Source organism: Cyanistes caeruleus, chromosome 14, assembly GCF_971803275.1.
Source record: "Cyanistes caeruleus chromosome 14, bCyaCae1.hap1.1, whole genome shotgun sequence".
Lineage (NCBI taxonomy): Eukaryota > Metazoa > Chordata > Aves > Passeriformes > Paridae > Cyanistes > Cyanistes caeruleus.
Window position 1 is genome coordinate 14,015,488 of NC_141714.1, and position 131,692 is coordinate 14,147,179.

The window sequence follows — 131,692 nt, forward strand, 5'->3', positions numbered from 1 at the left end:
CTCATAGGCTTCCCCTCCTGACCTCTCCCCTTCCTCCTGGCCCTCCTTTGGATGCCCAAAACAGCACAGAGTACTCAAGGTGGGGCAAGGACACTTCTTGCTGAAGAATTTCTTTCTAATATCCAACCTAAACCACCCCTAACACAATGTCAGGCCATTCCCTTGGGTCCTGTCCCTGGTCACCAAAGGGAAGAGATCAGTGCCTGCTCCTTCTCTTCTCTTCATGAGGAAGTTGTGAATTGATGAGGTTTCCCCTCAGTCTCCTCCAGGCTGACCACAGCGAGTGACCTCAGCCCTGCTCATCCAGGCTCCCCTCAAGGCCTTTCACCAGTTCTTGATTTTTATGTATCAAAGTCACAGGGCTACTAGTAAAAATATCTACACTGGGTTTTTTTATTGTTCAAAAAGAAGAACATAATCTACACCACTCAGTACCATTTTAATGTAATTTACTTTCTGGGGGCATAGATAAAAATTAGGAATATTTCTCTTTTAACTGGATAGTCTTGTTATGTATGTTTAATTCTAAAATAACTGAAGTTTTTGAGATATAAAAAACCCAGCATCCTGTTGTTTATGTAGCAGGATGATGTGCTAAGATTGTCTTGTTTAGGAAGTAAAAAATTCAGTATACAATAACATTTAAGTTTCTAAATTTCATTAAGGTTGTGTTTTTATTTCAGTTTTGATTAAGTTTTGTCTGTATGTATGATTTTTCTGTTCATAATAGCATTTTAAGGCTGCTTTATTTTTCTTGAAACGTGAGGTAACTTCCCTCTATTCCAGTGCAATTATAATGAATTAATTTTTGTCTGAAGTGGAGGGAAAAACACTGCAAACATTTCAGGCACAAAGCACAAGAGAAGTTGGAGAGGCAATGATAGTTGGTAAAGTGTTTTTATTTTGAATCAGAATAAAAAATCAGAAGCTGGATATCTGTTAAGAATCAGATTTTCAGGATGCAGTGGGGGCCAGCAATTCCTGGCAGTCAGTGAGCCAGAACCCAAAACTGCCGGAGCAGGATCCTCATCAGCCAGGCCCCAGCTACACAGTACCAGGTGAGGTGTGCTGAGCAGGGCAGACCCAGAGATGACAACCAGATTCAGCCAAGACTCCTCATCATGAAGCAGAGCCGTGCTGCTGAGGAGTGAATCTGCAGACCCTGATTAGGACCACGTCCAGTGAATGTTTACAGTGACCAGTGATCACCAGTTACATCCAGAGTGAAGCAATCACTTTGGTGAGACCACCATGAGACATTTTGATAGAGTAAAACCATTCAGTTGCAATAAAGACAAAACAAGAGAAAACATCTACATGCTTAACATGAAGACACAATAGTGTATTGATACACAAGTAATGTCCAAAATCAGAAAGATGTAATGAAGTGTTTTTAACTCATGAAAATCTTTCCATCTTTATTGGTTCGAAAGTGAAAAAACCTCCCACTTCTCATAGAACCCTAGAACATCTCAAGTTTGAAGGAACCCATAAAGATCATAAAGTCCAACTCCCTGCTCCTTGCACGACTTTCATGTGATACTAAACCATATAAACTTTTACTTCCTGTAGTGAAAGTATCAGTTAAAAGAAAATATTCTTGCAAAAATGCTTAGGATTTTTGAGTAAAAAAATACTTCACACATGCTGACCAGTCCTGCTAACTTGAACTGACCTGTGAATCAGCATGTAATAAATACAGCTCCCCCTTTTTTTTCATGTTCCCAGCACTCCCCAGTGTGGAAGCATGAGGAGTTGCTTGTCACTGGAAACATCAACACGGCTTCATTCAGTGTAGAAGTGATGGGGAAATGGAGCTTGTGCTTGGCAACATGGCTTTGCCAAGAAGTTGAGAGTCCTTCCCTTCTCTAGACCACACTTGTCTCATGGAGTCTCTTAGATGCATGTTTCCCAAGCAAGAGGAACACATTGAGGCATTTTGCTTTAGTGAATGATGAGGGAAAAGTGCTGTTGCCTGCTGGTATTACCTATGATGAGAGCAGTTTGTGGTGTGGTTCCCTGATGACTCCAGGGAGGAAAGGAAGGGACTTAGGCTTACCTTTTCTTATGACTGGCTCCTTTGGCCCTGCTGGGGAGCTGGTAATTATAGAATTGTAGAATCCAGGGAGTTGGAAGTGACCCACAAGGATCACTGAATTCAACTCTTAGGCCTGCACAGGATACCCCAAGAACCCAATAACCTCAGCCATGTGTCTGAGATCATTGTTCAAATGCATTTTGAACTCAGACAGGCCTGGTGCTGTGACCACCACTCCAGTGAGCCTATTCCAGCACTCAGCCACCCTCAGTGTGAGAAACTTTGTCTTGATATCCAAGCTAGGAGTAGATGAGGGCAATGGCATAAGCATGGATTGCATTGGGTCCCCAGATGTGATTTTTAGCTGTGTGGTTTGCTTAACCAACCATGGCGTGCACTTTGTGCTTAGAAGTCACAATCTTCTTAGCTTCCTACATTCACCCCCCGTGCTTTTATTCTTACCCTATTCCAGAACTTCATCCTCTTTCACTTAAAAATAACACAAATTGTGTTATATGTGTAATATTTAACACAAATTGTCTCACAGTGGATTAAGGACTAAGCTGCTTCTGATGCTCAGCATGCTAAATAAATTCATGATCATGAGGTGTCTGCTAGACCCTTAGACCCTTTGGCACTTCCTTGTGAGCTTGATTTCCTATCTAGGTTTCTAAAGAAGTGAGTTTTGTGCCTTTCCATGCCAGCAAAGTCCTTTCAGTCTAGCATTGTCTGCTCATCAGGAGCAGCACAGAGGAAGAATCAGGCCTTCTGCAGCAAGACAAAATGAGCTATACTGGCTATCAGCTTTCTCCTTCAAATGAGATTTTTAGGCATAACTACACAAAGTGATGTACTTTGCTCCTACTGCAAGTGGAATCCTGACCAAGGTAGCTTACAGTGCTGTGTCCCACATCCTTTTCTTGCATTGATTTTCAGCTCCATATCCCTACCCTTTTGCCACAGAGTGGCACCAAATTGGCTGATGCAATTTGAACTTGTGACTTCCAGCACAGTTACAGAGTTTGTGATGTGAGCAGGATTTGAACTGAGGTGGAGGACTGCTCACTGTGGGCATTCATCACTGTTAAATAATATTATCTCCTACTTGCTTCCCAGCCAGCAACATCCTGAAAGCAATTAGAAGTTCAGTACTCTTATCCCTCTCTTCTGTTTTCTTAATATTGTCTACATTCAGTGGATTTCCAGTGATTTTAGCCATGTTAACTCCACAGCATCCATCTGTGCTCCCTGTGCTTTGAACATGGTGCAGTTGTTAGACCCAACCTGTCCCAGGCTGGAACAAAAAAACTTCAAATCCCTTCAAGAAATCACTTAATCAAATATTTCATTATGGGAAGAGCCAGACCTGGTCCACTGCTTCTGTTTTCCCCTACAAAGGCTATGACAGAGGTGGACACTGCTCACAGAAGGGATAGTACTGTCAGAGTTACTGTAGCCATGAAATGGATGAGAGGGGCCACTGACACTCAGGGCACTTTCAGACGAGTAATCCATGTTCTTACCCACCCTGAATACTGCCAGCACCATGACTAGTGAAAACTGGTTGTGGCAGTGCAGGCAATGACTTTCCTGGGCCCTCAGGGTATGGAAAATTTAGAGTTTGGTGCAGCACACTCACACAATCTTTCAGCCTGCATCTGCAGAGCCTATCTGCACAGCCTGTCAGTTGCCAGTGTGACTCAGCAGCATAGGGAAATTCAGTTTTGGATGATGAAGGCAGAGCCTGGTGAAGCCCCAGGCTCTGACTCACAGAAAGAAAACGCATTTGACATATGCTGGACGTGAATGAAAGTTCTCAAGTCTGGATGTTCCTCAGGACTCAAGAGCAAGCACCTTCAAGACAATGCTGGCTCTCAGATGGTCATGCTTTAAAGTGTTTGCTCACTGAGGTGCAAGTAGTGCCCCTTCCAGATATTTCTGCCTCTTACTGTTTCTGTGCAATTGTAGTGTGCTGGGTACATTTAGATTTGATGTCATTGTAATTCTCCAAACAGGTTTTCATTCTGATTCCACAATGTTTTCAAAAAAGTGATGGAAAATCCTTGGTGACTGAATGATGGGAGAATGTGTGTGTATGGGAGGGTCTGTCCACTTGCTGTGGCCAGGAAGCTTGTAACCACTCTGATGCTACCACATGTTGAACAGACCTGTTTTCAGCCTGAAGATTGTGCCTGGAAAAACAGCTGATTGCACTAAGGCCAAATCTTTCCTACCTAACATTCTGAATATCCTTCTTTCAGCCTACTTCTGCCTGCAGAGGAGCTCTGGAGGAAACTGGTGAGGAGTGAGTCTCAGAATCCTCACCAAAGGCTGTAATTGTAGCCACCCTCCATCCTGGTTGCCAAACTGCAGAAGTCATTCTCAGTGAGGCCACCTCTGTCATTATCTAAGAAAGAGACAGAGTTGATGTAGTGAGGTTGATTTTAATCTACTGCTTCCTTTGCTTTCTTTGAAACAAGTCCCCATCCCACCATTTATTTGGGAGGAAAATATGAAGTGAATATCCTTCCTGCACCCCAGCCTTGCACAAAGGTGACCTTCTGTGCCTTCTGTGTTAGCAGTGTTAATAATCATATCCATATCTACTCACGTAGTTCTTGGCAGCCAGTATGGCTTCATAGCGTAGATCAGGTTGGAGATTTAGGCTATTGCTTTTTGTCTGTTAAAAAGGTTGTGACAAAGTGAACAATTCTTTGCTTTCACATTGGAGGTATATTTAATACATGCCTTGGAGATATATTTAATAATAATTATTGGTTTGCATGGGACTTCATCTTTATACTGATTCCCAAAGATGAGCTAACTGGTCTGCACAACTTAGCAGTGGGTGAACCCTTACAATTTATCTTTGGGATTATTAAAGAGAGGAAAGCCTCAACCCCTCATTCAGCAAAGCATTTGAGATTGTGCTTCATTTTGAGCGTGTCTGGGAGTGAAGTATCTATTTAAGTGGGCTTAAGATCCCAGCTACCCGGTTGGGGGAGAAGCTTCCTTTTTATCATAGATAATAAATGTGTGAGTGTTGCTGTGATGATTTTTCTCTCACAGCCCTGATTAGATGCCTCAGGTAATGCCATCATTAGTAATAATAGTGAAGCCAAAGCACCCATGGTTTTAATGCAGTTTGTATCAGCCTGTCACTGACCATAGATAAGCATTTGAGTAACTTAGAGTGGTGAAATCACATCTTTGTGGTTCCTGTTCCTTCTGCTAACTGCTGTAAATTGCACTTTGCAGTTGCATCATAGATGCAAGGTGTAAGTCCCTGTGACTGTATTTTTTTCTAGAAGGTTTCCTGTCTGTCTGTTCTTGAGCTTTATGAACTGGAGACCCACAATTTCTAAATGCACTGAACAGAGCCATGGTACTCTGAGAAAGACTTTCCATATCCTAGTAGTTTTACTTTAGTGAGTGTCTCAGGCTTATCTCCATTTGGGAGATTTCTCAGCATGATTTAAACTGTCAGTGTTGCTGATGTTATGTAAATGGAGAAAAATAGACAATATAAATAAAATTATTTGCTACTCTCTCCCTTCCTACTTTGTTTCTGTCTAGACTTACAGAATCATAGCATCATAGAGTATGCAGAGGTGGAAGGGACCCTGAAGGCTCACTGAACCCAACTCCTGGCACTGTGCAGGACCATCCCCAAGAATCCCCTCATGTACCTGAGAGCATTGTTCAAATGATTTTTAAACTCAGACAGCCTTGGTGCTGGGACGACTCTCCTGGGGAGTCTGTTCCAGTGCTCAACCACCCTCTAGGTGAAAAACTTTTTCTTCATATCCAGCCTTGATCTCCCCTGACTCATCTTCGTGCCATTTCCTTATGTTGTGTCACTGGTCAGGAGAGTGAAGAGATACCTGCCCCTCCACTTCCCCTTGTGAAGATATTGAAGACCACAACAAGGTCTTCCCTCAATCTCCCCTTCTCCAAGCTGAACAAACCAAGTGACCTCTGTCACTCTTCATAAGGCTTCCCCTCCAGAGCACCCCATCCTGTGGTACTCCTTTGGACCTTCTCTAATAAATTAATGTCTTTTTTGTGGTGCCCAAAACTGCACACAGTATTCAAGCTGCGGCAGTGCCAGTGCCGAGCAGAGCAGGACAATCCCATGCCCAGCTGGTGATGCTGTGTGTGATGTCCCTCAGGACTTCCTGGCTGCCAGGGCACTGCTGGCTCAGATTCAGTTTGCCATTGTCCAGGATCTCCAGGTCCCTTTCCCATGGCACTGCTCTCCAGCCTCTTATGCCACATACAGCCAGGGTTGCCCTGTCCCAGTACAGAATCTGGCCCTTGTTAAGCTTCATACAGTTGGTGATTGGCCACTTCCCTAATTTTACCAGGACTCTCTGCAGGATCTCCCTGCCTTGGAGGCAGTCAACTCACAATTTTGTATCATTGGCAAGATTACTTAGTATTCCTTCAAGTCTTTCATCCAACTTCTAATGTTGAAGAGAACTGGGCCAAGGATGGAGCACTGTGGAATGTCACCAGTGACAGGTCACCAGCTGGATGCTACCCCATTCACTCTTTGTGCCCAACCTGTGAGCCAGTTGCTCACCCATTTCATAACATGGTTATTCAGCTGTATGCTGGACATTTTATCCAGAAGGTTACTATGAGAGACAGTATCAAAAGCTTTGCTGAAGTCCAAAAAGATTACATCATCAAGATCAACTAGGTGGGTTACTCTGTCACAGAAGGAAACATGTTTGACAATCAAGACTTCCCCCTCATGAAGCCATGCTGGCTGTGACCAATGCTTACATTGTCCTCCAGGTGTTTTTCAATACCTTCCAGAAGAATATTTTCCATTATTTTAATGGGCACTGAAGTGAGATTGACCATCCTGCAGTTTCCAGGGTCCTCCTTCTTGCCTTTCTTGAAAACTGGGACAATGTTCATCACCTTCCAGTCAGCTGGGACCTCTCCAAATTCCCAAGACACTCAAAAATCATCAAGAGGGACTTTGCAATGATATCAGCAGCTCTTTGAGGATTCTTGGTTGAATCCCATCAGGCCTCTTATAGTTGTGCAGACCCATCTGGAGCAGCAGATCCTGCACAATTTCAGGGTCAGCTGGGAATTAATCATTCTTGTAGTCATGGTTCTTCAGCTCCAGGCACTGAGACCCCTGATGTGTGCATTTTTTTACATTTTAATTTGCAGAAAATGTAATTTTCTGTAATATTCGTCAATATTTGCAGTCTTTCTTATCTCAGACTTCCTTCCACACTGCTGTAAATGAGCCATCCTCCATAAACTCCTGATATCTGCTCTAGAGTTAGCCCCTTCCAGCTACTCCTTGATGTTCCTCCAACTTGGAGCCACTTGTGTGCATTCTGCTGACCCAGTGCAATAGCAACGAGCTGGAATATATCAGAATACATGTATATGATATGTATATCAGAATATATTACATGACAGAATCACAGAATATTCTGAGTTGGAAGGGACCCACAAGATCATTGTGTCCAGCTCTGAAGTGAATGGCCCATTGGGGATCAAACACACAACCTTGATTTTGTTAGCACCATGCTCTAACAAACCCAGCTAATGCCAGGTTCTGTATAGTCATGGAAACATGAACATGAACTACCATGGAGCAAATTAGTCTCTTTTACCTCATTGGAATCCCTTGTCTTGTCTTCTGGACACCACCTTACATCTTCCTCCTTCTTGCCTTTGTATTAATTAATTAATTAATATTGGAAAGGACACAATGTCTAGCATTCATACTGTGCATCAGTGGTACAAGCAGGACCTGAACCCTAGTACCCTCCCTTGCCTCTGAAACTGAAACTGAAAATTGATGTTTACCACAGATTGTGATAAAATCTCTGGGTAAAAGTCACTTGCATCCTTGCTCTGACCCAAGCCCTGAAAATGTGGCCTTCTCCTCCTTGGAGTCCATCAGCCCATGTCGTATATTTTCAGATGTGCCTGTGCAGCAGGAAAATTCAAAAAAAACTTTGCCAAGGAGATCTTTTCTGTGACTCATCTGTGCTAGGAGGGGAGAGTTTCTTTTTCATGTCTCAGCTGGGAGCGGTCCATCCTCCAGTTCCTCAGCAGGCCAATTTCTGACGTGTTTCTGAGCCACTGCACTAACACAGTATGTGCAGGGCCAGAGAGGGAGGACTGTGCTCTCTGTCAGTGATTTGAGGGGAATCATCCTTTTTTAAAATATGCCTTTCTGTCTCCCTCCCCCACTTTCCTTTTTCCTCCTTCAGTGTTGCCACCTTGTAGTATTTTAATCAGAGGAAGCAGATATATCAAGGAAGTCAATGGCAGGGGCGAGGTGGGCGGGGGGGGCAGAGAGGAAGAGGAGGAAAATCACATCACAGCCCAGTCTGCCAGTGTAAACACTTGATGATTTCCTGTTATTGTAGCCTAAAATGTACCATGACATCATTTGCAGGCCTCCCAGAATCACCCAGAAGGAGGAAAAGCCAGCATTCCCAGCCCGCCCCCAGTGTGATTCCAGGGGATTCAGACCCTATAAGGCAGTGAAGCTCTGCAAGCAGCAAAGATAGTGTTTCGAAAGCTTTCTTGTTCTTGGCAATGTGGAAATTTCACAAACAGGAAAAACTGCTTTTACTTTTCCTAAAGGGGAACCGTTTATGCCTCATGAAATATTAATGCCTTGAACTATGGTTACTTTAGAGGCAGGGCTGAAATACATGAAATGCTCTTAGCTGAGGACAAATACTGGGAATCCCCTCACCAAAATCACATCAGTTTATCATTGCCAGACATCTATTTTTTTATAATACCTACTTTCATTCCAAATCACTCTATACACAAGGCAATTAAGTCAAAAGCTGTGGATTATATAAAAGAGTACAATATGAAATTAATCTGATAATTTTGAAAGGTGAAGCTAGCCCTCAATATAGCTGACATTGCCAATGAAATGTTCTTCTTTCATTTCTGAGCATTAAGTCAATTCCTGGAAAGTGAAGAGCCAAGCTCTGTGGAGCCTAGATTCAGAAACTGTCCTAGAATTTGACCCAACAAGTCAGATTTCTGTCTCAGTTACAGTTAATCACTCAGTCTGCGCCAGTGTAAGAAAGAATAGAATCAGGATCAGAGTGATGGCTCTCATAACTTTTTTGAGAAAGATGATAACTAGCCTGATTTCACAGCATGCTCTTCAGCTACGATTTCTTTGGGCAGACTTCCACATGATCACAGTGGGATATCTGCAAAATATCCCACATTTTTCCCCTAAACAAGGTTTAAAACTTCATAATACAGTATACTTCATATACAGTACTGTATATGTAATTGTTTGGACTCATACCCTCCTTTGTGCACCTGCCAACTGCCTGGCAAACATCAGTAGCTACAGTGACTTTTTGTTATTGAAATATGAAAAAATCAGTCTTTTCATGTTATAGCTAAGGAAAATGAGACACTGAGATTAAATGAACCTCTGTTCTGCAGAATAAAATGAATTGTCTTAATCTGGGTTTAAATCAATCCTATGCCTCTAGATAGTATCAGGATATTAGATTTATTTTACCATAAAGTAGACTTGAAATTCTGAAGAGAGACAGCCTAGAGAAGAATACAAGCAAGTATAATAAATAAAGCACACCTGAGATTGATATTAAAAGGAAACAGAATGGTCTTGCAGTTTACTGAACAAAAAGTAAAATCATGTATAAATTTTGCTGGTTTACTCTCACTTGGACTTACTGGAATATAGAAGTGGGCAGTTCCCCATGAGCTATTTTTGGATAGGAGAACCAAGCCATTCAATTCTTCACCATGCTGAGCTCTTTTCAAAGCTATATATACAAGATTATCACTCATTAAGTAGTTTGCTCTTCGTTCCCAATGCTGCAGGGTGCAGCACTAGGAACTGAAATGAATTTAAGCACAGCTGTGCCAGGACCCTGCATCCAATGAAGTCAAGTGCTAGGTTCCAATGACAACATCAGGATCTTACAGACTTACACCCAGCTGTGCTGCAGGAAAGGCACCAGGACAACAAAGTGCTCAGGCACCCTTGTGAGAGCTGTGGGGTGTCAGGCCTTGAATTAACTTCTGTTATTTTAATTAAATTCTGTCATTAGAGGGCTGGGGTAATCGGGTGGGCTTGGCAAGAGATTCTTCTGAACACTGAGCTTGCCAGGCCCTTTGTGCAGTTATCCTCTGTTTTTTTGCGGAGTTATGTGATAACCTGTGGCCTGCACACTGAGGGGGGTGAAGCAGCAGGGCTGTGTACCTGGCAGAGGATGGGTGGCCACAGCTTTGGAGTTGGGGGACAGGAACCTGTGGAGCTTTGTGAGGTGTGAATGTTCATCTAAGGTACTGGTTTGTGTGCTTCTAGGATATTTATCTGTGTTTGTGCAGGAGGAAATCTGGCTCATGTGCTGAGTCTGATTTCATTCTCACAGCACAAAGGTGACTTTCTACATGAGATTGCTTTCACTTGGTGCTCACGCACTGCAGGCTGCTTCAGTGCTCTGCATGATAGGTTTTTTTTCAGGTGATTTTTGATGTGAGTAATCTTTGCTGCTAAATGTTTCCCAATTTGGTTTTATGGCATGATGTGATGCCATGTTTCCTGCGTCTGGGCAAGATAAAAATGACACAGTACTGTGATGTAGTACGGTTGGGATTTATGGAAATTCTTAATCCCTTATGACAGATATTAAATGATGTAGGGAGAAGATCAGAGAAGATGACAAAGTAGAACTGATGGAAGTTTAGGTTATGATATATTTGGGAGAGAAGCAAAGTGTGCTTGATTCCCACTGGTTTGCACAGGATTATCTCTGCTTGCAGCCAGGGTAAATCCCCCAGGGAAGTCTCCATTTATTGGGAAAAAATCTAGGCAAACTCAAAGTGAAAGAGAAAGCAAAAGAGCAGTCATTCACTAGGGCAGTAAAGTCAGATTTAGGACTCTGAATATCAGAGCAGAAACAAATCAGTCTGGTGATACAAAGAACCAGTCCAGAGGTGGCTATTTCTTCTGGTCCAAACTTATTAAACAACATTACTGCATTTGTTTGTTCCAGGAAGAAAGATCAGACATCACCTGTCCACATACATATAGACTTATACCAGATCAAATCTCATGTCTGCTGAAGTGTTTTAGCATTAAAGCATGAAATCAGCAAAACTCAAAATGCCCTAGCTAATCAGACAGAAATGTCCTGTCTGCTTCAGATGAAAAGTTTACTGTCAGCAGTACAGAACTGTGTGAATCCAGTATAAGTATTCACACAAACACAGCTTGTGTGAAAAAAAAAATCTTCTAAAATAAAATAAATACCTTATTTGTGTTTTGTTGGTCTACTTCCTCTAAATTCTTTAAAATGGAAATTGCCAGAAAATTCAACTGAAGGGAAGCTGACACAGTTCACATCTGTGGTTTGGCATAGATTCAGGTAGTTTGAACATATATTCTGTCCTCACACTTGGCCTTTTTTTTTGTTCCCTGAAGTAAATAGACAAGGTTCACATAGCCAGTGAACAGATATAAAATTAATGCCAGGCCCGAAAAATGGTCCATGTGAAGTAACTTGAGAGGAACTTAGGGAAGGTGTTGACTTTTTAAGTTTCGTAGTTCATTAGTGTGTTTTTGTTTTGGTCTGCTGTGGACATGCAGAGGCCTGGGGCAGGGACTGAACAGGCATTAGGTTGTTCAGTAGGTTAGTCCATGAAGGTTTTGAGGCAGGGAAGGGGATGTCTGCTACATTTTAATGCTAACAAGCAGGGTATGTGATGTATCATGCAGTACGGGAATCCCTCTAAACAACATAATTTCAAAATCTTCTGTGCCTTTATGGAAAGGAGGAAAAAGCCTGAGGAAAACAGAGTTTTCTGTGATTGTTTGTGGTAGATGAAATAGCTTCCTAATTCTATTCTATTTTAAGTGGATGTCAGCAGTCTGCACGTCTTCAAGTCACTGGTTTTGTCTGCACCCATGGGAGAAGTGGGCCAAGTCATGCAAGGCCAAGGAATACCTTGGGAGATCAGCTGCTCAGCAGCCCAGATAAGTAGGTGGGCACTGTTTTTTCAACATGTTTTATATGTATCTAAGGTACAGGATCTTCTGTCTGTAACGAAAAAGACCAAAATATCAGGCTCAAGGCTTTTACACAAGGAATGGAGCTCGTACAATGTAAGCATTGCACTGTTTTGAGATCTCCTTGTCTCTGTATAATACTGGTACCAGCCATCAGGCTTAGGTCGGCTGGGCTCTAGCAGTTAACACCACCTGTATTCTGAAATACAAGGAGCTACACAGCACTTCTGAGCCAACCCCACAAAAATCAGCATAAGTTTTCTTCTTCTTGCCTTGTGTCTTTTATTTGTCCAGAGAATCATGCTTTATATTCCCTGTTCATTTACTGATAGCAGCAGTGCTGGGGCAAAGGGAGTGGGTCAGCTCTCTCCATGCAAACGCTTGGGCAAAGATCTGGCATATGAAGTCTCTTCTTGTGATTCCTGCAATGTCCTTAGCAGAACTTTTAACAGTATTTTTAACACTTTTGTACCATAAGATCCCCACATATTCTCAGGGCCCAGTGGTTTGTCTAATAAGATATGAGGCAGATTCCCTGTCAGTCCCTCAGAATACTCATACCAAATGAATCCTGGGAAGCTAATGCCATAATACTTTTTGCTTTTGGGCCTCAGTGTGCATTGCAATTGTTAATTAAGACTATTGGCATTCCAGTGATTAAGAACTGACTGAAAAAATTGAGGCAAGACAGATCAACTTGCAGTAATTCCTCTTAAGATAAATGAGCCATTCTTTCAAAGCAATCCATTTTCTCAGAGAGAAGGCATCAGCCTGAAGGTGGAATAATGAAATTGAGTGTGGTCTGGTGATGTACTTCACCATTTTTTTATGTTGTAGTGGGGCAATACAGGGTTTACATTTTGTTCCAAGAAAGCTTGTTACCTTGGCAGGCTGTGCAGGTGGTGCCTGACCATGTTTTGCTTAATATGGATCTTGTTGTCTGTGCTGCTGAAATGAAATACTTACTGAATTGCCTGAAATCTTTACTGTAAATTATATTTTTATTATGTCTTTACTATACTATATTATATTTTAATGTATCTTTACTATAAATAATATCATTGTAAACATTGAGGACATTGAGACCAAGGATAAGATCAAGTTTGCTTCTGTGCTATGCTCTACCTTGCTATTCTTACTATTCTGTCTGCCTTACACTGTCCTGTTCCTATACTTATTATTCTTCTGGAAGCATTCAGCTCCTACAAATGGAGCTTACATTTTAGTAGCAGGGTTAGTAGAAAATAGGAATGGACTTTCCAGAAACCACCTAGTCCTGTCTTTAAAGCAAAGTTAACTATCCAGCTTAATATTTTCTGACAATGCCAACCATACTGCAGGCAATTAAATACTAGAGTCAACCAGTGGAAGACCTTGGAGCTCTATGGCAAAGTGAGTTCAGTTTCTAATTCTGACCTCCACTGTCTTTGGTGGTAGTGGAAGGATCTGAATGCCAAATCCAGGATGGGGCCTGTCCCAGTTTCTCTGTGTGACTGAAAACCTCTCCAGAGCAAATCGGCTCCAAACTCAAGCAAACTCATTGTTCTGAGGTCCTATAATCAGGGAAATGCAGGGAATGTGTATGGTGGGGAAAGGGAAAACTCCTGGGCTTGATCTTCTCAAAATATGTTTGGACTTAAAAAAATAATTTTGACATTAGAGGCTTTTATCCTTGTTATTTTAACTCAGGGGATTTTCTTTTTTTAATAATGAAGAAACAGAAATGGGTTAAGTGAGAGAAAAAAATTGTAAGACAAAGCAAAAAAGTCATGGCTGTGTTTTAAAGGTAGAAGTCTGTGTTCCTTATGAGGACAGAAGAATTCTCCTGAAACAGAACAGGTATAATTGGGACTGAGTGCCTGCTTCTTTGTGTCTGTTGCTGAAGACAAGGAAGTTCTGTGACACAAAACAGCCAAGAACATAGCATGTATCTATATGTGTATATATGTGCTTATCTGTCAATCTGTGATCTATCTATCTATCTATCTATCTACCTGTAATTCCTCTTACCCACTCATTCTGCTTGTACAAATATCCTAAATACTTTAATTCTCTGCACTTTTTGATCAGAGATACCATGTGTTTAGCAAAAATCTAAAAAAAATAAATGATGTAATCTTTCATGCCTTCATCTCTCTGGGTGGAGTGTTCTGTGTTGTGCATCATCGTGTTTCACTGTAGGGAAGAAAAATACTGGGTGCAGAGTGTGTGTAGAGTTAGGCTTGCCCAAGCATGCACATCTCTCTCAGTCTTGTAACCCTGACTGCATATCACACCCTGTGATGTTAAAAGGGTGGGAGGGAATTCCCTTCACTTGTGAGTGTGTCAGCTGAGTGGGAGAGGCAGCATCAGCAGTCCCAGATTAGACTCCCGCTCTTGGCAGCTTCTGCACAATGAAGTCCTGGGTTTGAGTCCACTTCATGTTCTAGCACAGAAACAGATGCAATACTTACCTAAATGACTGCCATAGGTCAGGGCTTGGTGTTCACCTTGAAAAAAACCTGATATTCAATCAAGAGCCAGAAATAATGCCTTCAGTATAAAATGTTCCCGCATTGGAATAAAAATGGCTGGCAACTCCCTGTATATTTTTAAGGTTTCTAAAAATAGATCTAAGTCACAGGCAAAAATGAATGGAGCTGAGGCTTAAATGGAAAGAACTGGTAAAGGGTCATTTGTCTGAAATGGTTAGTGCTGAGATCATCTTCCACATTACATGCCACTACCTGGAAACATGGGCCAGTTTTCTTTTCCCTTTTATGACTTTCTGAGCCCTATTTTCCAATGCATTGATTCACTTGACCAAATTTCAGTACAGTGGGGAGAACTGACTTAATAATAGCATTGAGACTGAGAACCCCACCCCTGCTCTGATTCTGCTCTGTAGGAGCTGGAATTCCTGGAGCACAGAGTCAGCCTTAGAGCCCTGGAGTAGCAGAAGAAAGTTAGATTATAAGCAGTTGCTCTGTGTGTGAGGGAGAGAAGGTTTTAAAATCACAATGTTAGGTGAGAGAGAAGATCAGGCATAGATGAGTGGGAGTAGGGGCTGACTGGAGGGTTAAACCTCGGGGGGGGTGCACTCCTCTGTTCCAGGAGGAATTTGATGTTAATCAGAATTAATGCATGGGTGAATCTAGGGCACTTTGTAGAGGGGAGAAGGAGAATTCTGAAGCCAGCTCCAAAACTGCTAAACCCAGGCAGGCATGTCTCCCAGGCATGGCCTGGGGCTGAAGGTGCTATTCTGATTGCATTTGAGACTGTCAAATATCCTCCTTGGAGGCTGCTGTCCCCACAGAGGTGCCAGTAAATTTGCATGTCTCCTTGCTTCCTAACTTACTTCTGTCACCCTGATTAAAATCTAATCTTGCTAAAAATATTTGAACAGGTTCTATAGACACACAAGCAAGTCTGGATCATTTTGACAGGTAAATATGCCTACATTAACAAGTAATGTGGTGTAATAAGAGCAGATATGGAAAACAAAAGAGCTGCTGCTGATGATTTAACATTAACACTAAAGGCTCTTTATCGTGAGATTATTTTGGAATTGCTCTGTTTTGCTGCAATTAACTGAATGCTTGCCAACAGCTGGAGCAGGATAGATAGACTCCTGGAGCATATCCAAAAGGAATTCAGTTCACCGGGTATGACATTGCACCGTGATGGGAAACAAAATGCACTGAATTAGGAAGTTAACTTCAAAACCAAACTCCTGGTCTGAGTTAAAAAGCTAATGTAAATGTGACTTGCTCATGCAGTTGGTGGCTGAGAAGCTGATCATCCCCAGGAGACCTGAGGTTAGTGATGATGGGGATGTGTGAAAACTTTTTAACAACTATTTGTACACTGGTACAGGTTATTTCTATATGTGCAGAGTGAAAATGTCAAATACATGACCCTGACTTTCCAGCTGTTCTTGACACCTGTGTAACATGAGCACATGGACACTTTCCAAGTAGAGTGGCATATTTTAGACCATTACTGTCCCTGATGATACAAAGTATTAAGATATGGAGAATGAGACTCCAAATTAATCTGCATCTGTTCTACAGCTCTGCAGCTGGTGGGATTTGGATAAGACTGTTGTGTAGTTTTTCCCTCTTTATGTATCATAGAGCCTGGACAAGAAAAACAGCTGTTGTTCTTGTTCTGCTATCTGCTTCTCTGGCCCTTGATGCTAGCAGTGCTCTGAAGTACTTAAACTGTAACACCACAAAAGACTTCAAGAATAAACTCTTCATACGGACATCTCCAAAAAAAACTAGGAAACTAGTCTCTTAAATTAAGAATTGAAATAATATGTTGAGGTATTTATTTATAAACCATTAATATAAAATACAGAATTTGCGTGGTTGCCTGAAGCCTTAAGATGACAACTTTGTCAGCCACCTCTGAGATAGCCAATCTTATTATATGACCTTCATTGTTAGTCAAAAGGAATATAAAACCATCCAGTCACCCACTGACACAGCTTGTAGTACCAAGGAGAGCTATCTGCTAGTCTCTGTTTCTAGTCTAGAGGACACTACTGCCTCCACTATCTCCTGTCATAACTGGGTTTTGTTTGCAGCTGGAGGTTCCTGCTACTACAGCCCATTGCGAGTGTTAGTGACCCACGTGCCTTTGGGAGGAGTTTAATTTTAAATATTGAAACTGCATGACCTGAAAATCCCTCTCAGAAGTGGATCTTCCCTGATTCTTGCTCAGTGACACTTGGTTTGGTCCTTCTTTGGTCCTTTTCACAATCTAGGAAGGAATCTATATACAATTACTCCTGATTATTAAATATTGGTACATTCAGAAAACTCCAGTGTAAGTGGATGCCTTCCATACAGACTCCTATGCAGTGTCACCTGTGTCAGAACCATCTGGAGCCTGGTCCTCAGCCCTGGAGGTTGGACTGGCCACTCCCATTCTCTGGCAGGCAGGGAAGGAAACGCCTGGTGTCCTTGGTTACAGCCTCCAAGTTCCCAATCTGTGAGTCAGAAAGGCAGTGGCCCTACATGGTCATCACACCAGTACCATCATCTTGGCTCCACACCAGCCATCTGAGGAGGCAGAGCAGGAGAGAGGGGGAAGAGAGGAGAAAACTCCCATGGAGCCTGTTTCTTTGGGCCACTGAAACTCTGAAGAACTTGGCTGAAAACTCAAAATCACCTCCCTTTCTGCAGCAAAGCCTATTAGTACTGCATGTAAACTCTTAATGATCTGAGCTCTCTTGAATAAAAAAATTGCTAGATTTTATGTCTACAAAGTTTGAATTGTCCTGTTAAGAAAGTAAGAAGGATGAAGAGCAGAGCCTCATATTTTGTTAAATTTTGGAGATTTATTTGGGTTTTTTTTTCATCATGATGGGTTACAGTGAGGTTTTGCTGGTCAAGACAGGTGTGGTGGATGTCCCACAGGTTTTGTGGACTCTCTGTTGAGAAATACATTTAGTGCAGGTAGCTCAGTGTGCAGACACCAGTGCAGGTTGAGGATTGAGCTCTAGGACAGGAGGTCATGAACTGGCACCAGCCCTTTGCACAATGGTAAGAGGACCTGTGGTGCCAGCCAGGTGACCAGACACTCAGAGACACAGCAGGAGCCAATGACTCAGAGGATCCCAGGCTATGGCCAGCACAGACTGTGAGGATGTAAAAGCGCAGGGAGTCCTTTGTTCACGGTCCCTCCCTGGAGGCACCAGGACAAACTGTGATTCTGTTGCTGCACCGTGATAAAATTACTTAAAAGAAACAGAGGCCTGAGACTCTGCTATGAGAAACCTGGTAAGGAAAACATGTCTGACTGTGAGAGTGGGGTGTGTAGGGAGTCAGGTGGGGCCCCTTCCAGGTCACTGGGGTTTCCTGTTGAGAAGGGGCTTTGGTCCCTGCATTAAAGTCTCTGGTGCTGGGAGTGTAACTGCCAGAGTGGCTGTGGAATGGTCACGTAAGGAAATTTCCTTAATGTGCCTCAAGGGGATAAAATGCAATGGGTAATGTAGGTTTTTTACATTTTGCTTCCAGTGTGTTTTAAGCTGACCACGATTACTGTAAATGCTTAATGGTCTCTGAGAAATACACATGAGTAAGCATGTTTCCTTTTGAATACACATCACACCACCAAACCTATCAGAAAAAATACCAGCAGAGTTCCTTTCTAGATTAGATAAATTTTTCTAAAACTGGAAGCCCTACCTTGATTCTTCCCATCATCCACAGTAATAATTTTCTTCACTGATTTGAGGTGGAACAGAGCAGTGGGATTACTCCACCTTCTTGCTCTAAGGAGAAGGTGCCAGTATCTCCAAACCTCACATTGTTCCAATTCTGCACAGATTTAAGTACATTTCTACATCAGTACCTTCCACACAGACTGGCAAAACATATTCCTATTAATTGTATTGTCCTTCCTAGTGATATCTGTTATTTGGATTGTTAATATTTGGAGTAAAGTCCCAGAATATCCATTAGATTTCCCTTTGTTCCCCACATTGCTGCAAGCAGTACAAAATGTAGAAAGCATGAGCATTTACTCCTATATGGTACAAACAAAATAAAAATGAAGATGAGACAATTCTAGGAGATGGGTTCTTACATTTTTTTTCATATGATCATTGCATTCATTGCATACCTTTTGCCTGGTTTGACACCCTCCTCTTTAATCTCCCCTGCACAAACAGCAAGCATATTCCCAGCACATCCCCAGACATGCAGGAAGAGATGAGTGGTGTGGGCCATACAGTGAGTCATTGTTCTTAGTAAAGCCTTGTCCATGTTCCTTGCAGGGCTGTCACTGCCAGCGCAGGATTTATATGCTGGAGGGAATGAGGAGCTAGGGCTTTACAAAGAGTCTGGCAGACACAAATCCCTGGGATTTCCAGGCAGTTCAGCTATTTCTGCCTTGGTAAATGGACAAGCCAGGAGCTGGGACCATATGCTGTAATAAGTTCCTTTTCTTGAGGTGGAAAGGGGGTCAGATAAATGGGTTCAAAAATCCAATGGTTCCATCAGCTTCTGCCCTGTCACTGCAGCTGCGTGTGAATGGAATTGTTCTGGCCTTTTCAAATCCTGCCTTCCTGAATGTGGTATGCTCTCCCCTTTACCCCTCTCATCCTTCCAGCCTGAGAATCACTGCAAAAGATTACCCTGATTCTCAAAACATAAAGGTGTGGATGGAATGATAGTATTTGTTTGGGAGGAAAGATGCTTTATACCCCTAAATACAATTAAACACTAAAAAGATTCAAGCCATCACTGTCAGCAACTCATTGTGAATCTATAGGCATTGATGTCTGAGCAGAAGGAAAGCAGTATGAGCAGGAGAAAGAGGTTTAGCTGCTATTCAAAGAAGACCTCAGAACCAGACCAGTTAATTTTAAATAGAGTCAATCCAGGACTACTGTGTGTTGAAGGCACAGTTCTCATAGTATGGTAACAATTTCATTTTTTGCCTTCCTTTATTTATGTGAATAAAACTAAATTTCATCCCTCTGAAATGCACCTTTAGCATGAAACACCTTTGGCTTCTATCCTCTGTCAAAGCCATGCAAAAGGAGCCCAAGTTACTCCTCATTAGTCAAAAAACTTATATGCTGATCAAACAGCCCCTTGTTTAGTGCTCATGCCAAATAATTCTGGTATGTCAGACCAAATAATTTACATGTTCTTTTTGCTTTAAAGAAGCTACTACAAGAGGTTTGATGAAAATAAAACCAAGACAATAAATCCCCAGTGAAATACCAGACCTCTTCCCAGGAGGATGCTTAATGTCATCCTGGTCTAATCTAATTCTGAATTTTTTTAATATTATTTGGGATCTGAGCAGTCTGGAAGTAACAGCATTTTTGAGGCCCTGGGTAATGTTACTCATTTCTCCAGCCTCCTGCGAGGAGCACTTGTAATCAGTTGATACTTTTACCCCCTGAAATTTCATCCTGAAGTCAGAGGGAGATGTAACCCCTGCCTGCAATTCTCAAGGAATCCACCGATATGCTTGCTGTCACACATGGCCAGGCAGGGAGGGCTCAGCAAAAGGCTGCTGGATGACACCATCACTCCTCAGCCTCTGGTAAAGGAGGGGTCTGTGGGGAAGATCAGGTCTTGGTGCAGCACCTCCACCACAGGAATTCATCATAAACTGTGGCTGAAGCACCACAAGGTTCAAATTGCAGATGTCTTGTTCTCCACCTCATCAGTGAAGGGGAAGGGGAAAAGAAGAAGCAAGAGAGGAAGTGAAGTCTAAAGACTCATGTGTCTGTCAGAGGATACTCACGTCTTTCAAAGTGGCATGGATGGTATTTTGTTTGGCTGTTGACATGAATAACTGTGAAGAAGGACAAGAGAAGTGGCTAGGGTCAGAAACAAGTGTATGTTATGCTGAAGCTTTGTCTCAGCCCTTCAGACTCTTTGACATGGTGTTTATGACTCTCTGTGGACATGGCCAACGCCTGGCACACTGTAAATGGGAATGCAGTTGCTTTGGACCTGATGGTTTCACTGGCGTGAGGATTCATTTGCCTCATTAGCACTCCTGTCATTAGCACTATGAAGAAAATCTTAGGTCCCTGGATGTTAAACTATGGTCCCTTAAATCTGGCAAGGAAATAGCTAGACTTTTATCATGTAAAGTTTTATCACCTTTGCAAAAAAGATTAATGGAATTCTCCAAACTCTTTCAACAGAAGCAGAACTGGGTTCTCCCCATTATATATGTTGCTAGCATAAAAGAAGTCTCCACAGAGTCTTTTGAATTTAGGGAGAAAACTCACACATAATATTTCTAGATCCAAACCTGGTAAAAAATAATTTTTATTTAATATTTCATTATTTCATATTTAATCATACATTCTGTATGTCTTCTGTCAGTATCTATTTCTGTAGGAAATAAGTGAAACTCTTTAATGGACCAGTCTTGTTTGACCTAGTCTAAGAAATGTAAAATGTAAAAAGGAGACAGAAAATGAAAACTTTGTAGAACAGCCTTCTAGGCATCCCGTGACTTTATGTGCAGCAAAGTTACACCAGTTTACATCAATCCAATTATACTCATGGTTTTTTTCCTATGTAAGCACGGCATAGAGATTCTAGTTTAAGTGAAACCTGCATATTCAGCTGAAGCAAACAAAGCGCCTGGACCCTGTTTCCATCTCCTGCCAGACAAAAATGTTAAACAGATTTGACAAGAAGACACAAAATTAAGGGGGAAAAAAAATTCCTATTTTCTTTAAAAATAAGACATTACATTTATTTAATTTCCTTCTTCTGGACATTGTTAATGTTAAAAAGAATTACTTCTAATTTCCTGTGAGAAAATAGGACTTAGTTTACTGCATGAAAGTTGTGTTCAAAGTCTCAAATGAGATGAGATGGCTTCTTTAAATCCCCATGAAAATGGTGAGCCTTGATTCCCTCCGTCAGTGGCTGCAAAACAGAGATGGCAGGAGAAGTTTTGGTGGATGGACTGCCACTGGTCCTCCACTCTCTTCGTCCTTGAATTTTATTGCTCATTTATATTGTGTGGCTATGTGTGTGGCCTTGGACAAGCCTTGGAGACCAGACCTGACTTCCCAAGCATCAGGGAGTCACAGTCCCTTGGGCTTTTGGGGCACCTGGATCTTGAGAGGGAAGATGTGTGCTAATGTCTTTACAAACAGTTCTGAGGGTGAAGGTACGGGTGTTAAAGTCTTTGAAATGGGTCTTTATGTCTCTACTAACTTTGGGCAGCAGGTTTGTTGCAGATCCCAGACAGCTTGGCTCCTGAAACTGTCAAGTGGATCTGCACGAACTTGAGTTTGTGATCTTTGGGGTAAATTGACAGGTTCAAGGGGAGAATACGCGGTAGTCGGTTCGGGAAGGCTCTACCCTCCTAATACCTCAGCCAGTGGGGAAAGGAAGAGGGCAACGTGCGACCGGGAGTTTTGGACAAAAGGAAGCTGCGCCCTCCAAAACCTCGAGAGAAAAAACTCCGGGGATGCATGTGTACGCTCCAGGGGACTCTCCCTTTACTCGAATAAAGTTGCAGGACTCTTCTGCCTCTTTGAGGGACGCTGGTTTTTCATGGCGTGATTTTCTGTACAAGCTGGAAGCGTGCTTTTTAATCAAACAGATGGCTGTGAAAGCCTTGTACAGAACAGCACACTGACACCATGTGCTGAGGAACACGCTGAGCCGCACCTGGCTCTGGCTGCACGAGGGACAGAGGGACTGCCCACAGGTCAGTGCCGCGGTCTGGCTTTGAACAGTGCAATCGCCTACAAAATAGCCTTGTTTTCTTAAATAATGCTTTTATCAAGGACCAGAAGTCCCGATGACAATGATCCGCGCGTAAACTTCAGCGACCGGGGCTGTCCAGGCACCAGTCTATGGGCACTGGAAGCCCTCGGCTCTTGCAGCGCTGGGAGCGCGGCGCAGCCCCCGCAGCCCCGCCCGGGCCGCTCGGCAGGGACCGCCCGGCTCTGCCTTCCCGGGGCGGGGGCGCCGCGGCTCCGGCCCCGCACGGAGGCGGCCGGGCGGGGCCGGGCGGGGCCAGGCCGGGCGAGAGGCGCGGCGCGGAGTCCCGTTAGAAGCAGCGCGGAGCCCGTGCGGATCCCCAGCGGCGCAGGAGGAGCGACGGCCGTGCCCAGCCCGCCGGGAAGATGCCGAAGACGGTGGGTGCCGCGGGCGCGGGGCAGAACGGAGGCCCCGCCGCGGGGTCCGGGCGGGTGCGCGGGGCCGGGCGGGCGCGGCCTGGGGGCTCCTCCCGCCTGGGCTCGGCTGCGCCCCGGCCGGCGGCGGCCGCCCCAGAGGGAGCGGCGAGGGGCACGGAGGAGTTCCGCGGAGCGGAGCCTCCCTCCCGCCCCTCCATCTTGCGCTCCCCTGCCCGGCCGCCGCCGTTCTCCCGCCCGAGGAACCGCGCCCGGCCCGCGGGGTCTCGGCGCGGCGGGGCCGCCTCTCCGCCCTAAAATGTCCGGCGGAGCGCGGCGGCGCCGCCCGCCCGCGTGTGCGGCCGCACCGGGGGGGCAGCGGGGCCAGGCTTCCCGGAGCCTGCTGGGGGCCGCGGCTGCTAGGGCCGCCTCGTGCAGAGCAGAACTTGGGCTTTTCACAACTTGCGCTTAGTCGGTTCGGGTTGCCAGGGAACCTTGTCCCAGCTTGACTCGAGGTATTTCTTGGCTAAAGAGGTTTTAGTACTTTAGAAAGTCTAGTCAAGTCCGTACTTGACTCTCCTCGCAGCAGGAGTTCGGTGACTAATGAGGAGCATGGGGTTTTTCCATTTATTTTCTCCTGGTTGGAGTAAAAGAATTGGTCCCAGCCCTTCATTGATAAAACAGGAAGGAGCAGGCTGGAAGTCTCTGGATGTTTCCGTACTGAAGCGATCTGAAATGGCCTAGGAAAACCTAATGTTTAAGCTAAGAATCTGTGGTTAACGTAAAGGAGAGAAAAAATTAAATCCAAACAAAACCCCACCTCTATGGAAATAGAAGTTGAAATGAAATCCAGTGATTTTCTTCTCTTTTAATAGCTTAATTTTTAAATTCTAGATATTGAATGCCTGTTTGATTGACAGCTACTTTTCCTGATGTCTTAAATGCCATCTCTGATAGCATGGATAGTAGATGATGGTTATTATTATTTAAACATCAACAGCTTAAAGGATATAAAACTTCAACCACTTCAAGGTTAAAACAGGTTAAGGTTTTCTTAAGCTTTAGAAAGGCCTTCCATCAAATATTAGTGATGATTAGTGAAGATTTACTGGCTAAAAAAGCTAAAGTACAGGCAACAAGTTCAGCAAGATAAACAGAGATAGCACAAGTTAGGGCACTTCTGTGTAAAATGCAGTTGAGACCTTTTAGCTGGAGAGTTGACAGTCGTGATAAGTGATTTTTTTTTTTTTCTTTAGTGTGGATCGGCCAAGAAATCCCGAACAAGAGAGGCTTGTGGGGCGGGGTTCCCAGCAGCAGGCTGGATCTGAACGCTGGCTGTGCGAGGTGCTCATTGCAGCCTCCGCAGACACACCCTAGGCTGGATTCACCTTCTCAGTCTGTTGCTTTCTGGTTTTGACAGAGCAGTTCTGGTTTTGACAGAGCAGTTCTGCTTTTGGAGCTTTTAAAAAACGGAGCAGATAGAGGAATGCAAGTGTTTGGTGTAATGCTTTGTATTGCACACCGAAGGTTCTACAGAAAGCTGTTCCAGTGTCTGTGCCTCTCGCAGTACAGAGCTGCAGGCCTGCTGCTGTATCAGCCTGTGGTTTTCTGCCCCATCTGCTCTAGTTACAGACCCAACTGAAATAATATTTGAAACATTATTTCTTGATCTTTGGTGTGCAGGAACAGGATATGCTGGCATAACTGTGTAATCAGTTCTTCATGTGAAGTATACATGACTACTAGTGTGCTAGCTTAAGATTTGTTAATAGCTGCTTAATTAACAAAACAGTAAAATGCAAGAGACTTTTCTGAATCAAGGAAAAAAATCAAAGTCAAACGTGGGTGAAACCTAGGCAGTTAGATGCAGGTTTATGTGGGCTTCATCACAAAAATAAATCCATTGTGAAGAAGACAGATGGAGGAAATGTTCTAGGCAACAGCTCTGGCTGGGCAGGAAAAGCATTTGTGTCAAAACTACTTGGTTGGTAGCTCTTATCATTCATCTCACCAGGCTTACAGAAACATGCTGCTGCGTGGCTTAAGCAGCAAAACCTGTTGAGTTCTGGGTCTCTACACCTCCTTAAGCTCGGCTAAATGTTAGCACATGTAGCTGGAGATTTCCATTTTGTTTTGTGAGGTTTGCTGTGAGTGACACTAGGCTGTGTGGCACTATTAATAAGAATCCAAGATTAACTCTGGTAACCTTTGAACTAGTGCACATGATTTGCTGTTGTGACATGTAATGGGAGGGTTTGGTTGCTGGAGGCTTTGTAGGCTGTGTAGAAAGTCCATCATGCATCAGCCTGCTGATCCTGCCATGCTCTCAACAGGAAACCTTCACTGTTTTATTTAGTGATACAACTCTGGTTTAAATATTTGGTGTTCTGTAAAGTTTGTGAAGTGTGAGCAGTTAAAGCACACACCAGAAAGGGCATATAATTCCCCCTGTGCTTTGCATTGCCGAGAGTAGAAATAGTTGAGTGCTAAAAATGAGTCGTCTGACTGAGGAGTGCAAAGCTGCTGTATCAGGATTCATTGACTATTTTGCCTCTGCATGTGCTTACTCTGTGGCTTTGTGAATGGATTGGCCACTGAAGGTGAAACATGAGCACTCATCACATGTGAGGTGTGCACTCGACAATCTTGTCTGAGGACTTGGCAGTTCTGTTTCAGGTAACACAGTCTTCACTCATTGTAGAGATAAGGTTTTGATCAAAGTTAGTCCTGTGAATAAAGAAAGTTTTAGGACGTAACAAGGGAAAAGGTACCAGTCCAATCTTTATTATACCTTAGATTGAAGCTAAATGTAGAAGTAGTTATTAGGATCTTTAGGGACCCCGTCTGTATGAATTGATGGCCCTAATTCCCAGCAGGACTTGAAAGCTTTTTTTCCCTGTTGTTATTTGGAACTTCAAGGTTCTGGTTAGAAGAAAAGCAACTGAGAGATTGAGGTGTCCATCAAGAGAACCCTCTGGTTAATTAGTTTCTTGTGTATAGCTACTTGCTACCAAATGCTGCAACAAGATGGCAACTATGAGCAGAATGCTACACGTGTTTGTGTGATAGTTTTTCTTCTTTTTCTTTTTTTCCTCTTGTGGAATTTGCCTGATCTCTTGAGGGGGGAAGGCATACTGATGAAAACTGTGACCTTAATAGATGAGCTTTTCTCTCTTGATCCTATTGTGCTATGAAGGAACTCTAGAAGCATTCTAGATGCATCCTGTCTTATTTCATGACAGACCCATTGGTCATATCTCTTCTTTTCCTCACTCAGTACTTGGGAATCTTGGTGACACTGATCCAAGTTTAACATGTGTGCTAACTTGTTAGGCAAGCTTAATCCATTATATATTTCTTCTAATGCCATCAGATATCTGACTTGCTGTAAAGAGGTGTGTTTGAATGCTCCCAAAGACCTTCCTTTATACAGAAATGTTCCCCCTGTTTGTCATTTTCAGCTTACTTTGTACTTCAGATGCAACAATAGCTAAAACATTCTGCATTTACAGTGGAAACTGTAAATTCAGGTAAACTACTGAAACTGGTAAGCAGTGAATTATCTGTAGCTGTATACCATGGGACTTTGCAAAACAGGAAAGGCCTTTACACCCTAACTTGTATTGTATTTAACAGCTTGGTTGCTAGGTTCTGCAAGAATAGCTAGGTTTTACTTCATGTCAGATGAAGCAATTGAGCCTGCCAGTGAGCAAAAGCTTCTGTTTGGTACTTTTAGGCCTTCTATATTAAAGTTAAACAGGGATTTTTAAAATACACCACTGATGATGAACAAACACTCACTTTGTTTTTGCATACTAGTGAAATCTTCCTTTCTCTGCTTATGGCAAACCCTGAGCCTGACTGGGTAAAACCTATCAGTTTTAGTGGTTTTACACTGTTGTGAGCAAGAGCTGTTCCAAGTGCCTGATCTGAATTGGTAGTCTTGATCCAGTTTACAAAACTTCAAGATGACAGTGTTACGTCTAAGAGTGCTTACCATACATGAGGTTTTAGAAGATTAAACGTCTTAGTTGAGTCCTTTAATTTTTTGTAGTCTTGATTTGAGCAAGAAGCAGGTTGGTGATGTGCAGCCAATAAAAGGGGGCCAAGGAGAGCTTTAGGTCTGCTGCTTCAGCTGTAAGAATCCTACAGGAAACAGGGTGTTCTCTTCTCAGGGGTTCACCATCACTCGCTTCTTGCAAATATCCTGTCACCATAACGTTTACAATGAGCATCTTTCTTAAACCTTCAGGGCATTGTAGCCCTTTCCTTGGGGTGATTCTACTTTGATTAGTCACCCCTGAAGTTTAATTACAATTCTTGCTTTTCTCTTGAGGATGGTTCATAAGATGTCTTAATACGGACTCCTTTATTTTGAAAGGAAATGGCATGTCTGCCTCTAGAGGAAACTTGCTTCAGTTGTTTTATGTATGATGTCTACTCTGAAGTGAAATTCTCCTCAGAAGGCTCACTAAGTGCCTAGTAGCTGCTTGAAAGACTGATGAACTGAAACTGAAGGATTCAAATACGCAGTGCTTGTGCCACTGGGTGTGCCGGGGGAGAGCTCCCTGCTGGGGCTGCTGGCCTGGCCACTGATCCCTGCAGATCAGTGGCTGCTCCACAGAGAAGCCCCTCTTCCTCCCCAGAGCTGCCTCTGGCTCTGCTCCAGGGTATGAAGGAAACTGACTAAAAGCTTCCTCTGGCTGCGTCACCTCCTGGACTCTTTCCTGGCTCGGTGCAGCTCAAGCAACCTTATTTGGCTGACTTCATTTATTATTTTTTTTCCCTTTCTGTGCAGCAAGAGGGCCTCCCTGAATTTGCACAATAAAGCTGTTATCTGTGCTTAATCACTGTTCTGAGAACTACAATGGGGTTTGTTTGAAAAGAGCTCCAAAATTCAACTCCTTGGATCTCTTGTTATTCTCGTGTATTTTTTCCCTTTTGTCTGTTTGCTGAGTGATTCTACCAGAAACCTCCAGAGAGGAGTGTCTGCTGTTGTAGTCACACTACAGGAAAAGAGGAAATCTCTCTCTACCCAGGAATAATCCAGGGCAATTAACTGATGTAAATTAAGAGCAATAGTAAGCAGCTAGTTAATTGCTTGCTTTTTCCTAGGGGTATTTGGGAACAGCGGTTATTTGCATAGTGCAGCCAATAATACTGAATTAAGAGTTTGTTTTTATCCCATCTGAAACTTCCAAACTAGGCTGAAGTCTCTAGGTTGATGGAAGGCTGCTGTTTCAAGCACATCTCTTTGTAACATTCCTGTGGCTGTTTCTAGGTGGAGCATTGAAGTGTTTGGGAAGTTGTGGGCATAAAACCCACCCTTCTGAGCCCAGTAGCTAATGCTGACTCTTAAGGTAGTGTTTAGAGCAAATACTTGGTGGGGAGGTAGGAAGAGACAGTCACTGGCAGGCTTGGTGGTTATAAGACCACAGGATCATCTACAACTTCTTGGGGGTTTGGAACCTGAAATTGCAGAGGTTTGGGCCTTATATTGACAAGACACAATTATGGCTGCAGCCACTGTGGCTATCAATAGGTAGGTGATCTAGTGCTGCTTCCTTCCTGTGCAGCTGTGAAAGGATATATTCACTTCGATGAATGTGTGATCCTCCACTGCAGTACTGGGGCAGTCAAACTCCTCACCTTGGTGTAGCAGCTTGTTGAACTTAAATGGGGGGAAAAAACACCCTTTGAAGATGTTTTTAAAGGCATGACTCCCGCAGAATGCTTTTTCCTAGCTGTTCTAACATCTCTGAAGCTTCTGTGTTTGTTTTTAGGAACCTATTGAAAAATACAAGCTGTGGATGAAAGAATGCTGACCAGTTCTCATCCTATTGCCAGGCTAAGGAATAGGAGTACTTGGCCATGCTAAGCCTCTTTGCCTTTGGCTGTTGCTGGTTGATGAATAGCTATGGACAAGGGCACAGAAGTGCACTAAAGGAGGAAAGAATGAAAAAGCTGTGAATCTGATCAGCTCTGTATAGAGAAACATGTAATTAGGCAAGAGTGAGGTGATGGACTAGAAGGGGGAAAAGACACTCCTTTCTCTGCCAGCTGGGATTTTGTGTAGAGTGAAATGAAACCACAGAAGAGTTCAGAAAGAATACCTGAAACAGTGAATTAAGTGCCATGGTATTCATGGTCCAGCCTGAGCTGTATTATTGCAAAATTCTAGTTCTCTTTGTCAGCTTGTTTGTTTCCTAGAGGAAGGCTTCTCAGGAGACAGGATTTTACTGTTCTGGAGTGTGAATACTGTAAAAACTTGTTTGTTTTATTTTTCATTGTCTCTATTTTTTTTTTTTTTGGTGGGGGCAGTGGGGCTGTTAAATTGATATTGGAGAATTTTGCATGCAACATACTGGTGAACAGTTATTCTGCCTTCCTATGTTCTTGAGGCGGAATCATAGAATCAGTTTGGTTGAAAAAGACCTTTAAGTTTGAATCCAGCTGTAAACTGATGACTTTCTGCAACCACAAGCCATTCTTGTCTGTCTGTATACCACTGATTTGTAGTAGTCTCCTTTGTAGGCCCTTATCAGAGCATTTTTTTCCTCTCTTGATTAGGAATCACTTGTGGTGAAGTGACTTAGTACAGGAAAAACCTGCTATTGCAATCTGAACAATCACTTAGTCACAACATTTAATAAATGTATTTGGTTTTATATATCATGGGCTAATAAAGCATGGAATTCTAGGCTAACTAATGGAATTCTGGGCTTTTTCCTTGCCCTGGTGTTTCAATTGTACTGTACAGTTGAAAAGCTATGGCAAGGAAAAAGCCCGGAATTCCATTGTGCATTGTTACAGTGCAAAAACTGAACTGCCAGAGAAATTATTAGGATGAAATTAGGAAATTATTAGGAGAAATTAGGATGAAGTGTCAGGATGCTTGGTATCTTCCATCCCCCAGAGGTGTGACTTTTCATTCATTCAGTCTCTAAGAATATAAATATGGCATAGGTTTTATTTTTTTAATTCACTTTTCCAGAACAATATATTCAGAGAGTAAAAAAAAAAAAAAAAAAAAAGCTCATCTATATGCTAAATGTCTTTAGCTTTTTAGGCAATTTTCTGGATGGACAAGAGGGTTTTGGTTGTGTATAATTTTTTTTATCTGTTAAAATCCAGAACTTGATATCTTCCTGATTATTGTAGTCTACAGGACTTGCATAATGTCAGCAAATGATTCTGAAAGCCACTGTAAGAAATAAGGCAGTTCCACTGCTGACAAATTCAAGCAATATCAGGTTTCCCAGTAAAAAAAGTGGTAATGTAAAACCCACACAATACTTGGTGGTCCCATACATCTTTTTACATAGAAAGAATCCTACTAGTCCTGTTAGTTAGAAGTGATAGAGAAGCAGGGATTTGTACATATGTATTAAAAGTCAGGGTTTGCTTACAGATCATTAAGCAGACACTTTAATGAAGATAACCTCTTTAGATTGGTTGTTTTTGCTGTGTTTGATGCCCCCCAGGGTGTGTTTTACCCTCTTGTCTACAAGGGCACAGTGCTGGCTCTTTTGAGCCTGCTGCTGATCAGATCCCTTTCTGCAGGGCTGCTCTCCTCTCCCACTTTGGGCTTGTGCCTGGTATTGCTCTGTTCCACGTGCAGGATCTGGCATTTGTTTTTTTTTTTTAAATTTTATGCCACTGATCAGTCATGCTCTGATTTACCTAGATGCCTTTGCAAGACCTCGTGTCCCTTGAGAGAGTCAACAGCACACCCAGTGCTGTACTGTCAGCACCTTTGCTCATCCAGCTCCTGCAATCCAAATCCTTGACAAAAATATGGAGCCACACCGGCCCCGTTACGGAGACCTGGGGAATGTCACTGGTGACTGATTTCCAGCCAGACACAGCCCCATTCCCTGCAGCCCTCTGAGCCCTGCTGCCACTGGTTCTTCATCCAGCACACTTTGAACTTCCTTATCTTGCAGCTGAACAACTTGGCCAGAAGGATGCTGTGAAAAGCAGTATCAAAAGCTTTACTAAAATACTGAAAAACTAAATGACCTCTCCTTCATCCATTGAGTGGGTGACCTTATTGTAGAAGGATTCCAAATTAGTTACAGCTTTCTCTTCATGAGCCCATGCTGGCTGTGCCTGATGATTGCGTTGTCTTTTAAACGCTTTAATATCCTTTAAATGCCTTTCAGTAGCACCCAGTAACTTGGTAAATTTAATTGCTGCTAAGACAGTTCTTCAAGAAAGCAAAATTGCCTGGAAAGCTGGAAAGATTGAAAGAAACTTGCTTATAGCACAGCAAAGACAATAGAATACTCGGTGTCTGAGCAATAAAAACATGCAGTATTGTGACATGTTTGGTTTGGTGTATGGTTTATGTGTGTTTTATTTTGTTTTTAAAATCAGCAAAGTTGTCCTTTAGGGATGTCACTAGATTATATTACTCATTGTATTCATATGTTCCTCGAAGTTTTGACAGGAGTCATTAATGGAGACACTGCACAGCAGTCATAAGAAGGGGGTTGCTTCTCTAGTGTGTTGCTTGTTACTACTGTATGTTACATCCAAATGTTAAAAAATGTCTGTGGTCTGTGAGATGAGATTGAAAGCTTAAGCCTCAGTAACTGTTTTACCAACATCTGTTTATTTCATTTGTTCCTATGTGTATCTCAATATTAAGGAACTGTAAAACTGCTTTTGAAAAAGTGAGTGATTAACTTCATTTGTTTTTTTGGATAGACAATGAAAGCTTTAACTGAGACATGTTGAATCCAATGTCTGTCCATATTCTGTGTTCTGTGGCTACAGTTCTCCTCCTACAGTGAAAAATCAGGATCTGAGCTTGCCTGAAGTTGAGAAAGCTGGCTTCTTCTGTTACTGAAAATGTGCTGCTTGAGCAACTGGATTTTTGTTGCAGTATCTGTAATTTTCACTAAGGCACCCTTAACATGTGAATTTGTTTGCATTGGTGAAATACTGGAAGCAGAGAGCAGTAAAATGATTATGTTCTATCACTTCACTATTCGCAGTCCCCTAGACAACCAGAAGCTGCTGTAGGAACTGTTAGACATGACTGCTCATTTTGTGAGCTGACTCAAAATACTGGTAATTTGAACAATGGAGTCAGAAAAGACTAGAATTACTAAAAATGTCAAGAAGCTCCAAGACCATGGTTGGGACTGTGGAAGGCTTGAAGAGGTTTTTTATTCAACACCATAAAATGCTTTATCACTAAGCCAAGAAAACATTTTGATAAGTGATGTCTTAGTCCTTCAGCCTGCAGCTCCATTGTGCTGATTTTGTTACAGAAGCTGGACTGTAACTTATTCTTTGCTGTAATACTGAGGTGACATACTTTCTTTTTTGCTATGCTTACACTTGAAAAACTTGAGGAAACCCTCTTAGCTGAAATTGGTATTGAAAAAACCCAAGTATTGACTTAATATTTTTTGGTTTGCTTAAAACACTAAACTGCACCTGAAATTGATAGTATTCTGACCCAGCCATGACAAACTGGGAAGCAGAAAGTTCCTGAAAATTAATTTTCTCACTCTGCTTGTAATGGCTTGCTGCTGCATGTGTCTTGGGCTTTGTGAAATGTATAGACACCAATGTCTTCTGCACTGAACACCTCTGTACTCTGTGTTGGCAGCCATACATGCAGAAGTGCAAATCTCAAAAAAACCCCAACTTAGGGCTTTTTTTCCCTTTATCTTGCTCTGTGGTTTGTTACTACCATGTCAAATTGAAGGGTGACTGCAAGAGGCAATGCAATGTATTATGCTCAGTTGGAATACCTTTTTGCAAATCCAGCAGTTTAAGGTAGAGATCTGGTTTTGAAAAGGGGTCCATGTCAGCATTTTCAGCTCTAAGAATATATCAGTATAGCAGTGCTGTCTTGAACCTACCAAAAGAACAAATAGAAGGACTAAATAACTTCCAAATCACTGAAAGATCAGACCAGTCTGAACAGTACTTGCTTCAGCATCATGCACAGGAAATACAATGCTTATCTTTGTGTTTGTTCTGACAAATTCTAAAAAATCAAGTGAAAATCTGACAGAAGGCTGTCCTGCTCCTTTGCTGCTTCAAGTTCTGACAGATTTAATACATAGGCTTTGCTGCTTGCTCTGTACTTGATTCACCTCTGTGCAGTCTCTTCTGCCCCTAAGCATCAAATGTACCTTAGTCAGAGATGACCAGCAACTTCTCCCATGGCTAAGTTTTCAATGTCTTTAATATTGGAAAAAAATGCTTGGTGAGTGTCTCTTTCTCTCTAGAACATCTTGGACTATATGCTGCATTGCTCTGTCAAGTTTCTCCTTCTCTTATTACAAATAGCTTTGTGCAAATGCTCTGGACTCAGAAAAGTTGGGCATAGAGGACTTTCCCTAATTAACTGTTTTTACTGTATTCTAATGACAGCTTTGATTTGGCAGTTGGGAAGGATTTAAAAATAATTGTGATTTGAGAGGATTCAGATAGTCTTCTAAATCAAGTGATTTTGCTGGTCTCCTATTCCTTTAGAGAAAGATGGGTGGTTAAATTCATTAATGTGGATCTATCCATTTCTACAACAATCCTGAGTGGGAGTAATTAGCTGCTCTTACTGCTCCCAGTGTTCTGGAGAAGTGCAGTTAGGGGTAAGATATCTGAACGCAGGAGCATTGAAGGAGGAGCCCCTGACTTGGATCAAAGTTGAATTAATGTCTGCCAACCCTATGCTGCTGTACCTTAGCATATGGAAAAACCTGAAAACATAAAGCAACCCTACACAGCAGGTCTGAGTAAGAGATAAATCCTCAAGCTGACTTCTGAATATTCTCTGCAGAAGGCTGGTTTTCAGGCTCCCTGCCTCTCCTTTGTCTAATGTGTTTTACTGTTTGCGTTTTTAGGCTATCTCTGCATGTATGTTGACCTGTTCAGGAGATGTACTCTGCATCTGGCTATTTATCTTCCTACTACCCAGTTGAGTTTCTCAGTTTTGACCTGCAGCTTTAGGAAAACCACTAACAGTTTAGCTTTATCTGCATGTTTGGCTGCATAAAGATGATCCATAACACCTCTGTAGAGGAGAATCAAGGATCAAGATACTGAAACTGCAATTCATGTAAGGAAATTACTCTTGCCTAGTTGAAACAAAAAGTCTGTTTATGTTAATAAATATTATTTGGCCACTGACATTCCTGGGCATTCAGCAATGTCTTCATCAATGCACCTAGGTCTCAGGTGTTAGTTGAAGTTTATCAGGCTTTCTTTCTGAAATAGCCCAATTTCAAACAGTGTATTTCAAAAAGTGTATGAATGTGAACCCGAAAACGTGGATTTAATTGCAGCCTTGAATGAACTAAATTAACTTGGTTGATTGTCTGAGAGCTTTGACAGTTTGCTGCCACTGTAAAGTTTTGCATCAGTTCTGTTCTGAAGTTCAACAAAAAAATGGGGTTAATGGCATTTATATATGTGGCTCGATGGTAAATCTCACCAAGGGTTTGTGTATCAGAGGTGTCAGAGTTGCTGCAAGGGATAAAGCAGGTATTCCTGGGAGTGAGAAATAAGAGTGGTTCAACAGTTTGGTCCATCTTGCCCAGTTGTACCCAAAAAAGCCATTTTGCCCTTTCTCTTCTATGGCCTGTAGCAGTGCCCCTGTGTAAATGTAGTGAACAGAACCAAAAAAAAATTATTCTGCTAGAGAAAATAACAGAAGAGTTATTCCCACCCTGATCCATCCTTTTGAATTCCTGCTTGTGGTGTAATTGTGGAGTACAAGAATGAACCCAGAGAGGTGACTCGGAGGGTGCAGGTTGTTCAGGATGGCTTCCCATGGTGGTGGATACAGACATTGCATGTGCTGGCACTGCTCTCCTCAGCTCCTGTGCCCCTGCAGGATCCTTGTGGGACATGAGGTTCTGTGTCATGGTGGTGTAGCTACTCTCCTCTGTATTAGGAGAGCTCAAATGCTAGAACTAGATGGAGCTTAAAATAACAAAGAATACTTCAGCAATTCACAATCTGGTCTTTTATAAACTGTGGACAGTTCAAACAGAATTATTTAAAATCTAAAATAGGTCAGTGGTAGGGAAGCAAATATGGGTGGGGAAACTGAATATTAAAAAGAAGTGTAGAACTGAGCCATTTAGGGGAAATCCTGTGTTTTAGGGAACTATGACCTAAATAGATATGAAAATGCAGCCAGCCTAAATGAGACCCTGTACTGAAAGGAAGTTGCAGGATTTGTCTAGCGTGCTGGAAATGATAAAGCTGAAAATCACAGGATGATGAAACAGCTTTAGCTCATACTTGACTGTGCATGTAGTTAAATTTGGAGGGATGGCTCATAGTCTGGGCAGTCAGATCCCACAGTAAGACTGTGTTCTAGCTCCTAGAAGTCTGGCCATTGTTCAGAGGTTCAGTGAGGGCTGTGAGCTGGCCAAGAACTTGATGTGCCACACCCAGGCCATGCTCTGGGTGTCTAGAACAGGCAGCCCTGTGTTCAGCTCCCCTCTCTGTAATAGAGCTAAAGTGCTAGGAATCTCTTAGTTGAAGGACAGAGAGAAGCACGTGGAACAGATAAGCTTGCTGTGACTTTTTATCTAAATGTGAGGCTTTTAGAAGGAAGAGCTTGGCCACAGCAGTTATCCTCATGCTTTTTTCCCTGTGGAAAGTGTCTTTAGTGATTAGCAGAGTGTTGGAGTGTAGCAAATTTTATTTGCCCTTGATTCCAAGTTACCTCTGAAATGATTCTTAACTGCAGGTGAATTTAGAGACCTTTACATAGGTAAATACATGAGTATTGAGTCTATTAGCTCATGAACCTCAAGGTTCACATGTGATGCCTCAATGCAGGTCACACTTGTCTTGTTAGCATCCTGTCTTGATCTTGTTTTGAGCTCCTTCCAGCAAAGTAGGTGCTTGTGATTTTGGCAGACATTCACTGGATGCTATGTTTGGAAAGCTCATTGGCTTTTTGGGAACATATCTTGGCTCCCAGTCTTGACTGATCAGCCCCTCCAACTGTCTTTGCAACTGTTAAAAGGTTCTGGGGGATTCCCTGTCCTTGGCTTGAGGATGGAAGGGGAAGAAGTGGACTAAGGGGAGGTTGGGGTGGGGAAGAAAGTTGCCTTCTAAGAGCCTTCTCAGAAAATCTGAAGTGCCTCTGATGGTGGTAGGGAGTGCAGTGACTGTTTTGTTGGTCAAGTGACTGCAGTCACAGCCAGGATCATAACACCTTTGTGCAGTGTTCAACATAAGGGAGGTGGCACAAAACACTTGTTTGTAACCTGTGAGTGGGATTGCCTGGGAGGAGCACACAATAGTGTGAGGAATGTCACCCATACCACTGCTGGCATTCAAACATGCCCACTGCCTGCTAACTGCCCTTAGGTTGAGGAGCTTTAGCAAGGGATATGGTTAAGCTCTGGCATGTGAAGTACAACTGCCAACCCTACTCTAAGTGTGCAGAGCCCATAATAGGTGTGTATATTTCTCCAGAGAAAAGTTCTTCTAGCAGGCACAAAAAAAAAAAAAAAGTGTTTACAAAACAAGCAACCTCCCCAAAACAAAACCCAAAGATGCACAGATTGTAAAAGCTGAATGATGGCAACTGCATGTTACTAGATTTTGCTTTAAGTTTTACCTCCTGATCCAGATGTTTGGAAAAGGGGTTGGGGATTTTCCCCATGGTATTTTAATTTCCTTCTGGGTTTTGACTAGTAAAGGATGTTCTCTCTAAGCAGGTCAAACAACAGATATAAAAATAGCTATTCCAAGGGCTTCTTCAAACTGACTCTAAAGAAACAGAAAATGGCAAAGTTAATTACTTGGAACAGCTACAGGAAAGCAAAGGGAGGTGCATGAATAATCTATTTATGGAAAAGGAAATGGCAAAAATAGAGGAATTGATCTATTGCACAAGGTTGGGAGTAAGTACTGCACTTAGAGGCATACAAGTATCTGGTCTTGACTGTAAATGTGGGGATCCACCCATGGCTACTTCTACTGGCTTAGTACTCTCATCTTGCAACTCCTTTCCTCTAAGTGAAATTTTTTGCCCTCTAGAGAGGATGGAAAGCTGCTAGTAGCCATGGTGTTCAAACATCGTTGGTGGGATGTGAGTGGCTGAAAAGTAAAGAATTGCATTTAAGTAGCTTTAACCTGGAGACATCATTAATGATTTTGGAAGCCAGATTCTGTGGGCAGTAGGGGAATTTTAACAATAGTTTTGAATTGATAGCTTTGTAGTAGCCTTTGTAAAGTAGAACCTTCATTCCTGAAAAGGAATCAAATCACTGATTAAATTGGGTAAATGATACCTCTGGAGTTCTAAAATGTGGAGTTGTCCTGCCCTATGGAGCCAGCACTGGCACAGCCCTGGCTGTGCAGTGTTTTGAGTGTGTGCTTGCTGGTGCTAATGAAACAAGGCACCTCCAGAGCAGTGAACATTGATTGTGAGACACTGCAAAGCTGGGGCAGGGTGGGTGAGTGAAGGCATCTAAAGTAAGGCAACTGCAAACAACAGACCCTTTGCATGAGGAGCAGGCTTTTTTGAAGTTTTTTTGTGAACGCTGTGAATGTGGTTTGAAGGAGACCTCATTTTTTAGAGAAACTGTCCTTGAGGGTAATAAATCTGATTCTCCATCATTCGAGGGAAAAAAGGAATCTGTAATTTATATAAGGGTGTCTGAAGTAGACTCCCTGGCTTGATATGAATAACTGATCTCTGGACTGACAAACGTGTCCTGCAAGGATGATCCCCTCCAACTCCACTTAGTGATGCTGTGCTCAGGCCTCTCTGAGTACCAGGTATCAGTCACGTGCAAAGCAAGACTTTAACAGGAAGGTACCTGTGGCTTCTCACACTTGATCTTGAGAACCAGATAAAAAAACACAGCAAAATATTGCTGTGTTGCTGTGCTCTGTAGAGATTGCCTTTTCAATGGCAGCAACTGTCTTCAAGGAAACGGATTTTTTAAAAAAAATTTTAAATGGGAGCATTCCTGATTACCCCTTGCTGTACGGAAGAATTTTATTTTTCTTCTCATCACTGTGAGATAAGAAGTACAAATTAACACAGGAATATTTTGAGATTAACAATCAAACAAATACACCAGGGCTCTGACACTAAAGAATTGAGAGGGTTTGTATTAGAAGAAATCACTTGGTTTCCTTTTTTAAAACTGACTGCTTTAGCATTATATATTGTAGCAGATTTTTAGTTACAGACACAGACAGAGAGAGAGAATATTCTGAGTTTGAAGGGACCCACAAAGATCAAGTCCAGATATCAAGTGAATGATGTGTATGGAGATTGAAACTGCAGCTGTGGATGTTATTAGCACCATGCTCTAATCAACTGAGCTGATCTCGTTAATCACCTCAATCAGTTTCTTGTCTTTTCTCAAGGATAAGGTTAAGTTTTCAACCACTGGATGCCATGACTTTTATAAACCTTGTTCGAAAACTCCTATGGAAATGCAGTTGGAATGGGCACAGAATTGGCTTATTTTGAACCCCTTTGTTAGGTAAAGCAGAAATCCTCTGCTCTTCCAAGCTCTGCATAGGAAAGATTATCTTTTTTATGGCTGATGTGATGTAACTATGTTTCCCCCCTACCCAGTGTTTGTAAATTGGTGCTATGAAGGTGAGTTTTGCTGGAAGCTATGGGCAAGCACTGGCAGCATCCCTTGGTGTCTCTGCTGCGGTGAGGTACTAAATGCCACAGATGACACAGAGCAGGTCTGCCCAGACACTGCTTCTTCCACCCTTTCTTAGGTGCTGCTGCCTCCAGCCTTCTCCATCCAGGTTTTGCAGACAGACTTCTGAAAGCTGTGAACTTTCTTGGTCTTGCTGGCTGGTGCTCTGGCCTGCTTCCTCTTCCTGTCCTCAGCAGTGTGGCTCCTGAAGCTGTGTGGGTGCTGTGGTTCATTGCCTACACGAGCAATCTTGTCTTGCTGTGGATGAAGAGCAGTTGCTGCTGGTGGGGGTACAGCTCTGGTGTGACTGTGCTCAGGTGTGGCTCCACAGCAGCTTTGGTATCTGAGCTGGCCTGCTGCTCTGGTCCTTCACAAGGAAGGCATAAGACCATGTGAGCACAAATTTTGTTAGATTTAGCCTGAATTCTTCCCTGACCAGGCCTGCTGTTGCTCACAAGAGAGGTTTGTGAAGCTGGGTAGTAGCAACTACCCCTTCACTGCTCTCTGTCTTCAGGCTCCCTGCTAAAGTCATTAGAGATGCTTTAAAAGATGCATTCCTGCTACAGGCTGTACTTAGGTACCAAAAGAAAGCCACATACTCTATAGAATGTAAGTCCTGCTTCTGGCTGACTGGTACCAGAAGTACCATGACAAGTTTCTCCTTGGGAGGTAGCTTTATTCAAATGTGGGGTGGGATGAGATGCCTTGATTTACTGTGTGGCCTGTGCTCCAGTCAAATGGGAAGTGCTGTGTCCCCAGCAGAGCAGGATGGGGCTGGTGGAGAGAGCTGGGAGGCTCCCAGGAGCTGCTGGGAGGGTTAACCTCTCTCTGGTGTCTGCAGTGCAGTGCCTAGGGTGTCCCTGCTGCTGTTCTGTTCCCTGATGGGCTTAGAGGTATGAAAAGGCCCTTTAAGACTGGTGGAAGGGGGCTTGGTTAATTAAGTGTAATCCTTTGAGAAATTGCAAGCGCTTTCACATGACCTGATCCCAGCCTCACCCTGACACAGAGGGCCCAGGGCTGTTTCGGCAGGGTGCTGGCACTCGGGAAGGAGCCAGATGTCTGTGAGTATGGCTGATGCTGGAGGTGTGGGGCATCACCTCTGATTCCTCTCCAAGGCAATGCAGAGCTCTGCTGTCCTCACTGAGCAGTGTGGTGGGAAGGGAAGTGCAGCACTGCGGAGTGCTCGTACTGCAGAATCCACCTGCGCACTCCGAGGAACAGTGGGACACTTCTTGTTAAACTTGCCATATTGCTGCTAATCTTGCTAAAAGCCAAAAATGGGCAGATCTTTAGATTATTGAGGTGCTTTTTGGGATCTTAGTTCATGCAGCTCCAGCTGGATTTGATGGGCTTCCCAGGTCAGACCTGTTGGAACTGATGCATGATATTGGGCTGGTATTTTTACATGGAGTAACTGCTGGGTAAACTGGTGCTTTTCAGTGCAGAGGCTATAAAAGTTGGTCTGGAATTTCTTTTTAATTGAGCTTGCTTCTGTTGCCAGTCAAATTTGCAATAAAGTATAAGTTTTCCCTATGTTATATTCTCCAGAAATAGTCCACTTGGTGGCTTGAAGCTGGGAAGCAGGGAATATCTGAAGCTCGGAGCCTCCGGCCCAGCAGGGTATAACAGCTTCCTTGCACACAGGAAATGCAGGGAGGAAAGAAGCTTTAGCTCAGGGTCAGGGTTTTGTAGAGGTCGATATTCTGTTGTGCTGACTCCACTTATTATTCTGACATGAATTTCCTAGTACTCTATTCCTGTCTCAGCTTATGACAAACAGAACTGTCTTTTCTACCTCTCATGCTGCTCAATGCACTGGGGCATTAGCACAAGCAATACATCCGTTACTGAGCGTGACAGCATCAGCCTTTCCTGTTTGTCCTGCCGTATGCAGTTACACATTTTCATCTCAGGAAGTTGTTATAGCACACTACTAGGAGGACTTATTTCCAGACCTGGAAGATACCTGACAATTACTGCTGATAGTAAAATTTATTTGGAATCACAGTGAGGCAGAAAGGGATATTTGAAGGTACATAGGCAATTTTAAAATACCTGGAAAGATGCTGCAGATAGGTGCCTGGTACCACTGTCTATGATGTGTGTCTCTTGTAGACTGCTGAACACCATGGGAGGAGGGGGGCAGTGGTGGCATGTGCCTTCAGAAAGCTTTTGCTGGTTTCTTTGGCTGCAGCTGCTCTGGGGGTGGAAGAGTATCTCTTCCATGCAAGAGCTTCTGTCTGTGCAGGAGTTATCACACTTGACAATACTGTCCTTGGCAGCAGGAAGCTCTTTAATGTGCTCTGGCAGTGGCAAGCTTTAGCAGTGCTTAGACTGGTGGAACCATGGTAATTCCCCAAATAGAGAAGAGGAAGGGTTGCTAGTTTTCCATCTCTTTCCTGTAGCTGTTATGAAAGAAATCAGTCAAATATGGGCACTTTTCTGGGCATGTTTTTTAAATTTGGTGAATATAAATTTGCCTGTTGGAATGTGATAGTTGAATGTTCTTGCAATGTGCAAAAGAGCATCTGGAAGCATTTCTTATAGTGTTACTAGCTGTTTGTATGAGAGCATATTAAATGATGATGGAAAGACAAAAAACTATTTAGAGGCCACCTACTGGAATAAACTTCTGTTACTTTATGATCCAAGTAGAATTTAGAGAGTTGCAAATACTTGTATGCTGCAGTGGGTGTATTATAAATGCTGTGATGAATAAATTCAATTAATTGGTTTAAACACAGTTTGAGTACAAATTACTGCCTTAGGATAGTATTTTTGATAAATCTGTTGATGAAAACCTTCTTAAAACACCTCCCAAGGGTTGAAAGGTTGATTGATGTTTAGTAACTGAATATTTGGAATAGTAGGGTAGTATACTTGGGGATGAGTACTGCCACTAGACCTTGTGATTGAATCACTGGTGTCCATTGTCTTTTTCTTGCATATCTCTCAGCACAGTGCACCTTACCTGTCTGGACTGACAGAGCTAAGCTTGTATATGCTCAACAGTCCAAGTCAGATACCTTATTGACATTCTTGTCCATTTGCAACCCAAATTATAAGCATGCCGAGGCTTATGCCAGCCCTCAAACCTTATTAGATGGTTTAGAAATACAAAACCTAATAGCTTAATGCTGGTGAATCTTGAGGCTTTTCTTAGAATAAACAGTGGTAGTAAACTAGATAGATAAATGGCTTAACAGTGCTTTGGCAGGGTAACTCTCAAGAAATGAAGCAAATGAGTCTAAATTATGATGGGTCTGCATAGCACTGGCTTTGCTTTGTTATAGCATTTTTATTCCAAAGTGTAACATTTGTGTTGGTCAGTACTTAGCTATGAATACCTCAGTAAAGTGGTTTTACTTAAAGAGAGACTTCAAATGAATGAGGAGGAAGAAGGTAAACATGCAGTGCCTGGCACATAGTTGTCTGGTGGAGATTATAGCAGTCTGTAGATCTCTTCTTGCAGCTTGTTGGAGCTGCAGGCAGAGAGCATTGAGATCAGTACCTCCCACCACCTGGAATGGTAGAAACCTCCCTTTGAGCCAGCTGCTGTGAACTGGAAAAACAAAACCACCCTGGCTTGGTAGCATATGGGGAAAAAAATGCCTTTGTGTGTTGTTTTCACACCAACGAGCCTTAACAAAGCTCAATTTTATAGCAAACTAGCTTCTCAGCCAAGTATTAAATTACCACTGATGGTTCAAACTAGCTAATGGTTAAAATGTCAGTGGCCCAGGCCAGGATGTGCTCGTTCTGCTGACAGCTCACAGCAGTGTGCTGTTGAATGTGTTAAAACCCTGTTCAGCTTGGGGAAACAGCACTACCGGGGTGTGGCTGTCCAAGCACAAACCTGTTTCCTGTGCTATCTCTGCTTCTGCTCTCTTAGAGCAGGCTCCTGGGGGTGGGGAAATGTGTAAATCTTCCTACTGAATGTACTAATTGAAGAATAATATCGGGTCAGATAGCTTAAGGGCATTTAAGTGACTGACAGTGAGGGAATTCTGCTGGTTCCAGCATGGGACCTTATTTTACTGTGCTAACAAATATGTGAGTCTTAATAAATATTCTGCATGAAGTATGGGGTTACTGCAGCAGCTTTACTTTAAATGTTAAAGTGTGATTTGTTCTAATAGCTCTAAGAGCTATTTAAGCATAAGTTGCAAAGAGGTTCCACAGATGTTTCTGTTTTCTGGTGCTCAGATATTTGCCCCTTAATCACCTATGCACATGGTATCAGATAAGAGTAGCTACTTTGTTTTGTCCATAAACAATGGAGCAAAGACTTAATTTCTTTCATGGTAGCTGATACATTAATGCTTTAGGTGAACAGGAAATACTTCAAAGCTAACAAAATGTAAGGTGTAACTTAATGGCTCATTTCATGTAACCCCTCTTATATGTGAATGTAGTTTATGGAGAGCTTTGCTGTCACTGGTGGCTGTGCTGGGTGAATCAGGCTTACATGCCAATGTCTTTCTGCTAGAAGAGTCTGCTTCCAAGTGTAAGTAGCAAAGCTGTTTTGGGGAGCATTCGGCCCTTCTAGGAAGTGGCCAGATTCTTGTTTCACGAAAGCACCATGAAATTAGCCCATTGTCAAGGTCTAGGATTCAAAGAGAATAATTTTGGGAAGGTGTACACTATGAGAACATAGGGCATCTATATGCTATTGAAAGCTGCTAATTAAAACAAGAAAACCTTCATTCTTACGAGTTTAGGCCATTTGTGCTTTCCTTGCTACTTCTGTGGGATGGTTTTGCCTTAGTTTGATATTGTGTCAGAAGGTTTAGAGGGCTTCAAAACCAACTTGTTTCTGATGTACTTGGTCATGATATCTTTGTTCTGGTAATGTCTAAATAGCATTCCTTTTGCATGAAACAGCCAGAAGTTCAACTTGTGTGTACTTCAGCTTAGCCATGCTAAGCCTACCTTTAACCTTACAGAATTTTCAGCTTAACGTAAAACAAGAAAACCTTTAGGTTCATCTCAAGAGGATCTCAAGTACAAAATAGTGGTGTGCCTAGTCTGAAGCAGGCTTTCTGGGAAACCTCAAAAAGTGTTTGTTATCCTTAATGGTCTCTTTTGGGCACTTACCTAGATTGAACTAGCATTTCTTGATTGTTGGGGAAAAAAACAACCCTGGTTCTTGTTCTCTTGCATGGTTTCTTAGTGAGCAAGATGTGAAATCTGTACATATTTTTGGTAGAAATACAGGAATTAGAGCTGTCTGTGATCATATTGGTATTATGTGGTTCCTTGAATATTTCTCTGCTTACTCTTGCTTTTTTTGGTCTCCTGTGTCATGCAGTTAGCTTATAGTCCAAATATGACTTTGAGTTGTTCTTAAAGCTGTTCACAGTGTAATTCCCTCCACCCCTCACCACTGGAAGTCTGGTGGAGTGTACTAATAGGATTGATTGCACTGGAGAGCAAAAAAATCAGGATTTGTTGATCTCAGGTAAATGACTGTTGGCAAGAGAGAGAACTGTTAGTGCAAGGTCTGTGTGCTGGGGTTTGGTGCATTGTGTGTATCTTGTCTGTTCAATTTCAAGCCTTGAACCTTTGATGGAAAAATACTTTAAATAAAACTGTTTTAATATGTACAGCTTGTGTTCAAAAACTGTGAAGTATCTTTACCTTTTCCAGTTGATAGGCCTGCAAATAGAATTAGATTCTCAGGCAGCTTGATGTACTCACAGACCTCACTTATGCCTAAAGTTAAGGCATCTGCTTTCAGGTCAGGGCTCTTTCTGTTTAACCCCAAACATCTAAATCATGTTTCCTAGTAATTATCAGGAGTTTTGAATGGGCTCAGCAGTGTTTTACACTAGCAACTGAGGTGAAATGTCCCTGCTGTTTAACCTGCCCCATGAGAAGTGAAAGGTGTGGGTATGTCTTCCTGCTTCTGTGGGATGAGGCTGCAAACTCCCTTGCTGCAGTTCCTTGCCACTTTCATGCCACAAGTGAAAATGTGATGGTGAGAAATTCCTGTCAAAATAGTGCATCATATAACATTTCTTCTGGAAGACCAAGTCTTGCATCTAAGGCTAGTATAGTCATGGAATCTTGATTGCAATTTCAAATAACACCTAAACAATTTCTTGTTTTTAGAAGTCTTTAATCTCTCTGATAGAATTGGAAAGCAATATTGGCAGCTCTGCTGCTATGGAAAGTGTTCTCATGTTCAGCATGCAACCTTTCTGTCTTAGCCTGTGAGGGCATCCTTGCATGCTGTCTTCTTCACACCCACAGCCCTTGGAGCATGTCAGGGATTGTGCCTTATAACTTCTCCAAGTACTCACAAAGACTGGAAATGTGTCATTAATATTGACCAGCCTCCTGTGGCAGACTGAGTTGTTAATGCTTCTGGGAACTTCCTTGATATTCACCCTTCAAACAAAAGGGTTGGATGTCTTCTTGTGTGCACCAAGGTTTGGAACATCTCTGCTTTTGTGAAAGACACCAGAATGTTCTGCTCTGGGAATTAAACTTTGTAAGATGTAAATGGATCTCATGTGTGTCAGTACACGTGGATATTTGTGGGACCAGAGAGGATAAAAACACTTCAAAAGTAATATTCTTTAGGAAAATTGTGGGTACCATGCTGGCAGAACAGATGATTTTGTGACTGCTGGCAGTGAAGTTCCTGGAGACTTGAGAGGTTCCTGGTCCTGGGCAGCAGTGCTTGTTTTTGTTATTGGGTAGCATCACTTAGAGCATGTGTTGTAATGATGCATTTTTCTGTCTTCCAGATCAGTGTGCGTGTTACCACCATGGATGCTGAGCTGGAGTTTGCCATCCAGCCCAACACCACAGGGAAGCAACTCTTTGATCAGGTAAGCCATAGAGGTGCAGAAGATATAAAGTTGATAAAGGCATTGTCATTCTATTGAGGCAACAACAAATAATTTCTAAAGGACTTCAAAGGTTGAGTATCACTATATGTAATAGCTTCAAGAGAATTCAGCACAATAAGAAATTGTACTTTTTTTCCAAAACTACCACATTTTTTAATCTCCAAGATTGCTTTAAGAGCTATTACTTCTGATTAAATTACTAACTGAATTTGTGCTATGGTTCATAATAATGGCAATTGGAAAGCAGTAGATAACTGCAGTCTTTGTAAGAAAAGTCTTATGGGAGGCCTAGTAAGCTATTTTTGGTTGACTTACCTGCAAGCATTGTGTAGTTGATTCCAAAGGGTAGTTGGTACCTAAACCAGGAGAGGCTTAGCTTCGAATGCTGCTGCAACCTTTAAGTGCAGGTGAAGTGATATTCTGTACTCCCATCAGGCCCTGGGGAAACGTTGGGCAGTGGTGTACCATTCTGTGCTGGGCTGTCTGCAGGGGTACTTCAGCCTTCCCCTGCTTTCCCTGGGCAGGCAAATTTCCTGCTGCTTTGGCCCAAACAGAAGCAGGGAGGTGTGTACAGCCCAAAGTTGGAGCAGCAGAGGACAGACATTATCAGCTGCAGTGGGTGAAGCTTTGACAGACTCCTCTGTGTTTCTCTGCTGTAATTGGCCATGGATTTGCTCCTTGGAGAAAAATTGGAACAGTAAATTCATAGCTCAAAGATATGCAAATTGAATCTTGGACTAATGACAAGATGAGGGAACTGCCAGACCAGATATGTCAGAGATTTGGGTGTGGTTCAGTAGAGCTAAGCACTCTGGGGTCAGCTCTACATGGTACTTATCATAATGAAGAGAGAAAATTAAGGGCTGATTCACCCATTGAAGTCAGCTATTTCATTTGGGGCCAGCAAATATACTTTATATTATATTTTTATATATTTTTTTCAGATCTTTAACCACAAACTACTGTTTTCTCTTGTACTCAGCTGGATGATTCAACACTAGATGATATATTGCTCTTTGCAGCCCAGCCCTGAAATGGAGTGAGATCCAAAGCTCTAGTGAAAGAGCATCCTTTCATAATGGGAGAAGTAAAAAGGCTTTCAAAAAAGTTCTGAATTGCAGTGTAGCTCTCAGCTGTCTATATCTTACTATGTAGTAGCTCCTGCATATTTTAGCCCTGTGTGGTCTCAGATCTGACAGGTCTGCATTGATAAAAGTGAAAGCCAAGTTCTGTCCAGAATCCATGTGTGCAACATGGAACTCTGCCAGAGTTGGCTCATGAGAGTGTTTGCTAATGAAGCTGTCCCCAAGTTCATCAAAAAATGTACTGGTTTTTTTGTGTTTTGTTTTTAGTTTGTTTTTTTTTAAGGGAGTGTTCTTCATGTGGATGTTTCCCTTGATTATTTTTCAATATCTGGCTTCTGCTATTATCCAAGCAAAGCACCAAGTGCTGAGAAACAATACTACTCACATCAGTAATATTTTTAATCTGCACATGATATTTTCAGTCCTAGGTCATCTGTGGCTTCTGCTGCAAACTGACATTGCTAGCAGACTTGGGCTTCATCAGTTTGTCTCTGAGAAGCATCCATTCATGTTTCCAATATAGCAGCTCTTCATGTCTAGCAATTGATTTCACTCCTTTTTCAGGCTCTTGGACAGCTGTGGGTTTTCCTCCCTTCAGTGTATTTCACACAGCACCTGTCTAAACAGAAGTTTTGTTTTGCTTTTTCCACAGTAAACACTTTGCCAAGGGAGAAAACAAGTGCTGTTGCAGAACTGAGTTTCTAAGTTGAGGCAGTGCTTACTTCACCTAAATTGGATTGTAGGTGAAGCTGGAAATGGGGAGGGGAAAAAAGTGTCTGAAGCTAGTTTTAAACATTTCTTATTTCTAAAAGGTTTGGTTGACGTAAAATTTGCTCGCTTTAGGAAAGGGATGGACCTCTAAATGTATTATCAGCTGTTAGAGTATCTTTCACATGACTGAGCTGTTTGTGGGTATTGGTTCCTGAGTCCAGTGCTGCTGTCCCTGCTGACACTGTGACTGCTCTCTGGCTGGTCATTGTTCACTCTGCCTCAGTTTCTATCCTTAGCTTGTCTGGGGTCCTGTGATGGGGTGCATAAGAACAAAGTTACTTCTGTTTCTTCTCTAGCTCCCTTAAGCCATGCTGTGCCCCTGGACTTGATAATGTAGTATTTTCTGCATGATGCTGGTTCAGAAAAAATATCTGCTTTCATCAGTGCTTTTTTGAGGGAAGAGAGAGCTCCTCTGCAAAGCAGACCTATGATTTTGCTGTTGTAAGACATTGACTTCTGGTGTGAAACCTGATTTTTGACTCTTGTACAGAAAAAATTTAAGATATCCAGCATCTTTTTGCCCTGGGGTGCCCTTTCATTTTGAGCTATCAGTTCTGAGTTAAGCAAGAAGGAAGCTGCAAAGCATTGCCAAGCTTCTTTAGCTGCATGGCTGCCTTAGTGCAATCTGCTGGCTTTGCTCAGTAGCATTTAGGCAGTATTTATTTTCACCTGTTGTGTATAAAGGTAGATAAATGTATTCATTATGCCACACATGATCTTGGCCCACTCTAAATAGGATTCAGAAGATTTTGGAAAGCTTGTAGTTAGGTTTTAGCTTAATGAGGAGAAAATCATTTGAGTCTAAAGTTCCATATTAATAATATGTGAATGAGCATGAGGTAGAAATGTTCCTGTGTTCCTCTTTCCTGCTTGGTTAAATTTCAAAGTGAATTTTTGTAGTGACAGAACAATGCAGGTGCCTCACTGCTTTGTCAGAAGTGGTTTCTGCCCCAAAGTAGCTGGCTGTAGAAATACCACTGAACATGTGCAGCAACATCATCATTTATACTAGACCTGTTCCTATTCCCTAATCTTGTAACTGTACAGCTTTAGCTTAAATATCCCAGGCTTGTGTAAACCTGGATTAAATGAGACAGGATTGTATTGTCTGCTTTCTGCAGCTTTGCTGATGTACCTCAGCATCAGCTGCTGAACTCCAGTGCTTACTGACTTGCTAGCAAGAACTGTAACTTTGCTCCTATTCCTCAGCTGCCAGTGGTGGATTAAAAGAAGAGCTCAAGGATGAGCATGTCAGGGGTGCTGCTTATCCCATAGGCCTGATTACTTCCCAGGTACCTTGAAATATTGCTTTCCTAGGGATGCAGTGCACAGGCACTATAACTGTGATAGCTGCTTGTTTTCCTCTTTTGACCCTTTTCTGTACTGGACTGAGATGCAGCTGGTCTGGAGAGCAGTCAGTAAAACAAAGCAGTGCTTTGCATTGCATGTCTTCTACACATCAAAGATTACTCTGCTGCCTGGTGAAACTAGTTACTTGTTGCTGTGGACAGATTTGAAATCTAATCTTTTGCCTCTCAAACCTCCTTTTTTTTGGGTAAATTGATTCTAGATTGAATCACTGATCATCCAATCTCCTTAAAGGTGATTTCTGTCCAATTAAGAGCCATGAAGGCAAGTCACAGGTTAAAGAAAATGTGACATGAGAAACTTCAGTAGCTGTCACTTCAGACTTAAAAAACGTGTGGTTAACCTTCTGAAGAAGCTTTTCCTTATTATTGTGAACTTTTGGAATAAAAACTTAGCTTGTAATAGAAAAGTGCACTTATCTATGAATTAAAATATAACAATAAGCATCTCTTTGCACACTTTAAACCTGATCACTGATGCTGTATTTTTTGTTCAGCATTAAGTCTTCCACATAGTAGAATGTGTGTTGGGAGGTATTTTTGTTTCATTTTCCTTTTAATTCTTAAGGTTTTTTCAGATTTCATGAAGAGACAGATCTCCTAAGATTCTGAGTTTGTGTGCCCTGGCTTATCTTGCCTTGCTTTTCTATCTGCATGGTCACCGAGGCAGTTATGCAGCTAGAAACCTTGGTAATGCTTAGCAGCTTCCTTCTTGCTTATCTGCTGCAGTGAATTTAGTGGTTTTGTAGAGTACCACTTTGTCAGACTTCTTTCATGTCTGCTTAAGCTTACAGCACAGGGCTGATCAAACCCCTCTTGAATTTTGAGTAACTCCATCTGAGTTGAGCTGTGTTTGGAATAAAAGTGGTTGGTTTCTCATGACCTGCAATCTAAGCTTTTTGAGGAGGGAAAGTGTAAGAAAAATCTTTGGCCTTGGTAAGGTCCTACCTATAGTGTTTAAACAGAGGAAATGGCTCTGGAACATTTAATCCAGTAGGTGAAAGCACTGAAACCAAAACTCACTAAGGTACTTTCAGGGCAAGTCTCAGGACAGTGGCTGGTTGCCCCAGCAAACCCCACAAGTCTTGTTCCTGTTGTGAAGCCTTGTGGTTGAGTTGTATGAAAACGTGTCTCAAATTTCACAGGAACATATGGAAACTTTCTGACTTTTAGTAAGAAAGGCAGTAGTTCCAACCAAAAATGGATTGCATGTTGCTAAAGATGTCAATGGCAAACTGCAGGAAGTACAAAAACTTGAAGATCCTGAAGTTTATCACACTGGCATTTTAGCACTTTGGAAGGGAAAATTAGAAGTACATCCACCAGCTAAATGGAGGGGGAACAGTTGAAAACTTGTGGCTGTAGATGGAGCCTATCTTGGGTACTAAGTTAGGGTTCCTGGAAGACCATGTTTAAGCTGTTTTTGACCAGCATAAGAAACTGCAGGTGTGGCACCAGTTCAGAGCTCCTCCAGCAATAAAGTTAGTGGCAAGTTTTCTCTCAGATGTATTGACATGTCATAGAAAGGGAGAGAGACTTACCTCATCTTTAACTAGGGCAACATGCAAGGCACTTGTACCATGATATAGCCTGAGATATTTGGCCTTTGATGCAGGAACATGATCCAAGTGGAACGCCTTTTCCTCTGCTTGCATGCTTTGGTCTTGCCTGTGTGTAAATAGTGCTTTCATCAGAATCTGTACTTGTTTGCCAGTGTGGTGGTGTGTTTCCTGGGCTGAGACTGACAGCCATTTTCAGTCATCATCTTGTTGTTAAAATGTACATTTAAGAGGCTGCTTATGGCTCCCTCTTCTGCTGTGGAGCAGCACCCAAAAGCAGGAACATAGTTCAGAGGGAGCTGGGTGAGTGCTGAGAGGAAGGACAAGAATTGTCATGCAGACCTAGAAAATATGGATTAAGGAGTTGAGAGAAACTGTTACCTGAAAGATCTTCTGTTTCTTCTCTGAACATAAGTAAAAAAACCCTACTAATGTGTGCTTAGACTTTCTGCTGAGGATGAAGTGAGTCATCAGAAAGGCACCTTATTCCCTATGTCAGTATGGCTTACTGAGTAGAAGAGTAAGCTAAAGGTAGTACTCAAGGGTTTTGTAGTAGCTGGTCAAGGTTCCATGGGACAGCTGGATTTTAAGACTGCATACAATCTGTTGTCTATTGTAAACTGAGCTTTATCCAGTAGGCTAAACAAGATCCAGGGTCTGACTTAATGCTCCCCCTGGCATGAAGAAAAGATGCTACTCTCCAGATGAGAGTGTGGATTTTAGGTATTTAAGTACTGTGGTCTGTGTTAAACAGTACTCTCTATTCTCCATCCTTTGTGCCAGCCCTTCTCCATCCTTAGCCATTGCCAGTAGCTGTTTGCTTTTTGGAACATCTCACAGTTCATTAAGGCTCCAATTGCTGTACACCCCCAGACACAATTATGCTGCTGCCAACCAGATTCCTTGCAGCTGTAGAAAGCTGTTTCTTTTTCATCCTTTTCCCCTTGCTGAATGGAACTAAATAGCCTGCTAAAGCTGAGGAGGGAGGAGGACTGTCCTCCCTGCCTTAGTTCAGTGGCAGTTTGGGAGTGTGATGGTGAGTGCTGTGCTGTTCCCCCTATTCTTTGCCCCCAGCTTGTTGTTGTCTCTGCTGTTGCTGTGCAGGCTTCTGCTGTGGAATAAAAGTCCTTTTGTGTGGGACCACAGTGTGGAGCCTTTCAGCTCCTTGCTGGCAGTCCAGCCTGTTGAATTCCCAGGCATAAGCTGCTGTCAAGTGGAAGGAGGAAAGCAGACCCATGCAGTCGAGTGAGGAGCTTCCATCCCATTCATATGTTAATGCTTCCAAGAACAGAGCTGTCCTTGGGCTCTAGGACAGCCTTTCTTCCCCTCCTTGAATCATCTACTTCCAATCACAGAATATGCTGGGTTGGAAGGGAACCACAAGGATCATTGAGTCCAACTCCTGGCCCTGCACAGGACCATCCTAAAGAATCACACCGTGTGCCTGAGAGCATTGTACAAATGTTTCTTGAACTCTGTCAAGCTTGGTGCTATGACCACTTCCCTGGGGAGCCAGTTCCAGTGCCCAGCCACCTTCTGGGTGAGGAATCCTTTTTTCTGGTATCCAGCCTAAACCTTCCCCAACAACTTCAGGCCATTCCCTTGGGTTTGGTCACTGGTCACCACAGGGAAGTGATCAGTGTCTGCCCCTCCTCTTCCTGTCACGAGGGAAGTTGTAGACTGTGATGAGGTCCCCCCCCTCAGTCTCCTCTTCTCTAGGCTGAATGGGCCATGTGCCCTCAGCTGCCTTTCATGGGGCTTCCCCTCAAGGCCCTTCATCTTCTTTGCCCCCTTTGGACCCTCTCTAGTATCTTAATATTAGAGATTAATATCTTTCTTATCAATGACCAAAAGTTCATGTATATAGCAAACCCTGATTCTTCTCCAAAAAACCTTCTCAGCTGTGTGTATCTTGCTGTGTGATGCACAAGTGACCTACATTCCCCCAAATCTGCAGGTGCTCTAGCCCAGCTCTCCAGTTCATGTTTGAGTAAGGACAGCCTGAATAATTTCAGGAACCCCCGTGGGATGATGTACATAGACTACATGACCTAGTGTAGGTTTTGTCTCGGTGTGTGCCACCAATGGCATGCCTCTGCTGAAAACTGGATTTGGTTTTTCTGCCTGAAAGGAGCAAAGGCCCTAATGCTGCTTTGAAAGGCCAGCAGAAATGTCTGATCCAAGCCCTAAACAATCTAATTAGTGATATTTGTGGGAAACATAAGTCTTTGGTGCTGTATCTTGCCAAAGTAGAGGCCACATCAGAAGGGAACAGAGTGCACCTTTGGGCAGTACAAAATTCTATCAACTGACCTGGCAGCTGGTTTTCCTAGGGCAAGTCTGAGTCTCTGCATTTATTGTTGGCCCCTTTGAAAGGGGGAAGCTCTGAGTTGAATAGTATGTGAAAACAGTTGACAGAGTCATACTTCAGGAACCAAGTCAACCTGAAGACAGATGTCTTCTTCCTTCCCCTTTTTTGTCCAGTAATGGAGGTGACCAGAGGGTGCCTTGTTTGTCAGTATGAGACCAACCTCTGGTTGTGAGGGGTGTGGGGAAGCTTCACTGTGTGGGCTTGCTGCACCATGTGGCATGTCCCAGGCTTTTCAGTGTACAAAGGGGCATGGCCTGATAGCACTCAGGACTTTGGAGAAACTTCCCCCTCCTTTTAACCAACAGTGGCACTGTACTGCAGTAGTCTTGCTGCCCCACCATGAGGCTCTTGTCTCTTGTCACAACACATCTTTAAAGCCTTAATTCTTATTTACATAGCATGCCTGATGTGCTGGGGAAGTAACTACAGAGAGAGCTTACATAGTGGTGTAGTTAATGTCTGGTGGCTCTTTGTCCTGGCACAAGGGATAGCATATGGATTTAGCCTCTGCACTTCCTCTTAATGGTGCTGCTCAGTAAAGAGCTGTATGAAAGGCCTTTCTATAGCTATCAGTGGAGTAGAGACAAATCTTAAAGTAGCACAGCCTAGCAGGGAGATTCATGACTTGCCAGGAATAGTACATTTGCATTGTAAGTGTGGGGTGTACCTGAAAATGGAGCTGTGTTCCTCATTCCTGCCAGTTACTAAACCTGTCAGAGCTGTTACATTGTATTTTGGCTTTACATGCTGGCTTATAAGTAGCTGAAAAAAATAATATCCCAGCTGTTGTTTATAAATAGCCACAAGCCTTAAAGAGCTGAAGGAGAAGAAATAATATTACACACATCTACTTAAGACCTCTAAGATGCCCAATCATCTTTCTGTGCATTGCAGCAGGAGAGGCGGGAGGTCAGGGCACCGTCTTTGTCTGAACTTACCTTTAACACATTCTCAACCACTGGTTAGTTCAATCCATCTGGGCATCTTGCTAATAATCATCTTTCTTTCAGGTTGTCAAGACAATTGGTTTGCGAGAGGTCTGGTTTTTTGGACTTCAGTATCAGGACACCAAGGGTTTCTCAACATGGCTAAAATTGAACAAAAAGGTATGTTTGCTCCAAGATTTTGAGTCTCCTTGTTCTCTTCTCCGAGAGTGCAGGGCCAAATTCAGACCTCCATACTTCTGTCAGGGATCTCTTCTTTCCTGTCCATGCACCTCAAAGACTGCAAGATCAGTGAATTGGTGTTGTGTGTCCACACAGTCTCTCTCCAGGTTTGAGGAGTTGTGCTACCTGACCTGGTCCTGCATCTAGCTCTGTTTGTTACCAGGCCAGATCTGATACCTTTCCTGGTAAAAGGCTGATGTTGTGCTCATGTGAGCATCTTGGTTGGGGAGAAACCTGGAAAGTAACTTAGCTACCACTGGTCATAACTACTGGCTTGTGTAAGTCCAGTGAAGAGATGTGATGAGGTATTTAGTAGTAAGTAACTGAAAATCCTTGGTTTTCTGCCCTCTCTCTTCTGCATTGGAAAGGAGAAATATTTGGTCTAGTGCACGCTTATCTTTGTGTTTGTAATGTGTTTCCCTGCACCTGGAACCTAGGTTATAAAATCTGCTAACTCTGTTCCAGGTAACAGCACAGGACGTACGTAAAGAAAGCCCCCTGCTTTTCAAATTCCGTGCCAAGTTCTACCCAGAAGATGTGGCAGAAGAGCTGATCCAGGACATCACACAGCGCCTTTTCTTTCTCCAAGTGAAGGAGGCAATTCTGAATGATGACATTTACTGTCCTCCAGAAACAGCTGTCCTCCTGGCTTCTTATGCTGTCCAGTCCAAATACGGAGACTTCAACAAAGATGTGCACAAGTCTGGCTATCTTGCTAGTGATAAACTGCTCCCACAAAGGCAAGTGAACCTGGACAGTCTTAGACATTCTCAGTCTCAAGGGGTTTGTGATTTATTAATTTCTTTTTTCTTTAAATGAAGGAGGTCTTTTGATTGCAATGCTCAGAATAAAACAAAGCCTTGTGCTGCTTTGGGCATTTAGATTACTATTCAATTATTTTTAACCTTAAATTTCCTATTGCTACTCTGAAACTCTAATCAGAAGTAGTGAGAGAAGCTCCAAAACAAAATACACTATAAGGAGAAGCAAAACTGAATAAAATTTGTCATTTGTTACAAGTCTCAATACTGACCATTGTGTGTCTATCTAACCTTTTAATAAAACTGTATTTCTTGGAATATTTTTGTGGGGAAACTCTGATGCCCATGGAGTATTTAATGAAGCATTATTACAGAGTGATTGTGTGTATGCATATATGTAGTGCTTGGTTTTAAACATCCCATATATGCTCTTTCTAGGGTTTTGGAGCAGCACAAGCTTAACAAGGACCAGTGGGAGGAGAGGATCCAGGTGTGGCATGAGGAACATCGAGGAATGATTAGGTAACTGATGCAATGTGAAACTGCTGTATTTCAAGTGGTGTTAGTGTGTAACGTACGAATGCATATGAAAATCTGTGACTTGCTTCAGGGTGAGTTAGCATTCTTTGTTATTTTGCTCAGGGTAACTAGGTTCATGTGCCCCTGCTCTTGCTGGTCCACATCAGGTGGCTGTTCCTAGTAAAACAAGACTGAGTTTGCAGAGTTCATAATTATCTAGTAGGATCTAGTAGGATTGAACCTTTGCCAGCTTGTTGCTGCTCTGTCCATGTGGGAAGATGGCACCTTCTGGCTCTAATGGCTTAAAGACTCAAAAAAGAGTATCTGCTTTCTTTTTACATGCTGCAGAGAAGATGCTGTCTTGGAGTACCTGAAAATTGCACAGGATCTGGAAATGTACGGTGTGAACTACTTCAGCATTAAGAACAAGAAAGGCTCTGAGCTCTGGCTAGGTGTAGATGCTCTTGGACTCAACATTTATGAGCAGAATGATAGGTAATAAACCCCTCTCTTTTCATCATTGCCTTCAGCTCCTTTCCAATATTAAATCAATATCTCCTGGAATTCAAATCTTTAACTAAACTCCACAATTTCTGTATCATTTTTGGCTGTGTTTTTGACATTGCCAGAATAATCAAAAAAATGTGCTTCTTTGGACCAGCAAATACAAGGAACTGGCAAATCTTTTCAAGATAGTTTCACTTGTATCTGTAGTCTTCCTGCTATAGATGCATTCTCCAGTTCTGTTTTTCATTTAAAAAACCCAAAAAAGTGGGATTGAAAAACTGCTTATGTTTATATTTCATCTGCGAGACTAATTTTGTCTGCTAATTTCAACTACCATAAGAGCACTGAAATATGAGGGTGGATTTGGTATAATTTTGAGCTTTATACTCTTAAGTCAAGAATTTGGAATGACTTTGGGCTCTCTTTTCTTTTTGCTTCCCATTTCTGTAGGCTAACACCGAAAATTGGATTCCCTTGGAGTGAGATCAGAAATATCTCATTCAATGACAAGAAATTTGTCATAAAGCCTATCGACAAGAAAGCACCAGTAAGAAGCAAGATTCATATTAATATATTAAACCTTCAGCTTTTTAGCTGAACAATTTCTGTGGGTTTGGTTTTGGGGTTTTTTTTGGGTTTTTTTGCACAGAAACTTTTCATCAATAGCATTAATGCTGATGTAAGCAGGGAGACCTGTTCAGGGTAGTCAAGTGATAGGATTTTTTTTTGTGGCTAAGAGGGTAAACATTTAATGTAAGCTTAAGCTTTTAAGGTCAGTGGCAGGGAGCTGCTCTTTTTTTAGGGTTTCTGATTCTCCTAAGACTGTTCAGATTCTCTGAGAATACAGTTAGGGGTCTGAGGTACCTCTGTTAGCTGTGGATGCTTCCTTTGCAACCTGTTGGCTTTAATAGCACGTGCAATGATCCTTTGCAGGTTTTTCCTTTACTTAAAGTAGAAGCTTTAGGTCATTTTGTAGGGTAGGCTGGAAATTTTTTTCCTTGCAAATTTATATTGAATGTAATTGCTTTCATCTTTAAGGCCTAATAATTTCCTGTGCTAGCCAGTACCTTCTGTTCTTCTGGTCATTCTTGTTCTATTGCTGCTTGAAAGTATTTCCCTGCTGCTGTTGCTCCTTTTTAACAGAGCAAAGTTACTTATCCATTGATTGTAACATTTAACACCCTTTCTGGCATAAGCCAAGACATTACATTCAATGTGGCTGGCCAGGCTATTGTACAGATTACTGAAGTGGGAAGGAAGGTGGGAGAAGGCAGGGACTCGGTGTGCCTGGTAAACCAGCCCTGTTGGTGTTTGTAATGAAATGGTGATGCTAAGACCCTGTGTGCTTGGTGCTAGGGATGTGTTACAGCGAAACCCAGAACGCTGCAATGACCCATTGGGTGCTCCTGCCCTGGGTGTGTTTGTCAGGTTGAAATCCACTCCAGAAAGAAGTGTCCATCACCAGTGAATTAGTCGTTATTAAGAAAAGCTGGCTGGCAACTCTGAAAAGCTCGGGGTCTTGGGAGCATAGTGCATACACAAGGGGCTTCTAATGCTGAAGGAACAGGTCTAATGTTGCCTTTTTCTTGTCCCAAGGACTTTGTATTCTATGCCCCTCGGTTACGGATTAACAAACGAATCTTGGCACTTTGCATGGGGAACCACGAGCTGTACATGCGCAGACGTAAACCAGACACCATTGAGGTGCAGCAGATGAAGGCACAAGCTCGGGAAGAGAAACATCAGAAACAGATGGAGAGGTTGGTAGGGTTCTCAGTAACCTGGGTGTGACTAATCACTGCATAAGTAGCATCATGTGCTAGATAAATGGCTGGAAGCACCTTAATCTGCTTGAGCCAAAAGTAGAGCAGGTTCCTTTTTGCTTCAGTAGGTCTAATGGGTTGATAGTAATGGTACTCATCACAAATGTGACTCCCCATTACTTTCTTGGACTTAAAGATTTGTCTGTCCATTTGATGGGACTAATACAGACCTTGAAATGTGGAGATTTCCCTTATAACATTGCTGTTATGAACTTGTTATTGAGATGAATGCCACCAGAGCTTTTCATCTTTGCACTTCTATAAAGGGGTACATTTAGAATAAAGCTCATTATCTGAATGCTGTAGGGCACATCTTGTGTGTGCTCTTTTTGTGTGTTTACTAGGAAGTGCTCCAATTTGGGTGATAGCTGGTTTGAAATTACATTGTGACTTCCTTCCATCAGAGCCCTGCTGGAGAATGAGAAGAAGAAGAGGGAATTGGCAGAAAAGGAGAAGGAGAAGATTGAGCGTGAGAAGGAGGAGCTGATGGAGAGACTCAAGCAAATTGAGGAGCAAACCAAGAAAGCTCAGCAAGGTAGTAGGAAATCTTTCAGTGTTTCCTTTGATGATGAATAGTCTTGAGTGAGAAGGGCTCAAACAGTAAAGCTATGAGCATCTCTGAGTAATTTGTCTCTCCAGTGTTGTGTGCTAACTGGTTTAGCCTTCTGAAGCTGAATGTAAGCCCTCCACATGCAGTTGCTGAAAAAAGATTTGCATTAAAGAAATGAGTAACAGCCAAGATGTTTCCCTGGGCAGAGGAAGTACCTTGCCATTGTTCCTGTGCTGGTTGGAAGCTTTATCCCAGCATATCTGTAGAGGAAGGAGTCAAAAAGTGTAGCAGGGGTCACACCAGCCATTGCTGTGGTGATTTACTAATTAATTGCTTGGCTAGAGTTAGTGTGGTGTGTCCCAGGCAAAATACTGACTGCTTCCCTGCCTTTAGGTATGTAAATTTGGGATGGGTGGGCCTGACTTCTAGTCTTACAGTTCCAGGTAAAATGTAAAGGAGAGGAAAGGGGACACTTGCTTGTGTTCCTCCTTTAGTTGTCTCTGAAGGAAAACCCTTATCCAGACAGACTTTCCTCTTCTACTGCTGTTCTTTACTTGATCTGTCTTGAAATGTGCTCCCTTATTTTTCAGAATTGGAAGAACAGACCCGCAGAGCTCTGGAGCTGGAACAGGAGAGAAAACGAGCTCAGGAGGAAGCAGAGAAACTGGCTAAGGAACGTAGAGAAGCAGAAGAGGCAAAGGAGGCCTTGTTGAGAGCATCCCATGATCAACAAAAGACCCAGGAACAGTTGGTAAGTTGGTGAACTGAAAACCAAGTAGGAAAAACAGTAAAAGGTGATGCATCTAAGCTTTTGAGGCAAACCAGGCTATGAATATAGGGAGGAAGCACTATATTTATAAGTCCTCTCATTTTTATCCTCAATTAGATGAAAAGACATGTAAATACAAATGTATTTGTACAGTAGATTTATATTGCTTTTTGCCTTTTTTTCTATGTGATAATGATAAATTGTTGCTTTCCCTAGTTTGGACTCAAACAACTGATTTTTGTAGCTCTGTTCTGGGGAGAAGGAAAAAGAACCAACCCAACAACTAAACAAAACCCCAACAATGAAATACAAAACTTTTTTAGCTTTATTTCCTCTTTCATCATGGAGATACTGGTGGAACTGAAGTTAACAGGAAGGTTTTCTTCTTACTGAAAAGATGTGTTTTCAGTCAAGACTTGAACTAAATGCTTCATTTAGCAAGTACCTTGGGTTTTGTTTCCACTAAAAGCCTTTCTTCTGCAGGCTGCTGAGATGGCAGAACTCACAGCTAGGATCACACAGCTGGAGCTGGCCAGGCAGAAGAAGGAGAGCGAGGCCCAGGAGTGGCAGTATAAGGTAAAGCAGATTCTGAGCAAATGGCATACTTTTTGTGGAATTGTTCTTTGTTCTGGGTTGTAACCTAAACTACTGCACTAGATTCCACACTAGACTCTATGCTTGCAAGCTTGAGGCTACTGTAAATACACAGCTTTGGTTTTCTCCATGGAATGGGTGATTTATTCTAACTTCATGTAGCAATTTTTGACTAATTAGACCTGTAGCCCATTTTCCATTAACAGTAGCCATTCTTCAAACCTCTGAAGTATTATCCAGCAGAAAATTTTGCAAATGATGGTGATTGAGTAGCTTGGGAATGTTCCCCTTCAGAGGTGCAAGGTTTTCTGTAACAAGCACCAAGTGGTGCTTCTGTGACAAGTCTCATCAGGATTATACCGACTGACTCACTATGGCATATCCTACTGCAGGCACAGAGGGTGCAGGAGGACCTAGAGAAGACCAAAGAGGAGTTGAAGACTGCCATGAGCACCCCTCATGTCACTGAACCCATGCACTCTGAGAATGAGCATGATGATGAGCAGGATGAGAATGCAGCAGAAGCCAGTGCTGAGTTACGGTCAGAGGCCACCATCAAGGACCGCAGTGAGGAGGAGCGCACCACTGAGGCAGAGAAGAACGAGCGGGTCCAGAAACACTTGAAGGTAAGAAGCTGGCAGCAGATTGTGTGTGTGGCTGGCTGCAGCTTCTACTTTTCTCAACATTTCTTGCAGCTGGAAGGTATTACTGTTATTTTAAAAAAATTGAGGGGGGAAGATGGATGATTGTGCCAGATAGCTGCTTAACCATTGAGTAGAGAGGCAGATCTTGTCTCCTGGCACTTGACTTCCATTTTACTGGAAGCAGTGTAGTATTTTGAAGCAGTGCCAACAAGTAGCATGTGTCAGATGTAGTGTTCTTTGTGTGAGTATTGCCAGCCACCTGACAGCTGTTCATAGCCCTGGCTGCAAAGAATTGAAGAATTTGGTCTGATTCCTATCCAGAAGCTGTCTCTAACTGTCGAGTCTGGGTTGCATTGCAAAACTCTGCATTGCAAAACCCTGGAGTAACCCACTAGGGCTCAGCACAGAGACAGCACTACTGCACCATCTTGTGAGGAACTCCAGTGTTCTGGTGTTCAATTCCAAGCATTTAATTGTGCTGCCTGTGCTGCACCAAGCTTTGCTCATTCTGTATTGTACTGTGGTGATTACACACAGCGGGGTAGAGGTGCATTTCATCCTCTGCAGCAGGTTTCTTTTAGTGGAAAGCTAGTAATTCCTCAAATTCTGCGAGATGCTTCTGCTGTCTTCAGGGATCCTCCACATGGCCGTTCTTTTAAAGTACAGACATTGGAGACAATCTTTCTTACCTGTGCTAAATGAAGATCAATAGGTGCCATGACAGATTGCCTGATGTTTTCTACCTTCAAATGTTAGGGAGAAATATTAACAACTTCCACAAAATCATAGATCTGTTTAGGTTCATGGAGGGGCCTCCATGAAGTCATCTAGTCCCACTTCCTTGCTCAAGCAAGGTCAGCTAGAGCAGGTTGCCCAGAAGAATACACTGGGGCTTTTCTGTTTCCTGTCTCTGTAGATACCGAATCTTTAGGAGGATCAGCAGGAAATCTTCTTGTCCAGCTTTGAGTCTCTGGCATGTACTAACCTGTTGCTGTCTGTTTCTCCTCCTCCAAAGGCTCTTTCCTCAGAGCTGGCAAACGCTCGGGATGAAACCAAGAAGACAGCAAATGATATGATCCACGCTGAGAACATGCGCCTAGGCCGAGACAAGTACAAGACCCTCCGTCAGATTCGGCAGGGTAACACCAAGCAGCGCATTGATGAGTTTGAGTCCATGTAAACTCTCCCCTGCACCTGCTGCCCTGCACTCTCTTCTCCCCTCTTTCCCATCCTCTCCCATCATTCACTCATAATCGTGCTATGCTGGAACCACTACAGAAGAGTGACCATGGTCTTATTTATCAAGTTTTGGGCAAATGCTGGAGTTAAGTGACAGAAGAAAGAATAGTAATTATGTCTGCCTGGGGTGGCTTGGGAAAGCAAACATGTATTGGGGCAAATCTGAAGTTGTTTGGCTTGGGGTAAAGTCTTAGTGTGCTGGGTTTGCCCACTGAGGTGGCTGTGTTGCTGTCTTCTCCCATCGTGTGGGGAGACCAGCAGATACTTGTACTGCGTTATATACAGTCAAGAGCTGACTCTCTGACACTCTGCCTTCCTACTAACTGTGCAAGCTTCAGGATTAAACTTAGTAGCCAGGGTCTGAATTTCTGACTTAACCCAGAGTCTGAATCATGTAGTTAAAAAGGGGAGACTGGATCTTAGGAAGAAGGATTGAAGGTAAAATATGGACTTTCTCTCTAAAAGACCAAAGCTTTTGTCCTACAAAAATAAGCAGACCAAACAGATTCTGTGGTGTTCCTGCTAGTGTTACCTTTGGTTGTTTTATGATGGAGCTTTGAATTTCCTAATCATGAGGAGGCCTTTGGAATATTTCCACTGATACACTGTGGTTTGAAGCCTTGAATTCTCTGTTTTCCAGAGGTTTTGTCTCTGGTCAATGGCTTTGTTCACTATCATTTGTCCAACTTCAATGTAACCAGTGAGGCAGAGATAGCTAAAGTACACTGCCTTCCTTTTTGGTTTTCCAATGAAAACCTACAGTGGGAGGTAGAAATGTAAAAGACTAAAAATTATTGTAGCTGTATTTTCCCTTGCTGAATAGATACTTTTCTAGTTACATGAACAAGATTTCAGGTTTTTTCATAAGAGGCCTTTTTAGCACATAGTCCTTGGTGCCTTATGACTGTGTATAGATCTACTGTAGCTCAGATACCTTTAGTTTAAACTAGATGCAATCATAAAAAGTGATCAGCAGCTGGGGACCAAAAACTGCTTTCATATCTGGGTCATGTACAAGACTGCATCTGTCTTCCTGGCTTCAAGCAGCATTTGAGGGGAGAGGATCCTGAGGCACTTGTCCAATTGCTTTCTTAGTCCTCACTAGCAGTCTACCACATCCCTGGCTAAAGTGCTTTTCCTTCCCCAGAAGGATGCTTTGGCCTTTTGTAGCTTTGAGAACAGAAGGCTTTCTCTTAGAAATGGGATACAAATGGTTGTGAGACTGGTCCTGAGAGCTGCTTGTGCCAGTTATGGTAATAACCATCACCTCCAAGCTGTCATCCAAGCTGTCCATGCTGTAGCTACCAAGAATCCTCCCTACCATTTCTGTGGAGGAAATAGCCATGTATGCTCAGGGTTGTATTGAATGTTGCCTTGATCCCTCATAAAATGAACAGTTAACCTTCAGGAGAGTCATCTTAAAAATGGGTCCCACATAAAGTGAAGTCCTCCTTTGTTTTGCCCTCCTTGGATTAGCCTGTCCCTATAGGAAGTCATTAGGCTAGCCTGGGATTTATTTTCTTGCCTAGCATAATCCCAAGTTTTGTCACTTGCTCAGTTTTGTTGATTCTCCCTTGGTATGATGTTACTGGTAATGGTGATAGAAGGAAAACATCTGAAAACTGCAGCATTTTCAGCTCCCTGGTGTATGAAAAAGGGCAAAAGGGGGGACTGTGCCAAACAATAAATGTTCATGATAGTGTTAACAAACTGCAGTATTTCCCCAAGAATTCCTTGGGTGGCTGGAAACAACCTCACCAGTTCTGTGTTACTTTATTTTTTGAAAGCAATGCAAGTCTGTGTGGAGATTCATACAAATACCAGCCAACCTCTGTTAGAAGCAACATGCCAACCTATGTTCTTAAACATCCAGGTGTGTCATGTGAGTGTCCCCTTCTCTCCCCTGGACACAGAGTGCTTTTGGGGGACACATGACATGGCAAGACCAAGAAAAATATGCCTCAGTACCATGGAAGTCACAAATGAAAGATTGCAGTTAAATTTGTCAGAATGTATTTGTGTATTTCTGTACTGAAGGTGATTGGCATTGGCTCTGTGTGAGTCTCATTACTGGGGAACAGACAACCTTTAAACTTCTGTTTTGGTGCTTTAAAGCTGGTTCTCAGCACTTCTGCTCTGTCCATGGCAACTATTGATGCATTTGAGGGGAGAAAAGCCTATCTAATATTTTAATAATTTCCTAACAAGCTGATGTATGGTGCCTGGAATATGTGTTCAAATGATAAACCAGTAAACCTTTTCTGCTTTGATGGGTCACACAACACTGCTGAGCTCTCATGTGTTATGATGTTGGCATGACTTCTGTTTATATGGTTTTTTTAAACGTTCTAATTCCACATGGTCCAATAAAGGAATAGAACGGCTTGTGCCAGTGAGTCCACCTAACTCTTTGTAGTTGTTTCAGCCCTGCCTTCTTTTTAACCAGTATTATATTCCAGTGGTATCTAATGATATTTGATTTCAATATTTCTAGCTATGCACAATTAGAAAATATTAGTCAAGGGATGGAGGGTATGTTTATGGTTCTCGTTCCCTTGGAAATGTATACTGTATTATAAAGATGATATTTTGCAAGAAAACTAATGTAAGAAGCTTTCAGTATTATGGTGAGATTTGTAGACACATTTTTTATTTGTTAGAATACAGTGAATTGTTCTTCCTCTTCTTGTTCCAGTTTAATTGGATAACTACTCCTCTTGGGGGTGGGGGGAGGGAAATACTTTATCACATGTTGCCTGGCTTATTTTTTCTTGTTTTATTTTTTGTTGCTGTAAATTATGTTGAAGGTTTTTGACCAGTTGTTTTACTGGATTATAATAAAACATCAATTCCTTAAGGTTGTGGAGTAATTCATGGGTCCATGTGATTATCTACAGAGAGAACCTTGATTAAGACACATTTTTTTTGTTCAGAGGAGTTGTTAAAATCCATACCTTGTTCTTCCTGAAGTGCCAATAAAGTTCAGAGAAATTCAGCAGATTGTGTCTGGCTGGTTACTTAAGGTTTGCTTTAAATGCAGTGCTGTGTCTCATAGCTGAGCAGATCCACCTTGTGGTGCCCAGAGGTCAGCCTGGGAACTCCCCTGCAAGTAAGGAGATCTTCCTTGCACTCTGAAAAGGAACTGCTTCAGTAACAGCCCTTTCCCCCTCCCCAGCCATCCAGCTGGAAACAGTACTGGAACTGACACTTCTTTGTGGAGGCACTGAGTATAAATGTTCAACTTGCAAATGGACTGGCCAGACGGAGGGGATGGAGCTGCTGTGGGTGAGCTCCTGCTGGGCTGAGCCCAGGCCTGTGTGCATCCAGGTTAGTCTGGAGAGGGTGGCTGGGCCTTGGTGCTGCTGCTTGCATGGACACCCTGCCAAGTCTGTACTGCCATCAGCCTGTACTGGGCATTTTGGCACAGTTTCCTTCACGGCTGCCTTGCTGTGGCTGTCTCTACCTGTTTCCCCATGGATGGGTCCCAGAAGGGATGAGTGGCTGCTGCCACCTTCCTGCTAATTGACTGTGTGATCTTTATTTGCAGCTGCTTTCTTTGTGGTTGTGAAGAGGGACCTCACAGAACCTCTGCCTAATCGTTGCTGCACTGCAGAATAAGGGGAGACTTTATTGGAACTCGTTAGTGCTCAGAGATCTGGTGCTGGGGAAGAGACCTGAACTTCTCTATCAACAAAACATGATGTGTTGAGCAATAGAGGCTTCTGCAATCCCCACCAGGCATGGCTTGGATTCAGTTTCTACAGGTGAGTGGTTTTTTTTGTTCCTTCCTGCCAGGATTCAAAAAACCTGAGCACTCAACCAATTGCTTATCTCCTTTAATGCTACAGCAGCTTTCAGTTGAAGGTTGCACTGTTCTGGAAAGGTTGATCCTGTTCCTGCTGTTTCTAGTGCCCTTGCTTCTCAGTGGCTGTTACCTTAGAGGCCTGAGGCTTAGTAATTCTCAATTTAGGTATATCTATATTCAGTTTGTCTTTGAAGAAATGGAAGTGTAGAGCATTAAAGGCTGAGGGCTGCTTCTGTACAGGACCATGTTAAAAAAAATTCTCACCACCCTATTCTAGTTTGTTGTAAGGCATTCTGTAGTTTAGGATCAGAAATTTGCATTAAACTTCTAATTTTTGTAGGCAGCTTCTGTTGGATTTGCTAGTCTGTCTGGGATGTTTCAGATCCAGTTTAGACTATATCTACATATGTTTGGGGCCCAGCTATTTTTGGCTGTGGGATGGGGCAGACTAGAGCATGAAAGGCTCTCAGAAGGCTGGGGGGTCTATAAACACCATCTTTTTGCAATGTTGTTTTATTAAGCAGTGCAATTTATTAAGAACTCTAAAGAAAAGCCAAAGTTACTCCGTAGAATAAAATACTCATTAAGTTCAATCTGTTTGGTAGACTTATGCATTTGGCCTGAGATGCACTGAGTCCAAGTAGGACAAAGTAACTGCAGAAGTAAGACTGATTGCTTCCTCCTTCTCTTGTTTGTTCTTTCTAAAGCAGGGAATTGCAAGGGCATGGTCTTCAAATTCTGATTTGTTTTGATGCAGACAAGCCCTGTAGGGATTTTGCTAGGTTGATAAACAGCTTATTAGTTTCTTGCTCAAGATAATATGTTTGAAGGAAAGCACAAGCATTTTTCCAGCATCCCAAGGTTGGTAGTACAATGTACAGAGTAAGGTATGATAATTATAGGCATTTGTATGGCAGCTGCTTGAGCACCCACAAAGTCAGACTGCAAGTGAGAAAGCAGAGAGCACCTGAGGCATGGCTTGTTTGCCCTGTACCATCAGTATGACTCTTCTGTTCCCTGCCAGCTTTGCAGCTGTGCATAACTCAATCTTGGCTATGTAGTTTAAATGTCTTACAGCAGGGCATTTAATCTCAGAGCATGTGACAACTGGCAGAGAACAGAATTCCTCTGTGACTGATGTCAACCCATAACTGTTGCATGCCCATATGCAAATTGATGCCACATGTGATGTTAATGTCTCCCTTGTAGAAAAATAATTTCTGTAAGAAAAATGCTCCATCCCTGGAAATGTTCAAGGCCAGGTTGGGTGAGGCCCTGAGCAACCTGGTCTGGTGGGTGGCATCCTTGCCCATGGTCAGGGGATTGGAACTAAATGATCTTTACCCCTTCCAACCCAATGCATTCTGTAAAAAATGGTCTGGGCCTCAATGTATGAAATGCTAGGCTGAGGCTGGCTTTTGCCTTGCAGGTTTGCTGTTCCAAATGCAGTTTGTAGACAAAGGAGCAGGCTCCTGTGTCTGAACCATGCCTACATGAGTATCCAGCTCCAGGTGATGGGTCTCTAAACATTACTAGCAATTCCAAGATGAAGCTTTTCAGGACAGGTGTCAGGATGAGTGATATAGTGAAAAGTGGAAGAAAGATGAGGAGATATTAGAGAAAAAGTAGTGCTGAAACTGCAAAAAGTAATACTGGATGCTTGTAGGGGCAGGAGACTGTACCTTCAGCTTCTGGTAAGAATGCACTTGCTCAGAGCAGGTATTAATAAACATCTTTCTGGTGAGCAGAGCTAATTTAAAAATTACAAGCCCCCATGATTGCTATAGCCTGTGGTTGTGCATCATCCTTTAACAAAATGCAGGCTGGTCTGAGTCAACAAGTTTGACTGAAGGGGTGTGAAATAAACAGCTCTTGAGCTGGGAGGTTAAGGTGAAGGCTGTCTATACCCCACATGCAGCAGTATTGCACTCCCATCCATCTTTGAAGCATCCTTGACTGGATGCTTGAAGGAGAAGCATGTGCGAGTGAAGGTCTTGGCTGGGGCACTGTAATTTCTTAGTGGCCTTCACCCAGCCAGGCAGCAGCTGCATTGTCAGAAGTGGCTGCTGTCCAGAAGCCCTGTTGTGAATTCATTGTGCTTTCTTGTTGCAGTGTCAGCCCATCTCTGATTGCATGTCTGCCCTCCTGCTTCCAGTGGTGACAATATGGTCCTTGCTCCTTTTGTTTGTGCTATTCTCAGAAGGTTGCTGAATCTCTAGGGAAAGTTAGAATGGTGCAAACAGTCCTGTCTGGGAGATGTAGAAACTGAGGCACATTTACAGTCCTCTCCCCAGGCCCCAACCTCTGAGGCAGTATCTGTGACTTGAGCTCACTTGGTGTGTGCACTTTGTCCTGGATCTATGCTCAGTGCATCTCTTTTGAGGCAGCAGAAACACTCTCTGTCTGGGCTTGCAGGCTTGCAAAAAGTCAAACCAGTACAAGTTGTTCTGTTTGCTTTTATTAGCAACTTGCTCTGGAACAGGAAAGGTGGTTAATGGTTTTTTAAAGTGACAGTGGGAAAGGTGAATTTTAGTTTTGCTCAGTGCTTTAGTTCTGTGTCAGCAAGCAGCCCATACCTGCTTCCCTACAGGAGTGTTTGTGAGGCAGTGAGCTTGGTAGGAGGGGAGGGGTAAGTTATTCTTGCTTTTCCAATGAATGAAGGCTGGCTTCTGGAAATCTTCATTATTCTTGGGTCTGTGTGCCTGCTGCTCTGACTACAGTCCCTGAGACTTCCCCCATAGGACTATCTGCACCTGAATAGCATGGGCAGTGACTGAGCCAGGGCAGCTCTGCTGCTGGCAAGAAACTAGCAGTGGTCAGAGGAGCTGGGTTGGGTATCTCAAAAATCCAAGTATGCTTCTCAGCTGTGGAGGGCTGCAAAGGTGTTTTGTAACTTCTGGTTGGAATAGGCCAGTGCTGATTTCAGTGTTTACTTCCTTGTGCAGAAATTGGGGCTGAGATGGAGTTAATGGCAGCTCATAGGTGTTTTGGATATTTGCATGAGAGTCCCTAGACAGGGGAGAGGGAGGACCACATCGTTTGGTGTGTGGTACAGAAGATATTGGAGGATGTATTTCAAGCTAGAAAACCACTTCCTTACCAGCATGTGCCAACAGATGACTGGATGTGTGGGTATAGCCACTGCACTGACAGAGTGTGGGGAGGTGGGGGGCAATGTGCCTATGTGAACTGCTGGGAAGTTGGTTTCTGCCAAACCATATTTGAAACAGAGCTAAAGATTCTTTTCAGCTGTGTCTGGCCTGCTCATAAAATACCTGCTGACCTGTGAAGCAAAATCTTGAGGTGTTTTTTGGGTTTTTTTTTAAGCAGTGGTATTTTTTCTTGGTTGGTTGGTTGGTTTGGGTTTTTTGTTGGCTGGTTTTGCATTTTTTTTGTGGGAGGGGTGGTTATTTGCAAAGCTTTCTATTTTTGTGGCCTTGGCTAAATGAACAATGATTTATTCTGAAAAGGAGATTTTGCTTCTGTCTTTTCTCAGTATTTCAAAGACCTTAAAACAGACTATTCAAAACATGTAAGGGCCTGAATCTCTCCTGCCTCAGCAGAATTGTTTTGCTTTCACCAGGGAGCAGTTGTCCCCTTTGCTGCTCCTCATATCCCTGACTTCTCTCTCTTCCATGAGGTGACATTGACCTGTCTCTTGCTGTGCTCTGAGTTCCTGGTAGGGAGAGGAGTCAGTGCCAGACAAACACACAAACGTCCTTGCTGTGAAAACTGCTGTGCATATATCTCATGTATCTCTCTCAACTCAAGGTTTGCTGGAGAGATAAGATGCTTTGTGGTTTGTATGTGCTGTGGCCCCTCTCCTTGTGTCTCTCATGGCAAGCCTTGCTTTCTTGCTGTGAAAATGGCTGAGAGATGGAACTGGGCTGTCTTCTGCCTCTGTAGGGCCTGAAAAGCAAGGGCAGAACCGGCCAGTCTCTCAGCTGCAGAGGCTGCACAGAGTGGTTTTAAGTTTGGGGTGAGATGGAGCTCAAGAATTTGGCTTTGAAGACTGAAGCATTTGGGGCAGCTTGTAGGAGAGAGCAAACCACCTGAAAAAGTTGACCTGAGAATTTTTTTTGTTTTTAATCCTTTATGCATTGACCATGCATTTGTTTCCACTGGAGCTGTCTGAGGGGTGTGTTTGAATGCTTGAACTCTTGCCTTTGAACTGAAGAATATATTTCTTTCCCAGCTTATGGAAAATACTTGCATTCCTTAATATCATTGATGCTTTTTTCAGAAAGTTTAAGGACCCCTTTCCAACCCTTCCAACCTGAAAGCTTTGGGAGGAAAATTTTCATTTTGGGGCAAAAAGCCAAAATGTTCTGGTTATCTTCAGAACTATGAATCCAGCACACTGTGTGTGTTTTGAGGCAGACATTTTCTATCTTATGCTGTCATTTTTCCCCTGTACAGATGGATTAGAGAGTTCAGTATCAACATATTTTGCTTATAATGGCTACCAAATATGTTACTGCATTAATAAAACTTGGTAATAGCAGATATCCTACCAAATGGTGAGCTGTTAATTTGGTGGAAGGAACCATTCAGGCTCTTGAGTTAAGAACTAACAGAAACCAGGAACTGAAACTGTCTTTTGTTATATTTTTGGCCCTTGGATTCATATTGATTTACCCTGTAGAGGAGGGTAGACTAAACCAACAAATGTGTTTCTGAGAATAAAGAGTTTTCTTCTCCAAGGCTTCAAAGCTTAGTAGCGTGGATTATCAGTTAGAATGAAATGAATGACAGTTATCTGCACCTTTATGGTACTTTTCAGCAGAGAGTTTAGCAAATAAGCTAAGTGTGGCTGCTTCTCATCACCATCATGTGAAGTAAGTGAATATTCACATTTTAGAGATGGAAGCCTGCAGTTTTGGGTAAGGCAATGATGTGGCTGGATGCCATCTTGTCAAGAGAAGAATTCCTGTGTTTTGCTTTCACTCTGTTGCTGTAGGAACTGCGTCCCCTCTCCTCAAGGCAGCAGTCATCAGCGCTCCTGCCTCTCTGTTCTCCCAGTCCTCAACTTGCAACTCCTTGTATGATTAGACATCACAATGAATATATCTCCTGAAATTTGATTTAGTTGTGGCTCCTAAAAGGGAAGTCTGTAGGGAGAACAAAGTGAACATTGCTCAGAAACTGGCATGTGGAGGTGATTCACATGTTCCTGTGCTTCAACCAATTCCCATGCCCTGATGGGCTGGACTGCAGCAAGATCCAAGCACAATCCCTTTGTCCATCCTTCCTTCCTGCTTCCCTTCCCTCCTCCCTCCCTCCACCCCCAGGGAGGCTGTCCTACTATTTTCTTTTTTTTTTTCCTTTCCTTCCCCCCCATCCTCCCCAGCTGTATGTATAAGTCCCTAATCAAGCTGTCCTTGCATCAAAGGACAGCTCGGGGGACACGGAGCAGCACCCACAGCAGCAGGATGGCTCACGGCATCTTGGGGCTCATGCAGCCCTTGCGGAGGGGACTGAACGCGAGCAAAATTCGCTTCATTTTTCTCTGTGGTGTGACTGAGCAGCACCACAGCCCAGCAAAGTGGTGGCCAGAAAGAGGCTTCAGCTCCACACATGGGTCCCAGGATGCCCCTGGGGAATCAAGGTGAGTCAAACGCTACATTGCTGAGTCCAGAGGGATGGGAACGCACCTCTGCCCTGCCCTGAGACAGGAAGAGGAGAGAGGCCAGCGAAGCCCTGGCCCGTGGGATGTGGGGGACGAGACCACCTTAGGTGAGCAGACACTGATGGGAGGAAGATGGTGCCAGGACCCAGCCTCAGAGGTGCTGCTTCCTGTCCCTGGAGCTTTGGGGACCTGTCAGAAGTGCTAGTCCTGCCTCCAGAGCTGTGGGGGCCACAGCTAACAGCTGGGATCCATCTGGTGAAGGTGACAAAGAGGCACAAGAGTTTTTTGGCCCATTTCCACAGCAGGAACTACTGCAGGCTCCCTGCCAGCCTTTCCTCTCTCTGCTTCAGGGATAGTTCAGGAAGAGAAGATAAAATAAATGTAATTTGTGAATCTCCTAGACCAATATAATCTGGGCCAGACTGTAATGCTAGGCAGGGAGAGAGAGCCAACCAACATTGCAGAAAACACAATAAGCTATTTTGCTATCTGACCTTAGAGAAAAGTCACAGTGATAACCCTGCTTGGTGGGATTTATGAAGACTCATTATCAATGGGATTTTTTTCTAATTGGTTTGTTGCTTGTGAAATTATCTCTGGCAGTACTTGTAGGCATCTTGCTGGTTTGTATGGCCTTGGAAAATATCTTTTAGGGAAAACATTGTTGGGGGAAGAACTACTTTCTTGGAACCTCCTTCACCACTTTCCTGTGTCACAAAAGGTTTGAGATTTTATTTTTTAAAAGGGAATAATCAATTGGCATACACTGATTTTGCAGTGTTGAATTTATCATATCCTGGTAAGATCTTTACAAGCCTCTGACCACGTATCCTGTGACAGTAATGCCATTGTAAAACTATTAGTTGATGCTAAATGAAGCAAAATTTAATATAACCAATTTTGGTGGTTTTTGGTGTGGTTTTTTTTTTCAATCCTGGTTCAAAATTACTTCACAAAATGTGAAAGGAATTTTTTCACTCTTTCAAAAACACCAATAAACAAATTCAAAAGTAAAGAAAATAAAAATATGAAGACTTTGTTTCCAGCTTTGGCTACCCAAAGCAGGTGTCTTTCAGAGGACACTTGAGCAGCCTTGCTCTGATTTGAGTGATATAAAGACAATGAGACCAGTATGCAAGTCAGTTACTGAACTGAACAGTAAAAAACAAGGAGTCATCAGACTGGGTTTATCTCTCAACAGAGGCACCAATCCTCAGAACACAGCCAAATACCTTAAATACTCCCTTCAGCCAGTATAGAGGGAAGCTGCTTGAAGGTGCTCTCTGCATCATGGTCAGGAGTGTTTGGCATCATCCCTGCTCTTGAGAAGAGTGAATTCTGCAGCCAGGCTTATCCAGAGTCATGCAGATAGCATCTGTCCTTCCTTGTACCTAACAGGATACTCTGAGTGCTGTCCCTGGCTACAGCTTGGCTGTCTTGGGTCCCACATAACTGAGAGCAGCAGCCAAAGCCAGCTTTGAACTCAGAGGAACTGCAGGGAACTAGATTTGTGTGAGGTTGGTGCAGAGATTCTCCTGCAATTAATGTTGGCTAAAGCTCTAGGTGCCTCAAGGATAACAGGAATTAAGTTTTCTGAGAATAAATGTGCCGACAGCTTTGGGGATTTTTGGATCCAGCAGTCTCTGCAGGTGGTCATCTCTCATTACTCAGCCTAAAAATCCATTTGGTTGCAGCACTAAATGGAATTTATCACTCTACCATTTCTGTTGCGTAACAAATTATTTCACCCATAAACATAAACCAAACATTGTCTGGAAACATGCCTATTTGCCACACAAATGGAATAAATTACTCTGATGCATCAAAAATGAGGCAGATTATTTTAGTCTGTTTTGACAATTGAGAACTAGTCTTTAAATTGTGTATTTAGAAATATCTGTAGGTGTCTTTATTGAAGGAAACTGTGGTGTATGTTGTCAGCCTGATGAAAGAGAAGCTTCTGCCAGTGGAGAATGCCCTGGGCTTTGGGATGATGGGCACTTGGGCTACACTGAGAGTTACTGGACAAAAGGCCCACCTACCTCCAGGGTGCTGCCTTCTTTCAGCACAGGAGGTGGGACCTTTGGGTAACAGGAACCTCCTTTATCTAAATGAGCATTTGGTACGTACACTAAGAAAAAAAAAAACAGTGCTTGCTCATGTGCTTTCTCTGCCAAATACAAGTCTCAGAATATACTGTATTGGTAAGAAATCCTAAACACTGCTGTCAAAGTAGCAGCCTTCTCCAGATTGGTGTGAGAGCCTGGTCAGGAGGAGATGAACTGGATGCTGTTTCCCCTCTCATTTTTAGATGCCCTTTCTGGAAGTTATCATTAAGAGAAGCTGATGGCCATGTTCATAACTCTTGGCCAGATTAAATCTTGCAGGCTGTCAAAATAACTAGCAATTTTTCCTGAGCGTGGATCACATCAGTTCAGAGGCAGTTACTCAGCCCAGTAGCTCTGTAAGCTGGGGCTGGGCGTGTCTCACCACAAGAAAGCTCACTGTGATGGAGTTAAGGAAAGGAATGGGCAGTTCATGGAACAAAAAAGCAGCAGAAAAGGAACAATCATCAAGTAATCCCCTTGGAAGGGGAAGCAAAACATGAATGACAACAGCCCTTCTTGCTGGATTAGTATTTGATCCTGAGCAATTTGCTTGTTATTGCATCACTCTACCCAGGATTAACATCCCAGGCCTGGGACTTGCAAATGCTCTGTCTCCCTACATCTGTTCCCCCTACCAGCCAGCCCAAGCAGGGGTAGCACATGCAGAGCACCTGTACTTGTTTGTGTACAGACAGACATTTATTCTCTGGGCCATCTGATAAAACGGGAAATATTTTGGGGCAACTCAGATTTATCTGACACTGAGAATGGATAATTTGAATTTTTTCCCATGTGCATAGCATAATCCTTTGAGAAAGTGTTTGCATGCACATTTCCCTCTAAGTGCCATGTCTCTAGCACTCAGACAAATACCTCGATTGTGGATGTGCAGAAAAGGGTGGACTCCTGACTTTTGCAAATTTGTCTTACAGCTCTGAGGATCGGGTGACAGTGCATTTTATAAATCGGGATGGAGAGCGACTTACAACCACAGCCAAAGAAGGGGAGACTTTGCTGGAAGTGGTAGTCAATCACAACTTGGCCATTGATGGATTTGGTAGGTGTTGCAGCAGGATACCTACATGTGCTGTTAGGGCCAGTACATATGCCACTATTTTCTAAGACCATAAACAACCTTCCCTTCTCCACCAGCTGCTTGCTGGGTGGCTCACCATGCTGAGATGGCAATGTAACCTCACAGAGTCACCACTGGCATTCCAGCAGCCTCTGTCAGTGCTTTTGGCTGCATAGAGCTGATGTAAAAATTTGAAAACTGATGGTGATTCTCCCAGAGAAGAGGCAGGCTGGAAACTACATACATCTGTTGTGTTTCCTAGCATCTCTTTTGACATGCTTGAGATCTTTTAAAGTGCCTTTTCTCATGTTGTTCCTAAAGATGGTCTCTCACCCCCTTATTTTTCCTGATTTGGTGTCATTCCCTTGTTATTCCACCAGGTGCCTGTGAAGGGACATTAGCCTGCTCTACCTGTCACCTCATCTTTGACAAGAACACCTTCCAAAAGCTTGATGCCATCTCAGATGAAGAGCTGGACATGCTGGACTTGGCATATGGACTCACTGACACGTAAGCCTCCCTGCTGATTGCAGCAGATCCTCAGGCCTCTAAGGCAGATTCTCACCATGCAGCACTTCTTTCCAAGGGGATGGGGCTTGTTCTGTATTATAGTTATAGTATATTATAATATAATAGTTATAATAAGTTCTGTATATAGCCTTGAGAGCTGCTTTCTCTTGAGGCACAGCAGATCATTAAAAGGAGTTTTAGTGAAAACTCCATCCTGAACCAGACATCCCAGTGTGGGTGGGGAATTTCTCCCTTTAATTTGGGAACAGAGGAGCCTCACTTCTTGTTTTCTTCTCAGATCGCGCCTTGGCTGCCAGGTGTGCGTTAAGAAGTCGATGGATGGTCTGACAGTGAAGGTCCCCATGGATGTGTCAGACATCAGGAAGCAGCAGGAGGTTGGAAAGCAAAGCAAACAGTAACTGGAAACGATTGCTGCACAGCTTACATTCTCATTTAGGTGTGGCAGCGTACTTAGCTTTTGGTTGGCACTCTTGCTTTTTGTGGCTGGCTTGCAGTAGGCCATAAAGGTCTGATTCACTATAAAAGGTGTGTTTGGAAAATCTCTTATTTAAACAAGGCATCATGCTTAATAGGTATTTTAAGTGCTTAAATGCTCTGCTGAACACAATTGGATTAAAGTGTATGGCTTTATATTTCCCTGGGTGGGTGTCAGTAAATACCTCTGCTGTATGTGACTCACTTTCTCCTTTGAAATTTAAGAATTCTGCTATTCTGAGGAACTGCTGAGAATTTTGCAAGGCTGAACTCTTTAAAGGTGGAGCAGACTTTTCCAGTTTGGGAAGATTAGGAAGAGATTGCTATTTGCAGGTCAGTGATGGGCTGGATGATATGGGTGACTTCAGTTTGGCCAGCAAGAGCATACTGAGGACATTAGTGTGCTGACAGTTCCTGTAAGCAGTAACCACTTCTACAAGCTTGAGATGTTTTAGGTGCCTGAATTGTTCTGTTCTGGGAGCAGCCACTTTCAAATGTTAAATTTTCTTATTGCTGTACTATCCCCCACGTCAAATAAAATTCTTATAATGAGCCTTTTAGACCTACAAGATGCACTGTTCTGGTACCATGAGCCAGGCTGGAATAGAATGAGTTGGAAGGAAATTTGGTTGGCTGCATTAAGCACAGCACTGCCAGCTCATCAAAGGAGGTGATTGTCCTGCTGTATTCAACACTGTTGGGCATTGAATATAAAAAAGACTTTATTATTTATTATTCTGCTAGAGAGGGTCCAGAGCAGGATTGTGAGGATGATGAAAGGTCTGGAGGGGAAGCCTTATGAGGAGGAGCTGAGGTCACTCGGTTTATTCAGCCTGGAGAGGGGGAGACCAAGGTCAGACCTTGTTGTGGTCTTCAGCATCTTCATGGGGGGAAGGAGAGGGGCAGGTACCAATCTCTTCACTCTCGTGACCAGCGACAGGACTCAAGAAAATAGCAGGGAGCTGAGTCAGGGGAAGTTTAGGTTAGATCTCAGGAAAAGGTTCTTTACCCAGAGGGTGTTTGGGCAGTGGAACAGGATCCCAGGGCAGCAGCATGTCTGAGTTAAGAATCATTTGGACAATACTCCTGGGCACATGGTGGGATTCTTGGAATGCCCTGCACAGAGCCTGGGAGTTGGATGATCCTGAAGGGTCCCTTCCAGCTCAGGATATTCTGCGATTCCACAATTCTGTGATTTATGTCATTTCGGTGTGACCTTGGGGCCTAGGCCGCGGGGGCTGCAGTGGCGCCAGGGGGCGCTCGCGGGGCGGCTCTGAGGGCGAGGGTGAGGGTGAGGGTGAGGGTGAGGAGGAGGAGGAGGCCGCAGTGGCGGCGGGGCCGCTGCGCCCTGCCCGTCCCTCCTTCATCCCGCACGGACCCGTGCCTGGGCCTGTCTCGGGAAGCCACAATTGCCATCTGTGTCTGATGGTCTCTGTGCACTTCCGTGCCTTCCTCCTGCTGACACCAGCCCTGCCACGCCTGGCGTGATGATGGGATCTCACTCAGGTGATGAGTGACACCCTGTGAACAGGTTAACAGCCTTTGTCTTCCTCTCCGATCGAGATTTTTGCTTCGTGCAACAATCGGTTCAAGTGTTTATCCATGTCAGTTTTATCCTTAGCAGAAGGATACCTGCAGGAAGGATTTCCTGGCACGAGCCAGAACCATGTGCTGTGAGAGGTGATGGCAGCAGGGTGGATTTTTGCAGGGTGACAGTTCTGTTTGGGGACCACGGATTTGGTGATGTACTAATGCTTCAGGCTTGTGACTGGCATGTGACAGGGTAGCCCTCTGCTTTGTCATACATTAGAAAAGTCTTCCAGCATGTGCCTGTTTCTCCCAAACCTCTTCTCCTCCAAGTTGTCCCAGGTTTACTGTAAAAAAGCAGAGAAAAAATATGGATTAAAATAAAGCAGTTAAGCCATCACCTTCAGTAGCACTTCAAGTCTCTCCCCCTCCTGATGCTGCCACTTGCAAAGCCAATGTGATCTGGAGCTTTGCAGTCCCACTCCTCAGTCCCCACCTTGTGAGCTTGAAGCTGGACCCCAGCTGCTGCTGGAAGGTGTCTGCTCTCTGCACACATCATGGCAGGATGGCAAGGGATAGAGCAGCTTCTGGCTTGGGAGGGTTGAATAACTGCTGTGCTCCTCTTCAGAGTGTGGGTGACCTCTGAAGAAAGAATTTCTGGGACAAACTGTTAGCGTTGAAATGCAGAGAGTCAAAGTATCTCGTGTTGCTCTGGTGGGGCTGTGTGTCCCTTGAAGGTCCCATGGGATAATGGAGAGGCCTCTGCACAAAGGAGCTGCCTGCAAAGGATGAGAGAGACTATGTCTTGGAAGACTGGCTTTCCTGACAGTTGAAACATCAGAAATAGAATTGGAAAGTTTAAAGTAAACTACAGCTGCCTCAGGCACTTCCGTTATGTTTCTGTCAGCCTGCAGGCTAAGGAAAGAAATCATATATCCTGAGCAGAAATAAGATGAGGCTGAACTGCATGAGTCATTTCTCTTCAAGGCAGATGAGCTGGACTTGTTTGGCCTTGGTCTAAATTGGGAGCAGGCCCTGAAGGCTCCTCGCTTCCTGGATGGTGACCATGTAATATGACTTCCTAAGAACCTGCATCCAGTGGGGCAGTGAGGAGGACTTTGAGTATATGACAGGCCAGCATGGTCTAAATGAACTGAAAAAGGGCAGAGAAAGAATGGAAGCTTGTTTGCATCTCAGGGCTATACATTAAGGGAAAATGTGGCCTTCCTGGGGCAGAAAGCCAACCAAGTGTCTGTGTATTTATTACTTGTTACGAGCAAGCTGGAGTCTATGGAACATTTTCAAGATTGGTCTCTGAGTTGTATTATTGTCTGTCTCATGGAAAAGAAGGGCTGCAAATTTTCAAGAAAAATTTGGTTTTTGTGCACACTGTTTTGTGCTATGTTTTGCAGGATTTTGTTTTGTTTAAAATAAAGAAAAATGCTATAATACAGACCTGGCTTAGAGCAGCTATCCAGGGAACTGTGTCCACATTAGGCAGCCTAAGATGAGGCAAGGGAAACTGTGTTTTTCCCTGCCTCTCCCAGTGTTTCTCTAAACGAATCTAAGTTTCTTGTGATCCTTTCAGGTGATGCAAATTGTAAGCTCTTACTCTGCACTTGGTTAGGTTCCCTTTGTCTCACCCGAGTCCAGCCACTGAGTTTACAATCTGTTAGTATGTTTAGAATACAGAATAATCTCTTCTACAAGAACAGACATGCTTTTCTTATAATATTTAGTGCTGTTTCACCTTCTTGACAAGACAAGAGTAATACCTGGACTGCTGTGCTGGCAGAAGGCTTCTTGCCAGCGTGGCCAGCCTGGCAGACCTGGGCTGGAGGTGAGTGTGTTTCACAGCAGTTCAGTGCAAATGCCACCACCCTGACATGAGGGAGAGGGGAGCAAGAGCAAGGGAACAAAAGGTGACAACACCACAACGACAACTCATGTGTCTTTTATTAAAACAGTTACAACTGTAGCTCTGGAAAAAAAGACTGTGGATGCCTTGTTCATGTGTGAGGAAAATTATGGTGGTGGAGTCATATTATGATTATATACACCTTTCATTATACAAGGGCCACAAAGGTGATCTGGGACAGAGTGCCACATCTGATAGTTAAACACCCTTCATCTAACAAAACAAACTGTATACACCTTGGAAAGTGGGCTCTGGGCTTCCCCCTGGTTCCCTTGCCCTAGTATTTGATGATGTGAATTTGGAGTGCTGGGCTAGGTTCCTGTCACTGACCCTCATAGGCACATGGCAGATGAGCAGAGGGATCTGACACTTGATAATTTTACAGAGGTGGCTTTCCCCTCTGTGCAAGGACTGAACCATGGCAGCTGTCATGCAGCTCCAGCTCTGGCTATTTGCAGATACTCAGCAGCTTGCAGGGATAGTTATTCCACAAACACAACCTCTCAGTCATCAGAATTCATGTATTTCTGTTTTCCTTCACCCATTCACTGTTCACTGACTAAAAGGATTGTCTCTCTGACAGATACCACCATAGAAAACTCTCCTGTAACTTTCAAATGAACCATCCCAAACCTTTTAACCTTTGAGACTTTTCCCACTGTTTTCTTAAAACAACCTGTCAAACTGATGTGGTGCTCTCAGCATCTTTTTAGATCTCAGCTGGCAGTGTCACAACCCTCTAACAAGTCCCTTTACATCTGTGGCACTTTTGAGCATGGCTTTGAGGGATGCTTCAGGCTGCATCTCTTTGGTTGTCCAGCAGCCTGCTTAGCACACCCCTGCCTGGAATTCCCCACACTTAATTCTGCTGGAGCACACAGGGCCACACACTGCTGAGTGGGAAGTCAGTGTTTCTCTGAGCCAGCATCAGTGATGAAGCCTGGACAGTTTCAGTGTATGGACTGACAGCTTTCTGGCCACATGAGACTTTGCTTTAGCATCTACTCAACAACATTCCTGACAACTTCCACAACTCCTTGACCTCATGCTAAAACCAAGCCCTGCTCAAATCCCTCTCAGCATGACTAGGAATTTGGTCAGTTGCCTCATCCACACTGCCTCTAGAAAGAGGCATCAGCATTGACAGAAAATTGTCAACTTTCACTAGGACTGAAACTCCTAGCTACTTAGCTACTCCCAGAAGACACAGAAGAACATTCACATCCCTGTCCAAGTGACAGTACTAAAATCCTTTATAGCAACTGTGTCCCTGTCAAATGCTAACTTTGGGGAAGGTATGAGAAGAAAGAATCGCTGCATAGTTAATTCCAGAAAAAAGCAATCTTGGGCTTAAAATGATACACATGCTATCTGTCAGTGAAGGCTGGACTTTGGACTCTGGGCTCCAGCTGCTGATTTTGGAACCCAGCCTCAACCAATAATGGATGTGGGCTTTGAGCTAGACCAGAGCTGACAACAGATGAGCCAAGTGAAGCAGCAGTGATTTCTGGAATGAAGGTGAAGGATGAATGGTTGTGATGAACAGTGAATAATGGTGGGTTTTGTGCAAGTGTAAAGATTTTTAACTAATTCTTATGGAGCATTAGCTGTCCCTGTTGTCCAGTCATCCACACACATCAGCAGATGACTGGAGAAAATAAAACAAAGTTTCTCTTTTCCCGCTATAAAAAAAGAAATAGAGTCAGGCCCTGTACAGGTCAGCTAATACTAGGACAGGGAGAGTCTGGTGGTATTCACTCCACACCCACCCAGTGAAGTCTCTTCCATCTGAAAAGGGCATAAAGAAAACGCAAGAACAGCCCCCCCACCTCCCACCAAAATGAGTATTGAACCCCATCATTACATACACATTAGTGTCACTTTACACTTGTTGCCCCATGCAGCCTGCTAAATTCTTCACACCCTGATCATATATTACAGAATATTTTCTGTTGCACATACACAAAATAGTATTTAGTTCCTCCACATCCATTGCCTTAGACAAATGTCTCTTCTGCAAACACTGCTGTGTCACGCTCCTCTGCGGCCACCTCTGCCAGAGGCTGGCTCCTGAGCCACTCCACCCTGCTCCGGAGGAGTTCCTTCTCCACTGCTTCCACCTCTGCTGCAGGACAGGGCTCGGTTTCATCGTGGTTGAAATAGTCCCTGATGGTGCTTCGGATGGAGTCGGGGAGGATGATGCGGATGGTGTGGCTGAACGTGTCAAAGCCCTTGCTCAGGGTTGGCGCCTGCGCCATTTCCACTGGTTTTCTCTCCAGCTCCTCAGGAGCAGAGGCACTTTGGGGGCTCTCTCTGTGCTCGGCCTGCAGGGATGGGACCATAGGCTCACGGTGGTAGCGCCTGGAGATGGACTGCAGGACAAGAGGGGTGTTTTGCCCATAGAAAACTGTCTGGGGGATGTGGACTCTCACAGTCTGCAAGCTCTTGGACAGGTTCTGCTCACTACTGCTGCTGGGTGAGTCTCTGCTGCTGGTGTTTGTCACAGATCTCTCCTTTTCTCCCACTTGAGACCCCCAAGAGCTTTCTTTATTTGGGGCCACATAAAAAGTTATCTTGGTGCGCTTCAGGCTTTCCTGGTTCAGAGGGCAGTCATCAATGCCTTTGATTTCTATGTTCTTCACTGCCTTCTCCTTGTGCTGCTGCTGGCTGACCTGTGGGGATGTCTCACTGGATGGGCTGGCAGCTGGGTACTCAGGGTTTTGCTCAAACTCTTTGGTATGATCCTGGCTCCTGAGCCCTGGGCCAGGAGCTGAACAACTCAGCTGTCTCTCCTCTTCTTCCCAGTCAATGTCAGTAAATGGGCTTCCCACGGCAGCTCTGCTGACACATGGAAAACTTTTCTGCTCTCCTGAGCAATGACTGCTCTCTCCAGCCTTGGGTTCATCCTCAAGAAAACCATCCAGATGTAAAGGCACAGGAGATGTGAAGGATTTGTGCCACTCTTTTTGGGACCTCTTGACAGCCATGGGAGACACAGCATGAAGCCTGGCAGAAGTGCCAAACATGAATGGCAGGGATGAGACATCTGTGGGGCTAATGGCTGATGACTCTGAGCAGTAGGAGAAAGCACTGTCTAAGGAGCTGAGTGAGGAGGCAGACGGGGAGGTGGTGGTAGAGGACAGGCTGGAGAAGCTGGACCTGTTGGACAGGCTGGACTTCTGAAGGCTGAGCTCCTTCACCCTGGAGGTGGTCTGAGGTGATTGCCACAAGTTCTGCCTGGCCTTATTAACCCCAGGGCTTAGGCCTTCATCAATCAGCTTCTGGCTCTCCATCTGCAGCTGCCTGAGCCTGTGGATGTAGTCTGTGTGGCTGCTCATGATGGTGGCATCGCAGCTGGACTGGCGGGCCACCGGCTCATGGCTCTGTGCGGGCAGCTGGGAGCTGAGGCAGACGCTGGGTTCTGAGGAGCACCGGTCCCTGGCCGGGCTGAGCGAGCGTATGGAGCCAATGGAACAGAAGGAGCCATCCTCCTCCAGGAGCTCATAGCTGTCTGCACTGGCATTGGTCTGGGCTTTGCTTTGGTAGCAGGCTGTGATCTCACTGAACAAGTCCCAGTCTTCCTGATCCTCATCAAGTAACAAGCTGCTGGGTGCATCAAAAATGGCATCTGTTTCAGATTCCAGGTGGTGCTTTGGCCCTTCTGGATCACAAGTGGAAAACTCTAGCTCATCAGAGGAATCATCATGCTGAGCCAAGCCTATATCTGGGGCAGAGGACATGAATTAATTTGTTTCCATATATATAGTACCTCACAACTAAAACAGGGAAATTATATCAAAAAAAACAAAGATGATCCATTATTCTCAAAGAAAATAAAAAAAATTCTGGCTTAATGTCTAGTTTTCACCACTGGCCTGTATTCATAGGATACTTAATAGAGACAACTCCATCTCTTTCCATACAAACAGTGTGGTTTAGCTTTGCAGAACTAACCTCGAAAATGAAAATACTGCTAGGACATGGCAGTCCTAAGGCTACACTAAATTCTTGCAATGGCTGGACTAGGTTTAACAGCAGCCACAGAGAAAGACAACCATCCCTAGGGACACACTGGAGTTTCTGCAGCTCAGCTCTCTGCTTTGCTATCTCTTCCTGCCTATGCTTGACAGGGAAAAGGAAAACCAAACCCAACTGGTTTTCAATGCTGTTCTTTAGAAGAAACATGGAGGTAAAGCAAACTATTTTGTCTGAGGACTTTACCTACTAAAAGATTTTAAATATTTCTGGAAGATTTGCTACCACAAACTTACCCAGAGATTCTGCTGAGTTTTTGGACTTCTTTTTGTCAGGTCTTTGGAACAAGGCAGCAATATCACCCCCAAAAATCTCTCCTGAGTTTTCAATCAAAAACTGGACTAACAAGGCCACCTGGCAAAGACAGGAATTCACAGATTCAGTTTCATGAAAACAGAGCAAGTAAAATCATACCCAGATCATTCCCTTTTTTTACAAAGATGCAGTTTCCTCAAGAAGCTGTTAATAATGTGGCAGTGCATCTGTATGAACACCTGAGGCAAGAATATGAACTATGTGAACTGGTACTGTGAGCCAGGTATAGCACATTCTACAGTTTTCCTCACTATTGCCTACACCTCATAAGCTACAAGCAAGCATTCCTCTTTTCTGGTGCACTGTTGTGCTCATTGCTTACTTTGTCCCAGCTGAGGTGGCACTGCCCAACTTAAGCTGCTCCAATTTTCTTGTGCTTGCTTGACCATATAGGAAGTTCATCTGGTACAGCAATCACTGTTTTCCTTTTCACCCTGAACAGTCTGAGCAGCTAAACTGCTCCCAGCATGGGCACAGCTACGCAGAGGAAAGGATGGGGCCTGGATGACACTCAGCCAGCACTGTCACTGGCCCTATGCCTTCCTTTGGACTACAAATGGCAGTGCCCATAAAAAAACAGTGAAAGGGGAACACAGAGGTGAGGCTAAGCCCATGGAAGATTACCTTCTTTGTAGACCGGCTCTCCTCTTCAGGCCCAGTGGGACTTGGTAGCCACAGCATATTGGGTGCTATGCAAAGAGCCAGGTTAAAGGCATTCATCTGATTCACTCCAGAATTCTGCTCAATATGATGGAGGACTCCAAAGAGGTGTCTGAGTAAGATGAGGTTGGCCTCTGGAAGCTGGTTGACGAGACTATTCAGGGAGTGGGAAAAAAACCAACAATGCTGTTCACAAACATCTGCTCTTTGAATTCCAGAAGTTACATCCCAAAGCTTTTCCGTTCTCCTGCCCCTTTGTACCCAACCTGAGACATCCACGTTTGATAAGGTGAATCTGTGTCACTCCCCTCCACCAACTCATGTGAGAGCCACAGCTCTGTATCCAAATTGCCCACCTGCTCTGGTCACAGAGCTGGAGGGACAAGGGACTTGGGTTCAGAGCGTGTGGGAGGCAACCCACAATGCCTTCACCAAACAGGGACCACCCAGAGGAGACATGAGACAGCTCCAGGCCAGCAGCATGCCAGACCATGCCACTGCCATGTCATGTGCTATGGAGAACGTGGAGGAAGAAGGCCCAGGCTAAATGGTAAGGTTAAAAAACTGAGCTTAGCCATGGTTGAATAAATGGGATGTGCAACAGGAGACTGATAAACTGCTCATGCTCAGGGCAGCAGTTTCAAGGCAGTAAAGCTGTTTTCAAGGTCCGTGTCTCCACCTTGACAGGGCTGTTTCTTCTAACTGCCAATATGATGATCAGCCTCATTTTGTGCACATAAGAATAAAGTTACTGTCATTAAAGATCTAATTCTTCTACAATAGAAGCACTCCTGGTGGCTGAATTATTATGCTTTTTCAGTTTACTTGTTCTGGCAATTTGAACTAATCATCAGAAGAGAATTTTTAAATTAGTTTTTGGTGGTCAGAAATGTTAAAGATGTTCAAAAAAGACCATTGAAAAGAAATTTTTCTAATCAGTGACCCTGGCAATCAGCAACAGGTCCTCCAATGCCTGGAGCATTGCCAGTAGTCTCCCAGAAAATGAAGGTGACTCTTTGGGCCACATGATCCCCCTTTTCCCACCAAAAGAAAATTTTACAAAGGCTTTTACAAACCTTTTGATAGCTTCAATCTTATGTGCCCGATTTTCTGTGTCCACAGCTTCCATCCACAGTCCGTGCATGTCTGAGGATAGAACACTGTCAGGTATATTTCGGAGAAAATCCTGAATTAAATATATATATGCAGAGCAGTCTGGTCAGTTTTGAATTCCTGGTTTCAGTTTCACAATGCATATAGTCACTGTTTATTCATATTAAGCACAAGATAAAACAAGACACTACACAAACATCTCCCCTCCCATGCCCACCTAAGGCTCTTTTATGACAGCACTGCAGGATGAACAGGCAGCCCTCCTGTTTTTCCCCTCCTCCAGAGCAGGACTGACTTCCAGTCCAGCAGAGGACTCAGCCCTGAGGCTCTGCACAGATCTCTCTGAAACATTTCTCAGCTAGAAAGACTGCTGTTTTTTCTCAGGGGACTATTCAATAACTCAATGTATGTCTTGTATTGGGAAGTGCCTGAATATCAGGACAACAAGAAAAAAGGGGATTTTTTTTTTTGATACTTTGGTACCTAAATTACTCTGACCAGATTTAATTGCCAGTACAAAATACAGGCTTTTCTTTATTGAAACATGGGTCTTATCACAAGCTTCATCCCCCAACCACCACAACCCCTCTGCTTGGATTTAGCAGCTGCTTTCCCTCATGCTTGCTGGCTGATCAGAGGGTGAAGGCTGGGAGTCCAGAGAGCACAGGTCAGCTCCTGTTTTGAGGGTTGCAAAGCAGCTGCCCTCAAATGGCACAAGTCCTCCCAAACCTTCTGCAGACTCTTTCTTGCATTCAGAAATGACAAAGAACATCTATGCTGCTGCCACCAAAGGGTTTTATGCATATGTCAGTGCAGCATCTGTCATGTTATTTGGCCCTGTACAGACATCATGAATGCCTTGCAGGTGGACATCACTGTATTTCCTGCTGGGGGTGGTTTGGTACTGGGAGGTGTCAAAGGAAGCCCCGTCCTGAGGAGCTGAACATGTCTGCATGTGAAAACTAGGGTCACTGTATCGGGCAGACACCTCTGTGTACACAAACACACACAAACACCATCAGGTGAACATGTTCCATGCTGGAAAATGCTTTCTGCTTCCCTGAAATCCTCCCCACCCATAAAGACTCATTGCTTCCTTAAGGAAGGAAGGTACCATTAGCTCAGGCAGCTGAGTTACTTGGCCAAACATACCGTGATGACAGCTGCAGCTACAAAGACTGACTCTCCATCCACCTGAACATCATCTCCAGAGTTCAGCTTCTCTTTCAATTCCTTGCAAGTCTTGGCATTGGCAGAACGTCTGAAAATGCCCCTAGTAGAGGGACCTTCATGGTACAAGAGGAGCAGCATATCCTAAGAAATAAAACAGTTGTACTTTAGAGCCTAACATTTTACCCTCTTGTTTATTATACACCATGTGTTGTAATGTAATTAGCACAAGATCAAGTCAGTAATGTGAAGAAAACAATACAAGAAATTTATCCTGATCTAACCAGGGACAAGAACCTGGCAGCCAAGCTGCAGATAAAGTTTATGAGGGCATGCTTATCCTGTGACAAGTGTGAGCCCAGGGGACTCTTGTAGTGAGAGAGTTCTAGGCTACATAGCAGGGTAGGATCCACTGATGTTGCCCCTTGTCAGCTGGTGATGACCTGGAGACACCCACTGAAACAGGACAGACATCTGTGAATGAAGTGATAGGGATTACCCAGGAGAGAGTTGTTCCCACCCTTGTTACTGAGCTGAGTCTGGATCATAAGTAAACAATGGTCCTCTTCCCCATTCAATCCTCATAAATGCTGCAAGTGGCTTTAGACGTTGGGCTAAACACATCAAGTTCATGTCAAAACAAGCAGTCCAGGCTGCTGCTTACCATGATTGGCTTGGGAAGGATTCCATCAGGACAGACAGAGGACAGGGACAGGCCGAAGAGTTTGCGTGGTGTGGTAGGTGACTGGGAAGGAGGGCTGCCCGTGGGGGTGCTGGTGCTGCGGCGCAGGGCCCAGTCAATCAACGACTTCTTCCTCTTGGTGTGTTTCTGCAGTGACTCTGGAAGAAAACACAGACCTTCACACACCTGTCTGTCCTCCTGCTGGACACTGAGTGATCTACAGTGGAGGCAGAGTTCCCAGCAAAACAAGCACATTCTACCTTCACCTGTTTATTAACTGCACTCTTAATGGGGATGGCTAGACAATATACAGAAGTGAAACCACTTGTTCATCTCTCAACCATCAGCAAAACTCTCAATCATCATTCTTCAGAGAACCTTGCTGTCTCTGCAGAACAAGAATCACTTTGCTCTTGTGACCAGTGATAGGCCTTGAGAAAATACCATGAAGCTGGGTCAGGGGAGGTTTAGGTTAAATCTCCAGAAAAGGTTTTTCACCCGGAGGGTGGCTGAGCACTGAAACAGGATCCCAGGGCAGTGGTCACAGCATCAAGGCTGAGTTCATGGAGCATATGGACAATGCTCTCAGATTGTGGGTTCTTGGGTACAGGTTCAGGACTTGATGATACTGATGGTTCTCTTCCAACTCAGCATTTTCTATGATTCTATTACAATGACTTGCAGGTGAAGACTAATGAAGGACTGAAAGCTAAGTCTGAACATTTGCACAGAGAAATTTCACCTCTCTGCAATCTCTTCCTCTACATTACATTCAGGTATGAGAGCAAGTCTGGGATACATGTATGATGCCATGAGAGTTCAGCAATACAGTGGAGAGCATTAAAATCTCTATCTGGCTGTACCACACTCCTGCAGCCCCTACCTCTCCTCAGCTGCATCGGAGCTTGGAGTCTGGGTTTCAAGACAAACTGACACTGTTTTTCCTTTGGGAGCTGAGCAAGGAAGGAAGCCTCTGTCCCATCAGCCAGGAGAGTGTTATTGTTGGTTCTTTGTTGCTGGTCAGCAGAGTCCCGGAGACAGCTCAAGGCAATGCTGAAGGGATGCTCGTGCCCTGTTAAGCAGAGTTGTGGAAAGAGAAAGCAAAGATGCTGAGCTATGGTAAAAACTTATTGTTATTGGAAGATTCCAGCTTTGGTGATTCCATGATGAACGCTTAGAACTTTATAGACAAAATTCCGTGTTTTATTTTAAAATGTTTCTTCTATTTCTGAAATCATCCCCTACACGTGTAGCACTCTCCTCCATTGTGACTGTCCTCAAGGCCCCCATATACACACCTACCCTCTCTCAAGCCTGAGGAGTCTCTAAAACCTCAACACAAATTGTTAAAAAGGAAATTTTTCAAATAAACAGCCTGCAAATGCATTGATGCAAGTGTCCCACATATGCTCATGAGGTCAATTTAGTATTGGATTAAGATAACAACCCATATGCACAAAGTGGGTTTTCAATATGATACAACAATATGTGTGGAAGGCAATTTCATTATTTGTGAACTGAAATGCAATGAAAACTAATTAAGTACTGAAAAAGTAGGATAAACATGTTAGCTTCCTAACTAGAGGTCTATATGTCACCAACAGACCTTCAAAAAATCTGCTTCTTTCAATTGCCAAAGTGCTTTCCTCTAGATCTAACACACTTGCTGAATGACCACCTGACTGCAGCAATTGGTTTGGTTCTGACAAGGCCCAAAGGCAAAGGGCCTGGGGAGTGTCAGGAGATGCTCTGTCTGGCAGAGGTCAGTGGACACCTCCATCAGACAGTAGAGGTGGGCTGAGGCTGCCCCTGACCTCCTGCTCTGCCCGTGAGGAGATGCCTGCAAAGCTGAGCAGGAGGGTATGATCAGCCTCCAAGCCTGTAGCCCTGCAAGCTCATACCAGCAGCCAGAGGGATTGAATTAGGCTTTGAGACATGTCCTACCCCTGCATCACATCAGCCACAAAGAAGGTAAGTCTTTGGGTCAGCCTAAAGATCTGCTATTTATTTGGAGCATCTGCTGGAAAGTGTGATGGGCTCCCACCCAGAAATGCACAGATTTGCTTGGAAAAGGGAGGTAAGTGCAGTTTATGAAAGATATCATCATGCTTTGATTAAATGTGAATGCTAAGACAATAAAAGCCAAGTGACATCTCACAGCAACTTGATGTCACATCTTACATCAGCAACAGTGTCCCTACTGTTACTTTTTAAGTGAAAAGTGCAATGTTTGTGATGTTTCTCTGCCACACACACTAATATAATTTATCAGTTGTTCCTCTGGTGCCAGAATTAAGTACCAAAATGATGCTCAATATGGGTGGGCTCTTACCAATGAGAGGGTAAGCAGGCTCATCTTTTCCTGAGACCACCCAGAGGTGGTGTTCACTGGTCTTGTCCTGTTGGGTGAGGAATAGAGAACAGAAAAAATGTTAGTTGAGAGGGGCCAGAGTGAAGCTCCATGAGGTTGCCCTCCACTCAGAAAGCAACAGACAGCAAATCTACACTTATCCACACCCACAATGTCCTGTCAACCAGATGTTGCCAGCATCCTTAGCTAAGATCTGTCACCTGTCACTTACAGGGAGCCCAAGCTGTAGAAGGGTCTTCTTCATCACACTCTCTGCAGTTTCCACATTGGACACGTTGACTGCAGTAGTCTAGAAAGGCAAACAGAGAAAATACAGGAAGCTCAGACAAAGGTAAGAAGTTTGGTTGCAGTTTCTTATAGCTTCAAAATCTGGAGAAAATGTCACATCTAGTGACAGTCTAATGACTGTCTTTACTAAATGTTCACGGTTGGATGAGCTGTACAAATTTGAGCTACACCAGAAAGGATGATGGCTATACAACATGAAAGCTCTTCTCCACTACTTCTTCTGTCATGGGTCTATTATGCCATCCAAAGATTTCATCCAGCAGAAATCACAGGAGGTGGGTGGTGCTTGGGTGCTGTATTTGATCCCATCAGTGTTTGGCTGATTATAGTGCCACTGTCACTCTAAAGAGTGAACATGGAACATGGCAATGTTCATCAACCATGAGTGTCAGGGGTCATTCTTTGAGGGAAGAATGTCCAGGAGGCAAATGTGACCCACCAAACTCGGCATGAAGCCAAGAAAAGTATGCTAGACAGGGACACATTCCAGTAAATTAGTTCAGGTCAACACACTAGTGACTCCATGATCAATATCCTCAATTCATAGCACTGGAAAGAGGAATTGACTGTGGCACTCAGCCACAAACTGTAATTAATTCTGAAGCAAAAGAAAAAGAGAAAAGAAGTCAGAGGCAAACAATAATCCTGAGAATTAAGTGTTGTTTGGTAAGGGTCTGGCTACCTCATTTCTCAAACCAAGACTCTCCAAGTGGGCTTCCAAGTGGGAAGTATGTAGATACCTAGATGCACACCTTCTAAATATTTTAAGCTGGGACTTGAACTTGAAACTGGAATACCAGCACAGCCCTGCATTCCTTCCCCTACCCCACAGACCCCTGTGTAGTTTTGATCTGATGAGCAGGTTCTTAGCTTTACTTACAGAAGAACAGCTGTCATCATCCAGCACAACGATCCGAAGGGTCAGATTCTTCAGATACTCATTTTGTTTTACCTCATTGATATGCCTGAAAGTCAAAGAAAAGGGTAAGGATGTAATTTCCCAACCAAATTTGAAAAGGGCCCTAAAATTTGGATGGGACATCCTCCTTGGCACTGTAATAAATACAAGTTAATTATGACATACATTAATGTAATGTTCATAATGAGGCCACATGCTCTTACTGACTTCTTTATCTACCTGGAGCACAAAGGCTAACAATCCCCCACATGCAGTACTTCAGTGCAGGTAGATGTGTCCTGCATAATACCGTTCCAGTGCTCCCTCAGATCACTATGTTCTCCACAAATCAGAAGATTTCTTTCCTGCTGTCTCTATAAACACTTTTGTTTGGGTGTTAGTGTAAGGAACATATAAAACATAAAAGAAAAAGAAAAAACTGTAGCCTCTAGATGCAATGTAATAAAAAATTTAGTTAAAATCAAAAAACATCTGAAGAATGTTTTGCTAATCACTTGTGACAGTTCCACAGTGATTAGTAAAGTCGACCTCCAGCTCCAAAGGAAAAAGGATGCTTCAACAATATCATCTTCTGATGGATCCCCTTTTTTCCCAACTGTTACCACCAATTTAGTAGTCTCCTAGGGGCATTTATATTCACATTTCAAAGGTGGATTTTTCAAACAGCACTCAGACATGATGAAAATCAGAGCACAGTCTGACAGGCAAATTTCTCTAAGGCCTGTAGAGGAACCATCTGGAAGGGGGATGAAAGGAGGGTCACTTACCACAGTAATGCTGACAGCCATCGTTCCTTCACATCAGCTGAGCTGAAGACAAAAAGGGAGGCAGATCATCAAACAAGTGCTGAATGGGTAACAGCCTTTGGAAACTCTACCCAATTTCATTTATATATGGCTGTAAGTCAAAGTTGCTTCCTGCAAAGCCCTGGAACAAAAGCACAGTCCTTTCCTTCTTCTGTTCTATTTTAACAAATAACAAAAATAATAATAACACAAAAATCCCAGCAACAAACTGGAACAGGTTTCCTGTCACACTGGTGAGTGTTCAGATAAGGGACAAATGCCTTTCTGTGAAGTTGGAGTTAACTCATCTTGTGGGCCCTTGTTATTTTTGCAGTGACCTTTAATTGCTATTTTCTTCTCCTAGTGTTTCCTTCCCAATGTCTGCAGTTCCTGGAACTCCTGCTGCCAGCACAGGCTGCCTGGGTTTCAGGGTAAGGAAATGGAAAAGGAAATGGGCCCTTTAGACTCAGTCATTGTTTCACTTGACACACGGGAGACCTGAGTAGCTACTGGGATGCAGAGAGAGGTCTGATGTCTGATAAGATACCTGAAGGTGACAACATAGTTGGTGATAGGCCAGCCAATGACAAATGAATTCTCAGGACTCATCTTTTTCTCTGTCACTTCGCTGAGACAGGTGCCAGTCCACACTTCACTCAGATGCACTTGCTTTTTCAGCTTCAGGCTGGAGGAGGATCTACAATGGAAATTATTAATTCCTTAGGCCAGAGAAAAACATTTAGACCTCCAGAGTCTGATCATGCTCCTTTGAAGTCATGCAGATGCAGATAGAGCTCTTAATTTATATGTGACAGAAGGAGTCAGACTGAAAGTCAGTTTTGTCCATCTGCCTCCTGCCCTCATGGTGTATCTTCAAGCAACCTCATAAGGAAGCGGGCAAAACTGATTAGACAACCTTTTTCTTCAGACAAATGGAGTGAAACATTAATACCAAGAAGAATTTGTGAAGGTGGAAGGGGGAAATGCCACATTTCAGATCCACATTTCCAAAGAAGCATTGTTTTGGAGGCTGCTAGGTTCTCCACAACTAGATCAGAGCCTCATAGTATTATAGAATTTCATGAGTTGGAAGGTACCCACATGACCATGGAGTCCAACACCTGGCTCTGCACAGGACTGCCCCAAAAATCCCAGCACTGAGGTGCTGAGCCTAGCTTCAACAGCACCTACTGAGGAAAAGGAACGAGTGGGAATTCCTCTTACTTGGACTTGGCAATGACCAGCACATCACTGAACAAAATCAGGTGTCTTTCCTGGGTCTGCAGGCCCACAGTTAACTGCACTCGCTCGTCCAGGATGAAGGTGGAGCCTGGGCTGCTGAACACTCCACTTGGCAGCCCATTGTCTGAATGGGAAGAGGAAAGAGTAGTTTCCCTGGAGGAATAAGAAAAATCACAAGACTTTGTCAGAAGTTTTCCTTAGAAGGGTTTGCATTCGCCTGCACAATTAACTTTACCCGCCTCAGACTGATGGAAAACTCCCTAAATGCCCACACCAAATCTTGTGAGATTAAGCTGCTGAAATAGTAGTTTTTGAGTAATTTCTCACTCAGGTAAAAGACTTACTACCTGCACATGTGTGTGAGCTATGACTTGAACATGGAAAACCCATGGCTCATTGTGTGGCTCAGCTGGGCTTCACTGCCCTTTCTGTGCGTGTTTTCCCATCCAGACTGAGCAATTTGTCAGCATGAGACAAAAAGCAAAAAGAAAACGAACTGAATGTACTCATCTAATTCCAGACATCTGATTCTGGCTTGCTTGGCTGCCATCCAGCTTGTTGTTTTCACTGAGATTCATATAGGTGCTCACCATTTCCAAAAGTCCCTGGGGGTTTTTGTATGTTGACTGCAACAAGGCAGCATGGGGATTGAACCAGACCCTCTCCCTACACTGTCACCAGCTGGAAGAGCTCTGCCAAGTGCAATCTCCTCGCTTGCACCTCAGCACCCACAGAGCACCTCCTCAGCACTGTTCCAGGCTCAGGTCAGCTGGCACACAGCAGCTCCCACAGCCATTCCTGGGGTCTCAGCGTGTGGAATGTGCTGCGTGAACACGGAAGAGTTCCTGTTCACACAGTGTGTTCATGTGCCTGAGCCTGACTTAGTGAACCTCTGAGACATGGCCTTAGACCAACACAGAAAAATCTTCACAGAGATCCTCCTGTCTCTACACATAGACAAAAATACGTATCTTGCTTGCAGGCAAGGATACTTGTCTTCCCTTCACCCCTCAGCAATTCTGCTCTACCCTTTACTCTCTAGTCTGAGAACACTCTACACATAAAAAACAAACATGAGCTGAAAGTGTAGTATTTTTGACGTTGTTGGTTTTAACTCAGTTTCCACTAGCCTCATATTTGAACTCAGCTGATTTCACAGGAGTGAGGTTAAAACCAGCCAGTAGCTGCTTTACTAAAATCCTCCTCCAGTCACAGGAACACTTGTACCCTGGCAAACAGAAATTCCCTCTTCCCTCCTCCACAGCCACCACCAAGTGAATGCTTGACTTATGCAGCTGTGGGGCTGTAAGTGAGAAGCTTAATCACCTTCAGATATTACATTAAAAGCTCTCCATGTCCATCAGCTGAGCAGTGGGAGCAGCAGCATCTTACAGTCCCAAGCAGTGGATTTCCTAAAGCTGGAGGATTACCCAGCTTTATAAACACAATGTCAAGCTGGCAAAAAAAATCTCACTGATGCTTTCATGGCCTAAGCAAAGATGGCATTGGACCAGCCCCCTCCATAGCAATCCATCACAAGAAACATTTAAAGCTTCCCTCCCTCACGAGGAGGTTCTCCAGCCAAATAAAGTCAAGAATTTCTTTCTCTTCCTCACTTTTTTTTCCCCTACTGCAATTTATAGGGGGTGGGAGGAAGGAAAAAGAAGTCACATAACTTTGTCAAATGACAACCAAGTGAAAATCAGTCCTGCCCTTCATATTAAATGATCCTGTGAGACTGACACCCCTGCCTCATTCCAGAGAAGCAGGCTGTACTGTGCATCGATCACCAATGGTGTGATACAAAAGGGATATTCTTTGGGAGGGCTGGTCCAGATCAAAGTGTCAATCAGTTCTGCTTTATCTTCTGTTTCTTACAAGGAAAGAAAAAATCAAACTAAACAAACCCCCCAGGAAATTTACACGGCTGCAATCAGAGCAAGGCAGAAAGGACAATGGTATCCCCTTATCTGTCTCTAGCAGTGACACAGTGCTGCAGGAGAGGATGAGGTCAAGGAGGACTCAGTTCCCACTGGACTGAGGTGCTCAGGGCTAAGTCAGAACATTTAGTGTTTCAGCAGAAGATGTGCATGTCTGGCATGTGGCTCCCTGTCTGCTGACACTCCTGGTGCCTCACACTGCGGGAGCAAAGCATCAGCAGAGTTGATGGAGCTGCAGACATGGAGGCAGCTTTCCACCTGAGCTGGCAGTAAGGAAAAGCTTCTGTCCCCTGACAGGGCTGGCCTGGAGCACGTCTGGGTCTGGAGCCTTTTCCAGCAAACGTCCTGAGCTGATGCCATCCTGCACAGGGCTGTCAGGGCCTGGGCATGCCTCCCACCATTCCCTCCATCTCCAGAAGCAGGTCAAGCCCCCTCACCTGCCAAGGTGTATCTGTAGCTGAGCCAGAAGCAATTCACAGGACTATGCCTCCCACTGGCAGTCCAGCACGTGGAGCAGGGGTTAGTGAGTAAGCTTGGGGTGGCTGTACAGGGAAACTCTGAGGTGAAACGCCAGGATGCTCCCCAGGGGTGCTAAATCTGCATCATCCCATGTCCTGCAACCCACCACCTCTGTCTGGTGCCTCATCCCCCTCCACCTGCCCCTGCCTGCCCCTGACGCAGGACCAAATTGCCCTCAACACTGTTAAATTAATTTGAAACCAGTGTGATTTCAGTCTGTGTAGGCAGAAAGATGGAAACAGGAGTCAGAAAGGTATTTTTTCTACCTGGAATGGGACTTTGATTTGCCAAGAGCTTTAGTAATGGCAGATGAGGTAGATCGTCTTCTTTGGACGATGGGCTTCATCTTCTGCAAGACAAAAAGATGTTCAAGTCAGCCTGGCCACCTTGGAAGCAGATCTGCTCATTTCACTCTACAAATGTTCTTTTTGTCTAGCTAATAATCATGAAATGTCATGAAATGTCAGCACTGATCATGTGCTGTCAGACACCTCCCTCCCCTTCCTGATCATTAAAACACTGGCCAATTCTCACATTTATGTTTATACAGCCAAACTCAAAGTAATTATATGAATAAACACAGGGAAAAAAACGAAGTGTGAAGTTCAAGAAAAACTTCCAAACACTCATATCATGGAATACTTTGTTAAGGAAAGGTATAGAAATAAAATTTAACACTGGACCAAAGAGATGAAGAGCATATAACACTCTAAGGAGTTGTACTTTATCAGTTGGAGGAATGGATGAGGTTCTTTAGTAGATTTTTCTCCCTCTTTATTTTCCATACTCACAAGTTGTTACTAGCCCCCTCTCCAGGCAGCCTAACCTCAAGACATTTGTGTCCCTTTTAACAGCCACAGCCGCCAAGTCTTGTGTAACACAGAACTGGAGTGACTGTAATGGTGAGACCTGAGAGTTAGAAATTATAACTATCCAAGTCAACATATACAGAGGTCACAGGTCTCCTTTTATTTGCTAAATTAATTTTGTGCTGGAGAAAGATGAGAGATTTTAGCCTGGGAGAGAAATCCTTAAATCAGTGACTCTTGATTAGTAAGCATGGGAAAATCTGTCCCGTGGCTCATTTCTAATTTCAGCATTTGCCTATGTTAGACCTTTAAGTACCAGAGTTCAGAGCATGTTGAGACTTAGTGATCTTTTGACTTCTGAATGTTACAAAATATGAAAAATTCTAAGAATAAAAGAAACCATGATTGCTGGTTGATGAGGGAGAGCTCCTATGGGGAAAGTATGTTGCTTTTGTTAACTGTACACTTTTCAAGGTCTGTGCTGAACAGTGAAAACATTCACTGCACATGAGCTCACTGGTCCCATCTCTGGAGATGCAAGGCTGTTACAGCTCAGCACCTTATGACAACATTACCATTCTTGTGATGTCAGAGGAAGGTATTATCCTCATATCAGTGATGGAAACATGAAGGACAGGGTCGTTTCAGTCTACTTGCATGACTAGTGTTCAGCACATTGTGTCTGGTTTTTCAGAGCAAACTGGAAGGCTGGCTGGGGCTGGTTTGAAGTAATTGCTTCTGTTTGCCCTCCCTGGAGCTACAGGAGCTCAGCACAGCTGTAAGTCTGTCTCCAGGTGCTCGTGTGAGAAAATAAAAGTTGGTGGAAGTGATTTAATGCTGTTCAGAAAGGATATCCATGGCAGAGGCTGGAGTGGAGGGAAGGGACATCCTCCTCATCTCCCATTCAGTTTACAAGACACCTTTTGACTTCTGCAGCCAGGGACCTGGGAATCCTACAGGCTAGAGCTTTCTACAACAGAGACTCATGACTCCATGCCTGCTCAGGTCCAACAAAAGCCTCCAAAGCACAAATGACCTTGTGAAAAAGAATGTATGATTACATAACACAAAGTTAGAGTGGGCCTGCAAGTATGATTTAATAAATCAATTTTCTAATATATGAATATTCAGCTTTGCAGTATCAGTAGTGCTCCCTGAGTAGGTTCTCTGGGTGCATGTACATATGTAGTCAGAGGCAGATGGCAATTTCTCCCTCATATCCTGCTGTGACACTGCCAAGCAAAAATCTGTCTTTGGAAGTTTCACAAGGAGAACTGAATAAAAATAACATCAGCTCAGAAATGCTTGTTTTAAAAAAAGGAAGTCCCTACTAAAACAGAACATCTGGCTCCTGGAGGTGCCTTAATAGGAGAAAACATTCCTGCAAACGTAATGCAGCAAAGCATCAGTCATGCAGTATCTTAAGGTGGGGAGCAAGAATGGGTGTGGATGCCTGGGGGCAGACAGCAGCAGCTCCAGCTGCAGAGCTCACTGATGAAGACAGGGTGAGCTGATCACCTCTGTGCCAGAGGCACTGCAGACTGCAGCAATGGCTTCAATGGCATTGTAATAAACCCTTGCTTGTGACAGTATCTTCTGTGCCAAAGAATCCCACAGCACACAGTACCTTGCTGTAGGTAAAGCAATCATTTTGGCCACCCCAAAACCACTCTCTTCTAGGGTATAAGTCATACTAAAGACATGATGGAATTTTAGTGTAGGAGAACATTTATCTCAGAATAAATTTCAGGGAGTCAGAACTGGTGGATTTATTCTTCTGACCACAGGGAAAGGTTTCAGATGTATCTGAATGGTGGCAGCAGTGCCTTCCAAGCAGCCTTGTCTGAGGACCTGCCCTACAGCACCACCTCCAGCAGGCACTGGACTGCTCCTGGGAGTCTAACAAAGACAGCACTGTGAGTTTCCAGTGAAATGCTGTGACTACAGGACACAAGGTACTCCCCATACTTGATCTCTCCAAAAAAAAGTGCTGAAATCATCAGCTGTCCAGAGGTCCAGGTGCTGTCCATCGTTTCTCCTGATCCCAAACAGACTCTAGGCAAACAAAAAAATTGTCTCCCAAGACCTCAGCCAGTCATTTTGATCCTAGCCAGTCACATTCCTTTGGCAGGACATCACTGAGATTATGGAATCCCCTTACTGTAGGTAAGGCAATCATTTTGGCCACTCTAAAACTATGATCCGACTGAGGGAACTGGATAAAACTAATTGGCACAATTTCAGGTTTAATGTACTTATTTGCATATTTAATAGAAGAGTAATAAATTGTTCTGTCTTTGGTTTCAGTAGGCATCCAAAGTAAAATAGTTGCTTGTGTGCTCCCTCTCTGCATGAGAGAACCTAACTGTGTACCCAATTTTAAACAATTTGAATGTGTATGGGCCAGCCCATGTAACTGATAATTTCTTTAGGGACTTCTGGACCAGGACAGAGTCTGCTAACACCTTGAGTGTTCTCTCAGTGCCATGTAAAGGCACTCTGAATCCAGCATGTTTCTAAGCTCTAGTCTTTCGGTTTTTTTGCAAAAAACCCCCTCCCATCTCACTACACAGAAGCAGCATTACAAATCCTCTGTCTGATGTTGGAGCCCCTCACTCTCCTGCCCAAAGGCTGGGCTCCAGCAGAGCTGGCTGGGCTCCCAGGGGGTGGCTGGTGGCTCCCAGCCAGGCTCACCTGGCTGCCAGCAGTGATGGGCAGCCCTTGCCCACGAGCACTGCTTCTAGATGAAGAGCACCTCCTTATGCTCCTCCACACTGGAGCCAGGGAGTGCTTTTCCTGTTGGTCAGCTCTGCTCTCATTCACTGGGCACGGAATCAGAGAACCGCTGAAGGACATGGCGTGATCTCTGTGCTGTTTTGGTGGCATGGAAACAGATCCTCATCTACCCAACATACTCTGGAAGTGCTTGAACACTTCCAACACTCTGGACCGTGTTTGTGCATTACTCATCTCTGAGCTGCTGATTTTAGCTGTGTATTTCTTGGCACCAGGGAGGTTGTGAGTCTGATGCCCTTCATTCCAAATCCATGTATGGTCTATGCTATCGGCTCAGCTGGCCAGCAGCAGTGGTTATTTTTTTTCCTCCACTGACCTCTGCACTTGAATGTTATTCTCCAGATAGTTAAGGTGGGATGGAGCTGAAAAATAATGACATCTGCTAAGCACAGGGTGGATTTTCCTTCTGATAATAGCTGGTCAAAGTTTGCAATGCCTGTAGCCCTGGAATGATGCTGTTTGGTTCAGCTGCCATTCAGAAATTTTAAAAAAATCGTATAACAGGGGCATTTTTCTGCAAAACATAAATTGAAATATCTGTTTCAGGAACATTGATACACTGTTTGTTTGAAACCATCCTGTGCTTTCTTCAACCCCAGCATTTTAGGGTGGGGCTGCAGCACCCAGCTCACACTTCCAAGGGAAATTTGCTGCTCCCAATGCTCTTAACTGCCAGGCTCTGTTACATCTTTTATGTGGAACATTAAGCTGTCAGTGTCACTCTCCCGTTGTTAGACAAACAGTCCACTTCCCAGCTGCAAAGATGATGAAAGGATATCATATACTCTTCAAGAAAACCACCCCAAATTTTATAAACGTGGACTCAGAGTCCATGCTGACATTCTTATCTGTCAGGGAGGCTTATGTTGCTAAAGACATGGTCAGAGGGAGTAAAACATGGGCCACAATGTCTCTGATCATTTGGAGCATCACAGATTGTTCAGAGCTTGCAACATCAACATTATTCTTATTCTTGCATAGATGTTGTGAAACGTTATCTTCCTACAAACATTCTCCTCACAGTATCAGCATGTGGTGTCAGAGCAGACAGCAGATCATTGCTATTGATCAGCTGAACACAGTCAGTGGTCTACTGGAACAGGACAAAAGTTACTGTATGAATGTAGCACATGGCCACTTAGTTCTCAGGCAACATTCAAAAAAATACTTAACCCAGTTAAGAGTAGAGAAACAATTCATCACTTGGACTTGGATCCATCCATGTGAAAACAACCGCTGCTGTTTTATCCGATAATGAGTTTACATTAGCAGAGGCATGCCTGTGAAAGTCTCTTAATGAGATAATGTGGGACACTGCTGCCTCCTGCTCTGTTCGTGTGAGCACTGGATGCTCCTACCATGTATCCATGTCAGACTGCTGCTGCATTGCTAGTTAGAAAATGCCATCAGAGAGAGATAACGAAACAGAAGGGGAAATTGTTCAGTTCATAAAAGGGAATCAGGCATTAGGTTACATGAACTGATAAAAAACCTGGGCTTGCAGATTTACACTTAAAATGAGTTTAGGGAAAAGTGCACTCACACGACTGCTGTCTCCTCCACTCCTGCTCCCAGACTTCATCTGCCATTCAGCAAACTATTCAGTTTGAACATGACCCCTCAAGCTGGAACAGTTTTAGCAGGGGCTCCAGCAGCTGTTGTCTTGCAGCCATTCCCCCTCGCTTCAAATGGGAAATCCATCACAGGGCACCCACTGGGAATCAGGCCAGCTGTCTACCCTGAATCTCAAAAGGGTTCTGTGCCAGTCTGCCACCCTGCTCTTGGCTGATACTGCCTTGAAAAGCTACACTCCTTCCTACATCATGCCATCAGCTCCTTAGAAGAGATGTGTTTTCTTCTCAGCTTTGGTTTCCTGCCCAGATCAGAAGATTAAAACCCCTCCACTTCTTCTCCAAGTGTCTCTTAAAGGTGAATGTTTGGAGTTCTAGGACCAAAACAAAAGTCTGGTCTGTGATTTGTTTTCTACACTGGTTCCCCTCTCTTTGCACAGTTTTCAGCCAGGGGAAGAAGACTGGATCATCTCATTTACAAGGACTGGCTGAGGGAGTTGGGCTTGTTCAGCCTTGAGAAGAGACAACTGAGAGGTGATCTCATCAGTGTCTATCAGTATCTGAAGGGAGGGTGTCAGAGGCTGGAGCCAGGCTCTGCTCAGTGGTGCTGAGCAGAAGGACAACAGGCAACGGGCAGAAACTGGAAGACAGGAGGTTCCATCTGAACATGAGGAAGATCTTTGATGTGCAGGTTCTGTGTGCATTGGAACAGATTGCCCAGAGAGGGTGTGGAGTCCCCCTCTCTGGAGATATTCCAGAACTGCCTGCACACAATCCCGTGCATTGTGTTCTGGGATGACCCTGCTTGAACAGGGAGGGTGGACCTGCTCTGGGTGACCCAGTGTGGTTCCTTCCAGCCTGAACCATTCTGTGATTCTGTGAAGATGCCATATATAGCAGAGATACACTCCCATGATAGTGGTCATGACTAGGCATTGCTAACCAGCTTCCTTCCAGCTCACTGCCAGCCAGGCAGGCCAGCATGACCTGACAGGGAGAAGGGAGAAGGCTCCAAAATGGAGCAGACCCACCAAAAGCATGCTCTGTATGAACCATGGTTTGATGTGAACTCAGAGCTAAGAAACTTGGGTGTAAATACTTATCTGAACCATTTTACATAACTTCATCTTCCTGTCATGTTTCACTAACTGCTTCCCTCTCCCTTACTGCTAGTATACAGTTCCAAACAAACAAAATAATTTCTTAAAATATGCAGTCTGGTGGCAGTAAATCAGTTTGCAAGGACACACTTTGAAATATTTCCTTTTCCTTCCAAGAAATGGAACCCTGCTGGTTTATTTTAAAGTGTCCCATATAAGCAGGACTGGGAGAAACAGTTCTTGTCTGCCAAGGGCCAAGCGGGTTTTCCACTTGGAGGTGGAAAGGGAGGTGGCTGGGGATTAGCTTAATTCACACCAATCTATTCCATGCCATATTTTTTTCCCTGCTCCCATGGATTACTCGTGCCTTCCTTGGAGTCTGGAGCAATGCCAACAGTGGATGGCAATAAGGGAGGATGTCCTGCAAAGCATGGAGAGGATTGTCACCACGCAGAACACTATTCTTCCTGACTGAAGCAGGTCTCCCTGAGCAGCTGATGTAATGGGGATATTCTTAAATGGCACTGGGCTGGAACCCAAATAAGAACACTTGGAACTTGTCATGGCTTGGGGCTGTGTTTCTGGCTACTGAGCACAGCTTTGCCTTGTCCTCCACCAGCAATGCCCATGCCTGGAGAACAGCACAAATGTTCAGGGTCCCAAAGCAGAGCAAAACTCTCAGCTGTCACCCAAAGACAGGCATCTGAAAAGGGCCCCAAAAGCTTTAAGCAAGAAGGCAAACCACAGCTCTCATCCATCAGCTGTGCCTCTGTAAAAAACATGGTGCTCTGTGCTCCCTCATGAGGTCCCTGAACCAGACAGAGAGGTGAAAACTGATGAATTCAAGAATAAAAAAATACCCTGCTATTTCCAAGCCTCAACCCTGATACAGTGTTGGTGGACAGAATCTCTGAAAATTACAGGCAGACTGCTGAGAACTTTAACTTTCACAGGTGTTTTTTTCTCTGTAAATCTTAATGTTCAGCAGGAGACGGGTGCTTATGTATTCTGGGACAACAAAAAAAAAAAACACTGCATGAAAAATGCTTACTGCTGGTGAGGATAATTCTTAGTCATCACCTGCAACAGGAATAGGCCCTGAACATCCAAAGGATACACTATCAAAGTGTTTCTTGAATCAATATCAATTTGAAAAACTTTGAACAACACAAATGCAAGTCCCTTCTCTGTCACTAGCACAGCACAGCAAATCACTAATTGATGGAAACTGAAGAGATCAATAAATATTGATGTTGATTCATAAATACTTCTGAATTTTAAGCACTTGGCCTGGCAAGATATGAACAGCTACTAGAGGAAGCACTTCCCCCTTCTAGTACTGGCACAGGAGGTTGAAAGCGGGGAGAAAACCTTGTTTTGCAAAATTTCTTCACCTTTTCTTGGGAGTCCAGACAGTTTTGCTGCAATTCTGATGCAAATTTGAAATATGTGTTGACAATGGATTAGATCAAACAGCTGGCACCTGTTGGGATTTTCCTGAAGTGCTTCTTCCCATGGTGAAAACCCATCACAACAAATTGCCCCTACGTGTTTTGATATCATTTTATATCAGACTCTTTCCTCATTCCTTTCCTTCCTTTGAACCAGTGATGAAAGTCACCCAGGAACATCTCACAAGGAATTCTTGCCTCTCTAGCTCTGAAGAAAACCTCTACACAACTCCACACACATATATGGTCTCTGGTCTTAAGCTGAGGCATACTCTGACAATGAGCATGACATCAGTGATCAAAAGGCACAGATACCACTCACATGGGAAATCAGAGGGGGCACACTTTTATAAAACCCTTTGGACCATTTAATTTAGGTTGGTACTGAGGGATAGAAGTTTCTGTTGTGAAGTTGTATATACATAACATTGGAAGGGAACTTGCTGGGTTTCACAGTATAAAAATTCATCAATGAGGCCAAAGTAGATTAAGAATCATATTCTTTCTTTAAAAAAGCAAATAAACAGTCCACTGAATTGAGCTTTGGCAAAATGAAAAACTTGCAGAGCAGCCAAACCTGACGAACAGAAAAATGTAACACATTCCTTAGTCTCTTTTAAATAACTCCTTTTCTCCCTGCCTCTTGGCTCAAAACCCCTCCTCCTGCCATATTAAAAATGAAAAGCTCATAGACAGCTGGATCTGCTCAGCTGCAGAATTACTTCAGCCTTTCCACGCAGTGCTTCTGAGCATGAGTATGGTGGTCCAGACCCTGCTGGGCCCAGATTAACTCTGAGGGCTTGAAATGCAGACTACCCAGGTCTGGCGTGTGACAAAGGAAAATATAAACTGCACGAGGAAGAGAAAGTGCAAACCACAACAGTTTACAAGGCAGAAATGCTCCTGAGCAGACAGTGCAGCTCCACTTGACACTGGTACAAATCCTCACCTCTCCCAGACACAGAGCCAGGGCAAGGCTGAGGTGCCAGTGGCCCACAACAGCCCTGGGAGAGTGACCAGAGACTCACCACGCTCAGAACTGCCTTGGGCTTTGCTCAGGGATAGAAGGATGCTGGTTTCCAAGCCAGCTTCCCCCAGCCCTAATGCTATCTTGTACAAATCATGCTCCCCAGGGAAGGTCCCAAGTTCCCCCCACATGACTGATGCTCCTGCAGGCAGAGGGTCAGTGGGTGACCCCAGCCCCTCCACCAGGCCACCGCCAGCAGCTCGAGCTTAAGGACTGAGTGAATGTGGCTTCATTTTAAGTGATGGTGCTTCTCCTCTATTTACAATGATTAAATCATTTTATTTGCAGCTTGGCCAGGGAAAGGACTTTGAGAAGAGGCAGCTCTGTACATCTGGATTTCATTAGAGTTGAACATTAATCCCTTTATGCCTTATAAGCACCCCGTTAGCATTATACAGACTCGGCAGTTGTTAAATGGTATTTGCAGGGCTGGCTGAAAAATGGGTTAATCAACAGCATCTCTGCTAGCACTCACACCATGAAAGGCATTTTCCTCCTTCTGCTGCTTGCTCATCTGCCTGTCAGCATCAGTGTGGGCACACTCATAGTAGCATTTACTGTCAAACTACTTCTCAAACCCTAGAATAGATTTGTGCTGAATTGCAGGATTTAATTCCACAGAATTCTGCAGTTGATTGAAATGGAAAATAGACATCCTAGCCTCAAATGAGGATTCAAACATCATGAATTTCAGTGGAGCTGTGAGTCTAAAGTTACAAGAGCTAGGCGAATAAAAGTAGATTTTGGCTTAAACAATCACACTTTTTTGCCAGTTTTTGGAGTTGCAGGAAGGCATTAAGGGTTGAGCAATGATAGAGGCCAAGAGAGAGACACAGCTCAGCAGCTGAGAAGAGGTCAAGAAAAGAAAGGCAGGAGGGAGCAGCAAAACCCATGTGAAACAGAAGGTGCAAAGGAGAGGTTTGAAAACACAGCCTGAAGAGCTGCCAGCGGGCTGTGAAAGGGAAGGAAGCTGATCAGAGCTGTTGAGGAGCTGGAAGATCAAATAACCTGGAGGCCATGGGAGAGTTTGCCAAGGCTAGCAAAGAAATGTGCACATTCTTTTACTAAAAAGAATGCAATGAAGCAATGCAAGTCAGGCTATGTGGCCTTAAAGAACACATCCCATCCTTTAATGGCATGAGAGGTGGAAAAATACAAACAGTGGAATCACTACTATGCACATAAAGTTCCTTACACAAGGCTGTTGTAATTATTCCACAGGAGCAACTGCTGCAAGCCACTGCAGAAACTCAGAGATGAGCCAAGGAAAAGAAACAACAAAGGCAGAAAATCTTGTTCCCTTGAAGGCAGTAATAAAATGCCAGTGTTCTGCAGGGGATGGGGGTGGTGAGAGTGGGTATATCATCCCCTGGCAAACAGAGTAAGGCTAAAGCAGAGTAGTGACCCCTCATGCCCCATGCAAGGGCACAGGATGGGGTTGTGGGGGTTGGATCTGTGTGACAGAGGGATGGAGGTTCACCTGCCCCCAGGAGCACCTGGAGAGTGGCCACGGGGCTTTTTGGAGATGTTGTTCTCTGTGCCTCCATTTCCAGTACAGCCTGAAGGGGCAGGTGATGGAAAACTTCAAGAAACACTCAATTTAAAGACAATTATTCTATTCATATATTTATTCCCTGCTTGAATTCCTCACAGTGTTTCTTTTTCACTTTTGCCTTAACATCTACAGTGTGAAAACTGTATCAGCTGATACTAGGCTAAATACAGGACATACTGTGGAGTACAAATGACCCCAAAGGCTTCTTAATCTACCTGTTATGTCCCATTTCCTATTACTTGGGCTTAACATGTTTATGCATAAACTAATACCTCCAGTCATGAGTATTTCCACAGGTCTTTGGTAAACACTTTATAATTTGACATAAATTTTCTGATATTGAGGTGTTCAGAGCAAAAAAAAATTATCCAGCAAGATTTACAGAAGAGCTACATAGAATTTGTATTTGCCATTACTTAGCTGTTAGTTCCTACTAGTTCTACTAATTTTCAGGAGGGAAAGTTTCCTCAGGTTGAGTAGTAGCCTCTTCATGAGCAATGCTTACACAAGGACATGTGCACATACACATCTGCATACACACATAATACATGCACAAAGCTCTTCAGGTTATAAATTTCCCAACAAATGTAGCAGACAACTTCAAAACCAAACCAAGCCTTTAAATAGGAATTATGAAATATAAGTTTTAAATCACAAAAACATCCTGTTTTGCTTTAGTTTCTCTCTCACATGCCACAAACTGGGCTCCACCCTAGCTGTTTTCCAAGGGGCTAACTATGGGTGCCTGGTTTTGGAAACTTTCATGTCCTTATCTGTCCTGCCACTTGCTCTGTGGGAACATGAGGAGGGCAGCACTGTGCACAAGCAAAGAAGGGTTGATCCCTAGTGCATGGGCACTGAGCACCCACCCCTGTGCCAGCTCCTCTTCCCACATCTCAGGAAGAAATGCAGAGAAGTGGAAGATAGAAGAAGTGGGGTTTATTGGTTTTTAGCTTTGTTTCAAACTACAGTGACTGTCACACTTCCAGCCTCTGGATGAAGTGGAGAAGATGCTGTTAAGGAAACTTTCTGTTTGCTCTGTTAGATGTCAGCACCCACAGTGCTGCCACTGCCTTGAGGAGATGTCAGTCCCTCACCAGCAGCGCACAGAGGGGTGGGGAGCTGCCAGGGTAGATTTCCTGACTTAGCTGAGAAACCATCCACGTGGTTTGGTGTGCACCGCAGCACCACACTTCAGCACAGCCCCCGGGTGACCTCTGCATGGCAGACACTGTCAGACACCGTGGGGTGTCCCCTGAGCCAGCCCCTGGCCAGGCACTGAGCGGTGTCCCCTGAGCCAGCTCCTGGCCAGGCACTGAGCGGTGTCCCCTGAGCCAGCTCCCCGTGTGACATCGTGGGATGTCCCCTGAGCAGTGCTGCCAAGCAGCCCATGTGCTGCCTGTGCTCCAGAGGCTGCTGAGGGTGTTCATTTGAGACAGGTGCAGGGTGACACAGGTGTGACTGCACACAGGTGATGCAGGACACAGGTGAGCAACAGTCTGAGAGGCTGAGTGCTGCTGTGGGTATTCTCAGAGGTGTCTGTATCCAGATCTGCTGGGAGCTCTTGCTCCAGCAAGATCTGAATGGTGTCACTGGTAAGAGTGGAGGGTGAGTAGTATATGGATGAAGGTGAACAGAACAAACACAGGAATCTGGGGGTGTTTTGGAGGGTGCTGGTGTGACAGAGGGGTGGTGAGCCTGGGGCAGGCAGGAAGATGGAGTATGGTGTGCTGATGTAATGCTGTCCACGAGGGACTAGGAAAGGATCCACAAGGATTTCTGCATTGGAGCTGCAAATCAGAATCTTATGCATTGCAAGCATGAGAGGATCTGAGATCCCTCATCACTGGTCATGAAGAATAAGCATCCGCTACATTTTCAGGTTAATTAAGAGAAGCCATATTCATGGTACATTCCTCATCATCTCCCATACCTGTGAAGTAAAACCAGTCTGACTACACAGGTGATTGAATCACATCCCCTGGTTACAACCTAAAGGAGTTCCAAGGCCCTGGAGCTAGCTCCTCTGCGAAGACAAGGCCACTTCCCAAGTCTGGGGCCAGCTCAATTGAATTATAATTAAGGAAGGTGGAGCACCAAGAAGCGTAAGCAATCACCAAGACCAGAGCCATGTCAAGTGATGTGCATGTGGGTTCAGCCAAAACCTAAAGTGCAACAGCACTTAAAGACAAGTAAAAAAAAAGGAACAGTGTCCAATGCTGTTGTTGCAAAGACCTTTGCTGAGCACCCAGAGACTGCAAGGGAGACAGAATCATTATGTATCCATGCCTATCCAAAATCAGGCTATGCAACCATCCAAAGTGTGGTATGATGTTCGAGAGGGATTCTCTGAGGCCACTGACTCTCAGAAAATTTAAATCTTTTTAAACAGACAAACTCTAATATTTATTTTCCTCATGGAAGGAATCTATGTTAATTTTTCAGACCTCACTAGAGGGCGATAAATAGATGGGCTACAACCAATGCCCGTGCAGGCAGAGATCTTGGAGAAAACTGGTCAGCTGCAGGCTCAGGGGATAGGTTTAAAAGGTTTAAAAGTCCTGTGCTTACCAAGACAGCCTCCTGAATACCCCTCTCTGGTTCACAGACTAAAAACTTTACTTCTCTTTAGCTGTTCACTGGAAAGCACCAGCCCAGTGCCCCAGGAAGTTTACCCAGGAACTGGGTGTGAGACAGGTCTCAGTGAGGCACTGGAAGCTGTGTCATGACCAGGAATATTCCCGTTTGTACACAACCCATCAAATACCAGTGGTTTAATAAGCTGAAAGTCATGCTGGACAAACTGATGACCTGGTCCTTGAAGGCATCAGTGGAAGGCTGAGGTGAAGTGCCTCGTCCTGCTTTGTCCATCTGGGGAATACAATCTATGTAGAGCATCATGCTCCTTCGGGAGCAGATGTTCATGGCCCTACTGCTCTGCAAGTGAAACCCTGGCTGTGATGCTGAGGCAAAAGCACTGCTAAAGGTCCCCATTTTCCATAATTTTCAGATAATGTGGAGTTGCCACATCACAGCAACACTCTAGGTTGACACAAAGGCATCAGAAAGCAGGGGTCTGCTTAGGAAACGAATGTTAAGGAATGTTCTAAATACGGAACAACATCAGAAGGTAAAGGGAAATCCAGCCACCTGTGTCTTAGGTAGAGCTCATAGGAAAAAACTACAAGTGGCTTTAAAGAACTTGCAGAAAAACTGCACTGAGCCATCACTCTGGATCACAAGGATTTCACTGACTGTGGGCACAATTCAGCCCCTGGCAAGCATTACAAATATTACAACTAGCTGCAAATTTTTATTTTATTTTTTTTTTTTTAACAGAACTTGCTATTTATTCCAGTGGAAACTCCCCGAAAAGAAAATCGTTCCACTCAGCTACTGTTTGTGTTGGATGATTCATTTGAGAATTTCAAACTGGCATTTTGGGAAATGCTTACAGTTTTCTCTCTTATTTTCCATTATTTCAGGCTAACCTTATGCTAATACGATATTTTGCCGTTTGCTCTGTTGAGTTGAAAAATCACCAAGGGCAGCTGCGGCTCCGTGAAGCCCGGGCCGCCCTGTCCGGCCGCAGCCGGTGCCGCCAGCTGCCTCAGCAGCTGCTGCGGGAGGCAAAGGGACGATGGCAGGGTACCGCCTGTGCCTCTGTCCCGACACGAGCGGAACGCACCCCCGACAGCTCCCCCGGCCCTGCCGCGGGACGCAGCAGCGGCTGCAGCGCTCCCGGAGCCCCGCGAGTCCCGCCCGGCCCCGCCCGTCCAGCGCCCCCCGATCCGCCCCGCGGAGCCCCCCGCTGCCCCGGCGCCGGGAGCTGAAGCACTGCTGCCCCGGCCCGCAGCGCGGCCACCCGGCGGTGGCGAAGCCGGCCCGTCCCCGCTCGGTACTCGCCTGGCTCCGCGCGGAGCTCGGGCCGCGGCCGCGCTCTCATGCCCGCGGCGCGGCGCGGCCCACGGCCGGTGCCCGGTGGCCCACGGCCGGTGCCCGGTGGCCCATGGCCGGTGCCCGCTGACCGGTGCCCGGTGGCTGCTGGCCGGTGGCTGCCGGCGGCCCCAGCGCTCGGTCCCGGGGCGGGCGGGGCGGAGCGGGGCCGGGCGGGGCCGGGCCGGGCGGGGCCGCGGCGGCCGGACAGCCGAGCCCCGGGGCCCGCGGGAGCCCCTCCGGCCACGGGAACCTTCTGGGGCCGCCCCGGAGCTGCCTCTGCCCCGGCTGGCGGTGGCCGCGGAGCCCGGAGCTGGTGCGGAGGAAGAGCGACCCAGAAAGTGACGCTGCGAGATGGATTCTGTGGGAGAGCCGGGCACGTGTGTTCTGGAGGGCCGCTCGTCCTGCAGCCAGGGCACCTGAACGCTCTGTTTCGCACTCTAGGACTCTTAAGGCTCCTCTCGTGGGGATTTTTGCCATACCAGAGAGCGCAGAGCAGGGTGTGACAGCCCTCAGAGACTGGCCCGGGCTCCTGGTGCTGCCCAGAGTGGGCTCTGCCCGGGGGCTGTCTGCCAGGCTGGGGCTTCTCGTACCAGTTATCATAGAGAAGGCAGGAAAAGCAATAGGGGCCCAAGTGCATTCCTTTTCTGCCCCCTCGTCCCCTCCCAAACCCATTTGTGGGTTTCAGTTGTTGTTGTGTAGGAAGTTTCCTTTAGAAAGTTTTCTGTCTGCACTGCAGGGAAAATTTGTGTCTATGGAGAAGTCTGTTTGTGTTGAGAAAGAAGCCTCTTGAGAGACTGTTCCAAGGTAAACACGTACCAAGGGCACACACTTTCACAGTTCTGTCACTTTGAGAAATATCTGTGCTATAAAATCCTCTCTGGAGATGTGCTGAAAGGGATATATTACATGAGAAAAATGTACTCTAATCCACGTTAAGCTATTTTGATCTCTTTTACGTCACAGGTTCAGTTCTGCAAACTACTTAAAGTGTTAAATAAATGGAAGTCTTTAGAAAACAAGAGTGTATCACATCTCAGTCACACAGACTGTCTTGGAAGGTCAAAAGATTTTTAAAAACTATGAAGAAATGTGAGGAATACTGTACTTGCCATCTGGTACTCCATGGTCTGAGCTTTGTTTTTTCTCTGCATACAAGATTTGACAAGTTGTGAAATTTCGGGAATGACATCTCCTCTGTCGCTAAACAACCCTTACAAGTACTTTTGAATGTAAGATATATAAGAGACATTTTTGGAAAATGAAAGAGTAGCCCCCTCCCCCCCCATAAAAGTGATTTGCCTTTAAAAAGACAAAATAAAGCAGCCAGTCCCCTCCTTCTCTTCCTCCTCCCTGCCTATCCCCCCCCTCGCCTCCCCACACACATTCATGGAGTATTCCAAAATATGCAGTCCCTCCCCATCAGCTCTCATTCTCCTGGGAAATACCTCAGGAGCCATTTCCTGTAAGCAAAAAGGTACCACTGGGACAGACTAATTTAAGGCTGCAGTCAAGACTAATGCTCGTTAGTGCTTTTCATCCATATTTTTCCATGTCTAGTGTCCACAGACTCAATATGGTTGTGCTTACTGTTGTAGCAACAATACAATAACGAAAATGGCACAGCCTTTTCCAAAGGATTCCCATAGATAAAATTTCTTGATCTTTTCTTTCCAAAGTACCTCTTTCTTAATCTACGAGCAGTAAAGGTTTCCTCTGCAGTTGTAAGTTCCTCTGAATTCTGAGTTTAACAACACTCATTGCACTAAATAAAAATGCTTTAGAATCTCTAAGATTATTACATGTAAAATAATACAGTAATAATTACATTATTACTGGTAGCTGGGTGGATTTCAGCTGTGTTCCTTTATCTCCACTGCATGGGCAAGGGGATGCAGGAGATCTGTGTGCCATAGGTCACAAAAATGTACCAGGAACAATGGGAACATTTCTCCTAAATTTTTGAGCAAACTTAAACAGAGAATCACCCTCCCTCCTCTTCACCTCCTGCCTAAGAAACATCCATGAATGATCAGTTTTGAAAGAACAGTGAGTCTTCACATAAAAGAAATCATAAATAGCCCACTGTGTTTTCAAACTAGTTTTTTTATGGTATCACAGCAGCCATGTAGGGAATCAGATATGGAGAAAGGAAATAGTTGTATCGGGCTGGGGTACAAATGCTCAGGCACTCTTTCCAAAGAGCAGAATTAGTGCTGTGGAATTTAGAAAGGTCATCTCTGCTTGTGTTGGCTTTGCCTGTGACTTTGTTGCTCCACTCCATCATCTGTGTATCTTTCTGAATCACTGCAATGCTTGGTTTGTTTTTTTTTTTCCTTTTTGAAATCTGAATACACATCAAGCATGTTTTAAAGCTACAACTGCTCCAAGCCAACTGCTCCAGCTAAGTTGGCTGCAAGCCTGGATATTAAAGGGAGGAATTCGGTCTTGGAAATTTGACAGCATCAATGGTCTTTAGGTCCCTGGTGTCTTTCAAAGGGGCCCTGAATGTCACTGCTCCACTGAAACAGCCTTTTCTAGCAGGTAAACCCATCAGTAAATAGATCAAAACCAATTTGTCACAACTGTAGCTCTTAGAGTTAAAAAAACTTATTAAAAAAAGAACTCGGCACCCTCCAAAAAAATAAAACCCCAACAGTTTGGAATTTGTTTTCAAAAGGGCATTCAAAATAAATTCCTTGACAACTGTTATTCCAAATGATTTGGACAGATGCAAACAGCGCCTTATCCCATGGGAGGCATCATAGAGGGACCCAGTTCCACACCTCTGGCTCCACCTATATTAGAAAATGAAAAATAAGCCAAGGGATTCAACTCCAATGCAATTGTTTCCTTTGCTGGTCATGGATTTGTTTCAGAACATAGTGCAAGCAGGAAAGGGCTTGGAAAACTCTGCATGTTTATGGGACAGGGCTGGAAACTTTGCTGCTGTCAGATCTCCATGACGCTGTTGTGGGAGCAGCAGCTCTGAGGTCTCTCTCTGACAGAGCCACTCAGACAGACCAGGGCTGAGCAGAAGGAAAAAAATTATCAACTAATAGGAATATCTTGTTTTATTCTTCAGAATTATTACTTGATAGTGAAGATAAACTATGTGAAAGAGTTTACCAACACACAGGATCAACTGATTCCACCGTGCTCCTGGGTTTGTTTTCCACACTACAGTGCTGCAAACACACAGTGTGACTCAGGGATTGCCATGCTGCTGACACTGCTACCTGTGCATGTAATTCTCTGATGTCCAGTGGCCCTAATTAGATGAACAAGTGTGGGAACTAGCTAAGAAACTTCAGCAAATCTGTGTCTATACTGTCAGTGAGCTGAAACCAGGGGGGACCCTCCTTTTCAAACTCTAACTAACCCTAAACCTTCAAGCACTATATCATGGGCTGCATCTGAGAGCAGGAGACTGGGTTAGCTGGAGCATGGGTCAGATCTGTAAAAAAATCTGTGTTCCTGTGCCATGGCTTGGAGGGTAACCTTTGATGTGTGAAGGCCAGCCCATGACATCCTCCCTACACAATGTCATTTAACACAGCTGCCCAGGCTTATTCTTGTTCTCAAGCCAAAGGCTGAGCTGGCCCCTGCTATAGAAGTAATACACGCTATAGTCATTGTGACCTCCTCTCCCTGATTTACATGGTGTTTCCTTTAGCTGGCATCCTGTTTGCCTGGTTCCTTTGTGTGTTGTAGCCTTATTCTGGGCTGAAAATACCATCAGGGTTTCTACACAATGATTGAGCATGTCTGAAGAGCATGAAGGGTACTAAAAGAAATACACTTCTAAATGGCAGATGCTCCTTTTTCTTTCCTCCTTCTGGGCAAAAAGTCAGTTTTATAACAGATTTCTTGCCACAGTCCTCTGAACCCCCACATCAAGTATGCATTTCCCATGCCACTGGTGCCAGTCATTGCCCTTTCTTGCTCTCAGCCTGAGGACCCTTACCTCTCATGGCTGACTTGCCGCTTTGTAAAGACTTTTTTTCCCAATTAGCAGTATGTTCCCTCACTGCCTGCCTAGTACTCATTAGAGTGGGGTGACACATAGTTTTGCTGCTAGGTCAGGCAAAAAAATGTATTTACAACATACTCAGGTTCTCCCTCAGGTACACCCTTCCTCTCCCCCCAGCTCAGGGCTGTGCTCCTGTTTGCAGTACAAACACAGAGCGTGTCTTGCTGCAGGATTAGGAAACACCTCGCTCCTGTTTTGGCCAAAGTTATTCGGCCAAGGTGTTGCTTCTTTTGTCTCATCTTCTACATTTCCATGCTTACAAGTCCAGCCAGTTCCAGTGGGGTTAAACCATCATTTGGTTGTAAACAGCCACATAAAAATTCACAATCCACTGAAATTGGTGGGGTAACTCCTTGGTTGCCCCCTGTTCTCCTATTTCAATGAAACTTTAATCACATCAGTAAACCCAGCAACAATGGGCCATGATTTAATCAGTGTGATAATTAGGTTTTGCCTTGCTTCTGTTTCAGAGTCCTGCAGACTCAGAGGAGAAAGCCTCTGGATTAGCAAAGTTGTATTTTCTAAACAGTTTTGCAGAGATTTGGGAGGAACCGGAAAGGGAAAGAGCTGGAGAACAGGTCTTTAGATCTTTAATAGTAATGGCATGAGGAAGACTCTCTTCCCGTGCCTGTTCTTGTCATTGCCTGCCTGGAAATAGCTTGACACAAAGCTGGTTTGAAAGGGCAGGAATGTCTATTTGCATTGGGACTGTTTAATCAGAGGTAGAATAGCAGACTGGAACTCAGGGCTTGATTCCCAGCTGGAAAGAGCACCTTCCCAGCTCTGCAATCATGCACTGGGTCTAGTTGAGGCAGCTGAAAGGCAGGAGTTCCCTGGGTGCAGGAGACCTGTGACTTCCTTTTTTCCCTGAGCAAAGGCCAGGTCACCCGAGAATTCTGCTTTGTGAAGCTGATATTGAAGTCTTCTTCATGCAAACTACCCCAGCAGAAACACTGAAGCAGCAATGATTTGTCCTGCACAGTGACAGAGAATAAGCCTGGGTAAGATCCATTACAGAACGCTAACAGAGGCCCCAAAGCACACTCAGGGGAAACTTTCAAGCACTGGTAACAATTTCCCTCCAGGTTCCACCCTCCTGTCTCACTGCAATGTAACATCATTGCAGCCAGAGATTTAGTGGTGTTGGATTAAGTCCAGATTTCAGACCTGGTCCTGAACTCTGCCTTTCATCTCTACTTGATAGAGGCCTGTTGAAAAAAGCACAGCCTCAGTACTGGTACAGAGGGGAGGACTGCACAGTGGGGGCTTGGGTTTGTTTCTTTTCACTTTCCTTGAACTTGAACATACCTATTGGGATTCTATACCAACAAAACAACCCTTCTTAAGAGGGACCAAGCATGGGAAATATGAAGTCAAATACTCAATGGAAGCAAACTCGGGATGACAGCCAATGTTACAGTGTGACCTGTGGTGGTGTCTGGTATCTGCTGTAACAGTACACTGATACAGGGTCATTTCAACAGAAAATACTCTAAATTTTGATAGGCTCAGAGAGCCTTTTCTATGGCCATATTTCAAAGCTTTTGAAAGGTAGTTTAAACAGATGATTAAAGCTGTGTATTTTCTAAAATAGTTTGAAAGGAGTTGATGTGGTTGTTAGAGTACACTCTGTCTCCTCAGACAGTTGAGGAGATCTTGTCAGATGTCGTCAGTCCCCAAGAGAGGCTGGAGTCAGAGGTGTGTGCTGCTTGGTCTGGACATTCAGCAGCTGCTGAAAAGCTGAGTGTGCTAAAAATGGGGTTTTGTTGCTCTGTGTCCTCCAAGGGCTGGGGACAGGTGAAAGTCCCAAGCCCTGTGTGCTAGCTGAGGGCCCCAGGTACCATCTTTGCACATTGCAGTGGCTGTGAAGTCACCCACAATTTCATCCTGCAGTTCAATCACATCACGGAGCTGCTCCTCATCATTAATGGACATTAGAGCTCCTCCCTATGCCCACAGCAGCTCGTGGTTGCCGGTTCTTTGTGACTGGCCATTTATGGGAAAATATGTGCTTTTGGGAGTATGAGTTTTTGCCATGGAAGCACTCTGCCTATGCAGACAGGGTTGTTCTTCTTGCCAGCTTCCAGCCTTAGTCCTGTGTACATGATTTAGCCTTTGGAAAAAGAGGTGATCAGTGCATCCCATGTGTGTTTGGACAGGAATGCACAGCAGCTTGTGAAAATGATCTAGTGCATGTGTTGAGCACCAAGAATGTCAGCACTGAGGGCTCTGCAGGGGCAACCCACAGCTCTTTGTGGTCATTGCTGAGAGCAGTTCTGAGCAACAACCGTCAAACAGCCACGGCTGTGAGGAGCACAATGCACATCCTGGAAAACTGGACCCCCAGGAGCACCTTCCTTCCTTCCTGTTTCAAATGGATTAGTTACGAGGAGCAGGGCAAAGTTCAGAGGGCTTACCCAAAAATTATTTTAACCTGAAATAAGAGAAATAAGACCTGGGAATAGTCCTCCAATCTGGGATTCAGGATCAGGAACTCCACAGGAGACACCTGTACTGCGTGGCACAGGTTACAACTGATGGGCTGAGCTTTCTTGCCTGTGAGCTGTGGGCTGGGGCATCTGAGCTGTGAGATAACCTGAGCTGTGAGATAACCTGAGCTGTGAGATAACCTGAGCTGTGAGATAAACTGAGCTGTGAGATAACCTGAGCTGTGAGATCAGCAGCACCAACAGGCTGTCTGTGGCTGCAGACCCCATATCCCAAGAGGAGCACATGTGAATTAAGGTGACACACGTGATGTGTGTTTGTAAGCTCGTGGCTGCAGTGTGTTTTTGGAGGGGTGTGTTTACAGATGTTTTTGGCCCACTTAAAATATCCTTGGCAAGAGGCAATTCTGTGAATCTGAACCAAGCCAAACACACCTCTGAGGTCATTACTGCCATGAGATCACCACCTAGGCACGGTGCTCAGGACCTCTGAAGGCTCCTTTTGTCTTTTAACTTTTTTTTTCACCTATTTGAAGCTGATCCAGGGCAATTACAATCCACCAAAGGAACAAACTGAAACCCTTTACAAACCAGAGCCTAACAGCAAGGCGTGGCGATGGCATGCAGGGGCTAAGACAAAGTGTGTGTTGCTGTGGTCTGATTCTTCAGAAGGACTCCAAACTCATGAAGTCAGTGTACATATCAGATTACCATGATCCTCTGGAATTTTGAGCAGAGCCTCCCACTAGGTCACTATTTCTATGTTTTTACTTGGTGGAGGATATTTATGAACAAGCTTGATTTTTTTTTTTTTTTTTTTTTCTACTTTGCCTTCAAACCTGTTAATTTTATTTATCAACCTCTTTGGCCCATGCCAACTGCTTTTCAGGAACCTGGCTTAGCGAGGGATCTGATTTCACATGTCACTAGCACCCCAGGGTGTTTGGGGTCAACTGCCTCTTGGTCTAAGCCATGTGGGTCAGGCAGTCTCCAAACAAAGCAAATTTTTTTTTAAAGCAGAGGAGGCAAAAACTTGAACTGCAAAATGTTGAAGTTGTAGGGAGGAGTGTAGTTGGAAGGCTATTGCAATGAAGGATGAAGCTTTTGTTTTCCCTGTGGTGACACTGAAATGTGTGATTATTTCTTGTAAGAAGAAGATGGCTCAGTGACTCAAAAAGCAGGAGAAACATTCCTGGAGAGGTTGTTCTCTAATGACCCTCAGACCCAATGCTACAGCAACTCAGAAGCCTCTGTGTGCTCAAGGGAGCTTTGAAAAGATGCTCCTTGTTTGCTTGAAGGGATGGACAGCTCTTGCTGAACCTTGGCACCCTACCCAGACTCTTATACCACAATTTTTCTTCTTCAGACAAGGACATTGAATATAGAGGGTTAACAGGGTAAAATAAGGGTGTAGCTGGTTGAAAAGGTGGTTGGAACATCTGGGATGGAGTGTTCTGTTTGGCAGCACAGAGCAGGCGCTGCATCCTTCTCCATGCCACCCACAGACATTCTGTCTCTCATCTCATCTTTGCAATCCTCTCACACACAGCCATAACAGCCTCTTTTGTCTCCTTCCCACTCCCTTGACACCACCCACCCACCCACGCATCCACTCTCTCTCAAATACTTTATTTTCCTCTGGTTTCCATGCAGATGCCTCCCCTCTGGACCCTGTCTTGCACAACATCCCCTCCTGCCTGGCATTAGCACCCTCCCTCTCCAGACCATATGCAGAGCAGAGGCATTTCCTTTTATTGTCCATGCAGCTCCTGCAGCCCCACCCAGCTCCCGTCTATTCCTTGCAATAACACATTTAGACTGGAAGTAGTCCTGCTCAGAGCAGCCACACAGACAACACAGGAGAGCTGTCTTCACCCCAGATTGCTTCTGCTTGTAGACTACTACTTCCTGCCTGTGGTCCCAGAGGAAGAAGCTAACTCAGACTTGGAATATGTGGTGGTGAGATGCCCTATGCTGCTCAAAGGCTGTGAGAATGTGTGCAAAGCACCTCTGTGTTCTGCTCTGCAAGACCAAACCTGGCACAAGCAGCTTCAACAAGTTCTCCAGCAGATGCTCTCCTGGGACATCTACCTGGTCTACAAAAATGAGCATGATGGGAATCAGAATGACATGGCAACGTCTTTATGGGTGGTAAAGCACTTGATCTCCTTGTTGAGGGTGATGGCAAAAGGGCTGGAGAGGACAAGTGATGACCATGTGGGACTACCAGTTTGTATTACACATGTCACAGGCAGAACAGCTTCAGTGCAGAGAAATAACACCATAGCACTATAGCTTGTGCATGCCAAGGAAGTGACCCAAGTGACCCTAAAAGGTAAATCTTAGTAGGAGTAGGTGACAAGAAAATCCACCAGAAATAAGACCATAAGCAGGACCCTGCCCATGTAATCTATTTCTCCCTTAGAAAAGCAAATTTGGAGGCACAGAGCATTTCTGTATTGCAATAAACTGCAGCCTACAGGACCACACTGAACTTTGCAGCGGTGTCTCTGAGTTCTTTCCTCAGGGCTTCCCCATAAGGAGTTCCTGTGCCAGTCATAAGCTGGGAACACTTTTGTCTCTCCACCACTGTCCACTCAGGGGAGGCCAAACACAAGCTGGAGTCCACAATTCAATACAGAGCTCGCCAGCCCTTTCACAGCAAAGCTTTCCCTTACTCTTCCGCATCTCCAGAATTCCCAAACCCTGCCACTGCACTGCCAGCTCCACACAGAGCCCAGAGGAATGTGTTACAAGACACTTGCTCCTTGCTTTATTTACAGTGCTGGTGTGCTCTGCTAGCAGGGGACACCTTGCTCCTGAAGGATCAGTGATGGTGTACAGGGCTAAGGACCCAGTGAAATCAGTGCTGCAGTATGCCAGGAGCTGCTAGTGGAGCACAGCTGATCCCAATGTCATCAGACTCTGGTATGGGAAGGATAAATGATGCCCTGGTAATTGCTGGGAGCTGGCTGGGTGAAATATATGTGCTGTTTTGCTGGGATGAAGTTGGGATAAGATCTGCAAGCACCATGCAAACCCTGTGTCAGCACTGCTGCTGGTGGTGAAACCAGCTTCTGCCAGTTTAAAGAAAATCTGAATGTAAAATACGAGCAAAAGGACAGACAGAAACCCCTGTGGTGGTCAGTGCCAGGGCTGGGAATGTAACAACCTTGGCTGCTGAGTCCTCAGCCAGGGCAGCAGTCACTCACTCAAGCTTGCCATAGACATGCAGAAGCAAATAAATACAGCAGGGAAGTCACAGAACCTGAAGACTCCATGTCTGTATCTCTAACTCTTCCTCTCCTCATTTGGCTGGAGACATTTGGCAAAGGATATTGTTACAGCCCTTCCTGGACTGGGGGACAGCGGCAGGAGCAAAGGGCACTGAATCCACCAGCCCTAACCCTTGATACACCACAGCTGTCCGAGAGTGGTGAGGACCACGGGCACGTGGCAAACCTGATTGCTGCCTGGAGATGGTTTTAATAGAGAAATCTCACATTGGGATCACTTCAAACATCTCTGCCTGCTGCCTAGAGCAGGAAGAGTACCTGTAGGCTTTGAGAGGTGATCAGTGCTGCTTTCTGGAAATGTCTGACAACCCCAGTCCAGTAAGAACTACCGACTCTCCTTGCCAGGGAACTCATTGCCAGAACTTTGTTCAAAGTTTGACTAATTAGGCACTTAATTACTTTTGTGTTATATGTAAAAGGAAACCCTGTTAGCCAAGACTTTTGCCACACAGACAGATGAGAGGCCAACATTTTTCCAGCCAAAACTAATGAATCTGATGAAAATTTGGTGAAAATTTGCAAGCACTCAGATGTAAAACCTCCCAGTGCATAGACCTCATTTCATCTTATGGCTTGCCAGACTTGGTTCACAATACTTTCCTTCCCACTCCATGTTTTGAAGTGTTAATAATGCTTTATTAAAGTGAGGACTCTTGTGTTCCATTGTTCTGTATCATTTCTACTACTAAAAATATAACTACAAAAGGTCACAAGAGCACTTTCTCAGTGTGAAGACATGCAAGTCCTCTGGCTTTGTAGTCTGACTGGGCATAATCCCATTAAAATTCATTAAAAACACCATGTCCAGGTGAATTAGAGCCTTCTGGTTTGCGTTGTAATGGAATTATGTGTTTTTCATGCTCAAAATAAGCAAAGCTACCTCTTTATGGCCCCTCCCATCTCATATAAAGATATATTTAGGTTTAATTGTAAAGTGCTTCACAGTTCTTGGGAGAAAAGTTCAAAGTGCCAAGTAATCAAACTGCTGCAGTTATCAGTTTGGCCCCCTATTAAAGATGCTGTGATGTACATCCTTATTAGAGAGGGGAACCTTATCATGAGGATGAACTCCTATCAATCTTTTCTTTTGGTGTGTTGGATTCCAGACTTCCCTTCTGCATCTGACATATGGGTTTTATTGCTCAACTGGCTTTCTTCTTGCACAAACATCCTGGCTGAAGCACATGGAAAGGGAGGAGGGCAGACATTCCTCTCTGTATATGTTTGAGCTTTTCTGTCTTCTTGCTATGTGGTCCCAGGAACACAGGGAGGTCCCTGCATATTTATAAGCTCTTTGTTTCCCAGTTTCCAAGGCCAGATGACACATTCTGGTGTCTTGTGGCTCTTTTACCTCTAGGCTCTGAATTTGTTATAAACAGAGTTGAGATGCCCTCACTAAGGCTCTGTGCAGCTAAGGAACTTCTTGTTGGTAACCACTGTGGTAATAGAGCAAGTTGCACCAGGAAAAAGGGCAGAGAAGACCCTGGCAAGGCACTTTTCTTGCACTCATCTTGGCAGAGGGCACTGTTCTCATCACCTGTGCACGAGATCTGGTACCATGCACAGGTAATGGATGTGCTGGCTACACCCAAACTCATTGGACTGCATTTAAGTGCACAGGTGCCTTCCACTGGGCTTTGGATTGGTCCTTTGTGCCTTTGTTAGCAGAACAAATTGTCAGATGATCCCAGATGGTCTTGGCATCACCTTTATTATTAAACAGTTTGTTACTGACTGGATTGTTATAATACCTCAGTGTTATATTTTACATAAGCACAAGTCATGAGGTGGTCCCTCACAATCTCATGCAAGGAGAGGAGTAGAAGAGTCAATAGAAGAGTCAGAAGAGTCAGAGTTCATTCAGTTCATGGACATGCCTTTTCTCATTCTATTTGTGAAAAATGCTGCAAACCATGTATGGCTGAGAAGATGAGCTTGTAGTGTATATGTGGACTAGGTTTCTGCAGAAGTAGAAGAAGGTATCCACTTGTCAGCACAAGGTCTTGTCAGAGATTGTGAAGTTATAATTTTATAACTTTTTTGGAGGACAATAAGACCCATGATCTACAGGGCATGAAAATTCTTATTTATCTTTCAGTCAAAACCTGCAACGTATTTTATGTCAGAGAAGGCATGAACTAGGTTATATGCTTTTCTGAAATGAAAACAGCAGGATGACCAAGGCCCAGGGAGCTGAAATGCTGGGGAGTGGGAGCAGCAGGAGCCAGGATGCACTCCTGGGGTAGCACTGTCCCCTGGGCTGTGCTGGAGCACACGTGTGTGCACGGGCACACGCTGCTGGCCTGCCCACAGTGACTCCCATGGCCAGCCTTCCCTGAAAGAGCTTATTTAACATCCAGAGGGAGAGCACAAAGGAGGCATGGAAGTGAACGCAGTGAAGCCAGGCTTTCAGCTTTCCACCCTTTAAAGGATGAAAACATAAGGGAAGGTGTCACAAGTCAATTTGTTTTGGCAGAGAAAGGGGGAAAGAAACCCTGTGGGCTGGCAGGGGGCCAGAGATTTGTGCTGGCCACAGTCAGGGTGCTGCTGTGCTGAGGAACAGAGCAAGGTCTGTGCGTGGGGCTGCTGACCCAGCTCTGAGCACTGGGGAGGGCTGAGGGCAAGGACACACCAGCTGCTGGTATCATCTGAGGTCCTGGCCTGAGTCCTGCTGTCCTGCAGGGAATTCCTTTCCTTCTCCAGGATGTGTGTGTGCCAGACCGTGTGTGTGTTTGTGTGTGTGTGTGTTGGAATGGGGGGTGGAGGAGAAAAAAAAAGCCACCATTCAAGTTAAATAACCTTCTTGGCCTTAACCTTCACCTTCCTGCCTTTTTCTGCCCAGCTGGACAAAAGAAGTCTCTGAGGGATGAGCAAAGGAAGATCCTGTTCCTCCATACAGGGAAGCACACAGGCTTTGCATGGAAGTTTTTAGGGAGACCTCAGTTTGTGTCTGTCTCTTGCTTCTCTCTCTCTCTGTTTATGAATTTCCACATTCTGGACAGCCCTGAAAGAGCCTGAATTCCAAACTTGCCGACCTGGAAGAGACAGTCAAGGTTTTAATCTAAACTGGAAGTGAAAGGTGCATCTGTTCAGGCTCTTTAATCAGTAAAGTATGATCATGGTGCTGAGAGTTCAGCCCATGTCAAACCCTCCCCACCTCACACCTCTAGCAATAATTCTGCCTCTGTTCACTGACACATCTGTTTGCAGCTGATTTTATTTCGGTGGTGTGATGGAGACCAAAACAGAAAACAGGACAGATCTTATTTTAAAGGACATGGAAATCCTTCTCATCTAACAAGCTGTATCTATCTCCTAACCTGTAGTTCTTGTTTTCAAGTCCTACATATGGAAATTGTTACTCTGAGTTATTACAAATAATTACTTCGTGACACTGGAATTCCTGAGCAGGGTATCACACCCATGTTAAGGCTTCCCCAGACATGCTGGACTGTGCTGGCTGTTCTTAGGACATCTCTGGGGCAGGACCAGGCTGCTGACTGCTGTTCTGAGGAAATGTGCTGTATGCAGGAGTTAGTCACAGTGTTCTGAACTGGGTGGAGGAGCTCTGCAAAACTGTCTTGCCCTTAGAAGCATTACCAGGACCAGATCAGCCAAAGTGTCATCAAAGTGTTTCCCTCAACTGCCTCCTGCCTTGGACAGCTACTTATTGAGGTGGTAAAAATTCCTTGTAGGAAAATGACAAATGTTTAGAAACAGTCCCAGTCTCCTTCCAACAACTTAGTAATTTGCCTGTGATCTCTCTCCTCCTGTAAAAGTGCATGTCAAAGTTCCAAGATATTCATCTTGCTCTCTAATGCCATTGTCCTGTGCTTCCAAAGGTGGAGCAGCTTAGAGAGCTCTCCAGGAAGTCAGAAATCCTGAAAATATTTCTACTAAGATGCAGCAATGCCCACATACAAAAGTTTGCCATTATCCCTCCTTGAACAGAGAGGCACATCAGCCTCACTGATGGGAAATAAAAGCCCATCATTGTGTGAGTCCTGGGACACCGTGAGGCACAAGCTGTGTGCATGAGATGGGTCAGAGAATGAGGCTCATGAGCCATGTCACAGAGCTGGTAATGTGACAGTCATGTGTCACCCTCCCTCATCACACTGGTGTTTGGGCAGAATGAGCACTCCTCTGCTGTCCATGTTCCCAAGGGTTTTCTGGGGTCATTGTGAGACACTGTACAGTTAATGGATATAAGTTAGGAATAAAACAATCTCAGAAATGGATTTTTGGGACTCTCACGACAAATGAACAAAGAAAATAACACATTTCTATCTGTTTTCTTACTTTTCTGCATGAAGGCCAAAACATTTCAGAAATGAAACAAAATGAAACCAAACTAAACAGTTAAAAACAAACAAATGAAACACATTGTATGTTTCTTTTTCAATTTTTTTTTCAAATTAACCTTGAGTAACTTGAAATTAAACTATTAAAACATATAAAGCTACTGTCTTTTGACTTCTCACATTTTTTCAGGTTTTCTGGACAAATATACTGGGTACAGGGGGCTTTGGTTGCTGGAAATATTTGGGGCATTTGGTCTGAACAAGTGTTCCTAGTTTGCTCAATATTACTGATTCTTTCTGCCCGTCTTCACCAGGAAACTGCTGCTTGCTGATTGATAAAGGAGGAAAACAGAGGAGAAAAGAGAAATAAACTCCAGAGATTTTGGCTTCCATTTGGCCTTTAGGACTTTGGCTGGAGATGCTCATCACCCTGGCAATGAGAGCTCACACAGAATTCTTGGGAACAAATGGCAAGGAGGGGACAGCAGAGCCCAGGAGCTTTGTCAGGAGCAAGGCTGCCCCAGGGGACAAGGTGATGTGGGAGTCTCTCTGAAACTCTCAGTCCATGAGTCAATGGGTGTCAGAAGAAAAACATCTGATGGCAGCAAGTGTGGAGCTGTGGGGGCACTGGGGGAAGGGGAAACTGCTGAGGAGAAGCAATTTTTATTCTTTATTCTAATTTTTATTCTTTTCTGCTGTTTAAAGCTCACCCACTGGTTCACCCTGGCAGCTAAGGCTGCCTGCAAGGCTGGGAAAGGCTGGTACTGCCTGAGGAGCTGCTGGGAACACTGGAAGAAAACACTGATGGGACAACGACAGCAACAGGGGGTGGTGGAGAGCAGGTGTGAGCAGGATGGTGTTGGGGAGTGGATGTGAGGAACTGCACACGGCTGCTGGACCCTGCTCTCAGCCTTCTGGCCTTGCTCTCAACAATGTCTACAAAGACTGTGAGAGCCATATCCAGGCACTCCTCCAGCAGGAAGGAGCTGTCAGGGTCTAAGGAGGTTTTGTGAGGTGCTTGATGTTTGAAGGTGGCTCCGAAAGACAAAATACTGAGCTTTGTGCTCCTTTCTATGTGCCAGTTTAATCCATCAGGGACTCATTGAAGTGGGCAAAAATAAGATGGGATCTGATCTGCTCAAGGAATGGAGAAAGCAGAATTCCTCCTGAGCTTTACCCAGTACTTTACCAACCTCCTGCTTTACCACAGCCCTCATTAAGATCCTGGTCTTAGCTTGAAGGCCTGGGCACAGGTGACAGCTCTGCATGGACAGAGGTGTCCCTCATCCTAGTTGGACCAGGGCTCAACTCTGCACATTTTGTCAGACAGGATTTCTCTGAACCGTTGGACTGCTGGCACTTCCTGACCTGTGAAACACGAGTTGGGAGACATTGTGTAACGTGTGCCTTTGACTGACATGAAATATCCACTGCAGTCAGGCTCCCACCCATACCTGAAGGTGCAGGCACACCCTCCCGACATCACCTGCCAACAGGTTGGAAATTCACACCCCAAGGCTTTTAAAATGCTTTTAATTTTTTGTGGGTTCCCCCCTTCCTTCTTTGCACTAGTGCCACACACTTCCTAGGATAGGAATTAGTTGGGAGAAAAAACGATGATGGAGACAGGCAAGCAGAAACATCTGTCAGCCAAATGGTTACCCAGAACTGAAGCTCCAATTTTCAGTCCATGAATGGCACTTTTTGTCTCTGCCGGAGGGTGAGTCTGGGTGAGTGCCCAGGAGCCAAACAAGAACTGAACAGAGAAAGCATCAGCACAGTCAGTAATACAGGAAAAGGAGGAATTTTTGTGGAATCTTCACTCTTTCCTGCTGGTTTCCTGCTTGCTACATGTGAGCCACAGAGACATCTTTTGTATTGCAAAGTAAAGCATAGCAGTGATTCTGGGATGACCAGACAGAGAAAAATAGCCCATGGATAACCCAATGCCATTAACCTGACTTCAACTTCTGTTGTGATGTGCAAGTCAACTAACAATGCTCTGATTGCCAGGAATTTGGTCGAAGTTCTAATTCTCTATTTTCTCATTCCTTTGGTAGCAGCCTGGCAGCCACCCAGCATCAGGAGGAAGGTCACACTGGGAGCCAGTGCCATGACCAGACCTATCAATGTCACACACAGGCACCCAAGCAGCTCCACACCTGCATGGGTTTTCCCTCTCATGGTCATAAGAGTTTCTATTTATTGATGTATTCTAACCTATGTGTGTAGTAATTCAGGAAAACCTTTATCTGGAGACCTCTCAAACCTTTTTTTTTTTGGTGCAAGGACTAGGAAAAACCTTTCACATGAATTTCCTGCTGTTGAGGACAGAAATAAAACTGGACATTCACTAAGAAGATTCTTTCAATTTGTTTTAGACTTGGTTTGGCAGTGAGGTGGTGTGATTTATGATGAACACCACATCCAGCACAAGGCTGCTGTAAGCTATGTGAGTGTGTGTTTTTATAAAGAGATTACATTTATCTCAAAACCAGAAGGCTGGTGGGGGAAACTTTCCCAGGGTCCTTACAGTATCTTACACACAAAGGAAGGAAAAAAACCCAACATAAAATCTTACAAAAAATATCATACACAATTTTGGAATTGCTTCCACTACCAAAGCTTGACCTATCTAAGAATAAAACTCAGACTAAATTAGTCTCCTTTTGAAAGAAATGCTAGCTTTCTTTTGAAAGGAAACAGTCCAGGCCCCATCCCAAGGCAATCGGTCTAAGAGCAAGTGCCAGAGAGATGGGAGCCTCAGAGATAATTCACTAACCAACCCTCGTTATCATGGCTCCAACATGATTAATTCATGTGGAACTTGTTGTAATAATATTAGTCTGGTGACCTCATTTGTTATACATGTTGCTGCCATTAGAACTCCAATACATCACCTAAAAGATACAGAGCTCACAGCCATCTGTCCTGTACCTGCTTGTGAGGTTCTCTGGATCTCCTCCTCTGTGATTGCTGCCCAGTTATTTTCTCCTGGTAGCTGAAGCTGTCAAAAGAAAACTGCTGGCAGTGATTTGGGTGGTTTAGGTTTCAGGACTGGTCCAATATCCCAGCATGTTCAGACATTGTTTTGGTGCTGCTCCACTCACTGAAAAATCCTCAATTTGTTCAATTTGTCATTACTGAGTTTCAGTATTGACTTTTTTTTGTCCTCTTTCCTGTCAGCCTTATCAAATCTCTCCTCTTAATCCATCTTAATTCTCTCACCTGACAGATACTGGGGGTCTGCTGACTTTCCTTCTTCACAGCATGGTTCTCGACTTGATTGAGAAAGCCAGAAGGATTAAATCAGTTTAAAACTCTCTTTTGTTTGCCAAATGTATGTGGACCAATCACAGCTACTGTCAGAGGTTGCTGGGCTTGGATCTTCTGCTCAGGGTTTAGGCTAGCAATCCATTTGAAGTGCAGGCATGACTAAAATTCCCGCCATGCTTTTTAGCTCTCATACAATCAAAGTTTGCCAGGTACTTAGAGTCAGATTAATGCACTTTTCTTGATTTTGAGCCTTGCTCCTAGAAGCCACCCTGTGCATTCCCCCAAGCCAGCAGGTTCAGATGATTCCTGTGGGGATGCCCAGCACTGGAGATTACCCAGCTGTGTGGGGGCAGGCACAGGGCTGCTTGATAACCCACAAGATCCAAATGCAAACCCTGCAATCCCCTACCCTGAGCTACCCTCATCACTTTGCAGGTCTGCACTATAAAGTTAACACATGGGGACTTCACAGCAGTTATAAAACTTCTTTGGTGTCTGCATCATGAAACGTGTTATTAACAATTCTTTGTTCTCCCAAGGACTTTTTGTCCCCTTCTATCAATGTACTCTGTAAACATCACTTAATACATTTCCCTTGGCTTCATTTCATATCATTCTTCTTCATTTTAGCTTGTATCTGAAACTAGTGGGATGCAACTGTGCGAAAGGATACTTAAGATTGAAACCTAGTAAGAAAAATGCCCTAACAGCAAGATTTGTAAAACCTTGGCAGCATTTCCCAGCATGGAAGGCTGGAAGCCCTGCCACTTAAATCATGTTTGTCTGGGCTCAGTCTGCAGCTCAGGAATGTGCTGCAGGGAACCAACTTCTGCTAGGCCACGGTACCTTTTCATGCATATGAATATTCCCACTCCAGATGTGAGGCTTTAGAAGATGTTCCATGGAGTACAGGCAGCTCTTTGTAGTCTTCCAGTTTGATTTTCTCCTGCCCTCATTTTTCATCAAAAGTCCCTGGAATAACTGACAGGTAGAAACATCTAAGAAATTATGAAATAATGTAAAGCTTGCTGAGAACAAATAATAATTTAGGGAAGGGCTGCAGAAAAGGCAGTCCCCTGGCAGTGGCCATCTCATTGGAACAGTCTCACCCTAGCTGAGCCAGGTGTATTCACTAGGAAGGTCAGGGGCTGATCAGTGCACCCGAGCTACGACCTCTGTGGAGCTGTGAGCAGGAAAGCTGGTGGGAACCCAGGGGTGGGAGCCAGAGCCTTGCAGAAATGAGCTGGGAGCTGCTTGTGGCAGAGGATGTGATCTCAGACTGGACACACAAATCGTTTTAAAAAGTGAGTAAATAAAGAAAATGATGGAGAGGAGCGTAAGAACGGAAAACTCGCAGAATTGGATTGATTTCTGACTATGAGCAATTTCTGCTGTGTGCAAGAGAAGAAAATGAACTGTTTAAGAGACACAAAACACATTAAAATCTTTATTCTTAAATGCTTTTCTTTTATCTTAATGACCTTGAGACGTTTTTGACTTCTTTTCCATGGAAATGTGGACCACTCCGATTTTTAGGAATAATCCACATTGATTCCTTTCTGATCCCAATACTGCTCCCTTATCATTTGTATTCCATACAAATAAGCAGGAGCAAAAAAGCTTGCTGGGTATTTGAAGAACAACCAAGGCAGCCCTTCCAAAACATATTATCAGTGCATGCAGCCCTGATCCCAGTTGCTTCAGTATCCACAATCTCTAAGATTGGTACCACAATGCTACCTGTGATGCTGTCACTCTCCTTGGAGAAAAGCCTCCTCCTGCTCTCCAGGTGGCAATCCTCTGCTTGCTACAGACCCACCACATCCATTGCATCCCATTGCTGCCTGAATCCCTACACAGTGTGCAACATTTCATTTATGTTCCTCTTTTGGACCAAAACAACCTTCATAGTTGAACAGATTTTGTGATTATTTATATAAGAATATAAATACTACAGTGCTTGAATTATGGTATGGCAGCTGATGGTCACTGAAAAAGAAGAAACGGGGCAATGTTGGAAGGACCAAGGTTTCCTGGTGCTATGGGATATGCCAGTTGGCAGAGCAGTGTATAAACTACATACTTCCCAAATCACATCCATCCAGCTTCCATTGATTCCCAGGCTGTGGCTATGCTGTGAATAAAACATTCTCAACTTAAGAGCTTCAGCACTGGACCAGTGACTGTCTATGCAACTTAATTATTAGCTCACATCCTGGCACAATTTTAGCCTTTGCTAATAATACTCTCCTAAATGATGCCTGAACATTGTTTGGACAATATCATAAATTTGGAACAATTTCCAATAGGCAGCATGGGCAAGTGTACAGTTTCATGCTATGCAAACACTGCTCAGATGAACTGCAGCACAGAATGTGTTTTCTTTCATGTGCTTTGAACTGAAAAAAAAAAAAACCCACATGAAAAATTAAGCTTATGCTTTAGGAGCACAAAGGCTCCACAAGTGGATTTGAGGGCTTTGTAATGTGGATACAACCAAACTCACGCTGTTTCTTCCTGGGGCTCGGGAATGGCCTGATCTGTTCAGAGGTGTGGGCAGAGCTGGGTGCTCCCCACAGGACCTGGGTTACATCCCAGAGGGAGCTGCTGGCCTGGGAAGGGCAGTGTCGGGCTGCATGAGCAGTGCCATGCTGTGGGCTGTAGGTTAGGAGGGAAAAAGCTTTTCTGTTGGAAGAAAAACCCTCCTTTAAAGACAGGAATGAAAGAAAATGGGAAGCAGTCCCACAGTGCCAGTTTAGCTTTTACTGGACCCTGCCAAACTTTGTTGTGAATGCATTTAAATACAGCTGAAATGCAGAAGGTTTAGGGGGTCTGTGTCTTTCATGTTCTTCCTGAGAGTAAGAGTTTTCACTGAAGTGGAGCCACCAGGACTTCTCACCAGACAGGCAGCTTGCCTGGTGTCACTGCTGGCAGGGTCTGGGAAAGGCATGGTCTAACAGGCCAAATGCTGGCAGCATGTGGCAAGCTCAAGAGAAGCTAAAGCCATCTTGTGAGAAGTGAAATGCTCCCAATCTTTTTGATGTCAGCTAAAAAAAATTGGGGAACACAAACTTGCTTTCAAGCTATTGTCACACTGTATTAGTGGGGAAGTGTGTATATCTGTGTAAACTGAGAAAAAAAGAGGCAAAGAACCCCAAATTCTCAGGTCACATGAAGTAAGAAATCCTTTTTATCCTTCCGCTGGGCACATGATGCAAAAGGCTAAGATCCAAGGGCTGAAAGAAAAAAGTATCTGAAATATGCATTTATTTTATTCTTACCATGTTTTTACAAGAGAAAAATGTTACATATGTGAAGAAACTAGAGAGCCCTCTCACTTCATCAAATAAATGAAAGGAAATGTGAGAAGGACCATGTACCCACTCAGTACGCATATATACTTTATCTCCCAAAGATTGATTAAAGGGAAAAATTGTGTCCCTGAGTAGAAAAACAAAATGTTTCATTCTCTAAGAAAATGACATTGCAAACCACATTTTCACTGACAAATTGCACCAGTAACAGTGTGACTTGGGAGCTGCTCAAAGGGGATGAACGACCTCTGTAGCTGTGAGCAGGAAAGCTTCTGGGAGCCCAGGGGTGGGAGGCAGAGCCTTGCAGAGATGCACAGGGAGCTCTGGGTCTGCTGCAGGAGTGAGGCACACTGGCAGGGTGACACAGATAGAGAGCAGCACTGCCATTTTGTCTGCATCAGCCTTGGCTCTCCCCACCACGCGCTCATAGGAATTCCAATTTCCATTGTGAAGTGCAGGTACTCCTGATGATTCAGGAGTACTTCCTGATGATTGAAGAGCAATAATGTCTCCTTTTTGCCCCTGCTCCACTGTAGTTTGCAACTGCCATCACTCTTCCCAGCCCAGCCAAACTCGCTGTCCCTGCTCTTCCTGAGGCTGGTTCCCCTTCCTCAGGATGTGAGCTGCCTGTGGGTCAGCTCAGTTCCTCATCTCATTTCGCATCCTCTCAGGCCTGGCACAGCCCCCTTTCCTGCAGGACATTCCAGTGGTGAGTACTCACTAGCACCCTGACCAACGCCACATCCACACACACAGTGCTGGCTGTGTGACTGGTCTGTCACTCACCCATCCCTTTTGTTCCTCAAGTTTCCCCTGTCTCAAGGCATTAGTAGCATGAAACTCATTACAGCACTCATCCCAACTGGAAACACCTGCAAAACCTGAGGGACTGTAACTGCCAGATAGCAGGGAAGAACTTTGCCTTGGTCAGGCTGAAGGATGCAAAGTTAGTCCAGTGGGGGAACGATGGTCATTGTGATGCTGTGCAGAGGCGTGAGGTGCCCTGTGCCCAGGAATCAGGTCCATGGCAGGTGTTTGCCATCAGCTCTGTGCCCAGAAATACTTAGGGACAGTCCCTGAGCACACGCTGTGCTTGGCAGCAGTGCTGGGACAGGGATGGAGATGGCCGGCAGAGCAGTGTGAGTTTGGTGACGGCTTGGGGCTGACAAGAACCAAGTTCTTGCCATTACTGACAATGGCAGACTCTGCAGTTTACTTTTTCAGCCGGGTCCCCGCAGAAAGCTGCGGCGATATCGAGGGCCACAGCAGGGCTGCCAGGAAGGCAATTCCCAGGACAAGGAATTCTTTGGTCCTGCAGCTTCCTGCGGTTACTGAGCGGGACTGCCCGGCGCTGAGTGCGAATGAGCTCCGGGCCCGTCAGCCGGCTCAGGATTTATTTGCAGTATTTTTACACAGATTTTAAAAATAAAACCCGTCCCCCCCGCCCCCCCCAAGGAAAGTCGTCCTTGTCCCTTTCTGACCAGCAGTCCTCTCCCTGGAGAGGCTGCGAGCCCAGGACCGCCAAGAATGTTCCCACGCAGCTTCCACAGCACCTCCCGCCGCGGAACGCGGGGCTCTGCTGGCCGCCAGCCCCGCCGGGGCGCGGGTCCCTCAGGCGCTCCCGCCGGCCGGACCGGGCCCGGGGCCGGGGCTGGAGCCGAGGAGGGCCCCAGGGCTGAGGCCGGACCGGGCGTAGGGCTGGAGCCGAGGAGGGGCCGGGGCCGGGGCCGGGGCCGGGGCCGGGGCCGGGGCCGGGGCCGGGGCCGGGGCCGGGGCCGGGGCCGGGGCCGGGGCCGGGGAGCGGCGCGGCAGCGACACCTGACGGCCGCGGGAGGCAGCGGAGGCCGCTCCGCTCCGCCCAGCGCCGGGCCTGCAGGGCCCCTCCGCAGCACCGGGCCCTGCCCTGGGTAGTGGCTGCTCTGTGGTCGGGGGAGCCCGGCTCGGTGCGGTCCCGAGAGGCGGCTCTGCGAGGCCGGGACAGCTCATTGCAGCTCCCCTGCAACCTCCGGAGACTGCGCCGCTCTCCCCGGTGTGCCGGTGGCTTCGGGAGCACAGCATCTCCTCTTCATCTCTTCCGCCTTCCTTGCACCAGTCACGCTAAATTTCACTTTGTATCTACTAATAAGTTTCAAATCCTTAATATAACACATACTGCAGAATACACAGCAGAACAGTTTTTAAATGACACTTGTCTTTGTGGCCTGCCGAATTCCAGGCTAAGCCTATCCCAACAGGACACTACTGGAACAGCCGTGTCCCTGCCCAGCCTGCCCATGGGGCTGGATATTTACCTGCTTGAAGGTGACCCTGCCTCGAGTTACCCTATCTTAAACCCTCCAGGTTTAAGATTCAACATTCACATTTGCTCAGCCTTTGACAGAAAGCCACGAGAACGGCTGTGTCCCTGCCAGCCCTTCCAACCAGCCCTGCAGGCAGATGGATGGCCTGACTCCTTGCCTGTGGGCATTTCAGTGCTCTGACACTAACACCTCACTCGGGCCATGTGCTCTGATGGGCAATTTCTTGTCTTTCTTGGTGCCAAGTGTAAGTTCACTGTCTGGATAAGGCTGGGGTGCTGCTTAAAATAGACTTTATGTGCCTTGTTGGATTTGTGCAATGTTCCATAAGCTGCTTTGGAAAAAGACATTTGTGTCTACATTTGAACTTTTCAGTCTGAGCGTTTTTAAAGCTCATTCACATCCTGAGATAAGATT

At 44.4% G+C, this 131,692-nt stretch overlaps 3 protein-coding genes and 1 long non-coding RNA gene across 5 annotated transcripts; 3 read left to right on the forward strand and 1 right to left on the reverse strand.

The window, feature by feature from the left end:
- The first annotated feature begins 22,577 nt into the window (after positions 1-22,577).
- Positions 22,578-63,952, forward strand: MSN (moesin). Its single transcript, XM_086850460.1, has 13 exons — positions 22,578-22,731; positions 45,128-45,211; positions 53,396-53,491; positions 54,017-54,291; positions 54,751-54,834; positions 55,180-55,326; positions 55,789-55,885; positions 56,935-57,098; positions 57,566-57,696; positions 58,302-58,462; positions 58,964-59,056; positions 59,467-59,700; positions 60,734-63,952. Exons 1-13 carry the CDS (start codon positions 22,720-22,722, stop codon positions 60,896-60,898), a joined length of 1,743 nt encoding a protein of 580 aa, XP_086706586.1. The 5' UTR covers positions 22,578-22,719; the 3' UTR covers positions 60,899-63,952.
- Positions 63,953-70,089: 6,137 nt separating this feature from the next.
- On the forward strand, positions 70,090-75,148 carry LOC111928620 (adrenodoxin-like). Its single transcript, XM_023925992.2, has 4 exons — positions 70,090-70,370; positions 73,432-73,556; positions 73,955-74,084; positions 74,383-75,148. Exons 1-4 carry the CDS (start codon positions 70,117-70,119, stop codon positions 74,501-74,503), a joined length of 630 nt encoding a protein of 209 aa, XP_023781760.2. The 5' UTR covers positions 70,090-70,116; the 3' UTR covers positions 74,504-75,148.
- A 2,896-nt stretch (positions 75,149-78,044) lies between these two features.
- Positions 78,045-108,459, reverse strand: LOC111928619 (rho GTPase-activating protein 20-like). Of its 2 annotated transcripts, none has more exons than XM_086850458.1 (15): positions 108,279-108,459; positions 94,330-94,412; positions 91,587-91,757; positions 90,910-91,059; positions 90,345-90,386; positions 89,539-89,623; positions 88,582-88,659; positions 88,332-88,398; positions 86,883-87,071; positions 85,982-86,157; positions 85,300-85,461; positions 84,111-84,220; positions 82,999-83,188; positions 82,296-82,413; positions 78,045-81,748 (listed from the first exon to the last, which is right to left on the reverse strand). In XM_086850458.1, exons 2-15 carry the CDS (start codon positions 94,407-94,409, stop codon positions 80,022-80,024), a joined length of 3,345 nt encoding a protein of 1,114 aa, XP_086706584.1. In that variant the 5' UTR covers positions 94,410-94,412; positions 108,279-108,459; the 3' UTR covers positions 78,045-80,021. The 2 variants fall into 2 exon arrangements, with proteins under 2 accessions (XP_086706584.1, XP_086706585.1); XM_086850459.1 differs by having other exon boundaries at positions 78,045-81,742; positions 108,279-108,448.
- LOC147650575 (uncharacterized) lies at positions 95,482-101,172 on the forward strand. Its single transcript, XR_015276408.1, has 2 exons — positions 95,482-95,650; positions 96,660-101,172. It is a non-coding gene; the product is annotated as an uncharacterized LOC147650575 (long non-coding RNA).
- Positions 108,460-131,692: the final 23,233 nt, after the last annotated feature.

What these genes read in the sequence shown, in the direction of transcription:
- MSN (XM_086850460.1), top strand. An exon ending in GGAAGCAACTCTTTGATCAG is followed by an intron (nt 45,212 to 53,395) that starts GTAAGCCATAGA and finishes TCTTTCTTTCAG; the next exon opens with GTTGTCAAGACAATTGGTTT. An exon ending in AAAAGACCCAGGAACAGTTG is followed by an intron (nt 58,463 to 58,963) that starts GTAAGTTGGTGA and finishes TTTCTTCTGCAG; the next exon opens with GCTGCTGAGATGGCAGAACT.
- LOC111928620 (XM_023925992.2), top strand. Translation starts at nt 70,117, where the DNA reads ATGTATAAGTCCCTAATCAAGCTGTCCTTGCATCAAAGGACAGCTCGG. An exon ending in CTTGGCCATTGATGGATTTG is followed by an intron (nt 73,557 to 73,954) that starts GTAGGTGTTGCA and finishes TTATTCCACCAG; the next exon opens with GTGCCTGTGAAGGGACATTA. An exon ending in GCATATGGACTCACTGACAC is followed by an intron (nt 74,085 to 74,382) that starts GTAAGCCTCCCT and finishes TTTTCTTCTCAG; the next exon opens with ATCGCGCCTTGGCTGCCAGG.
- LOC111928619 (XM_086850458.1), bottom strand. Translation starts at nt 94,409, where the DNA reads ATGAAGCCCATCGTCCAAAGAAGACGATCTACCTCATCTGCCATTACT. An exon ending in AAATCAAAGTCCCATTCCAG is followed by an intron (nt 91,758 to 94,329) that starts GTAGAAAAAATA and finishes TTATTCCTCCAG; the next exon opens with GGAAACTACTCTTTCCTCTT. An exon ending in AACTATGTTGTCACCTTCAG is followed by an intron (nt 90,387 to 90,909) that starts GTATCTTATCAG and finishes TTTTGTCTTCAG; the next exon opens with CTCAGCTGATGTGAAGGAAC.